This window comes from Manihot esculenta, chromosome 3 (assembly GCF_001659605.2).
Source record: "Manihot esculenta cultivar AM560-2 chromosome 3, M.esculenta_v8, whole genome shotgun sequence".
In the NCBI taxonomy this organism is placed as follows: domain Eukaryota; kingdom Viridiplantae; phylum Streptophyta; class Magnoliopsida; order Malpighiales; family Euphorbiaceae; genus Manihot; species Manihot esculenta.
Window position 1 is genome coordinate 2,876,697 of NC_035163.2, and position 144,179 is coordinate 3,020,875.

The 144,179-nt window shown below is 35.2% G+C and overlaps 13 protein-coding genes and 1 non-coding gene across 16 annotated transcripts; 9 read left to right on the top strand and 5 right to left on the bottom strand.

Moving 5' to 3' along the window:
- The first annotated feature begins 24,372 nt into the window (after positions 1-24,372).
- Positions 24,373-25,268, top strand: LOC122723220. The gene is made up of 2 exons (XM_043954756.1): positions 24,373-24,462; positions 24,570-25,268. The coding sequence occupies exons 1-2, from the start codon at positions 24,373-24,375 to the stop codon at positions 25,266-25,268; spliced, it is 789 nt and encodes a 262-aa protein (XP_043810691.1).
- An 844-nt stretch (positions 25,269-26,112) lies between these two features.
- Positions 26,113-26,186, top strand: TRNAV-CAC. The gene has a single exon. It is a non-coding gene; the product is annotated as a tRNA-Val (tRNA).
- A 163-nt stretch (positions 26,187-26,349) lies between these two features.
- LOC110610359 (translation machinery-associated protein 22) lies at positions 26,350-31,002 on the top strand. Its single transcript, XM_021750244.2, has 7 exons — positions 26,350-26,660; positions 26,743-26,832; positions 27,237-27,298; positions 27,452-27,533; positions 27,630-27,697; positions 27,778-27,861; positions 30,656-31,002. The coding sequence occupies exons 1-7, from the start codon at positions 26,513-26,515 to the stop codon at positions 30,710-30,712; spliced, it is 591 nt and encodes a 196-aa protein (XP_021605936.1). The 5' UTR covers positions 26,350-26,512; the 3' UTR covers positions 30,713-31,002.
- An 8,135-nt stretch (positions 31,003-39,137) lies between these two features.
- On the top strand, positions 39,138-42,209 carry LOC110612191 (cytokinin dehydrogenase 3). Its single transcript, XM_021752896.2, has 5 exons — positions 39,138-40,214; positions 40,658-40,785; positions 40,960-41,235; positions 41,328-41,596; positions 41,688-42,209. Exons 1-5 carry the CDS (start codon positions 39,602-39,604, stop codon positions 41,974-41,976), a joined length of 1,575 nt encoding a protein of 524 aa, XP_021608588.1. The 5' UTR covers positions 39,138-39,601; the 3' UTR covers positions 41,977-42,209.
- Positions 42,210-49,826: 7,617 nt separating this feature from the next.
- LOC110611063 (putative transcription factor bHLH041) lies at positions 49,827-53,336 on the top strand. The gene is given in 7 exon segments (XM_021751178.2): positions 49,827-50,099; positions 50,191-50,313; positions 50,406-50,511; positions 50,600-50,614; positions 50,687-51,517; positions 51,625-52,014; positions 53,122-53,336. Coding segments are annotated over 7 exon segments (1,674 nt in total). The 5' UTR covers positions 49,827-49,959; the 3' UTR covers positions 53,191-53,336.
- Positions 53,337-62,686: 9,350 nt separating this feature from the next.
- LOC110611025 (probable protein arginine N-methyltransferase 1) lies at positions 62,687-64,419 on the top strand (the record flags this gene model as incomplete). The annotated part of the gene is made up of 5 exons (XM_021751124.2): positions 62,687-62,839; positions 62,954-63,041; positions 63,269-63,384; positions 63,536-63,686; positions 64,011-64,419. Coding segments are annotated over 5 exons (714 nt in total), but the record flags the coding sequence as incomplete, so codon positions are not given.
- Positions 64,420-68,134: 3,715 nt separating this feature from the next.
- On the top strand, positions 68,135-71,078 carry LOC122723221. Its single transcript, XM_043954757.1, has 6 exons — positions 68,135-68,900; positions 68,999-69,005; positions 69,619-69,625; positions 69,862-70,028; positions 70,120-70,271; positions 70,429-71,078. The coding sequence occupies exons 1-6, from the start codon at positions 68,135-68,137 to the stop codon at positions 70,869-70,871; spliced, it is 1,542 nt and encodes a 513-aa protein (XP_043810692.1). The 3' UTR covers positions 70,872-71,078.
- A 965-nt stretch (positions 71,079-72,043) lies between these two features.
- On the bottom strand, positions 72,044-73,988 carry LOC110612139 (putative pentatricopeptide repeat-containing protein At1g68930). The gene has a single exon (XM_021752830.2). The coding sequence runs from the start codon at positions 73,655-73,657 to the stop codon at positions 72,113-72,115; it is 1,545 nt and encodes a 514-aa protein (XP_021608522.1). The 5' UTR covers positions 73,658-73,988; the 3' UTR covers positions 72,044-72,112.
- Positions 73,989-74,677: 689 nt separating this feature from the next.
- On the bottom strand, positions 74,678-78,896 carry LOC110612138 (ATP-dependent zinc metalloprotease FTSH 5, mitochondrial-like). Its single transcript, XM_021752829.2, has 7 exons — positions 78,781-78,896; positions 78,600-78,701; positions 78,288-78,327; positions 77,188-77,436; positions 76,965-77,086; positions 76,283-76,756; positions 74,678-75,685 (listed from the first exon to the last, which is right to left on the bottom strand). Exons 1-7 carry the CDS (start codon positions 78,781-78,783, stop codon positions 74,933-74,935), a joined length of 1,743 nt encoding a protein of 580 aa, XP_021608521.1. The 5' UTR covers positions 78,784-78,896; the 3' UTR covers positions 74,678-74,932.
- A 2,091-nt stretch (positions 78,897-80,987) lies between these two features.
- Positions 80,988-88,494, bottom strand: LOC110611720 (DNA repair protein recA homolog 3, mitochondrial). Of its 3 annotated transcripts, XM_021752119.2 has the most exons (8): positions 88,192-88,494; positions 87,844-87,901; positions 87,112-87,329; positions 84,474-84,561; positions 83,927-84,099; positions 83,505-83,651; positions 82,410-82,544; positions 80,988-81,705 (listed from the first exon to the last, which is right to left on the bottom strand). In XM_021752119.2, the coding sequence occupies exons 1-8, from the start codon at positions 88,246-88,248 to the stop codon at positions 81,325-81,327; spliced, it is 1,257 nt and encodes a 418-aa protein (XP_021607811.1). In that variant the 5' UTR covers positions 88,249-88,494; the 3' UTR covers positions 80,988-81,324. The 3 variants fall into 3 exon arrangements, with proteins under 3 accessions (XP_021607811.1, XP_021607813.1, XP_043810719.1); XM_021752121.2 differs by lacking the exon at positions 88,192-88,494 and having other exon boundaries at positions 87,770-87,892; XM_043954784.1 differs by lacking the exons at positions 87,844-87,901; positions 88,192-88,494 and adding an exon at positions 87,706-87,728.
- Positions 88,495-89,607: 1,113 nt separating this feature from the next.
- Positions 89,608-93,154, bottom strand: LOC110612396 (nucleosome assembly protein 1;2). Its single transcript, XM_021753169.2, has 11 exons — positions 92,966-93,154; positions 92,785-92,828; positions 92,491-92,586; positions 91,681-91,773; positions 91,335-91,422; positions 91,126-91,187; positions 90,846-91,030; positions 90,552-90,729; positions 90,425-90,468; positions 90,106-90,286; positions 89,608-89,998 (listed from the first exon to the last, which is right to left on the bottom strand). The coding sequence occupies exons 1-11, from the start codon at positions 93,009-93,011 to the stop codon at positions 89,915-89,917; spliced, it is 1,101 nt and encodes a 366-aa protein (XP_021608861.1). The 5' UTR covers positions 93,012-93,154; the 3' UTR covers positions 89,608-89,914.
- A 20,055-nt stretch (positions 93,155-113,209) lies between these two features.
- LOC110610944 (5'-nucleotidase SurE-like) lies at positions 113,210-115,935 on the top strand. The gene is given in 11 exon segments (XM_021751027.2): positions 113,210-113,597; positions 113,716-113,813; positions 113,982-114,049; positions 114,146-114,189; positions 114,420-114,497; positions 114,618-114,640; positions 114,643-114,770; positions 114,952-115,104; positions 115,218-115,328; positions 115,444-115,509; positions 115,598-115,935. Coding segments are annotated over 11 exon segments (1,179 nt in total). The 5' UTR covers positions 113,210-113,280; the 3' UTR covers positions 115,691-115,935.
- A 3,470-nt stretch (positions 115,936-119,405) lies between these two features.
- On the top strand, positions 119,406-121,341 carry LOC110610764 (heat shock factor protein HSF30). The gene is made up of 2 exons (XM_021750830.2): positions 119,406-119,999; positions 120,239-121,341. The coding sequence occupies exons 1-2, from the start codon at positions 119,526-119,528 to the stop codon at positions 121,022-121,024; spliced, it is 1,260 nt and encodes a 419-aa protein (XP_021606522.1). The 5' UTR covers positions 119,406-119,525; the 3' UTR covers positions 121,025-121,341.
- An 18,391-nt stretch (positions 121,342-139,732) lies between these two features.
- LOC110611030 lies at positions 139,733-140,943 on the bottom strand. The gene is made up of 3 exons (XM_043954759.1): positions 140,926-140,943; positions 139,988-140,845; positions 139,733-139,846 (listed from the first exon to the last, which is right to left on the bottom strand). The coding sequence occupies exons 1-3, from the start codon at positions 140,941-140,943 to the stop codon at positions 139,733-139,735; spliced, it is 990 nt and encodes a 329-aa protein (XP_043810694.1).
- Between the last annotated feature and the right edge of the window lie 3,236 nt (positions 140,944-144,179).

Here is a 144,179-nt window from a genome sequence, read left to right on the forward strand (position 1 = left end):
GACACATTTCATGATGGCATGTTTTAAATATTCTTTTTATAGTTCTACTCACTGGGCATCTAGCTCACCCCTCTCCCCTAACCCCCAGGTTTGCAGGTACGGGATAGATAGAGAAGGCAAGAAGAGAAAAAGAAAGTCATATGTGTGTAATAGTTAGATTGTGGACATGACAATTGTATTATGATGAAATGTAAAAATATTCAGTATGTTATGTAATGGGGTTATTGAGGATAGAGTTGTGCTTGACCATAGTATATTGTTAATCCCTTTTATATGTGCATGATCTTATGTTATGATGTTTATGTAAACCAGCTCAACACAGGTTATGTTACCCTTTGAGGGCACAGATGAGATCCCACAGAGGGATCAAAGTTATGTTTATATTAATGTTATGCACAGGTTGAGTTTGGTTGATGTTCATGGAAAGAAAAGTTTTAATTTTTATGTATGTTGTTGATCATGTATGGGATTATACAGGTTTACAGGTTGTATGTTTGGCTTGCTACGGGTCCCGGCGGCCTTAAGTCGACCCGGATCCTAGCGCCGGTAGCGGTCCGATTTTCGGGTCGTTACAGAATGGTATCAGAGCCCTAGGTTCATATGGTCGGACCTAGAGTGTCGGGCTCATAGAGGTTATAGAAGGTCAAGCACAATAGGAAAGATCATGTCCACTAGGATAGGATGTGGAGTCCTGTCTTGCATGATGATGTGAAATGCCATGATAATAAGCATGTGCATTAATGATATGCTATGATATGTGATGCGGGTTCATGTGTGCTCACATGAACCATATGATGTTAACGATTATGTGCTGTGTGCTGTTTTTCAGAAAACAGGATGAGGGGAACTCGTCGATCAGCAAGATTGACTGGAGTACCACCTGAGGATGAGGGCATGAGCGCCCGTCCTCCAGCATTGCCTAGGGCAATGTCTAGCAGGTCCAATAGAGACAGAGTAGCAAGAGACCCTAGAAGGTCTCTGGATCTGGGTAGGAGCAGATCAGTCAGAGGGACAGTTCAGGGAGGAGCGTCAGAGGATATGGGGGATGATATGGACGTAGAACAGAGGAGGGATGGCAGTTTGGGAGTCAATATGGCAGAAGAAGGAATGGGAGAGTCCCAAGGAGGCACTCAGGCCTCGGGATTTGTACAGCCACCTCACTACCCACATTTCTCACAACATCCCGGGTATTCGATGGGAGGTACATCGGATTACCCTAGTTTCACCCCTTATCCCACACAGATGCCATACCCACCATACTACCCACCGTACTCTCAGTACCCAATGTATCCACCTCCACCCTACTATCCAAATCCAGAAAACCCTACCTCAGAAAATATTGCACCACCTCCACCACCTGCAGAACCAGCAGCCCCAGTTGCTCAACCTCCTAGATCTAGCTCAGCCAGTGGGAGCAAGGTCAAGATGACAGACTATATGAAGCTGGGTGCTCCCCAGTTCGAAACCGGTGATGATCCGTTCGTGTACTTGGAGCGGGTCAAGGCAATTACAGATGAGGTTGGGGCTGATGACAGTAGAGCCATTCAAATGGCCGGGTTCACACTCAAGTGCAAGAAGGCACGGGAGTGGTTCAAAATTTATGTGAACCCGAGAGTGGACAGCATGACTTGGGAGGAGTTTGCTAATGAATTTGCAGGATGGGCTTTCCCTGATAGTTCAAGGGAATTGAAGATGGTAGAATTCGAGCAGTTGAGGCAAACTGATGACATGAGTGTGGACGAATATACTGATAGATTTATGGAGTTGTTGCCATTTGCTGGGCAGGACCTTAGCACAGACCAGAAGAAGTCGAGGAGGTATATCATGAAGCTCCATCCCAGGTATTCCTCCTTGGTACAGTCAGCAGATAGAGAGAGTTTTCATGCCATAGTAGACATGGCTAGGAGAATGGAGGCTAGTGCCATCGTTCAGGGGACAGTTAAGCAGTCAGTGGCACAGTCTTCCGGTTCTAAAACTCCGGGTGGGGGAAGGTTAGATCCCTCTACCTTGAGTGCAGCAGCTTCAGGCAGTAAGAGATGGGGTAAGCCCAAGGGTAAGAAGAATAAGTTCTGGAACAAGGTCAAGTCTAGTCTGGGATTTGGGAGTGGCTCAAGCTCTGGTGCGGATAATGCAGTTTGTGCGAGGTGTGGTAAGCCACACAGGGGAGCATGTCGGTTTGGGACGAACGCCTGTTTCAGATGTGGTCAGGAGGGGCATATGGCTCGAGATTGTCCAAGAGCAGTCCCGATGGCTCAGTCCCAGCAGACAGCTTCAGGCAGTGTAGCGCAGCCAGCAGCTCCGGCCATGACTCAGGCCAGTGGCAGAGGCAGAGGGAGAGGAGCAGCCTCTTCTTCAGCGGGTTTCAGAGGTGAAGGTCCGTCAGCCCCAGCACGGATCTTCACAATGACACAGCAGGAGGCAGACGCATCCAACACCGTGGTGGCAGGTAATCTCGTCATAGGTTGTTCGGATGTATATGCATTGATGGACCCTGGTGCATCTCATTCTTTTATTGCTCCGAGAGCCGTGGGGAGGTTAGGTCTGATGACTTCTGGGTTAGAGTGTCCTCTCTGGGTCAGTGGACCCAAGTGTGATCCATCAGTGGCAGAGTCAGTCTGTCAGTGTAGTCCAGTTTTTGTTGAGGGGAGATGCATGTCCGCCGACCTAGTGGTTCTAGATTTGACAGATTTTGATGTCATTCTAGGGATGGACTGGTTATCTACCCATGGTGCTACCTTGGACTGCAGGGACAAGGTAGTCAGGTTCAGAGGTCAGGATGGATCAGAGGTTGTCTTCAGGGGAGACAGGAGGGGTACACCTAGAGGTATGATCTCAGCTCTTCAGGCTCGTAGGTTGCTTAGGAAGGGATGTCAGGGGTATTTGGCTCATGTGAGAGAGCTTAATAGTCAGGCTAGAGAGCCCGCCTCGGTGCCAGTGGTTAGAGAGTTCTTAGATGTGTTCCCAGACGAACTGCCAGGTTTACCACCTGCTAGGGAGATAGAGTTCGAGATAGAACTAATGCCTGGAACCCGACCGATCTCTATCCCTCCCTACAGGATGGCACCAGCAGAATTGAAAGAGTTGAAGGAGCAGTTGCAGGAGCTGGTAGACAAGGGCTTCATCCGACCGAGTACCTCACCCTGGGGTGCTCCAGTTTTGTTTGTGAGAAAGAAGGATGGATCCCTTAGGCTTTGTATCGACTACAGGCAGTTGAACAAAGTCACTACCAAGAACAAGTACCCATTGCCAAGGATCGACGATCTATTCGACCAGCTAGCAGGAGCGGGTTGTTTCTCCAAAATAGATCTGAGATCGGCGTACCATCAGTTGAGGATCAGGGAAGAGGACGTTCCAAAGACGGCTTTCAGGACTAGATATGGGCATTTTGAGTTCCTTGTGATGCCGTTCGGGTTAACTAACGCCCCTGCAGCATTCATGGACCTCATGAACAGAGTGTTTAGCCAGTACCTGGATCACTTTGTTATTGTCTTCATAGATGATATCTTAGTGTATTCCAGGAATGCAGAGGAGCATGCCCATCATCTGAGGTTGGTTCTACAGACCTTGAGGGAACATGGCTTGTATGCCAAGTTCTCCAAGTGTGAGTTCTGGCTAAGGAGCATTTCGTTCTTGGGGCATGTAGTGTCAGAGAATGGTATAGAGGTAGACCCCAAGAAGACAGAGACTGTGGCTAACTGGCCTCGACCCACTTCAGTGACAGAGATCAGGAGTTTCTTGGGTTTGGCAGGTTACTACAGGAGGTTCGTTCAGGACTTCTCAAAAATAGCAGCTCCTCTAACCAGACTAACCAGGAAGAATCAGAAGTTTCTGTGGACCGACCAATGCGAGGAGAGTTTTGAAGAGCTTAAGAAGAGGTTGACTTCAGCACCAGTTTTAGCTCTGTCATCTAGTGATGCGGACTTTACAGTCTTTTGTGATGCGTCCCGTGTGGGACTGGGTTGTGTGCTTATGCAGAATGAGAGGGTGATTGCTTACGCTTCTAGGCAACTGAAGAAGCATGAGTTGAATTACCCCACACATGACCTTGAGATGGCAGCAGTAATCTTTGCACTCAAGATGTGGAGGCACTACCTCTATGGGGTAAAATGTGAGATCTTCACCGATCATAAAAGCCTGCAGTACATCCTGAGTCAAAGAGATTTGAATTTGAGACAGGAGATGGGTAGAGTTGCTGAGTGACTATGATTGCAAGATTCAGTATCATCCGGGTAAGGCGAATGTTGTGGCAGACGCCCTAAGCCGGAAGTTACTAGGCAGTCTATCCCACATCACGGCAGAGAGGAGACCAGTGGTGAAGGAGCTTTACAAGCTCATTGAGGAAGGTCTACAGTTGGAGTTATCTGGTACAGGCGCCTTAGTTGCTCAGATGAAAGTGACACCTGTGTTTCTAGAGCAAGTGGCTCAGAAACAGCATGAGGACCCAGAGTTAGTGAAGATTGCCAGGACTGTTCAGTCAGGCAAGGACAGTGAGTTCAGATTCGACAATAAGGGGATCCTCCGCTATGGGAGTCGATTGTGTGTACCAGATGACATAGGGCTAAAAGGAGACATTATGAGAGAGGCTCATAATGCAAGATACAGCATTCACCCCGGAGCCACCAAGATGTATCAGGATCTGAAAAAGGTTTATTGGTGGCCAGCTATGAAGAGAGAAGTGACACAGTTTGTGTCAGCCTGCGAAGTATGTCAGAGGGTGAAGCTGGAACACCAGAAGCCGGCTGGAATGCTTAACCCGCTACCTATTCCAGAGTGGAAATGGGAGAATATAGCTATGGACTTCGTAGTGGGGTTACCGGCGACGTCCAACAGATTGGACTCCATATGGGTGATTGTGGACAGACTCACCAAATCTGCTCACTTCATCCCTGTCAGGAGTGGCTATTCTGTGGACAAGTTGGCGCAGGTGTATGTAGATGAGATAGTCAGACTGCATGGGGTTCCTGTTTCTATAGTATCAGATAGAGGGCCCCAGTTCACCTCCAGGTTTTGGCGGAGTCTGCAGGATGCCATGGGTACTAGATTGGATTTCAGCACTGCCTTCCACCCACAGACAGACGGACAGTCAGAGAGGACCATCCAAACCATAGAAGATATGCTGAGAATGTGTGTGCTGGACTTTGGCGGTTCTTGGAGGCAACATCTACCTTTGGTGGAGTTTGCCTACAATAACAGCCATCATGCTAGCATCGGGATGGCTCCATATGAAGCTTTATATGGGAGGAAGTGTAGGTCACCTGTTTGCTGGGAGGAAGTTGGAGAAAAGGCCTTGGCAGGGCCTGAACTAGTAGAGATCACCAGCAGGGTGGTACCCTTAATCAGAGAAAGAATCAAGACAGCTGCAAGCAGACAGAAGAGTTATGCAGACATCCGCAGAAGACTAGTAGAGTTTCAGGAGGGGGATCTGGTATTGCTTAAGGTGTCTCCAATGAAAGGAGTGGTTCGGTTCGGGAAGAAGGGTAAGCTGGCTCCGCGATACATCGGACCCTTTGAAGTCCTGCAAAGGATTGGGAATGTATCGTACAAGCTGGATTTACCTGCTTCAATGGAGAGAATCCATCCGGTTTTCCATGTTTCTATGTTGAGAAAATTCGTGTCAGATCCGGGCAAGGTTCTTAGTGAACCTGATGTGGAGATCCAAGAGGATCTCACCTATGTTGAGCAACCAGTACGGATCCTAGACACCCAGATCAGAAAGCTAAGGAACAAGGAAATCCCGATGGTGAAAGTCCTTTGGAACCACCACAATATGGAAGAATGCACCTGGGAGACACGGGAGTCTATGCTCCGGCAATATCCTCATCTCTTTTAAGGTTAGTCTCTATGTGTCTTATGTGTATGATATGTTGTTTGCTATGCATGTGCTAGTGAGGAACATTCGGGGACGAATGTTCTTAAGGGGGGGAGAATGTAATACCCGGCTAGACTCCGGTATCGGAATTCCTACCGTCCGGTGGAATCTCGGATGTCGGAGACCTCTAGAAGGGTAGATTCATGTTTTTGTAAAATGTTTTCATGCATTTTAATGTTTTTAAGTATGATTTTAAATGAGTTTTTGCATGAAAATTTTCTAAGGAAAAACTCAGGTTCGGCCGCCGAAAGACAAGTTCGGCCGCCGAACATGCATGTGATTAGGAGGCACGTTAGGCCCCCGAAAGCATGAGTGAGGGAATTGCAGGTTCGGCCGCCGAACCTAATGTTCGGCCGCCGAACATTTGCATGGATACGGAGGCACATTCGGCCCCCGAAACGTGGCCTGGCCAACCACTATAAAAGGGTCCCCTTGGTCCGCACGGGCGAGCTTTTTCCCCTTTGTCGGCCAAGGTGAGTCTCCGCCGCTCCTCCCTCAATCTTGAGTGTTTTCCTTAGATTTTTCATGGTTTTAACAAGTTTATAACTTTTGCTTCGAAGATTTGTAAGTTTTGAGCAAGTTTTGAGCTTGGAGACCCAAGGAGCCGAATTTCTCCCAACTCCAAGTTAGGTCGCCTCTACTCTCGATCTTCAAGAGGTAAGGGTCGATCTTGAAGTCTTTTTATGTTTTAAACAAGTTTTATGCAAGACTCATGGGGTAGAATGGCATGTTTAGGGATATATGCATGTTTGAGTAAATGTTAGGTTTTTGATGTTTGATGAACAATGTAGCTTGTTTGTGTGTTTGTGAAGTGTTGTAGATGGGGTATATACTTGTTTGAGGCCCCTAGGAACTTGTATGCATGCTTTGGGTTGAAAAATATGCATGATTGCTAGGTTTGGAGGCGATATGGGCAAAGGGAGCCAAGTTTCTGCCCTTTGGCAGAAACCAGGTTCGGCAGCCGAAGGTACTTTCGGCCGCCGAACATGGCTGGGGAGGCAGGCCTTTCGGCTGCCGAAGCTGCCCCCGAAGAGAGACTTTCGTCTCTGTCTGGCACTTTCGGCCGCCGAAGGTGTCGCCGAACCTAGCTGAGTTTCGTCTCTGTCCAGGACTTTCGGCCGCCGAAGGTGCCGCCGAAAGTGCCCTGTTCAGCCATTTCATGCATATTTTCTGTGATGTTTTCATGATGTTTTAGGGGGTTTTTGGGGGATATTTTAGAGTCATGTTTATATATGTTTGGTCCCTCATTGGAGTCCACCTGTGTAGGTTCGGACCCGAGGAACCAAGGACCCCAGCAGTGAGCCAGCTGCTACAGAGTTTGTCAGAGTCAGCCAGAGGTGAGTGGAACTAAACTTGACCTTTTAAATTAAGAAATGAAATGCTTTTATCATGCTTCATGCATCATGATCATATTATAGGTTGTTTGCATTAGAATTCATGAATATGCCGCATTGCATTGTTGTGATAAATGTTAGTGGATGGACATTAGGATGATTCATTAGCCTTCTGAATACGAAGTCCTGTGGTGCCCATAATAGGGCCGGGCAATAACTCCGAGTACGAAGTCCTGTGGTGCCCATAATAGGGCCGGGCAATACGAAGTCCTGTGGTGCCCATAATAGGGCCGGGCATGGAGTTGAGGGATTTTTGAATCAGTCCATCCGTGGTGTGATTTGTTTGCGCAGTGACGCATTTCATGATGGCATGTTTTAAATATTCTTTTTATAGTTCTACTCACTGGGCATCTAGCTCACCCCTCTCCCCTAACCCCCAGGTTTGCAGGTACGGGATAGATAGAGAAGGCAAGAAGAGAAAAAGAAAGTCATATGTGTGTAATAGTTAGATTGTGGACATGACAATTGTATTATGATGAAATGTAAAAATATTCAGTATGTTATGTAATGGGGTTATTGAGGATAGAGTTGTGCTTGATCATAGTATATTGTTAATCCCTTTTGTATGTGCATGATCTTATGTTATGATGTTTATGTAAACCAGCTCAACACAGGTTATGTTACCCTTTGAGGGCACAGATGAGATCCCACAGAGGGATCAAAGTTATGTTTATATTAATGTTATGCACAGGTTGAGTTTGGTTGATGTTCATGGAAAGAAAAGTTTTAATTTTTATGTATGTTGTTGATCATGTATGGGATTATACAGGTTTACAGGTTGTATGTTTGGCTTGCTATGGGTCCCGGCGGCCTTAAGTCGACCCGGATCCTAGCGCCGGTAGCGGTCCGATTTTCGGGTCGTTACAGCTTACTACGGGTCCCGGCGGCCTTAAGCCGATCTGGATCCTAGTGCCGGTAATGGTTCTGTTTCCGGGCTGTTACAGAGTGGTATCAGAGCACACGGTTCGTATGGTCGGACCTATAGAGAAAGAGGGGCTCATAGAGGTGTAGTAGGTCAAGCACAATAGGAAAACATGTCCACTAGGATAGGATGTTCGTCCTGTCTACATGATGATGATGTGAAATGCCATGCTATATACATGTGCATTATGATATATGATGAATATGTGCTTATGTGCTATGCTATATGTTGTTTTTCAGCGAGTTAAGATGCGAGGAACTCGTCGATCAGCGAGATTGACTAGAGTCCCATCAGTAAGTGAGGAACCAGCTGCTCGTCCTCCTGCTTTGCCAAGAGCAAGGACTCACAGGTCAAGCGGGGAGGGAACGTCACAAGACCCTAGAAGGTCTTCTGACGAGAGCAGCAGAGGAGTAAATAGAGGAGGAAGATTAGAGGAAGAAAGAGAAGCTAGGGGTGCTGAACAGAGTAGAGATGTAAGTATGGGTGTAGGAAGTTCAGAAGAAGGTATGGGGGAGGCACAGGGAGGTGCACAGGCCTCGGGATATGGCTATCCACCCTTTCCACAGGGCCCAGGGTATCCGATGGGAGGTACGTCGGATTACTCCAGCTTTGCTCCATATCCACCCTACATGCCCTACATGCCTTATCCATCCTTTTATCCACCCTATCCCATGTATCCACCTCCACCTTATCCAACAAGCTCAGCACAATCTGAACCTAGAGAAACAGTACCTCCACCACAACCACCTGAACCAGTAGCCCCTGGTGTTGAAGTACAGCAACCCAGTTCTTCAGGGGGAAGTAAGGTGAAGATGACAGAGTACTTGAAGTTGGATGCTCCTAAGTTCAATACAGGAGATGATCCCTTTGAGTATCTCAGTGCAGTGAGAATGATAGCTAGTGAGTTGGGAGCTGATGATCAGAGGGCCATTAAGATGGCAGGATTCACATTAAAGTGCAAAAAGGCGAGAGAATGGTTCAAGCATTATGTGGAGTCCGGAATCGACAATATGACATGGGAAGAGTTCGCCAATGAATTTGCAGGGTGGGCTTTTCCTGATAGTTCCAGAGAGATGAAGATGGTGGAATTTGAACAGTTAAGATAGACGGAAGGGATGAGTGTTGATGCGTATACTGACAAGTTTTTGAGTTTGTTTCAGTATGTGGGCCAAGCGTACGATACTGAGAAGAAGAAAGCAAGGAGATATGCCATGAGGTTACACCCTCGGTATTTCTCTTTGATCCAGGCAGCTGATAAAGAGAGTTTTCACTCTATAGTTGATGCAGCAAGAATGATGGAGGCAAGTGTCACTTTTCAAGAGACAGCTAAGCGGCATATGACACAGTCCTCAGGTTCGAAAGCTACTGAAGGAGCTTCTTCAGGGGATAGGAGAGGAGAGAAGGAAAAAGGGAAGAAGAAGAAATTATGGGGCAGAGTGAAATCCAGTTTTGGCATGGGTAGAAGCTCAGGTTCTGGCACAAGCAGCCAAGTATGTAAGAAATGTGGAAGACTACACCGAGGAGTTTGTCTGTTGGGGACTTCAGCCTGTTTCAGATGTGGGCAGGAAGGACATATGGCACGGGAATGTCCTCAGGCGACTTTGGTTGCACCGTCTCAGCAGATGACTTCTGGCAGTGTAGCACAGCCAGCAGCTTCAGCCGTACCACAGAGCAGTGGTAGAGGCAGAGGAAGAGGGTCAGCCTCTTCATCAGGGATGGGTTCCCGAGGTGCAGGTCAGTCAGCCCCAGCACGGATTTTCACCCTGACTCAGCAGGAGGCAGACACTTCGAACACGGTGGTGTCAGGTAATCTCATCATTGGGAGTTCAGAGGTGTATGCTTTAATGGACCCCGGTGCTTCTCACTCTTTCATTTCTTCTAGAGCTGCAGAGAGGTTGGGTCTGATGGTGTCTGAGTTAGAGTGTCCTCTATGGGTCAGTGGACCCAAATGTGATCCATCTTTGGCAGAGTCAGTCTGTCGGTTCAGTCCAGTGTGTATAGAGAGTAGATACCTTCCAGTTGACCTGGTGGTTCTAGAGTTGACAGATTTTGATGTCATTCTAGGGATGGACTGGTTATCTACGTATGATGCTACCCTGAACTGTAGAGACAAGGTAGTTAGTGTCAGAGACCAGGATGGGTCAGAGTGTGTCTTCAGAGGAGACAGGAGAGGGACACCTAGGGGTTTGATATCAGCCCTCCAGGCTCGTAGGATGTTAAGGAAGGGGTGTCAGGGGTTCCTAGCTTATGTGAGAGAGCTAGACAGTCAGGTTAGGGAACCATCCTCAGTACCAGTTGTGCGAGACTTCCCAGATGTGTTCCCGGAAGAGCTTCCAGGACTCCCACCGGATAGGGAAATAGAGTTCGAGATTGAGTTGATGCCCAATGCCAGACCGATCTCTATTCCTCCCTACCGGATGGCACCAGCAGAGTTGCGAGAGTTGAAAGAGCATTTACAAGATTTGGTAGCTAAGGGTTTCATCCGCCCGAGTACCTCACCCTGGGGTGCTGCAGTATTATTTGTCAGAAAGAAGGATGGACCTCTTAGACTTTGTGTCGACTACAGACAGTTGAACAAAGTCACTATCAAAAACAAGTATCCTTTACCCAGGATCGATGATCTATTCGACCAGCTGGCAGGAGCAGGTTGCTTTTCTAAAATAGATCTGAGATCCGGATACCATCAGTTGAAGATCAGGGAAGGAGATGTATCCAAGACTGCTTTCAGAACCAGATATGGGCATTATGAGTTCCTTGTGATGCCGTTCGGGTTGACTAACGCCCCTGCAGCATTCATGGATCTCATGAATAGAGTTTTCAGGGAGTACTTGGATCGTTTTGTGATCGTCTTTATTGATGATATCTTGGTGTACTCCAGGAATGCAGAGGAGCATGCCCAGCAGCTGCGTCTAGTGCTTCAAACCTTGAGAGAGCATGGCTTGTATGCCAAGTTCTCCAAGTGCGAGTTCTGGCTAAGGAGCATTGCCTTTTTGGGACATGTAGTATCAGAGGAAGGAATAACAGTAGATCCCAAGAAGGTAGAGGCAGTAGCCAACTGGCCTATACCCACGACAGTGACAGAGATTAAGAGTTTTCTGGGTTTGGCAGGCTACTATAGGAGGTTCGTACAAGACTTCTCGAAGATAGCTGCTCCTATGACCAGACTGACCAGAAAGAATCAGAAGTTTGTATGGTCAGAGGAATGTGAAGGGAGTTTTGAGGAGTTGAAGAGACGTTTAACTTCAGCACCGGTGTTAGCTCTGCCAGTCAGTGATGAAGATTTCACAGTGTTCTGTGATGCATCCCGCGTGGGATTGGGTTGTGTGTTGATGCAGAATGATAGAGTGATAGCTTATGCTTCGAGACAGCTGAAGAAGCACGAGCTGAACTACCCGACACACGATCTGGAGATGGCAGCTATTATCTTTGCACTTAAGATGTGGAGGCATTACCTCTATGGGGTAAAGTGTGAGATCTATACAGATCATAAAAGCTTGCAGCACATCTTGAGTCAAAGAGAGCTCAACTTGAGGCAGAGACGGTGGGTAGAACTGCTCAGTGATTATGATTGTAAGATCCAATATCATCCGGGTAAGGCTAATGTTATAGCTGATGCCTTAAGCCGGAAGTCACTTGGCAGCTTATCCCATATTTCAGTAGAGAGAAGGCCGGTGGTGAAGGACTTCTATCAGCTTATGGAAGAAGGGCTACAGGTGCAGTTATCTGGTACAGGTGCTTTGATTGCACAGATGAGAGTTACACCAGTGTTTCTGGAGCACGTGGCTCTGAAACAGCACGAGGACCCTGAGTTAGTGAAGATTGCCAGGACTGTTCAGTCAGGCAACAATGCAGAGTTCAGATTTGACAGTGCAGGAATTCTTCGTCATGGTAAGAGGTTATGTGTACCAGATGACCCTAGTTTGAAGGAAGACATTATGAGAGAAGCTCATAATGCAAGGTATAGCGTTCACCCTGGAGCCACCAAGATGTATCAAGATCTGAGAAGGGTGTATTGGTGGCCAGCAATGAAGAGAGAAGTGGCACAGTTTGTGTCAGCATGCGAAACATGTCAAAGGGTGAAGCTAGAGCACCAGAATTCGGCTGGAATGCTTAACCCACTGCCGATTCCAGAATGGAAATGGGAGAACATAGCTATGGATTTTGTAGTGGGGTTACCGGTGACGTCCAACAGGCTAGACTCCATCTGGGTGATTGTGGATAGACTGACGAAATCTGCTCACTTCATTCCAGTCAGGAGTAATTACTCTGTGGACAAGTTAGCGCAAGTGTATGTAGAAGAGATAGTGAGGCTGCATGGAGTTCCAGTGTCGATAGTCTCAGATAGAGGACCTCAGTTCACCTCCAAGTTTTGGCGGAGTCTACAGAATGAGATGGGCACAAGATTGGATTTCAGCACAGCTTTCCATCCACAGACAGACGGTCAGTCAGAAAGGACCATCCAGACCATAGAAGATATGTTGAGAATGTGTGTGTTAGACTTTGGCGGTTCTTGGAGGCAGCATCTACCTCTGGTGGAGTTTGCCTACAATAACAGCCATCATGCTAGCATCGGGATGGCTCCTTATGAAGCTCTATATGGAAGGAAGTGCCGAACACCTGTTTGCTGGGAAGAAGTTGGAGAGAAGGCTCTTGCAGGGCCAGAGATAGTGGAAATTACCAGCAAGTTGGTGCCTATCATCAGAGAAAGGATCAAGACAGCTGTCAGTAGACAGAAAAGCTATGCAGACGTCCGTAGGAAGCAGATTGAGTTCCAGGAGGGGGATATGGTATTGCTAAAGGTGTCTCCGATGAAAGGAGTGGTTCGCTTTGGAAAGAAGGGTAAACTAGCTCCACGGTACATTGGTCCCTTTGAAGTCCTGCAGAAGGTCGGGAATGTATCCTACAGGCTGGTTTTACCTGCATCTATGGAGAGGATTCACCCGGTGTTTCATGTTTCTATGTTGAGGCAATTTGTGTCAGATCCGAGTAAGGTTCGTAGTGAGTCTGATGTAGAGATCCTAGGAGATCTCACCTATGTGGAACAGCCAGTGCGGATTATAGACACCCAGATCAGAAAGCTGAGAAACAAGGAAATACCAATGGTGAAAGTCCTATGGAACCACCATAACTTAGAAGAGTGCACCTGGGAGACACGAGAGTCTATGCTCCAGCAATACCCATATATGTTTTGAGGTTCGTTTTTGTTTCCCCTTTTCTATGTGTGTTTTTTTTATGTTTGAGGAACATTCGGGGACGAATGTTCTTAAGGGGGGGAGATTGTAATACCCGGCTTGAGTCCGGCATCGGAATTCCTGTAGTCCGGTGGAATCTCGGGTGTCGGACGTAGCAAAAAGGGTAATACCTATGGTTTTAAGAGATTTTAAGTGTTTTTAATGTTTTACGTGTTTAAAAGGATTGAGTTTTGACAAGAAAAGCATTATGGGAGACATGGCAAGTTCGGCCGCCGAAGGTGACTTTCGGCCGCCGAACCTTGCATGAATTCGGCTTCACGTTTGGCCGCCGAAGGAGGTCTGGCCAGCCCCCTTTAAATGGTCAAAGGTCGGTGATTTGGATAAGTTTTCCATTTTCTCCACCTGAGGTGAGGCTCTGAGTCTCCTTGAGAGATTTTCATGTTCTTCCATCAATCTTTCAAAGTTGTAAAGAGTTAATGTTTGTTTTGAAGGTTTTAAAGGAAAAAGAGCAAAGTTTGAAGTTTTGGAGCTTTGAGAGAGGATTTCTCCATAACTCCACGTTAGGATCCTTCATCCTCAAGTTCTTTAAGAGGTAAGTGACGATCCTGAGCTTCTATGATGATTTTTGAAGGTTTTATGAAGTTTGTATGGGTAGTATGCATGTTTAGGTTTAAGGGAGGTTTTTGGTGATTTTTGGTGTTAAAGCATGATTAAGTGTTTGCTGATGTTGTTTGGGGTTTTAGGTTAGTTTGGACCCCTTTGTGCATATATATGTGCATATATATGTGTATATGCTAGTTGGGAGTGGTTGATATGCATGTGGTAGGATTTTGGGCAAAGTTTGCATGAAGCAGAGCAGGTTCTGCCCTTCGGGCAAAACCAGGTTCGGCCGTCGAAGGAAGGTTCGGCCGCCGAACCCTTTGTGGAGGCAGTTTCGGCTGCCAAAAGTTGCCCCCGAAAGCTAGGCTGTCGGTGTAGAAAGGGACTTTCGGCCGCCGAAAGAGGAAGTTCGGCCGCTGAAAGTGTGTGAGTTTCGTCTCTGCACGAGACCTTCGGCCGCCGAAGGTGCCGCCGAACATGCATGAGTTTCGTCTCTGGAGTGGGGTTTCGGCCGCCGAACCTGCCGCCGAAAGTGCCCTGTCCAGCCTTCTTTTGCATGTTTTATGTGATTGTTTTAGGAGCTTTTAGAGGGGTTTGGGGAGATTAGAAGAGATGTTTATGTGATAGTTTGATCCCTCATATAAGTCCACCTGTGTAGGAACGGACCAGAGGAATCAGAGTGGTCAACAGTGAGCACAGTTCAGAACCTGCAGAGTCAGTTCAAAGAGAGTCAGAGGTGAGTGGAACTAACTGTAACGTTTTAATATGCGCAATGGATATTTTATCATGTTTCATGCATCATGACTATGCTTTAGGTTGAGTGCATTAGTAAACACGAATATGGCGCATTGCATCTATCCTTGTACTTGGCACTGCTCCTTGTACATTGCTTCTATGATACGGTATGGACCTAGTTTTGGATTCATTAGCCCTCCAGGAAAGACCTGGAACAGCCCTACGGGGACCAGGCACATGGTACCAAGGTACCCCAGATGATGTGGAGTTCTGGAACAGCCCTGCGGGGACCAGACTCAATTTGAGGGAGTTTGATCCGTCCTACTGAGATGATGTGATTTACTTGTGATGTGATGCATTTCATGAGAGCATGTCTTATTACCTGTTTTTATTTACTCACTGGGCTCTAGTAGCTCACCCCACTCCCTTAACCCCAGTTTTGCAGGTTCAGAGTCCAGAGGGAAGTCAGCAGGGTACAGGAAGAGTACATAGTTTGGAATAGCTCGTGTGGACATGTATGATAAAGAGACAGTGTATAGATTGTGCTTGACTAGTTACCCTTGTGTATACATGATCTTTTTATGTAAATGTTTTATGAGATGTATGTGATGAAAGCCATGCACAGGGTAAGCCCTGGACAAGAAATGAGAAAGAAAGTGTTAAATTTTTAAAGAAAATGTATGATCATGTATGAGGTTTCACAGGTATACAGAGGTCATAGTAGGCTTACTACGGGTCCCGGCGGCCTTAAGCCGATCTGGATCCTAGTGCCGGTAATGGTTCGGTTTCCGGGCTGTTACAGCTGCTATATAGGATAAACTGCCTAGTGACTTCCGGCTTAGGGCGTCTGCCACAACATTCGCCTTACCCGGATGATACTGGATCTTACAATCATAATCACTGAGCAATTCTACCCATCTTCTCTGCCTCATATTCAACTCTCTCTGGCTCAAGATGTACTGTAAACTCTTGTGATCAGTGAAGATCTCGCATTTAACCCCGTAGAGGTAATGCCTCCACATCTTGAGTGCAAAGATAACTGCTGCCATCTCCAGGTCATGGGTGGGGTAATTCAACTCGTGCTTCTTCAACTGTCTAGAAGCATAAGCAATCACCCTATCACTCTGCATTAGAACACAACCCAATCCCACTCGAGACGCATCACAGAACACTGTGAAATCCTCGTTACTAACAGGCAGAGCTAATACTGAGGCTGATGTCAATCGCCTCTTGAGTTCCTCAAAGCTCTCTTCACACTGGTCTGACCAGAGAAACTTCTGGTTCTTCTGAGTCAGTTTGGTCATAGGAGCCGCTATCTTCGAGAAGTCCTGAACGAACCTCCTGTAGTAACCTGCCAGTCCCATAAAGCTTTTAATCTCAGTCACTGTCGTGGGTCTGGGCCAGTTCGCTACAACCTCTATCTTCTTGGGGTCTACCTCAATCCCTTCTGCTGATACCACATGTCCCAAGAAGGAAATGCTCCTCAACCAAAACTCGCACTTAGAGAACTTGGCATACAAACCATGCTCTCTTAGTGTCTGCAGAACTATCCTCAGATGCTGGGCATGCTCCTCTGCATCTCTGGAATACACTAAGATATCATCGATGAAAACAATGACAAAGTGATCCAGATACTCGCTGAACACTCTATTCATGAGATCCATGAATGCTACAGGGGCGTCAGTTAACCCGAACGGCATCACTAAGAACTCATAATGCCCATACCTGGTCCTGAAAGCTGTCTTTGGCACATCTGCCTCTCTGACTCTCAACTGATGATACCCGGATCTCAGATCTATTTTAGAAAAACAACCTGCTCCAGCTAGCTGGTCGAATAGATCATCAATCCTCGGTAAAGGATACCTATTCTTGGTAGTGACCTTGTTCAACTGTCTGTAGTTGATACAAAGTCTGAGGGATCCATCCTTCTTTCTGATGAAGAGCACTGGAGCACCCCAAGGTGAGGTACTAGGGCGGATGAAACCCTTATCTACCAACTCTTGCAACTGCTTTTTCAACTCTTGTAATTCTGCTGGCGCCATCCTGTAGGGAGGAATAGAGATAGGTCTGGTATCAGGCAGCAATTCAATTTCAAACTCTATCTGCCTACCAGGTAGTAGTCCTGGTAAGTCGTCTGGGAACACATCTAGAAATTCTCGAACTACTGGTACTGTGGCTGGTTCCCTAACCTGACTATCTAGCTCCCTCACATGAGCTAGAAACCCCTGACAACCCCTCCTAAGCAAACGACGAGCCTGAAGGGCTGAAATCAAACCTCTGGGTGTACCTCTCCTGTCTCCTCTGAAGACACACTCTGACCCATCCTGGTCTCTGAGACTAACTATCTTCTCTCTACAGTCCAAGGTCGCACCATATGCAGATAACCAATCCATCCCTAGAATGACATCAAAATCTGTCAAGTCTAGAACCACAAGGTCAGCTGGAAGGCATCTACCCTCTATGAACACTGGACTGAAACGACAGACTGACGCTGCCACTGATGGGTCACACTTGGGTCCACTGACCCAGAGAGGATACTCTAACTCAGAAATCATCAAACCCAACCTCTCTATGGCTCTCGAAGCAATAAAGGAATGAGAAGCACCGGGGTCCATCAAAGCATACACATCAGAACACCCTATGATGAGATTACCTGACACCACTGTGTTCGACGTGTTAGCCTCCTCCTGTGTCACAGTGAAAATCCGTGCTGGGGCTACCGGATTTCCACCTCGGGAACCTGCTGCTGAAGTAGAGGCTGCCCCTCTCCCTCTACCTCTGCCACTACTCTGAGGCATGGCTGGAGCTGCTGGCTGTACTACACTGCCTGAACTCATCTGCTGGGATGGTGCAAAAGTCACCTGAGGACAATCCCGAGCAAAATGCCCTTCCTGTCCACACCGAAAACAGGCTGAAGATCCCAACTGACAAGCTCCCTTATGTGGTCTCCCACATCGTCTACATACTGGACTGCTTGCGCCAGAGCTTGAGCCACTACCTATTCCCACACCTGACTTGACTTTACTCCAGAACTTACTCTTTGTTCCTTTTGCTCTATCCCATCTCTTACTGCCTGAAGTTCCTGAACTGGGGGCCTTAGAACCCGAAGCCTGTGCTTTTGACTGTCGCTGACTATTGGCACTTGCTTCCATTTTCCTGGCTGCATCCACAATAGAGTGGAAACTCTCCTTTTCTGCTGGAAGAATCAAAGAAGAATACCTGGGATGCAATCTCATAGTATATCTCCTTGCCTTCTTCTGATCAGTATCATAGGCTTGACCCACATACTGAAGCAAATCCAGGAACTTATATGTAAACTCGTCAACACTCATCTCATCTGTCTGTCTCAACTGCTCAAATTCGATGACTTTCATCTCTCTGGAACTGTCAGGAAAAGCCCACCCCGCAAACTCATTGGCGAACTCTCCCCACGATATACTGTCAATCCTGGGCTCTATATAGTTCTTGAACCATTCTCGAGCTTTCTTACACTTAAGTGTAAACCCCGCCATTTCTATGGCTCTACTATCATCAGCTCCCAACTCACTGGTTATCATCCTAACTGATCTGAGGTATTCAAATGGATCATCTCCCGGATTGAATTTAGGAGCATCCAATTTCAAGTACTCTGTCATTTGCACCTTACCTCCAGATGAGCTAGGTTGATGTCTTTGGGCAACAGGAGCTACTGGTTCTGATTGTGGTGGTGGAGGTACTGGTTCATTTAACTCTGGGTGTGCTGCACTAGGATGGGTAGGGGAAGGTGGATACATAGGATATGGTGGGTAATACTGAGGATAAGGCATATATGGCATGTAAGTAGGATATGGAACAAAACTAGAGTACTCCGACATACCTTCTATCGGATACCCTGGGTCCTGAGGAAAGGATGGATAGTCAAAACCTGAGGCCTGAGCGCCTCCCTGAGACTCTCCCATACCTTCTTCCGATCTGCCTACACTCATGCTTTCATCTATGGACTGGTCAATCTCCATGGCCTCCCTCATTTCCTCTGATCTTCCTCCTCTCACTGTACCTCTTCTGCTCTCGTCTACAGACCTTCTAGGGTCTATTGACGTACCTTCCCTACTAGATCTCTGAGACCTTGCCCTTGGCAATGCAGGAGGACGAGCATCTATTCTCTCACTATCTGGTGGGACTCCAGTCAATCGAGCTGATCGACGAGTTCCTCTCATCTTACCTCTGAAAAACACAACACATATTACAACATATAAGGACCGCATATAACAATAAAGCACATGCATAAATCATAATATCAAATAGACAGGACGCAACATCCTATCCTAGTGGACATGATTCCCTATTGTGCTTGACCACTTCTACCCTCTATGAGCCCGACACTCTCTCTATAGGTCCGATCATGTGAACCTAGGGCTCTGATACCAATCTGTAACGACCCCAAAATGGACCGTCATCGGCGCTAGGATTCAGGTCGGCTTAAGGCCGCCGAACCCGTAGCAAGCTTGCTATACTCTCTGTGTACCTGTAAAACTCATACATGATCATATATTTTCTGTGAAAATAAAAACTCTTTTCTCTGTGCCAAGGCTTAACCTGTGCATGCACTATCTCTGTACTCTGTACTCTGTACTCTGTACTCAGTACTCAGTACTCTGTACCCCTGACTAGAGCTTGCTCTAGATGGGTTAACTCATACCTGTTAAGCCTGGTTTTTCACATACTCTGTAAAATATATACATATACAGATCATGTACATAACAAAAATTTACAACACAAAATAACTAAGTCAAGTACAATTCTAACTTTATACACAACTGTTACATCTCTTTAATATTACATGTCCACTATATTTTATTACACAGCTCTTCTCTTTTCCTGAACTCTGCTGGACTTCCCCTGTACACTGTACACTGAACCTGCAAGACTGGGGTTAAGGGAGTGGGATGAGCTCTATAGCCCAGTGAGTAGAACAGTAAAACATATCATTAAAACATGATCTTATGGAATGCATCATAACACAGACAATCCACATCAAGGGTAAACCTGTCACCAAATAGTCCCAGTATCCCATACCAGGGCGTAGGCAAAGGCACCTGAATTTCCTGTCTCATATATGTATATGTGTATATAACACCTGTGTATTTACCATTGCCAGGGCGTAGTCAAAGGCTCCTGGACTTTACTATACCTGCCAGGGCGTAGTCAAAGGCTCCTGGACTTCTATACCTGCCAGGGCGTAGTCAAAGGCTCCTGGACTTATCTCAGTGACTATTGGATCATTCAGCATTCACCCACATCAACAAATAACTATACAATGCAACATATTCGTGGATTCTAATGCAATCAACCTACTGCATACCCATGATGCATGAAATATGCTAAAAACATTCCATTTCTCAATTAAAAGAATTAAGTTTAGTTCCACTCACCTCTGGACTGACTCTGCAGGCTCTGTAATCTCTGGAGCAGTACTCACTGCTGCTCTCTCTGGTTCCTCTGGTCTGTGTAAGCACATATAAACTCAAATGAGGGACCAAACTAGCTCAAGAACAACTCTATGAACCTCCCCAAGAATCCCCTTAAACTCACTCAAACATCCATGCAAAGCATGCAAAGGAAGGCTGGACAGAACACTTTCGGCAGCAGGTTCGGCGGCCGAAAGTCCTCTTCAGAGATGAAACTCATGCACCTTCGGCGGCCGAATCTCAACTTTCGGCAGTCGAACCCTTTCGGGGGCAAGTTTCGGGGGCTGAAAGGCACTCCAGAGACGAAAGTCTCTCACCTTCAGGGGCATCTTCGGCGGCCGAACTCCCCTCCAGAGCCGAAAGTCCAAAGGCTCGGGGGCAAGCTTGGGCAGCCGAAGCCACCTCCTCAGCACATTCGGTGGCCGAACCTTTCTTCGGCGGCCGAAGCTGGGTTCATCAGCAAGGCAGAAACTTACTCTGCCTCTCGCCAAATGCACAAAACGCTCTCAATCTCAAACACCTCACTTCCTCAACTTGCATACACCCAAGTATATGCTCAAAGGGGCCAAAACCTACCTAAAAACCCCAACAACACAAAACATATAACACATATACAAGCTTTTCTCACAAAATCATCAAAAACTCTCTTTTAACCCTATTCATGCAACTCTCTCCCAAAACCTCATAAAACCTTCAGAAAACATAAAAATAAGGTCAGGATCTTCACTTACCTCTTGAAACCAAGAAGATGAACGATCCTAACGTGAAGTTTTGGAGCAACTCTCCTTCAAACTCTCCAAACTTCAAAATCTCAAGTTTTAGCTCAAAACCTTCAAAATAACATAAAAATCAATCAAATCTTTGCAAGATTTAATGAAAACATGAAGAAAAGCTTCAGAAGGACAGGGTCTCACCTCAGAAAGTGAAAGCAAACGGCAAGAGTTATCCTTTCAACCGACTGAGGGCCTTTTATAGGTGGCTGGCCAGACCACCTTCGGCGGCCACACGTGAAACCGAAAGCCATGCATGTTCGGCGGCCGAACCTCAACTTCGGCGGCCGAATCTGGCTTTTCTGCCTTGGTTCTTTTCACTCAAAAACTCATTTCCTTATGCTTAAAAACTATGAAATATATCATAACCTTTTAGAAAAACATAAATCTAACCCTTCTAGAGAATTCCGACCACCTGGACTCCACCGGAAAGTAGAACGCCGATGCCGGACTCCAGCCGGGTATTACATTCATAAATACCAAAATTTCAATTTTCGATTTATTATGTTCAGTTTGATTTTGAATTGAACCAACCAAATGCTCATTCTAATTGAATACTAAAAATAAAGTGTAAAAAATAAAAAAAATATTAAAAATTCAAACCAAACTGAATCAGACCGATTTGATTCGATTCAATTTCTGACCAAAATCAATTCAGCTCGATTTTCATAAATATTAAAATTTTAATTTTGATTTTATTCAATTTAGTTTGATTTTAAATCAAACCTACCAAATACTCACCCCTAATTACAAACCTCACCCATTCCGAACGAGTCTAAGTCTAACCATTATCATTTAACTATTACCAATTGTTACCATACAATTTTCATAATTTCAATAAATATACTCACTTATTCACATGCTAATAACTTAACCTTCTGAGAAGCGAGGTGGTCGTCCTCAACCTTCACGTTTGATTAATGGCTTTCGGGATGCGCTTTGTGATTCTAGTCTTATTGAATTCCCCATGACGGGATATCCTTTTACATGGGAGCATGGAAGAAATAGTGATGGCTGGGTGGAATCTAGGTTGGACCGTGTTTTTACTAATGCTCAGTGGCGTACCAGGTTTTCTAATTCTACTGTTGAAGTGTTGGGTTTCTCTACTTCGGACCATCTGCCTATTCTTCTTGCTGTCAGATGCTTTGTGGATCAACGCCATACTCATCGTTTCCGGTTTGAGAATACGTGGCTCCGTGAGGCAGGGTGTCGGACCTTAATTTCGGATATTTGGCAACTTTCTCCAGATATGGACGTTGAGGGTAAGCTTGTGGCCTGTCGTACTGCTTTGAAATCATGGGGCATGAATCTTAGACTTCTGCATAAAGCTGAGATGGACGAGAGTCTTGCTATTATGGCCCGTTTACGCGGCTCTCGGCTACAGGTGCATATGGATGAGTTTTTACGAGCCAAATCCCGTTTCTTTCATCTTTTAAATCTCCGTGAGATCTTCTGGAAGCAACGTGCCAAGCAATTTTGGCTTAAAGAGGGTGATGCTAATACTCGATTTTTCCACAATGCTGCTTCTGCTCGGAAAAGGAAAAATACAATTGTTAAATTGCTGGATGATTCGAACGTATGGCATGATAAGAATTCGGGTCTGGAGGAGGTGATGTCTGGATATTTTATGTCTCTCTTTACTTCTCATGATTGTAATTCTGAACCAGTTTTGCAGTGTGTTCCATTATTAGTGTCACATGATCAGAATGCATCTCTTTTAGCTCCTTACAGTTGTGACGAGGTAAAATCTGCAGCTTTTTCTATGAAAATTGATAAATCTCCTGGGTTAGATGGTTTCAATCCTGGTTTTTTCCAGCATTATTGGGATATTATTGGTGAGGATGTGTCTCGTTTTTGTATTGATTGCTTGCATTCAGGGTCTCTCCCGCCGAAGTTGAATGAGACTGCTTTAGTTTTGATACCTAAGAAGTGTGTCCCTGAGCGAATGAGTGATTTGCGTCCTATTGCCCTCTGTAACATGGTTTATAAGATCATGACTAAGATGATAGTTAACCGGCTTAAGTCCATCTTGCCGTCTATTGTCTCCGAAAGCCAGAGCGCTTTTATTTCTGGGCGTAGCATTCAGGACAATATAATCTTAGCTTTTGAGGCTATGCATGGATTTAATATGTTTCATCAAAAGAAAGAGTTATCTGGGGCCCTTAAAATGGACATCAGCAAAGCCTATGATAGACTAGAGTGGGATTTCATTCGTGACATGCTCATCCGCATGGGGTTTGCGCAACGATGGGTTACTTTGGTGTTTTCTTGTATCTCTACTGTTCGTTATTGGATTCTGCATGATGGCAGGGAAATCGGCCCTATCTTACCAACGAGGGGACTGAGGCAAGGAGATCCCTTGTCGCCTTATTTATTCATTCTTTGTGCTGAGGGGCTATCCCGCCTTTTACAAGACAGTATAAACCGTGGCAGTCTTCATGGGTTCAGGATATCACGGGGTGGCCCGCAGATCTCCCACCTTTTTTTCGCGGATGACAGCTTGATTTTCTTCAGAGTAAATGTTCAAGAGGCGTTGGAGCTCAAGCGTATTCTTCATATCTATGAGAACACATCTGGACAATTGGTTAACTTTCAAAAATCATCTCTTTCTTTCAGCAAGTATACTCCTGTGGCTCTTCGGGTTTCTATCTGTTCAGTGCTCCAGATTGAGGAGAAGCCGAATTTGGGTAATTATTTGGGACTCCCTTCTCATGTTGGTAGTAACAAGAGGGAAGTGTTCAGTTTTGTTAAGGATCGTTTTTGGAAGCGGCTGAATTCATGGAAGCATCGTGCGCTGTCCCAAGCAGGTAAGGAGGTCCTCTTGAAAACAGTCCTCCAAGCTATGCCAAACTATGTTATGAGTTTGTTTTTACTGCCTCGGACTTTATGTGCTGATTTGCAGCGTATGATGACTCGATATTGGTGGAGTAAGGGTGCTGATCAAAATCGCGGTATTCACTGGCTGGGTTGGCATAGAATGGCGAAGCACAGACTTGACGGCGGGTTAGGTTTTAAATCGCTCCATGATTTTAACTTAGCCATGCTTGGTAAGCAGGGTTGGAACATTATTAACAGGCCTCATTCTTTAGTGGCCCGCGTTCTTAAGGCTCGTTATTTTCCAACAACATCTTTTTTGGAAGCATCTTTGGGCCACAATCCTAGCTTTTTGTGGCGTAGTATATGGGCGACTCAGAGTTTGGTTAAAGCTGGTGCTTATTGGAGAATTGGGAATGGCAGGTCAGTTTCTATTTGGACTCACCCTTGGTTGAAAGAGGCGCCCGACTTATTGGTTTCTACACCCCCTCCTCCGAACTGTACTCTTTCTGTTGTTGCAGATCTTATGATCGGCTATGGATGGAATGAGAGTTTAATAGCTCAGTTGTTCAATGATAGAGACATGAGTTGTATTTTGAACATCCCTCTAAGTCTTTCTTAGCATCCAGATGCGTGGTGCTGGAAGTTTGCGTCCAAGGGTCACTATTCTGTTAAGAGTGCTTACAGATTTCTGGTTGCTGGGTTTCGACATAGGGAAGGTAGTGAGATATGGAGTCATTTTTGGAAGACGAAGGTGCCTCCTAAAGTGCTTAATTTCTGCTGGCGTGCTTTAGTTAATGTAGTTCCTTGCCTCTCTTTGCTTCAGTCCAGGAGAGTTCCGGTTGATTCGATCTGTCCGTTGTGTCATGAGGCTCCTGAGACTATCCTACATATTCTTGTTCAGTGTCCTTTTGCCCGCAGTTGCTGGTTGAGTTCGCCTATGGGTTGGCCTGCATTCTCCGCTGCCTCTCTTATGGAGTGGTTCTCTTTAGCCTTCCTTACTGCTTCTGCGGAGAATGCTTCCCTTATTCTAATGATATGTTGGGCTTTGAGGCATAACAGAAATAATGTTGTTTGGAAAGCTCAGGGTCGAACTGCGAGTGGTGTGTTCTTCATGGCACTGAATTTTTTGCAGCAATGGAGGGGGGCCTGTTCTGATTCTACCAGCTGCACCAATGTTGTATCGGCTTTGACTGTTTGGTCTCCTCCACCGCAGGGTTGGATTAAGGTTAATATTGACGCCTCTTTAAACTCGCAACGAAGTTCGCTAGGCTTTGGCTGTGTAGTCCGAGATGCTAATGGTAGATTTATAGCAGCTAAAGCAGGCTGTTTTTGCAGTCAGATGAAGGTTAAGTGTGCTGAGGCAGTGGCTTTTCGAGAGGCAGTGGCTTTTCGAGAGGCATTGAGCTGGATTAAAGAGTGCGGATGGGATCGAGTTCTTTTCGAATCGGATGCTCAGGTTCTTATTGTGTCCATTAACAATGCTTCATTAGATGATTTATCACCTTTTGGTCTTTTGGTTTAAGATTGTAAATTGCTTCTATCCAGTTATGAGGAAGCAAGATGTACTTTTATTCACAGGTCTGCGAATGATGTCGCTCATGTTCTAGCAACATCGACTTATTCTGAGTCAGGTCAAGGAGTTTGGGTTCATATCCCTCCTCCTCATATAGTTTTCTTGATCGCTTTGAGTTAATAATATTTCTTTCATTTTTTTAAAAAAAAAAAAAACTTATATTTTCAAGAAAAACACAATTAATTTTATTATCTACTAATATAAAAGCAATTAGAAAATAATATTTCAGATATATAATCCTAACACACTCAAAAGTTATTTTCTTGTTTGCATTCATATTGATAAGATATTGACTTGATTTTTAGAATAGTTGTTATTAACGGTCTTAATTTTCTTTTTTATAGATTATCATCTCGTCTGTCTATAAGTTAAATGGAATTTTTTTGAAACTTAATTAGAATAATTTATTAAATATAATAAGATTGAATAAATAACTGTGAAGGGGCATTTATGAAGCATAAATTTAATGAGAAATGATCCTATATCTATTTTTAAAATATGCAATGAGTAATTAAGTTATAGGTGAGGATCCAATGAAAAGGTAGGTTGTTTGAAAGTCAAGCAAGCAATACTCTTTAGTCTCCTGCTTAGTAACATCCGTAGTGGTAGATGTAATGTCGGACCCATTTTTATTTCTTTAGTTTTCTTCAGTCTTCTGCAGTTTAGTAGTTTCTCCTGTCCCTTCAGAGTAGAGATCCTCTTTATCCCGTCTCCAATGGTCTCTCTTTACAATTTTCTGAGTGTGTCTTTTTGTGCTGGAAGATATGTTTAAGACATCTTATAGATCAAAGTTGTCTGGGTGGTGTAGTTGGTTATCACGCTAGTCTCACACACTAGAGGTCCCCGGTTCGAACCCGGGCTCAGACAAGAGGTTTTAGCCGTTTTCTTTCGGAGTAGCTGGTGCGTTAATTTTTTTTATTTTTAATTACCTGAACAGTTAATTGAGTCAATTTTGAATTTATTTGATGGAAATTAAAAATGGTACGACCTGTCTGATTGTGATTGGGTAGTAAGTTAAAGGGTTAAGATGGGCTTTGCCGAAGAAGAAGAAGCCATAATTGGGTCTGGACTCTGGAACAATACTGTACGAGCTTCTTCTTGAATGATTGCGTTGTCAAAACGCACCGTTTCATAGTACTTCTCTGGACTTACTCCACCTTCTCATCGTAGACAGAGATTGAGGCGGTGCTCTGATGGCCGAGAAACCACAGCCGTTACGCGTACTCTACTGTGCGGTTTGCAGTTTGCCCGCTGAGTATTGTGAATTTGGTCCCGATTTTGAAAAATGCAAGCCCTGGTTGATCCAAAACGCACCGGACCTGTATCCCGATCTCATCAAAGGTCGCTCTATATCACCCTTTCTTTCAATGTATTCTCTTATTCTTTAATTTTTTTAATTAAAATTTGTTTAATCTTCTTTCAGAGGCAAATGCCAAGGAAGCTAACAAGGTCGCCGAGCAGTTACAATCCGCCGGTATCTCATCGAGCGGCGGTGACGGTGCTACTCCTTCAGGTTACATAATTTTTGGCTATTCAAAGTGAACATTTGATTTTTTTTTTTAAATTTTCCTTTATTTTATTATTTTTTATATTAGGTTTTAATTAATTCTATTATTATTGTTATACGGTTGCTTCCTCTAGAAAGAGTTGATAAAAGAAAGTTATTCGTCGTGTAATGCAGAATTTTAATGAGGATGGCTTTGACTCTGATTTATAATATTTACTGTAGCATTTGCTATATGGATTTTTTAGATTTTGTTACTTGATGAGCATGGCTGCAATTTGCTGATGCGTTTTGATAAATTAACTAGTTGAAGTCTTCTATCTATTATCAAATATTACAAGCGGCAGCTATTAATATATGGGAGATATCTGAATGTTGTGACCCTGTGTTACTTTGATGTCTGTGGTTTGCAGGGGGTACTTCTGCACCTAAGGAAGAAGTAAAACGTCTTCCTGGTGGGAAGATAAAGAAGAAGGTGACTGTTTGGAACTTTTCGCCCCTCTTGGCTTCAATATTGAACTAAATTTGTGTATTTGTTAAAATGCTAAATCAAATATGACTTTTTAGTACTTTCAACTTTATACTTGATATTAAGTAATCATTTGTGCATTGAATATTTTCCTTATAGGAGAAGCAAGAAGTTGTTATTGAAAAGGTCACACGTAACAAACGGAAATGTATCACCACTGTTAAAGGGCTAGACCTGTTTGGTGAGCTTTTTGCAGCTTTGACCTCTTCTGTCATTTTTTAAAAGAAGTTTTCATCTCCTCATGATCATTTCCTGTCCTTTGAAAATTGTGTTTTAGGTGTTAAACTTAGCGATGCATCAAAGAAACTTGGGAAAAAGTTTGCTACTGGAGCCTCTGTTGTTAAGGTGTGTACCACTTTTGTGCAATATGTTTCTTTTAGCATTGATGCTGATTATGTTGTATCTTTTCTGAATACTTGGTTTAGGGTCCAACTGAGAAGGAGCAAATTGATGTTCAAGGAGACATATCCTATGACATTGTGGAGTTCATTACGGACACCTGGCCTGATGTAAACTTTCATCTTTCTTTGCTCTTTTTTAAATTTAGGTGTTGGGCCACTATTTACGTTCTCACCTTACAAGCCTAATTTAAACTTTGCTTAGAGACTTCCTTCTTGGGTTGACCATTTTATCAAAAGAAATTTGCTTGAGTAGAATGACATATATATGAGAAACCAGCAATTATTGCTGCCAGTATTTTCCATGCATATCATCTAAGTTCTCTCTACATTGATACTTGATAAGGTATATACCCTTTGACAAACCTATAACGTTAATAGAGAAACACTGGAAAAACTTTGCATTTAAGCACATGCATTTACAGAAATTAGAAAATTTCGTTTATATCCGTATGTGTTTATTGTGTTGAATTGGGAGGTTTGGGGATGAAAAGCAAACCTTTATGTTCTGGCTGAAGTGGGAGGAGTGCTTCTTGTCAGCAAGGGAAACAAAACACTTAATTATCTTATTCTCTCTCTCTGGGTATTTTTGTTGAATCGCAAGCTTATGGGCAATTTGTTTCCTTTAATAAATTGAAAAATGTGAAGATCAAAAGAATTCACTAAAGGAAATACAATATTCTTAGTTAAGCATCAGTCTTCCGTTTTCTAAAAACAAAAAACTTTAACAAGGTGTGCAATTAGTGTCATGATTGTTTCTCTATTTCTGTTTTCTTGGGGAAAAGACACTTGTAAGCCCCTAAACCGAAACTACTGCTCAAAGATCAATTCCTTCCCTAAGTTAGACCCTTTTACTCCCAAAATTCAGCAATCAGAGTATCAGACCCAAAAGCAACCACGCAATTTCACATGTGCGACTGTTTGTTAAATTTCAGAGTTTCAAGCATTAATGAGACCCATAAAGTAAATAAAGTACTATTAAAAATTTATAAATATTTAAACAAATTTAATAAAAAAATATCGCACAAAATTAAACTGGGAACATGCAGAAAGAATGTGGGTTTTGGGCTAGGAGTGACCCTTCTAAGGTGGGCATGCATTTCGATTGAAATTGTAGATTGGGCTTTTCTAGGTAGAAGAAGTTTTCTTTCTTTTCTTTTTTTTTGAATTGGGTTCCTTTTGATGAGAGCCTAACGTTTTCTTTTAAATATTTATTCTTCATTTTTTTTAATTGAGTTGCTGGAGGATAATTTTGGTACTTGGTTTTTGCAAAAGTAAATGAACTTTTTTCTTTGTGTTTTATTATCATGAAAATGAAGGAAAATCTGGACTTCTGTTTGCTTGCACTTTTTGTTGATTTGAGTTCAATTTTTTTTTTATAATATTTTATTTATCTTCTCACAAACTATAATTTTATTCATCATGCTAATGCTGTTCATTTATGGATGTGATTATTGAGGCTGCAAAGGGTCTAATTTGACAAAAAATTTATGGATTCATTTGAGTTTCAGCCAATAGTTGGGAGCTTATTAAAGCCTTTTCCTTTTGTTTAAAACATATAACTGTTTCTAGTACTGGTTTTCAGTTTTAAATAATCGTGTATTTTTCCTTTTCTAGTTCTTCCTTTCCTTTACTAATTCTTATTTTATTTTAATTTTTTTTATCAAATAAAATATCATTGTCATTTCTCATCTAATCATCTTAACCATCAATAATGAGAGGATCTGTTTCTCCATCTTCATGCACCTATGGCTTTCAAATTCATCACACCATCATCAACCCATCAATGCAACAAAATAAACTATCAATTACAGTGGATAATATCCATAACTACTGTAGGCATTTTATAAAATCTTCAAACTCAATATCTAACAAAATCTAGAGACTAGTGACCCTCACATAATACTGGCACAAATTTGTTTTGCAACAAAGGAAGTTTTTAAGCAATTTGATGATCAATGAGGGTATAGATTTTGTAAAGAGAAGATGCCATGGGAGACAGAGACAGCAAGAGATGCAACGATAGGAGGCTGGTGGGGAAAGAGTGACAGATTCAATGGTGAACTAGATTTTAGGAAGAAAATAGATTAAAAGTAATGAGAAAGATAAAGAAGGAAACCATGTTTCATGGTTGCTTCTTTTCTTTTTGTTTCTTAAGTACCTTTGAAAAGCATAGAAAAGGAAAACACATCAGGGTCCTTGAACATGTTTTTTGCTTTTAACAAAAACAAACAAAAAAAATTGAAAAATTGAAACATTACTGAATGTGCTTGTACATATTCTAATGTGTGTGTCCTTAGTTAATGAGTTTATGGTCAATATGTTAGTTGTGATTTTTTGTGTATGTAATCGATAACCGAACCATGCCAGAACTGTTGTGTTCCACTGCTGGGGATCAAAACAGTATTGCTAGTATTTGCAAGTCCTATGGAGCCTGAGTATGATGAAATTATACTACCCTCAGCAATTGGTAGGACAAAGGCTTCACAGGAGGGTCTTGACATGAGGGTATAACCTTCCTGCAGTTATGGCCCCTGTGGACCAGTTGTAGGAAAGCTGGGAGAGGAATTGAAGACAGCTTTCTGACTTCCCATGGCAAAACCTGCTTATATGGAGTCGTAAACTTTCAGTCCTATATAAATACATTTTATATGGTTTTGCCCTGCACCATCTACCTCCTTTTGCCCTGTGTATATTGTAGATTTTATCATTTTAATTCCACTATTTTCTATTTGGATCTTGTGGTTTATGATTTTTCCCTCAGTAGTCATAACTGGTAATATTTACGACACACACAGTTATTCTCTCAGTAAGTGTAAAAATAGACATCATATGTCAGAATTATTGAACATTTAACTGTTAAATTGGCTTAGTAGTTTATTCCTGTCTTCCTTTTTTCTTTCAGGTTCCAGAAACTGCAATTTATTTTATTGAAGATGGTAAGAAGGTCCCAGCTGCTTGATTCCGAGTCATAAATACCAAGTGTTAGGAGAGTGGAGTCTTCCCCTTTGCTTGGCACTCTCCAAACTCATTGCAGTCTCAAGGTAAATGGACTGCTTAATAGAGAATCTAATATCCAATGACATTTGTCACTCGTTAAATCCCTCTTTTCTTTGTTTCTGGAACTGAAAAATGTCTTGGAATATGATAGTGACAACTTGTACAGGCACAGTATGTGTGCTGTTATGCTTTTGTTTTTCTATTAAAAGCTGGTGAGTTGAATTCTTCACAAGTAAAAAGCTTTTTACCCTAGTGATAAAGCTTTTACTACTGGGAATTTTAGGCTTTTATGTGTGTCCAACAAAAAGTCAATTAAACCAGCTTCTAGCAAGTTTTTATATTACTGTCATCAACATTTGTTTGATGATGGTAATCAAAATCCACCAAACAGCCTGGTCCAGACCACCCATAGACTCATCATCATGTCTAATGGATGATGCATTTGCTTTCCTTTTGGGTGTGTGAATGTGTTCTCTTTTACTTTTCCTCTTCATTTGAAATGGTTTCGATGTTCTAAGACAGCTTGCCGTAGCTAGTCAGTTTTGTGTTCACATCCAAATTATTCCTACAACTTGTTCATTTTGTCCCCTATTATGTCATTTTATCTGTAGAATATGCTTCTTTCCTAGCTACTTCGGCTGCTTAGGACCAAAGCTAGACTTAAGTTCTTAGCCAAATGTTATAAAAATAATTTTTGGTAATTCACTTCCTCAACTTCTACTTTTTAACCGAGTTAAAATATTAAATATTATTTTTAAAATTATTATTAAATAGAGCCCTTAAATTACAAGGTAGAACAAATTTGACCATGGGCCAATGTCTACAACTAGCTCTAGAATTTTCAAATTTGGGCCCATGGCTATTTGGCTGGTCTAGCGTTCCAAAAATTGTATTCAGCTTGTACAGTAAACGAGGGTGAGATTTTGAAACTTTCACAACCTATCAATTTAGTGGGGATTAAAAAAGGAGGTTTTTGGAGATTTTGAAATCTCTAGGACTCGTACACTTCTCAAATCATCTTTCTTCCAAATAAAGTATTTATTTAAAAAATCATACCTTCAAGAATTTCCTCCCAAATATAGTGTAAAGGATCATACTTGATTAAGGATTATGTGGTCTAAATTAGCTAATATCTCAATTCTTTATTATTATTTTACTAATGTTTCATTTGATTTGCATTTTTCACTGCAAATTTATTTATAAACGACAAGGGTAGAAAAGACTGGAGGAAACTGGATTTCTCTTTGCTCTTAATTTTTAACTAGTGGACGCCAACATAATCCATCTACTTAAGTTTATGTAAAAATATATAATTTATTTTATAAATGTTTGGCCGGTTAAATATTAAAATCGGGCTGAACACTGATAAAATCAGATCGTTTCTTCAATAAGAACCGGGCCAAATTAGAATTGAAGTTCCCTCCGATTTATATCAAAATGAAAATAAAACCGCAAGGACTGAAAAATGATTGGAAATCGACCCGCTGCAAAATGATTCAATGAAACCTTGGTTCCAAGTCCTGGAATCAGCTCTTGACCCATGCTGCAAAGAAGTAACTAAGAAAAAGTAAATAAGTTTATAAGTCAGAAAAAGATGAAGCATAAGAAAGCATACACCTCCGAAAAAAGAGTTGAAAGATGACAAAAAAAAAAAAAAAAAACTGGACCAATGTTAAAGCCATACTAATTTTAACAAGGTTTGTGGTTCTACACATGGTGACCATAATTGATTTGGGATTTTGAAGTGTTTTTTTTTAATGCAGTCCTGTTTTCAAGCTGTGCATGTATATATGTCTGAGTAAAAAAAAAAACAGAATGACGAATTATAATAATAAAAGGTACTATTTAGTTTCATAATATAAAAAAAATTTTTAATTTTAAAAATATAAAAAATATTCATACTACTAATTATTTTTTTATTAATTTTATCTATTAAATATTTTATTATTTAATTCTTGCTGTATGTCCCTTAGTTCGACAAAAATATTTATTAATTTAGTTTTTTCATAGTGAGAGTATGTTAAATTCTTATAACATATTTAATGATTAAAATAAAAAAAAAAAGATAAATTAATAAATTTTTTAAAATTTTATAAATATTTTAATATATTTTTTAAAATAAAAATATTAATTATTGAATTTTTTTAGCACACAAATCAAGAAGTAATTCTACATGATAAAAAAGAACTAGATATATCGATATGGTTTATTGTGGAGTAAAATAGCAAACATGAGAGTGTACCAAATAAGATTTGTTTTGTCTGAAAGGGATTAAAAAAGACAACATAGTCAGAGAATCATAGAAAAACACAAAACCACCAAGGCATCAACTGTACATTAGTGTTGTTAATAATAAAAATGAAGGGCAAAAAGGAGTAATTGCCATAACCCAATACAAACTGTACATGGACAATAATTTTTTTGACTAGGGTTTCTGTTTTTTACCTAGAAAAAAAAATTTTTTTCCAGGAAAATTATAACTATGCCTAACCAAACATGGAATGTGATCCTTATTGATGAAGACACCTGCAACTTCAATTAATAGAAGCAAAAATCAAATGAAAAAATATAAAAAAAGATGGGTTTGTTTCAACTTTTTTGGGAGGTAGCTTAGCTAAGTTTTCCCTTGGAAACAGTTCATCAGGTCATCCTTCAACCAAATGACAAACAAGATCTTGTGCCAAATTTCTTCAAGAAATCACTGCTTTTGGATCTATATGCAATGCTACTCTCATTTCTTCAATCAGTAAATTATCAGCTGGATCCCATTTCCTCTCTCTCTTTCTTTTTTTTTTTTTAACTGTGCCATTTACTCTGTAATTAAATATTATATAATTATTATAATATAAAAATCAAACTAATCGATTATAATTAATTATTATAATATAAAAATCGAACCGGATCGATTAGAAATTTAGAAATCGGAAAAAGGGTTTTCAGACAACAACAAAAGCAGGTACGATTACCCAAGGGCAAATCTAAGGCACTGTTTAGCTAAACAACAGAAACTTGTACTGAGAAGGCATAGAAAGTTAAAGATTTAGAGGCAGAAAATTGCAAGACTGAAAGAGCAAAAAGGAGTCAGAGTACTTGAAAGGAATCAATATTTATGGATCTCTCTTGCCACCACTGGATGGTGGTGGTGGTGGTGGTGGTAGGGAGAGGGGCCCCCGCCTCTCAACGGCTGAACCTCTTCTCTAATTCTCTCTGATTTATTCACCCTATGATGACCCTCTCTTGTGAGATTTAATATCACTTTCCAAGTCATTTTCATTTCTTTTTTTCATCCATGCACATCATCACTGCCTCCTGCATGCCTACCTTTTTCTGACAATATACCTATTACTTTCTCATTAATTATTTATCTCAATATTAATTAAATTTTAAGTTTATTTATAATTTAGTTATAATTTTTTTAAAAAATAATTTAAACAATATAAAATAAAATTGTGAATGATGCATCAAATATTGTTTATAAATATTTAAAAAGAAACTAAAATTATTTAAAATTTAAAAAAAAAAAGAAAAGAAAAGAAAATAGGGTGTCATAACAATAGACTGGTCCATGCTACATAGCCATGGCTTCCTGTTATCCTCTTCTTCGATTTATTTGAAACTATAATCAAAGCCATGAAAGTTCTGTACTCTTCACAGTGGAGAGGTCGATACAGGAATATTAATAATAATGAGAAGAAGAAGAAGAAGAAGGCAGATCAAGTACCTGCAGAGGCTAACGACAGAAATTAAACTAGATCAAAATTCATACATTTTTTTTTTTTAAAAAGAGGGTGATGCACACGCGCATTGAAGGAGAGTGGTGGTTCCATTTATAGGACGAATCCTTTATGTTTCCTGCTCCAAATCTGTGTCTACAAATGCAAAACAGATCGACTACAGACTTCGTCAAACCCCACGAGTCCCCTTATGTAGCCTTTGCCAACTTGCCCACCCCCTTCCATTTCTCTTCTAATTTCCCACCTCACCTTTGTTTTTTTCTTTCACCCTCTTCTCTCCCTCGATAATAAAGTATAATATTATTTAAAAATTATACTATAAGTTTTCATATATTAAAAGGATTAAATATTAATTTTTCTTATTTATTTTTATATTTTTAAATTTTATCAATGATGATTATGATTTTACTTTAAGTATTAATAATAAGTCTTTAAATAATTGATATAATTTTATATTTGCTAAATATATATTATACATTATTTAATTTTAAATTTGAATATCAATTCATTATTATATTATTTATATTATTCTTCAAATTAAATAAATAAGGAAAAAACACATAAGCTATGTGTCATTTTTTATAATATCCATTAATAAAATTTTTAAAGATGTTTTTAAAAAATAAATTAAACTTTATAACTAAGTTTTTAGTGAATAATTATTTTTAATATATATTAATATAATTTAAAATAATATTTAAATTTATAACAGAAAAATTAATCATTTGTAAAAAAAGAATTCAACTAAAATCTTTATCAATAATGCATTTTTTTAAAAATGAAACAAATTTTAAATTAAAAAATATTTTTTTTAAATGAATAATTTACATAAAAAAATTAAATTAAATTTTTATAAATTTTTTGAATCCAAATACAAAGAAATATGATATTATTGTACTTGATATAAATTGACTTTACAACAAATTAAATTTATCTTCGATGTGGTTGAAAAAGAGTTGAAAATAATTTTAATTCTACACAAAATAGAGAGTGAAATAATTAGTGTCTATGTGCGGCTATTCCGACATTTAACTCAGTAATTTATCAGAAAGTAGATATAAATATATTGCTTGAACCTAAAAAAAAATGTGTAAAAATGTGTCCATTAAACTTCGTGTGTAATTTGATTTATATTGTAAGAAAATAAGGTTAGTTTGTATTTTTTCTGAAAATCGGAATGATACTTTCGTAGATAAAAAATATCACGTTTATAATTATAATGAGAATTTACTGCACAATATCTTATAACAATAACTCTAAAATTATGAAAGACTCAATCGAACATAAAAAGAGTTTTCTTTCGTTTTGAGTATTGACCATTATAATAATTGGTCTCTTTTTTTATAAATAAAATTTGCGTGACCGAGTATCACGATTAATTAAAATTTTGTAACATAATTTTATCATATGAAAATAATATAACATATTTTGCGTAAATATTGTGCCATATCAACTTTTAAACTACATAATACTGATAATACTCGTAACATAATCTAATATATAATAAATTAAATAATAAATTGATTAATTATATTACATTTAATTAAAAATCACAAATTGTCAGATGATATCTATACTTTCCTTTCATAATTCAAAATATTACTCTTGAGATTACATCCTTTTTAATTGTTTTGAGGATGCCAAGTTTTCTTGGGTTAAGTTATAACCGCAGTATGCTGAGCTTGTAATGAAATGCATCTTTAAAAAAAAAAAGAGCTGGATTAAAAAATATGGACCAAAATCAAACAAAGAAACAGGAAATCATGGAGATGTGATTAAAGAAGAAGACAAAAGAGCATCAAAATCCAAAACATTAATCAAGAACATTTGTTTGTGAAATTGGTCTTGACATCTAAACGAGGAACAAGATTTTAGAGTAATTATTAATTTTTGTAATAAATAGTAATTAAAAAGAAAAAAGAAAAAAAGAAAAAAGCAGAGGAGATGAGTAGCCTATAGTTGTCTACTTTATTTAATTATGATGCCTTACTTTTCATGCACGCATGGATGAACATAATTGCAGTACGTGATGGTGATTTTTACTTTACCTGGTGATTAACGGCGGTGGCGGTGGAGGTGGTGATGGATGGCCGTGGTGGAGGTGATAGTTCTGGACCACGTGATCTTTCTGAGCTGGCTGGCTTCGATCCCCATAAAGATTTTCAGTATCTTGCAATAGCTCCCCCACACGAGGTCCCTACCCATGTTTTTCTGCACTCTCTGTCTCTGTCTCTCTCTCTCATTGCTATTCTTCATCACAAATATATGACAAAATAATAATTAAGAATGTAATAACTATTGTTTTATTATATATAAATAATTAATCAATAAAAATATTAAAAAATTAAATTATTTTTTATATTTTAAAATTTTTATTGATGTTTCTATATATAAAATTATTAATATATTTTATTTTTTAAATTAAAATTAAATAATATAAAATAAATAATTATCACATGTATAAAATCCAAAAAATGTGGAACAAATAAATCTTCTTCTATTGATGAGTATTATTATTATTTTATGCATAAATTGTTAGGTAAATGCCTAATTAACACTGTTTTGACATGTGGAAGGGTATGCTTAGTTGTTCTCTTGAAACTTCTTCATGATACATACAGTTTCGTCTGAATTCCATTTATTATAAATTTAAAATAAAAAAAATTAATTAATAATTTAATTTAAGCATAAATATATAAATTCATTAAAATTAGAGTATATTCCTAGATAGATCGCTAGATTTAAACAGATTCAAATAAAAATATTTTTAATAATAAATATATTTAAATATATTTAAGAGGTGAAACAGTTTGACTCAAATTTATAATTTTAATTTTTAATATTTTTATCAATATAAAACGCTCAGTTGAATATCACACTTATAAATTAGAAATCAACATATCAATGTTCAAAGTTTGCATAAAAAAATAATTATTAATTTGGAATTAATTGAAACAAATTAATTTATATATTGGATTTCATATCGTACCATCCCTGTTGAAAGGCAGCTTTCTGCTGATAGCTATTCATACCCATAAGATCTTTAGGTCAAAGATTATCCTTTGAATGATTGAAAACCCTAACAACTTGTTTATTATTTACTTAATTAATTTCGACGTGAAAAATAAATTATTAAAATATATAATTAAAACAGATGAAAAAGACAATAAAAGAAGATATTATAATTTAATTATAATCATCTGCTTCACTCTTCTACTAAAATTTTCTTCTAAATTCTCTCTCATGTGCATGGCATGATATTGTCTCTTCCCATATATATATACTCTCATAAGGGAAGCAAGATGCTTAATTAATTATTAAAATTAATCCTATTTTTTAAATTACTAGATATTTTTTTTATATATTATGATATATTAAATCAATAATAATGTTTCTGAAATTCAAAATTTTTTTTTACAATGGTGATAGAAGATTAGGCAGAGAAAAAGATGTTCCTCCCCTTCTGTCACTTAAATCCGTATATACGGATGTCTTAGAGTCTTTTTCTACGCCAGAGAACTATTTAATTTTTTCAGTGCGCATACGGGCAGCCGCAAAATAACTGACCAGCTACTCTCCTTCACATCACATCACTAAATTGAATTACTTTCCGGTGTATTTGGGCTCGCGATTGACTCGACCTGTCTTGCGTGTCTGATTCAAGACTTGAGATGTTAGACCGGTTAGCTAAAGGGAGATTTCATGAGTTTTGGACCAGCGTTATTCTCTTAAGCTCGATCTTATTCAAAATAGAGAAAATTCGATAATCATTAAATAATATTATAATAATTCGTAAAAAAAATTAAATCTACCCACTAGATCACACCATCATCAGAAACGACTAACAATTTGCCGAGTTTTTAAAGGAAAAAATTAGGTTTAATTTTACAGAAGCCATTCTTTTAATAATAATCTCTTTTATAACAGACTGAAATTAAATATTTTTTGCATTTAATCAGTTTATTACGAGATAAAATAATCAAATGAATTATTTATTCATGGAATTCTTAACTTCATTTGATAAATAAGAGTGCCGAGCCATTTATTCTAATTTTTTAAAATTAATAATATAGAAATATTTTAGTAAATAAAAAGAATATAAGAATAATTAATTTGGCAAAAGCTTGAAATTTATTAAGATTAGGCGAGCCAAAAGCATTAGATATGAAAAAGAAGCAATTTGTTAAAGAAGCAATGATGAAAAGGGCATGGAAAATGAAACATCCTAATAATTAATGATCTATTATAATCAAATATTAATGAAGATAAAAAGATTAGTGAGACACAAGTAATTATGATTTCCAAAATAATTTTTTGACTTTACCCAATTGCATGTAGCCTCTGAAACGAGCAAACAATATCTTAGGATTGAGAAAGTTGAGGCTCATGTCTCCTTCACATCTATTATCAATCTCCATTCATGATCATCATCAACACCATTCCTTCATTCATCACAATTCTTGTAACCTAACCTAAAAGAAAAATCTCAAAGATCCTTTTTATCATTACCTAACCTTGACCACCATTCATCCTATTATACCCATAAATAAATAAAAAGACTACAGGACTCTACTTAGACTAAATCTTGACCATCATGAGATAATCTTTGATTCATATCCAACGGTCCACATCAATCTGGTTTGGCTCTTACCACTAGACCCACAAGAATGAATCAAGGTTGTTGGTTTGGATATCATCATGATGATGATAACAGAAGCACAAGACACACGTAATTGGTTGATTTATTGGACACGGGTAACCCATGAATTGAATCCAATACTTTGTCCTGGCATATCTTTGACAAGTATGCATGTTCCAAAAAACGCTGTCGTTTCGTAATTCAAACCCCAAAAGATTTCTTCTCTGCAACCCAAGATTTTCATCTCGTTTTCATGCAAGACATTTCCCCACTTTGATCTCTCACTCTCTATAAATATATGCATATCTCCGCTTCCTTTTCACTTCTAGTCATCACAACCACCATTGAAAAACACCACCCTCCTCTTCTTTGCTCTTTGTTTCTTTCTTTCTCTATCAAGAAAAAGCCACAAGTTATTATTAACTTTTCTTTCATTAGCTATCAAGAAAGCTAGAAAACAAAAAAGAAAGCAGAAAAAATGGCTCTCAATTGCGCAGTTCAAGCTTATTTCATAGTGATATTATCATTCATAACCCGTTTAATGTCCACAGCTCGAAAATCCAAGTTCCTACCCTCTAAGCTCTTAACTCTTGATTTCTTTCAGAGAATTCGCACAGACCCTTTAGCGATTGAATCAGCCTCTAGAGATTATGGTAACATTGTCCATGAAAGCCCAGCGGCAGTTCTCTATCCATCCTCTGTAAAAGACATCGTCGGTCTAATAAAATTCGCCTATAATTATTCTGCTCCGTTAACTGTATCTGCTAGAGGCCGCAGTCATTCTGTATTTGGACAGGCTATGGCTCCTAATGGAGTTGTAATAGACATGATGAGTCTTAGGAGTCATAGAGAGAAGACTGGAGTTCTAGTCGGAAAAATCCCTTCACTGGGTTTTTACGCGGATGTCGGAGGCGAGCAGCTATGGATTGATGTGTTAAAAGCCACATTGGAGCATGGTCTTGCACCGGTGTCGTGGACGGATTACTTGTATCTCACCGTCGGAGGAACGCTCTCTAATGCCGGAATTAGTGGACAAAGTTTCCGATATGGTCCTCAGATCAGCAACGTCTATGAAATGGATGTTGTCACTGGTATGTATTATATGAGAACTCCTCATATAATCTTAGCTGTTTTCTCATTTTCTATAGCAATAGCGATAGAATACAGATCGAAGATAATAAAGGAGACAAGGTGGTGGTTGTGATGCATTAAATATTACAGTCACTTTCATGATATTTATTAATGTTAGGAACATGTTCTTTTGGTCCCACGGTGCATAAATGTCTCTTCATTTGCAGTGTTCCTAGCCAGACGTTTCTTCTAATTTCTTGGGCTTAAATTTCAGGACAATGAAATCTAAATACGATCTGAGTTATGTTCATTGACTCAATTTCGCAGATTTTTTGGGTTCTTGATGAAGCTAAATGTTACATATATATGAAAGTTACAAAATTTTCACTGTTGATTTTGCATGCATGTGGTTACTTAGGTTTAACTCCTGAGAATTATCTTTTCTTTCTTTCTTTCTTTCCAGGAAAAGGAGAGCTTGTCACTTGCTCTGCACACAAGAATCCAGAGCTATTTTTTGCTGTTCTTGGTGGCCTAGGCCAATTTGGAATCATAACCAGAGCTAGAATAGCTATAGAGCCAGCACCAAAGAGAGTACGTTACCATAAGAGATCTCTTTCCACTTTTAAACCTATTCTATTTTTGCATTTTTCAAAAAATTAGTATACTTAAGCTCAAAAATTATTTTAGCTGGCTGCTTTAATTACTCATTTTTACGCTGTCTCATTCTAAAATAGGGTTTTTTTTTTTTTTTTTTTTGGTTATTAGGTTAAGTGGGTACGGATGCTTTACAGCGATTTCTCTGCTTTCACCAAAGATCAAGAACGTTTAATCTCAATCAATGGAAGAAAACAAAGCAATGCACTTGATTACGTGGAAGGTTCCCTTCTTATGAACCAGGGTCCTCCAAATAATTGGAGATCTTCCTTTTTTCCTTCCTCTGATATTCCCAGAATAATGTCTCTAGTAACCCAACATGGCATCATCTACTGTCTGGAAGTGGCGAAGTATTACGATGATACAACCCAACATTCTGTGGCTAAGGTATATATAAATATAGACACAATCCCTTACCACTAATTTATGTTTACTATTTAATTTGGACATTCTTAATTATTATTGTTGTTTTGTTGTAGGAATTTCAACAAATGTATGAAGGGTTAAGCTTCATTGCTGGATTTAAGCTGGAGAAAGATGTGTCGTATGTAGAGTTTTTAGATAGAGTAAGAAGTGGAGAGCTAAAGCTTCAATCACAAGGATTATGGGATGTTCCTCATCCATGGCTGAATATTTTTCTGCCCAAATCACGTATTTCTGACTTCAATTCAGGTGTTTTTAGAGACATTGTTCTTAAACGAAACATTACAACAGGACCTGTCCTTATTTACCCCATGAACCGAAACAAGTGAGTCTGCTAACTGTTTAAGAGATTTTCTTTATTTTTTTTAAAAGAAAATGTTATAATTAATGATCTGAAAAATAACTGAAAATTGCAGATGGGACGATCGAACTTCTGCGGTTATACCAGATGAGGAAGTTTTCTACACAGTGGGATTTTTGCATTCAAGTGGGTTTGATGATTGGCAGAGGTATGATGATCAGAACAAAGACTTGTTAAAATTCTGTGAAAAAGCTGGAATCAAGGTGACTATGTATTTTCCAAATTACAAAACTAAAGAAGAATGGATCAACCATTTTGGCTCCAAATGGGCAACTTTCCGAGAGAATAAATATCTGTTTGATCCAAGAATGATGCTCTCCCCAGGCCAGAGAATTTTCAATTGACCTCTAAGCATTAGCTTTTTCGGTTGACGATCATAGAGCGAGAGAAACAGAAACGTCAAGACATTTCAGATTTTACTAGTGAGGCAAGAAAATAGAGAGAAAAAAGAAAAAGAAAGAAATGGGTAGCAGGATGATAAGACGTTTACTCTTGCAAGAAGTTGACATGTAGTAAATAGTATTATAAATGGAGAGATTTTTAATTATATATATATATACATGCAGTGTTGAAATTCTTTTTACCATGATAAAGAGACGTTAGATTCATGATTTGCGATTGGAATTTAGCACGCTAATAAATAAATAATTTATAAGACAAAATCGTGATAAATTTTATTTTTTCATAAAATGAGAATTGAAATTTGAAAAAACAAAATTTAAAATCTCTCAAATTTTTAAAATCTCTTAAATTTAATTAGCTATACCGCGAATTTAAGAATGATGGTGCAATTTTATATTTAATAATATTTTATTAATAAAATATACATAAATCTTCCGGACGTAGAATCTGACGACATTGCTATACCAAAATCTCTGCATGGCGCCAGTGTCTCAGGCTGGCTGGTAATCAAAATATTTTACCTCATCTGCTGCAGTTAGTAGTAAAATTAAACTCACGACTTGGACAGAGGCTTCTCTAATGTGGAAAAATTCATCTTTCTTAGGAAAATAACTTTCTATCAGCCCTTTCTATAATAATTTTGCCCATTTGTTTCGACTTGAAACTCATTCAAAGTCGGCTTGACAAACAGGCAATTCCCATTTGAAACCAAATCAGAATCGGCCTGTGGCTACGAGGAAGAGGAGGAAGAAGAATAGTGAAAGTGAAAAGAGTGGGGTAATGCTGATAAAAAATAGTAATGAACAATGAATAAAAGTAAGAGATGCTTTGCGGCCTAGAGATGGGCCATAGAATGAGTACAAAATGTTGGCAACTTTATTTGCAGCTTGCAGGCAACCAGGAGACATCAAAAGCAGCCGCCCCCTCCCTATCATTTTTCACCTTTTCATTATCCTACTAATACACTATAAAATCCATTTTCTACTTTTTTATGCCATTGAGTTGCTAGCTCTCACTTTTTCGCCTAAAAAGCTCACAACAAGGTCTTCATTATCTAATTAAATTACTATTAGTGATGGAATAACAGAAACACTCCCTTTTCTCTTTTCTCTTTTGTGCTTTTTTACCAAACATTGTCAATCATGTCAATCTTTTAATTGCAATTTTAGATATATGATATTAAAATTGTATGGATTCTGTGCCTCAAGTCCCAAACTTTGGTATGAATCTGGCTGATGGGTTGAGTATGGGCTAGCTTTTCTGGGTCTGAACTTTTCTCGAACATTTGGGCTTCATTTAGATTTCCTAATTTTCACTGCCATACATGTACTTTATTACAAGCAAAAAGCTTGAGGTTACTATAAATGGTAGCTATGGAGATGGCGATCGCGCTTCCACCATTCTGATTCGTTTCTGTTCCCAGGCCTAGCTTCTATAAACGTATTTGTCATTATTGGTCTGTTAAGAGTCCCTTCAACAGGAGAGAAATTTTCTTGGAAAGAACATGCACAGCATTAAATATATTTAAAAATTACCATTTATATTATTATTCAATTTTTTTAATTTTTATTAATAATTTTATAATAATAATTTATTTATCTTTGACTAAAATTATTATTAATCGATTTTTCTTAAATTTTTCTAATCACTTCTAAAACTATCGTTAAGAAAAATAATTTTATAAAATATATTAATTATGAAATATTAAAAAATAATTTAAAATAATATTTAATATGATTTCACTTAAAAATATAAAAATAATAAAATAATTTTTTAGAATATTTTTTAAATTATTCTTTTAATTCTTAAGTATATTATTAATTATACTAATATTTAGAGTAAATTTTAAAAATAATAATAATATATTAATTAAATATTTAATTATATAGTCTGATTTGATTAAAACAATATGTAATTCATTTGAAATGATATATTATGTTTTGAACCTTTAATAAAATAAATAATTATAAAAAAAAATTCTATACTTTTAATTTTATTATAATTTTATCTTAAAATTTTAAATTGTTATCCAATTTATTCTGAAATTTACTTAGCTGTTGACATAGTGAGTGACGTGTCAATTCCATTAATTTTTAACGTCTCAATTAACAACAAAATACAATTGAAATAATGTTAAAAAGTTAAAATTTAATTAATAAAAATAATATAGAGTATAATGACAATAAAAATAAAAAATATAAAATTTTTTTATCACTAACTCTAATTGAACTTACTTACTTCCAATTTAAAGGATCAAATTGATATTTGGCCAGATACATCTAACGCATATTTAAAATAAAAGAGTTCAATTTTTCTTAAATTAAAAATTTTATTTTCTTAAAAAATAAAATCGTTTTTAGCAGCCTCCATTAAGCTTCTTCGGGTCTTTATTTTTTTTTTCTTTTCTTTTTTATATTCCTTTGAAAACCCACACATGATATTAGAGTCAAATTTTTGAAGGACAGGTTACTGATACGAAAACCACATAAACTTGAAATTTGAAAGTTTGAATAGCGAAAATTTTGATGTCCGACTGGCTGAAATCCAAAATAGACAAGGCATATATTTAAATATCTAACAAGAAATTTTAAGCTAAATTCTAATTCAAAATACAACTCTTAGAAAACAGGAGGCCTAAATGTAGGTCTTTGTTTTCAGAGGAATTTATCATAATTTTCAAAACTTATCATGATTGGATTTTCAACATGTATAAAAATGGACAGCTTTTAGGTATAAATCTTATTTCGGAATTCACTCTTTCTACTGATCCCACTTCAAGGTGACTGCTTACTTAAGAACTAAAAACTTTTTCCATCAAACTATTCGGTATTTAATTTTTTTGTAAAGCTAAATTCAATAAAGGAACTGGTGGATGAAACAGGACTATTTAAATTCTATTAAGAATTTTAATTAATAATGTTTGGTTGAGACAAAATAAAGGTTAGAAGCCGAAATTTTTTTATTAAATTCTTAAAAATTAAAAAGTGTAAACAGTCAAGAAAATGATTATTTATAATAAAAAGAACTCTAATATGAAAAATTATAAAAGAATCTAAAAAAATAATAAAAATGTAAAATTGACCTCCTAAATAATAATTTTTCGCCTTGATCTTTATGATCAGGCTTGTAGCCCTTATAACACTTTTGAAAGTCGTGTATCTCGAAATTTTCTTTCCGAAAAACTATTATGGATTTCCAAGGTACGTCGATAGCAGAAGTTAATCTCGATCTAAGTTTGCCATAAAATATAATACTAATTGCTCCACATCATTCCTTTCCACCTATAAAGAACTCGATCTTAATTTGCTATAAATCTAAGTTTGCCCGGTCTAAGTTTGCCACAAAATACAAGTCTTAGTTTTAAAAGCGGTCTTCCATTCATCTCCCTCCTTAATTCGAACTTGGTGATAGTCACTTTTAAGGTCGATCTTAGAGAAGACTTTAGACCCTAATAACTGATCCAACATGTCACCTAGGTGAGAAATAGGAAATCAATACTGAACCGTAATCCTATTGATGGCTCTGCTATCCACACATATTCTCCAAGTTCTATCTTTCTTTGGAACCAATAAAGTAGGAGCACTGCAAGGGCTAATACTCTCCCGAATGTGCCCCTTCTTCAATAACTCTTCAACCTGTTCTTGAAAGATTTCACTCTCCTTTGGGCTTATCTTGTAATGAGGTAGATTTGATAATTTAGATCTAGGAATGAGATTAATCTGATGTTAAATATCCTGCAGAGGTGGAAGCTTTGAAGGCTCCTCCACTACCCTAGGAAACTCCTCCAACGGCTCTTTGACAGGTGGTGGTAAAGATGGTGCATTCTCCACTTCTCTCTTTATTCTCACTAATAAAGTCAGTGCGCCTCTAGCCTTCTCAATTGCGCCTGATAGCCTTTGCACTCCCGCAGAAACATTAATAACAGTTTTTCCCTTCTACTTTAGAATGTTTCGTAGAACCAAAAGGCAAAATAATAATATTCTTTTGATTCCATGTAAACATGTATGAATGCTCATTCTCCTTATACAATGTATCAACATCAAATTGCCAAGGATGACCTAACAAAATTCCATAGCAATCCATATCCACAATATCACAATTAACAGATTTAGTGTAAGATTTACTGACCGAAATAGGCACGCTGCAGATTCTGTTGACTTTAATTGTCAGACCTTTTTTAATCCATCCAACTTTATATGGCGAATGGTGAGGTTGTGTAGGCAATTGCAGTTCTCTATCAATTGCTTAGCTATCAGATTCTCACAACTGCAACTATCTATAATTAGTCTGCAAAACACTTCTCTTACTTGACACTTTGCTTAGAAAATCTTCCTTCTTTGCATCTCATCCTCCTGTTTCGTCAAGCATAAAATTTTCTTCACCACATAGGTGACCTTCCCATCTTCAAAACCAATAATAGACCCAACATTTTCATCCACTTCCTTCTCATATTCAACCATCTCCTCAACCACATTAACCGATTGACGATCATTATTAACTCCCCTGCGTTTTAGACAATTATTCGATCGATGTCTAGGTTGTCTATAACAATAACATATGTCTTCAGTTGGTTTCTGATAAGTATTAATTTTACCTCCTTTGTCTACTGTATTGACGACTGTCTTTCCCTTACTGTCTCTATTTTCTTCCATAGCATTCTAATAATTACCAGAATTTATAGTCCCAGAAGGCTTTCTGTAATCCCAATTAGACTGATGTCGAGGCTACCATTCAGCACATTCTTTCGCTCTTTTTGTCATCTCAATGGCATCTGCCAAAGTGAAAATTGCAGCTACTCCCATCATACATCATACAATGAATTTAATGATTTAGTCCCTTCTGATAATAAGCAACCTGCTGGGCTTCGTTCTCACAGTTATCACACATCGTTTGCAACCACAAACACTTCTGTATATTCATCCACCCTTCAGCTCCCTTGAATTCAATTACGATATTGGTTATAAAAAACCTGGGCGTGATTACTAGGCAAGAACCGCTGTTCAATCATTTGCTTCATCAACAGTCAATTTCGTATAGGTCCCAGCCTCATGCGATAGCATTCATTTTGAACAGAATTTCACCATACTGTTACACCACCCTTTAATTTATAAGCCATAATCGGAATCTTTTGATCCCCTTCCACATTCATAACTTCGAAAAACTGTTCAACCTTCGCTAACCAATCCAAGACAAATTTTACATCAAACGAATGAGAAAAATTTTAAAGGTTTATCTTTATCTTGTAACCTTCTTGATAACCCTATTGGGAATTTGCAACCACAGGATTTGGAGCTGGCTGTGGATATTCGACTGTGGCAGGTTGGTTGTTACCTCGTTATAGGGTTAGTTGTCCGATCATCTTCCTCAATTCTGCCAAGGATATCTCAATTACAGCAAGTTGTGCCTCTTGGTTGTCAGTAATGGATAAACTTTGCTCTGATACCAACTCAAACAGGACTATTTAGACTCTGTCAGGAATTTTAACTAATAACGTTTGATTAGGACGAAATTCAGAAAGCAAAGATTAGAAATCAAAATTTCTTATTGAATTCTCGAAAATTGAAAAGTGTCTCAAACAGTCACGAAAATGACTATTTATAATAGAAAAAACTCTAATATGAAAAATTATGAAAAAATTCAAAAAAATAATAAAAATATAAAATTGACCCCGAAATGGAATTTTCTCCTCGAACTTTGTTACCAAGCCTATAGCCTTCATCACATTTCTTAAAGTCATGCATTTCAAAATTTCTTTTCCGAAAAGTTATTATGGGCTTCCAACAGATTTCGGCAGCAAAAATTAAGTCTGATCCAAATCTGCTATAAAATTCAAAACTAATTGTTTTGTATCAGTGGAGCCTTAGTTACTAATAATATCAAGCCAAAAAAAAAAATACAAATTAATATTAACATTCAAATTCACATTCACATCAAAATTTTCATAATACACAATTATATATATAATGGTATTATTAGAGTCATAAATCATGTCATAAAGTGATTGTTGTATACATATATCTACAACGATATATTATTGAAGCATAAATAGTGAGAATGAAAATTCAGCTGAATGTATATTACCTCTGAGATCTTGTTAATGAAGACTACATAAAATTTCTGATCTACCAACCCATCCAAGTATGAACTGGAAAAAAATTTCACAAAAAGAGGAATTAAGAATGCCAAAGTCATGCTTTGTTTGTATGTTGAAAAATTGTATGTTGTTTTTAGTAAAAACCATGTTAGAAAATTAATAAATTAACTATGATATGGTTTTTTTTTTAAAGAAATCAGGTTATGATGTTTTATAATTTAAATTTATTACATCATTGGCTGCACTAATGATTTTCTGTTAAGTTTTCTTGTATATATACATGATATTACCAATGAAATTAATATAAGTTTTTGCAGTTTTACATGGGAAAATTCTCACTCGGTAAAATATGAAAATTTTAAATTATATATAATAGTCAGCATGAAATTATTAAATAATTTAAATTAACCATTTTAGATTTAAGTGAAAAATGAATCTAAAAATTATTTGAGTTATTTTGAATCGAACTGTTTCAAACTTGGCGGTTATGCGTCTTTTCAACTTTATTTTATTTATTTTGTTTCCCATTTAAAAACCAACAAAAGAGCACTTTTCTTCTCTTGCAGAAGGTGAGGACCCAAAGCCAATGCACTAAAAAACTAATTTAGCAATAGATTTTGTTTTTCATTATTAATATAAAAAATTCTGTTGCTAATTAATTTTAAGGATGAATTGGCAATGGAAAAAAGTTCAATTTATATATTGCTCATTGCTAATTAAAATTGAAATATATATGAATAAAATATTTTTAATTATGATAATTATAATTAAATAAATTTTTAAGAACTTGTGTTTGGATTCCTTGTTGAATCAAACAATGGAGAAATAGAATAGAGAATTAATAATTTTGATTTTTGTGAAAAAGAAAGAAAATATAAAATAATATGAACAAATGGGTATGGTTGATTTGGAGAAGTCAGCAATGTAAGAGTCGCAATCAGGAAATTAAATCTGGGAATTAAAAAACACAATGGGAACATGATTTATAAGAAGTGTGAACAATTTGAATATTATTAGATGAATTTTCACTAATTTACTTCCATCTAAAAATATCTTTTTTTTTATTTTCTTTTCATATTCACATACACAAAATCCATACATCACTCTTACTCTTTTTATCAATCAAATGATGGAAATCAACCAATCATTCTTTGCTCTAAATAATAATAATAATAATAAATATAATAAATTAATATTTATTAATTTAATCTAATAATAAATATATCTGACTAAATTTAAAATATGTACGCGAACGATAGAAATAAAAACAAAAGGGAAAGGGACAGTCTGCCTTCCTCCCTTGACTATTTTCAAAGCCTCGCGAGGGTGGACTTTGACCTTTACTTTTCAAGCTTTTCCTTCCTCTCTCTACCTCATAAGAGATAAAATACTTAAATATTTATTATATTCATGAAAAATAAACTTTCAATTTTCTTAGTTGGTTTATAAAATTAATATTTGATACATAAGAAACTTCCATATATATTTTACTTTAGCAATAATGGTGGGCCCGTCTTCCTCCCTCTTCACATTTGTCAAATGGCTCGTGGTCATGATGGTCCTCATCATTGATATCTCCCTCCTACTACTTTTCAAAGGTTCCACTCCCATCTCATCCGATGATCACACCCAGCAAACTTGCAGCCCAATCTATAAATATATTGTTGCTGTTTTTCTACATGTAGCGAGACTTCTATATCTAGCTAGCCCCCCATTACCCAGTTTCCTTTGCTTTTCCATCATCAAATGAATCATTCATCCATGGAGATAAAAGGTAGAGAGACTATCAAATGACATAAGAAAAGGGAAAGAGTGTGCTGGTGGATCTCTCATGCAGCTGCTTCCACTTCACATGGATACCGTCTTCTCGCTCCCCAACGAAGCAGACCGTGCCACCTATCTTAGATCCCTAGTGCAGTCTTTTGGCTGTAATTACATTTGTCTTTGGTTTTACTTGCCTCAGCCAAACCAGTGCGTCCCCAATCTCTTGCTTTCCAATCTTAGTTGCACATGTTTTCTGTGTTGTCTAAATGGTTGCTTATGTTTGGTGCTTAACTAGAAGCCGTTTATACTTCTTGGATGGGTATTACGATGAAGAAACCAACGCAATTGGCTCTTCGACGGGAAGCTTAGCTCGGAGACTTTTTGATGAATATCGGCAAGAAGTGTTCTTCATTGTAAATGAGTATGCATGCTAGCCACAGCAATCTCTGTGTACTATGTCTTCTTCTGCTCTTATTTGTTGTCTGAAAATGCCTTCTTTGTTTCTTCTGTTAGCCGTGTTCCCGGAATGGCTTTTGTCAATGAACAACTCTACAGAGAGCTAAATGAATCTGAACTTCAAAGAATGGCATCTGCTGCTGTGCAGCAGCAATTCTACAAAGTAATTAATTAATCATTATAAAAAAAAAAAAGATTGCATCTTCATGAATAATCATTTCGAATTAATGGGATTTCTATTTATCTTGCAGGAAGCGAGGATCAAGGTTTGTTAACATGGAAGATGCTTATGTAAATATGTCTCTCATTGCTTAACATCTGTTTATCCTTAATTACAGACTGCAGTCTTTATCGGGTGCAGGAGTGGGGAAATTGAAATGGGCTGGTCCAACGGGATGACTCAAGTAAGAGAACAAATCAATAATCTTTATACGTTTCTGATTAAAGCTTCATCGTGATTACAGCATGTTTTTGACGAAGTCCAATTGAGTTTTCTCTTTCAGATTAACATGGAAAATCCATATTGGCCTTCATCATCTTCCTTGTCAATGAGGTCACTGTCCATGGATAGCGCAGATAGCTCTCCTTTGTTGTTCAATATTCCAAGCACGTCAAGCGCAGTCCAACAAGTCTCGCAATCTCTGCGACCAGTACCCACCACAACCAGCCCACTTCAACTGGCCATGCAATCTCTGCAGCCGGCACCGAGCACCACTAGCCCACTTCAACCTGCAATGCAATCAACCAGTAATCACCAAGTAGCCATGCGAGAATTTGCGCTGACGAGAAACGTTCATTTGCCATCCCAAGAAAGTGAAGATGCTGCAATGATTAGTGCCATTCTGGCAGTTCTAACATCTCCTTCCTCTTCTACAAATTCTTCAATAACATCTAACTTACCTTATAATTACTGCGAAAGGCAGAGAGCTAGTGCTTTCAAGAATTATCAAGCTCCCTCAAGACAAACGAGACAAAATTTACGCAGGCAAAGTATGCTTAAACGAGCAATTACTTATTACAGAAGCTTAAATATTGTGAGAAGGCAACATATGCTGGCAAGTCGCCCCTCCAACTCTCAGTTGCTCCACGTGATATCAGAGCGTAGAAGGCGTGAAAAGATCAATGAAACCTTTGAAGCATTGAGAAAACTTCTCCCTCCAGTAGCCAAGGTAGATATAAGAAACAAGTTCCTTTCTGCCATGCAAATGGAGTACTTAACATTTCATGCAAAGATCTAAGCTATGCACTAATTAGATTTTGATCTTGATGAATGTAGAAAGACAAAGCGTCAGTGCTTAATCGAACAAGGGAGTACTTAACCTCTCTGAATGCTGAAATCGAGAAACTTAGCAAGAAAAACAAGCAATTAGAAGCACAACTGCAACAACTACCTGCAGAAGAAGTTGCAGAAGAAGAAGGCAGTGAGTCCTCAAATGAAAGACTTGAACTCAGGGTTACACAAGTCTCTGAAACAACATCAGAAGAACAAAGAATCATCGACCTTCAAGTTGTAATAAGAGGAGAATCCCCTGTTCAAGAAATGTTGATTCGGATTCTCGAGTTCTTGAACCAAGTTAACAATGTGAACGTGATATTCATAGTAGCCAGTACACGAACAACAGAATCAAGATCTGCTAACCGTGTAAGGTTGAGACTGAAAATTGAGGTATGTGTTAACATCCACATACGTAGCATAAAGGCATATCTCTCTTTAATCGTGCAATTTTTAGACAATATGCTGACGAGTCCTAGGATGTTAGGATGATTGATTAGATTTTTTTTTTTTCTCTTAAACCAGATAGAGATTTCAACCTTGATAAATAAAGTAAATATTCATCAGATCTAGTAGGATTTATACACTTAAACAAATGTTATGCATTTAATATTATATATTTAAGCTAGAGTTGATCAATATTAACGGGTGCATATATATTTTAGGTTTTTCCTCCATTTTTCCACTTTTCATCCAAAGGTTTCTTCCTCTACTTATTCATGTATTCGGTCGAAAATGATCTAAATAATTTTTGAATCTACTTATTACTTAGTCCAAAATAATTAATCCAAATTATTTAGTAGTTTCGTACTAGTTATTATATATAATTTTGATTTTCCGCATTCCACCGATGTAGGACGGAGCTGAATTTCACACTCTTCCCAAATAAATTTGTAACACACTCGTCACAACTAAATTGTTAACTCAGAATCGAATTCTAGGGTTTTGTGGTTCGCTAGTATCTCGACCGGTTTCATCTCGTCTCACACGGCTAATTCTTCCCTCGCAGGCCTATTAGCTCTGCACAATTCATGGTGGTTTTGATACCAATTGAAACAGTCAAATCCAAACTGATTCAAATAAATTTTAAATTTATTTTTCACTCTCAAAATGATTAATTCAAATTATTTAATGGTTTAGTAATAACTATTATATATAATTTTAATTTTTTATATTCCGATGATGCACCTAAACACATTTTTTTCTAATTAATTTAGAGATTTTTCTTAATGGCATTGATTAATGACAATGACCCTTGCCACCCCATGTTACATGTTTTCTAATTCTAGGAAATGAGATGTTACATGTTTTCTAATTCTAGGAAATGAGAAGGAAAGGAGTGTCGGAAAATGATAGGGAGTTATTATTGATTTTTGGGTGTTAAATAATAATAATAATAATAATAATAATAATAATCATAATAATAATAATAATAATAATAAGTGGTAAAGTGATAGGGTGAGGGGAATAATTAATATATTTGGTTTGTTGAATGTGTAGGGTGAAGAATGGGAGGAGTCTGCCTTCCAGGAAGCAATAAGAAGAGTTGTTGCTGACCTGGCACAGTAACACTGACACTGACATTTTTCAACTCTGTCTCTTCTCACGTTTGGAAAAATTATAGTGTGAATCTGTTATTTTTATATTATGAAATGACAAACTATTATAAATTTTACAACTTGTTCAATTTTTTTTTAATTTTAGAGTATACTTTAATATAGAATTACAGAAATAATTATCTACTTTTGAGCTTATGCATATGTCAAATAGAGAAATTATTAATTATTATTATTTTTTAATTAATTATTAATTATGTGTGGCTAACATTTATATAAAATATTATTAAAATAAAAAATATTTATCTTGACAGGATTTTTAAAATATAAATAAATGAGTTATGTTATGAAGAAATAGATAAAAATTATTTTATTTCCTTAAGCAATGCTGCCTTAAGTTCTGTTTTGGCGGCGCCACGTCGATCTTGCTTGTTTAATTAGGTCATGCATTACTTTTCTTCTCGAACGTGAAGAAAGACCATGCATCAGTCTAAAGCCATTCATACACATACACGTCCAATTTTCAAGAATTCATAGTTAGCTTCGATTTAGAATAATTAAGCATACAAGTCCCACTTAAATAATTATAATTTTTTAAATGAATTTTTACGTTAATAAATTAATTAAAATTACAAGAAATAATAAATAAATTAAAAATATTAAAAATAATAATCAAACTTGTTATTCTATCTAGTATTTTTTAAAAAACTTATAATTTTTTTTTTAATAATAGAGTTTTTTTTTAACTCAAAATTAGAAATTGAAAGAATAGAATTTAAAATTTTTTATATTTATTAAATCTGTAAGTGATTATAATTAATAGTTTTTTTTAAATAAATTCAACTAAACGAAAATAATATACTTTTAATGATTGAATCTCCATGGAAGATGATAAAATATTATTTTTTATTATATAATTATTTAATTTTATTTTGTCTAGTTCAAACTCAAAAAAAAAATAATATTTCTTATGAGTGTGTTGAGGAGCTGGTGGGAGAAGAAACAAGTAACCATCAATATGAGCTACCTAGAAATTAACTAAATTTGATTTAGTATATTATATTATTTTGGAATTACCCAAATTGTTTGTGTTTGAACAATGTCAAAGAGACTCAGACTTTTTAATTCAATGATTCATTTTTCAAACTTGATTTTTTTTTAATTCTATACTATTAATTAAAAGAAAAAAATTTCTTCAAAAGTAAGAGTTTTCTACCAAATCAAAAGAAGAAAATTTTCAAATGCATGTGTCTTTGTTCAATCAATCATTTAACAACCCAGTGATAAGAGTTTTCCACAGAAGTTAACCACTTGCAAAAAGGAAGAGCCCTCCAAACATTGCACCTGCATCTAGAGAGCTGGTTCGTTGGTCTTTACGGTTCAAATTAATTCCAATTCTATATGATTTCAATTTAAAAATGGCTACAATTTAAAATGATTATGGTTTAAATCCGCTTTAATATAATTTTGTTAACTCTTATCGGAAATCTGTTAAAATTATTATTTTATTCAAATACATATATTTGTAAAATTTAGATATATAATAGATTATTTAAAAAAATTTTAGAAATAAATCAACCAATATAATTTAAATATATCCATGACGCAGAAATTGAATTGATGACATGATCGGAATGAAACTGTGTTGTGACTGGTTGAAACCTACAAGAGAGAAAATATGAGATAGTGGTGGGTGCTCACGGCATTCCCTCCGACGCTCAAGTCAGTACCTTGAAGTTAGAGAAAATACAATAGATTACTTAGAGTTTCAGTGGTGTTAGAGATACCGTATCTTTATATTTGTAGTTCTTCAATTTTTATACTTTAAAAGATAAAAATAAATATAGTATTTTTCTGATAATCTGGCGGTGATGTGGCCGTCTGCTTGATATGGGGTGTCGCCAGCCATTAAGTGGAAACTCCGCGATCACAGGTGTAATGCTAGGCCGTACCAAATAACGGTAACTTAGTATGAAGGCTCGCCTCGTCAAGGAAAGGGCGAGTCTTCTGGCAGTGACTTGAGTATTAAAGTATCTAGATCTTATCTTTCTTGTGCTCCTACGTGTCTGATCCTTACCACATGTCCTTACTTAGTAGTGACAGCTTACGCCTTACTTTGAGCGGATGTTACGTAATATTAGAGGTCCCCCGCTGGTCTTTGATTCTTCATATTCGAAGGAGACATCTTTTATCGAGATCTAGGACACGTGGCCCATTGAGATTGGTTTCTTGCTGCTCATGTTGTTTCGCCTACCAATCCTTTTGATGACTACTGCAATGTTTATCATGCCTCATTTAACGCCTACCATCGAAACCATCTTTATAAAGGTCCATCGTCTTCTCCAAGCATCACTTCTGTGCCCTTCTGCAACTTCTTTCTTCACTTTACGACTCCCTTATCATTTCTATTAAGGTCTTTACCTTTCTCATGATAACTTTGTTGTCCTTTTTTAATATGGATAGGAACACCTATTCCTTTCCTAGTGGGGTCTCTATTTTCATCTCCTCCTCCAATGGCCCCACTCGAGTACCAGTCCCATTATTCCATTGAGGGAGGCCCCCGAGAACGAAGGTAGCTCTCTTAGTGATATCACACCTGTTTTCTCATATACCGACGTGGATCGTTTATATGACACATATCACATTCCTTGGAATTCTTTTCAAATTTTTGCTCCTTCTCCCTGCGTTCGTACTAACGACTTGATCCCCGCCAGCAATACCATCATCGTCTTCGAGGAGCAGTTGAAGACGGGTCTTCGCTTCTCTTTAGACCCCTTCTTCATGGAGGTCCTTCGGTTTCACAATTTTTCAGTTGCCCAGCTTCGTTCTAATGGCTGAAGAATCTTGGTAGTCTTTCGATTCATGTGCTTTAACAATCACATTGAACCAAGCGTAGCACTTTTCTCCTAGCTATACCAACTGGGTACCCGTAAAAATAAAGAGTTCTTGCATTTTAGCAGTTGAAGTACTTAAATATTTTTTATTAGATGCCTTCTTCTTTGAAACGGTAGAAAAATAAGCTTTTTATCCTCCGTCATCGTACGCTAGAGGTTTTAGGCGCCTTCAAACCAGTTGGCATTATTGGATAGAGTTGAAAAAGGATGGGGTTCGTTCGAGGAGAGAGGAAGACGATGCTTTAGCTTTTCTTATAACAATGGCTAAACCCTTAAGGAAGATTGATATTACTTAGGCAGTGAGGAATGCCATTTTATTCTGGCAGAGTCATCTACCAGCAAGCCAAACCCATGCTCCTCACTCACACATCCTTCCCGAAAGTAATCCATTATCTTAGGATTAAGGTACTTCTCTTTTTATCCTTTTTATTTTTTGACTAACTTTCTTACTTTTTCTTTTTTCTGCAGATATGGTTGGGTTCAACAGATTCGCTTAGGCCTCACGTGCTGCTCAAAAGGGTAAGGCTATTGCTAGTCCCCCTACTAAACGTGCTCGCCCTTTGAAAGTGGAAATAGTACTTCCTCCCCTCCCTCTCCAATCTACGGCTAAGGAGTTGGAACCCCTTCAGCCTGAATCTTCAACCCTGGATGCTTCTGCTTCAGCCTCAACTCCTAAGCTCCTTGTTGATGCCCTTTCTTCCTCCATTCCTGCGAGTGTGGGGATCGAGTCTTCCTAGTCTGCGGGCATTCAACACTTGGCCTTGGCGCTTAACAGCGCGCCTTTGCTCCTTGATGACCCTTCTTTGGGTCTTCTTCTAATCAAGAGTGTCCCGAGGCCTGCAGATCATCATCACTTGAATGAGGTTGAGATGAACGGGCTGTTTGTTAATGCTTTTCATTCTGCACTGGAGGGTGCCCTCTGCGCCTATATGACCAAGGAGTGTTTTAGAGCCTTGAGTCGAGAATTTGGTGCAAACAGACACACAGGGAGCTCTTAGTCGAGGAATGTTCAAGCTTGAAGACTTGGGTTACCAAAATAAAGGGTACGATGAAGGAGAACTTAGAGTCGGTGGACAAGTTTTAGGCTGATCTTGACGTGACCTTTGCTTCTAACATGAGCTTTGAGGGTCAGGCTAAATCCATCGAGGATCAAGTGGCCCTGTTGCAGTGCCAAGTCTTGGAGCTGCACGCTCAAGTTGAGGATAAGGGTGTAATCGAATCGAGTCGAGTCAAGCTAAGCTTTGTAAAGCTCAGGCTCATTTATTAAAAATTTTTATAAGCTCGAGCTCGAGCTCTAATATTAAGCTCGAGCTCTAATATTAAGCTCGAGCTCTAATATTAAGCTCGAACTCGACTTAAAAATTAAATACTATAATCGAGCTCGACTCGTGAAAAACTCATTTAAACTAATAACGAGCCTAATTGAAACTCGAGCTCAAAAACTCGATTAAAAAGCTCGTTTAAACTAATAACGAGACTAATTCAAGCTCAAGCTCAAAAACTCGATTAAAAAACTTGTTAACAAAATTTAATTAATTTAAATTTTTAAATATTAAAATTTTAAACTAAAAGGTTAAAAGAGACTTTAATAAAATTAAATATAATTTAATTAAAGTCTGCTATAACCAAATCCTTAATTTAAAATATAATAGAAAGTGAATACTTATAGATGAGTTTTACCCTCTATCTCTATAAGTTTTCGATGTGGGATAGTGGATATTGTTTCAGTAACCTTCAATACCTCATATAAAATAATGCTTAAATTTTTATTTTTCATTATTTAGATTTTAATATTTAAATCTTTTATTTTTTATTATTTAGGTTTTAATATTTAGATATTTATTTATTTATAATATCAAATAATATTTATTATTTAAATATTAATTATATAAAATATATTTAATATAAGATTAACGATATAATATTAAATTTAATAATTATTTATTTAAATATTTATATTACATGAAAAATTAATTGAAATATATATAATAAATATATAAATCTATATATAAACGGTGAGAGAGAGAGTTTCTTTTTAAATTACATAGTTCTTTTTAAATTACATAATTTTAGTTAAATCTATATAATTTTATTGTTAGTATCAATAGACATTTTTATATAAAATTTATTAATATATTATCATTGATTATTCATATGTTATCATTTCATTATTTATATATTACTATTTATTTTTATTTAAATATATAATTTATATTAAATTATTTTATTGTATGAAAAATACTATACATATAATATAAATATAAAATATTACATAAAATAAATATATTAATATAAGTATAATCAATTTAAATTATATAATTATATATATACACATTATACTCAATCATATTGATTTATATTTAAATCATATAAAAATTTTAATTTATAAATTTAAGCGAATAATATTAAGTATGAAAATAATTATACAAATACATATATAAACATATGAAAGTAATAATAATAATAATAGTTTATAAGAGATTTAATAGTTTAAAAAGAGTGTCTATACATATAGTGAAAAATAAATATATAAATGAATATTAAGAAATAAAAATATAAAAATTAACAATATATATAGTAAATAGATTAAGTGGCAAAGGGTGTAATGCTCATCGAGTCTGATCGATGAGCATCTTCACGAGCTTGCTCGATGAACATCTTAACGAGCCTGTTCACGAGCATATTCATGAGTATCTTAATAAGCCTATTTACGAGTCTCTTAATGAGTTTGTTCACGAGCCTCTTAACGAGCCCGTTTACAAGCCTCTTAAGGAGTCTGGTCACGAGCCTCTTAACGAGTCAGCTCACGAACCTTAACGAGGTGAATACTACGGAGTTCAAGTTTGACTCGTTTAATAAACGAGCCCAAAAATTAAGCTCGAACTCAGCTCGTTTAGAAATCGAATCGAGCCCGATCGAGTTTTTATCGAGCCGAGTCTCAAATAGCTCACGAATAGTTTGGTTCATTTACAGCCCTAGTTGAGGAGGCCTGGGCTGACTCTACCATGGTCATCGAGCTTGAGGCAAAACTCAAGGAGATAGTGGCCTAGGTGATCAAGCATAAATTAGGCACATTTTTTCTATTATTATTGATGCTAAATTACACATTTTCTAGCTAATTTTGTGCTTTTGATAATATTTTGCAGAAAATGATGAAAAATGAAGATTTGGTGAAAAATGGCCTAAAATGCATGAAAGCTTATTTGGCCGGAGCAATTTGTGCAAATCACCCTCAAGAATAACCAAGGAGGCTGCACAAGTACCAGAGCGGGGATATATTTGTTCAAGGCCAGGATTCTGTGAAGAAGGAGCTGATGAATGTAATACCCGGCTAAACTCCAGTATCAAAATTTTCACTTTTTAATGGAATCTCCATCGGAATCCAAACTCTCAAAACTAGAATCTTTAGAAGGGTAAAGTAGGATTTTCATAAAATGAATTTGAAATTTTTAGAGTTGTGTAAAAAAAAAAAGAGTTTTGAAAAGGTTTTAAGGTTTGGCCGCTGAACCTTCAAGTTCGGCCGCCGAAGGTGGTTCCTCCGGCCGCCGAAGGTGGTTCCTCCAGCCGCCGAAGGTGGTTCCTCTAGCCACCTATAAAAGGGACTCTGCCCGAAATGGAGAGTACATTCTCCAAAAAAAAAAAAAAAAAAAACCCCAAAACATAAGTTGATGGAAGTCTCATCGATTTGACAATACTTGGTCCTGTCTCATTTTTCTGTCTTCTCGGGATTGAGCTTCGGCGACCACCTAATTTCTTTATCATTTTTTCTGATCTACATCAAGATACAAGTTCGTGAGTCACTTAGCAGACTGTAGTTCTTATACTCACTTTATTCTTCCTTCTTTTGCGAGATGGAGTAGCTCCTGTGATCTCCTTCATAAACTCGTCCCTCGGGCTTTTGACTGGGCTTTTAACTTGGCCCTCTTGTCTTTTTTTAGTGCCTAGACCTCATCATCTAACCTTATATACTTCTGGGTCTTGTCTATCAATTGTTGGTATGTTATGGCCGGATTTTTAATTAAAGAATCTATGAATTTAATGTTGCGAGTTCCTTTTTTTCAATGCCTTACATTCTATCTCATGATTCAACTCTTCCACTTGTATGGTTTTAGCATTGAAACGAGAAATAAAACTCTTTAAAGACTCATTCTCTTCCTGCCCTGGCGGATCTTCCGCAGGTCAGAAAAAAAGTTTTTTGCGAGGTATGCAAGTGATAAATCTGGATTTGAATATCATAGCGAACTATGTAAAGTTTTGGATTAAATCTGGGCTTAGGTGTTGATACCATTTATGAGCCAAACCCGTGAGTGTTGACGAAAACACTCGGCATAATACAAAATCATTGATATTCTAAAACTTCATTGTCGTCCTTAAAATGGTCAGATGACTTATGGGGTCTGCTGTTCCATCATAATTGTCTATGCTGAGCAGTTTCAATTTGGCGGGAAAAGTTTTTACTAATATTTCTTCCAAAAGAGGCGAGACACCATCTAAATTGAAATCTTCTTCTTGTTCTTTTTTGTATCTTTGTACGACCCGTACTACCTTCCAGTCCACTCCTTTTAGATCCTCGTCTGACTCATCTTCAAATTTGGACCTTCCTTTATGTCGCAATTTGGTCACTTCTATTTGGGCCCTTGGGATGTCTATAGAGACTTCATCTCTTCTTTCGGGGTCCATTTTAGACACCTCTTCTCGAGCCTTATATTGCCCAAAAGTAGCTTGCAACCTTAGGATATACTAGAATATCTGCTCGTTGTTTAAATTATTAAGATTTGCTTTGTTGATCACTGGGGGCGTGTTTTCTCGGTTATTTAGGGCAGAGGAAATGATAAATCCGTCGTTGGTAGCGATATTGACAGCAGTTGTAGGACTTCTGGCCATTTTAAGTGAGAGAAGATGATAGAAAACCGATCATGATCCAAAAAGGGGTTTAATGGATTTTCCGGTAATTTAACCAAATGATGATGTAGAAATTGGATTGATGATGTGATCAGAATGGAACTGTATTGTGACTGGTTGAAACCTGTAGGAGAAGAAACGTGAGGCAGTGGGTACCCACCCCGACGCTCAAATAAGTACTTTGAAGTATAGAGAGAATACAATAGATTACTTAGAGTTTGAATGGTATTAAAGATAGTATATCTTTGTCTATGTAGTTCTTCTACCTTTATACTGTAATAGATAAAAATGAATATAATATTTTTTTGATAATCCGATGGTCGTCCACTCGATATGGGGTGTTGCCAACCATTAGACAAAAAACCCACGATCACAAGCGTAATGCTAGGACATGCCAAATAATAATAACTTTGTGTTTGATCTTTACCACGTGTCCCTACTTAATAGTGATAACTCACGCTTTATTTTGAACGAATATATATTTAAATGAGTTAATCTTCAATTGGAGATATCCATAACCAATTCTTACTAAATGGTTAAATTGAAACTGTTTGATTGGTGTGAGTTTGAATTTAATCTCGATTAATTTCAATTTAGATTAGAATCCGAACACAATAAATCTATTAAATTCAAGGAAGCTTTGCTTTTTATAGTTTCCTCATTTTATCTCAACTTCCATACCTTGTACTTTTCCAATTTCTAATTTACTTTAAAAGCTGGTGGATCCTCCTTCTAGAAACCAGTCTCTGTCTTTCCAAAATCTTCTCTATATCTTGGCTAATTTTCTTCCTCCAATCAAGTTATGATGGCAGTTTTCTTTTGTGGGTAAGTGCAGACCAAAAAAATAGATGCATATATTCAACTTTAAGTCCCTCTAAAGTTATATTTACATAGGACTTGTAGAAATCAGATGATGATTGTTTAAATACTAAAGTAATAAAAAAAAATCTTTTATTACTTTAATCATTCGCCGATTACTATCAAAATAAGAAAAGTGAAATTCATTCACCAAATGGGCCTTTGTATAAAGAAATTAAGTTTTCCTGGCTCATTTTCTTCATCATTTCAATTGTGAACAACTTTAGCTCTTTATTTTTCATTAGTATTTATCATTTATTTTTCTGGAATAAACTCTCCTATGCATTGTATATCATTATTGTTCAATATAAAAGCCTTCCTTTATTACTCTCTCACTCACCCCTTCAATTTCTATTCCCTTTCTGTTTTAATTTCCTCTTCACTTTTCTACTTGCTTTTCCGATTTAACATAGACATTTAAAGTATGTAAGTAGAAAAGGTTTGATATTCTTATATATCTTAGCAATTTTTTGTTATTTTAAAGCCTTATTTCAATATAAGGACTTCATTTGCAAGTGCTCTACGATTGTAAATCAAATATTTATATGTAAATTCAATAGACACAAGTTAATTAATTATGCAGACATTATTAAGTTTTTTTCTAATATGAGATCGAGCTTATGATACCATTATTCAAGATAATAAGAACAATTGATAAATTTGAAGAATATGAGATTTTTGTTATTTTTTTTAAAATATAGTTGTAAATATTATTCTGTTAATACTAGATGGATCCATCCAGATAATAAGATGTGTATGTTAAGAGTTAAGGAAAGTGGCTATATTCCTTCTAATTCTATTTCTATATTCCTTCAAAGTAGTCAGTGACTCTGCCCTTTTTTTCTTAAATAAAATATTGTTACAGTTGTAACGGTTTTGAAGGGAAAGATTGAAGAAATTGAGCTACCAGTTGCTAAAGTAGATATTATAATTTCAGAGTGGATGGGATATTTTCTATTGTATGAAAATATGTTAAACACGGTCCTCTATGCACGAGATAAATGGCTTGTAAGTTGTATTTCATTTTTCACTTTATTCTCCAGAACATTGTTATATCAATTGTAGTTCTTTGATATAAGAAATCAATGGTGTCAACTTTTCTTGTGCTTTGCTGGTTTTCAGGTCAGTGATGGAATTCTTCTACCAGACAAAGCTTCCCTTTATTTGACAGCCATTGATGATGCAAACTACAAAGAAGATAAGATTGAATGTGAGTCTCTTGAATTTCTAATGCATACAAGTATATTTTTTAGTTGTTTTCTTTAGGCTCCAAAATTTGGATAGTTTTGGGGACTCTTCTCTCATATCAATTCCATGAATGGGGCTTTTAGTTTTTCTTAGACTTTCTCTTCTATGCATGTGTTTCTGTAAGCTGAAAAATTATTGGATCTTGTTTGTAATGGTTGTTTGGTCCCTTTTGCTCTCACACTACTCCAGTTTGGAATAATGTGTATGGCTTTAACATGAGTTGCATCAAGAAGCAAGCCATCATGGAACCTCTTGTTGATACTGTTGATCAGAAACAAATTGTCACAGACTGCCAGCTCCTCAAGGTGGGATATGCATAAACTTGTGTGTGTGCCAAAAACACGTATGTGCATGTAGACAAGGATGTATGCTTGTTTAAAAATTTTTTGGTCTATACTTTTGTTGGGTGTTCTTCCCTGTTTTGGTGATCGTTTGGTTTACTTCACCTCATTTTAGATTATGAATATCTCTCAAATGGTTTCTGGGGACGCTTCCTTCACAGTTCCTTTTAAGCTTGAGGCTGAGCGGGATGATTACATCCATGCCTTGGTGGCCTACTTTGATGTGTCATTTACCAAATGTCACAAGTTAATGGGCTTCTCTACAGGTTAATCTTTTTTTTATTTATGCTTTTATGTGCTGTTTGTCTAGTCATTTGGATTAGATGCTTGTCTTTGTAAAATTCAATGAGTTTGAAGGTCACCTCAAAAATACTACACATTTCATTACTTTGAGCATCGTCATCACGAGACTAATACAAGTCTAAAGTTAAAAGTTAGAATGACAACTTGACAGTAGGTGGGGGATTGTACGCGGCCAGTTGGTTGTGTGTTGTGCCTGAACAATGCTCTGTCCATTGTCTACATTTCATTCTTATAATAGCATATTGGGGAAGACTTTATGCTTCTCTGACGAACTCAAATCAATGCAGGGCCAAGATCACGGGCTACACACTGGAAGCAAACGATTCTGTACCTAGAAGATGTGTTAACTATATGTGAAGGGGAAGTCTTATCTGGGAACATGACTGTCGCACCGGACCAAAAAAATCCTCGCAACATTGATATAATGATCAAATATGCATTGAATGGGCAGCGGTGTGTGGTCTCAAGAACTCAATATTATAAGATGCGGTGAAGTAATCTACATGTTATTCAAAATTCAAAGCACTAGTGGCAAAGGTGATGCTTAACCACAACTTCTATCTAGTAAGTTGATTTCTATTTGGGAGCTGAGTGTATTTCTTATTTCTCTCTGTTCAAGAATTGAGAGAGTTGTGGGCTTGGCTTCCCTTACATGTATCTTGCCTGCAATTTTTGGCAATCCCCTTTTACGTATTTGCAAAGGGGAATGAGAATCTAACGCTGAAATTTTGAGTTTTAATTTTTCAAGACCTTAATTGTATTGTTTTAAGTGGTTGGAAATTGAATCTTATTTCTTCACCGTACACCTTATGTCCCCTATGATTTGCAAGAAATTACTTTTCAGGCGATTCCGTTCATAGTGAGCGGGGTTTAGGTCGTCTCAAAATTAGTCTTCCAACTTTATTTCTGTAATCAATTAGAATCTTATTATTATTATTGTTAGTATTATTAATTTCTTTCCATCTGAGTTGAAATTTGAGAGCTTACCCCCTTGAGTTAAAAGATAGTATATATATTGTAATTTGCTGTTAATTTTTTTAAAATTCAATGTTCTAATCTTTGCAAATTAAAAGGTTTAACAATTTTTTATTCAATGGGTTTTATTTTTTAATCTATTGTTTATTATTATTTAATTATGTGTTATTTTAAATATGAATATGTAAACTTTGAGTATATATATAATAAAATATATTTTTATCTTACTAATAATTATTTTAAACTCTAGAAAAATATTCATATGGTAAATATGAAAATATAATGTTAAAAAATAAAGAATAAGAGTAATTTATAGTGAAAATTTTGAGATATTGACAGAATTTATAATTTTATTTATTATTTTTTTATAATAAAGAATATAATTTTTAAAATTTTATTTTATTAATAAAATAATTTTTATGTTAAATTTACTACTAAATTAATTATAAACTGAAAATTAATTTAAATTAAAAAAATTATTATTTATATTAAAATAAAAAAAATTTATTATTTATTTTTTTAGTATTGTCATTATTTATAAATTAATCTGTATTTTTTAAAATTTATTAAAAGTTATTATCTTTTTTTTTTCATTCATTTCATTTATTTTTATCGTTAATTTATTAAGAAAAAAATTAAATTATTTTTCTCTTAAATTAATTCTTATTCCTTTGAAGGACTTTTGATATTTCGTCGGTGTCATCCCTTGGACGACATTGGAGAAGAATGTTAATATTGGTAAAATTTTAAAAACTTTTCATATATGGTGGTGGTTGTTGATCACTTGTAAAATTGTCGCGTACAATTAAAAAGCAACGAACTAACAAGAAAGCAATGAACTAACATCAAGGCATAATTGGAGTAGAGTTTGATTGAATGTGAAAGAGAATGAAATTGTCGCATCCGAGAAGGCTTCTTAATATCATCAGTAAGTCCATCCATACAGAGCATCGACGGAACAATCTTTATTAAAGGATTTAGCTTTTAATTTTAATTTTTAAATATACTTTATATTTATTTAACTTCAACTTCAGGTAGTTAATTTGATTTGAGATTGTTATTATTGAGATTATTGATTTATATATTGATTCAATATTTCAATTTAAGAGTTTGTGAGAATTTTTAGTTTTATTGTAAATGGAAGATTTTTTATTTTTAGTGGATATATGTTCAATTATGTTATAATAAGTGAAGTGTGAGTTTCTACGAGGTGAATTTTTCTTTAATTTTATAATAGAAACTACTTTATATAAATTGTTATGAATTTTACTAATATATTATATTAGAATAGAAATTCGAGTGATTTCGTAATATCCATCGATAATCTTTATATTTTTTAATTTTTATTGAAATTTAATTTTGAATTTTGAATTTTGGATATATTTTATATTTATTTAATATTAAGTAGTTAGTTTGATTTGAGATTGTTATTATCGATATTATTGATTTGTGCATTAATTAAAGTTTCAATTTAAGAGTTCTTATTTTCTTGCACCAAAAACAGGTCTCTTGGCTGAAAAAGAGATTGGCACCCACGTTGATACTACCAATAGAGTCGCTAAATCTGCGAGAACTGTTGGAAATAATAATATCTCTTTGAAAATTAAATTTAAATATTTTTAAAATTTTATAGATTGTTTAAATTTTATAGTTGTAACTAATAAAAATGTAATTAATTTATGGAAAAATTATTTTGTAGTCCCTGAGATTTAACGTAATTAACACTTCTGTTCCTCTATTTTGGCGATCCAACACTTAAGTCCCTCACTTTCTTTTCTGTCCAACTTCGTAGTCCTTCCGTCCAAAATAGCCGTTTGGGACACGTGAATTGACAAAATTAACCATCTTCTTCTTCTTCTTCTTCTTCTTCTTCTTCTTCTTCCTACTCTTTCTGCAGCAGCTTCTTCTTCTTCTTCCTCTGGAATTTCACATTGAAAGAAGGGTATTTTTGGAAAAAATTAGCACATCTCACCTTTGACTCTTTGATCAAACGGTTTAAATGGACGGAAGGACTACGAATTTGGACGAAAGAGAAAGTGAGGGACTTAAGTGTTGGATCGCCAAAATAGAGGGACAGAAGTGTTAATTACGTTAAACCTCAGGGACTAAAAAGTAAATTTCCCTTAATTTATTATTTTTTTATTATAAATAAACTTATTAAATTTAATAATGTATACAATAAAAGTAAAAATATAGCTAATGCAATCAAAGCACAGCCATTATGTTTTTTTCTTCTTTATTTTTTTTAAAAAATTTTTTAACTAAAGAACATGCCATATTTTAATCAATCTTTTAAACTAAATCTTTTTTAAACCCAACAAAACTTGCTTTTATGTTTAGCCATGACTTTCTTAGCTGACAATCACATAGGAGTTTTTGTAGCTCGGAATTGCAAATACGAACTCGGTGTCTCTTCTACATAAACTGTATATTTATATATATGGTATGGAAGGTGGCAGAATCGGTGTTGGTTCAGATTTCAGAATACAGGCAGGCTATACAAATTTCCTGAAGGTTTTGCTCGTAAATATTTCGACTCATAGGATCCAAGATATGCATTAGGAATCACAATCACAATTGGTTTTAACCTATTTATCACAGTTTTTTATGTATAAAAATTATGAATATATTTAATATTTTGTTTAATATGTATTTTCTATAATGATATTTTCAACTTTTAACTTAACTAATATTTATTATATTAGAATTTTTAAATAATTATTTAAATAATAAATATAATAATAATTAATATTCATTTCATCTCATAATTTTTATTCATTTTATTTCTTCATACATATTTTAAAAAAATAATTTTTTATTAACTTTTTAATTATATTTAATTTAAAAATATTAAATTTTATTAAATAATAAAAGAGATTTTTTTAAAAATAAAATAAAATTAAATAGAATTATAATAATTAATTTATATGTTATTATCTTATTAATAGTTATTTTAACTTGTAGAAAAAATTCATATGGTAAATACGAAAATAAAGTGTTAAAAAAATAGAGTAATTTACAATTAAATAACTGAAATTTAAGATAATTTTTAAAAGTAAATAATTTAATTTTTAAATTTTTATTTTGTTAATAAAAATTCTTTCCCTTAAATTTATTATTAATTAATTATAAATTGAAAAATTATACCTAATTAAAAGATTAAATTATTATAAATATTTAAAATATAAAAATTAAATTATTATAAAAATTAAAACTATAGAGATGAAATTATCACAAAATTTTTGAATTTATTTTTTCTCATTAAACAGGTAATGCTTAAGTCATAAGTTTCATCAAATAGATATATAAAAGTAAAATCATTGTAATTCCATGTAAAACGCCATCGTTTCTGTTGTGCTAAAACCCTACGAGGCCATTACTTAGGGTTTTGACTGGGCAGAGTTGCTCTTCGAATTCCTAATTTTCAAGAATCAGCATGGCCTCGTCTTCGAAACCCATTCCTTTTATCGAGGAAAATTATGGGCTCGCATTCCACCAATCAATGCAACAACTCGTAGATGAAATACACAAAGAAACATTAAATTTGTCTCATTTCATCAATGTATTCTACCGATTAATGCAATCGAAAGTTGATCCTCCTATAGAAACGATCTGGATCTACTCTGCTTTGTCCTTCAGGAGCCGAAAAAAAGCAAACCAGGATCTTTCAGATCATATTCTGATTGTAAAGGAACTGTTTCAACTTATTTCGAGATGCTCAGGTCCGTGTAGTGCTTCGAAAAGCATAGCATTGCTAGCTCCTGTTGTTTTCCAAGTTTATAATTTGGTTGTTGAGTTATTGGGCAAAGATTTGGGAGCTAGGAGAGTGAAGAAAGCTGCTAAGGAGGCCAAGTCTTTGATTGGGGAGATTATTGGATATGTAAGTGTGTGTTGTGGTAAGGATGTCAGTAAGGAAAGTGATTCAAATTTGAGTGTATCGTTTTTAGATTTGGCTAGTCTCTGGATTGATGGGAACGACGGCTTTAAGGGTTTTTTACCTCTCACGAGCGATGAGATATATAAAGAGATTAGTGTTGGAGGGTCAACAGTTGCAAACTTGGCTGGAGTTGTTATTTCTGAGGTTTTCTTGTTGAAGCTATGCTTGGATTTACGAATAGGGAATCGAGGGGAAGCGCTGGAGAAGGAACTGAGAAGTTGGATTGTTGGATCAATAACTGGGTTACAGAGCTTCTACTTCTTCGGTTAGTGTAGTTTAATCTTTAGTTTGAATTTTGAGTTATTTTTTACAAACTGGTAAAGGATAATTTTGCCTCTTATTATATTTTGGTTTTTGGCATAGGTGAATGGTATAGAATTTAAATCAAACTGAAAATGTCGATTGAGTACATTTGAATGTCTTGAGGAATTCTGCTGCTTAGTTGGCTTTAGGCCTATTTAGTTTGTTCAAAACAATGTAATTGTTGATTGCAGAAACGTCTATTTTTGGTGTACTTTCATTGGTTTTGCTTTTTATGTGCTTACATCCTGATAAACAATGCCATTCAGAGACTGCTTGATTTGTTACTTCTCACAATGTATACTGCTTGATTTGTTACTGCTTGATTTGTTACTTCTCACAATCATAGTGTGTGCATTGTTCTTCATCTTGTTCTTCCTTATCCCTTAGGAGCCTTCCTTTCTATCTGTCTTCTGTACCATATGTGGTCACCATTTATTTGAACTCCATTTTGTTTACCCAAGAGGCAGAAATTTAAACATGTATTGTTTGTTTTAAATATGTAGATTCTACGATGACACTGTGGCTAAAGTTCTTTACGCATGGTGCCAAAAACTTGTTCGCTTTAGCATTTCCTTCTTCATCAATCACATCAACAACATAGGTGGTTTATGACTTTAGGTGACTGAGAAGTGGTGCATCTTGGTGTAACTGTAAACTTATTGTTCATTAATCTGTTTTAGGATCCATGTTTGTTAAAACTTCAATGCTTCAAAGATGAAATTAGTAAATATTTTCATCTCAATGAAAGTTTAGATGTATTGTCTTTTTGGAAAAATTCAGTTTGTTAACAAAATTCTAGAACATGCTTTAACTTTTTAGAGTATTGAATTCCTTTTGGAAACTTATCGTGGTTGGTCGAGTTATATAAGAATCTATAGTTTGATTATTTTCTAAGAATTCCATGTGGGAAATTTTCTGTGCAGAGTTCTGAAGATGAAAGTTTTTTGAGGAGAATTCTGTATGATGCTGCTATTTTGGTAGAATATTCTTTTCTCAGTCCTGAGAAAGCAGTTAATATAACAGCCAATCACGTGAGAGATCTAGCAGTGAAAAGATTGATAATTACACATGAAGCCCTAGAGCTTTTCAGGTTTGGAATCTGTATTTTAGTTGGTGTCATGGAATGGGTGGGTGCGTTGTAGTTGAAACTAAAAGCTAACTCTCATTGCAACTCAATACAGAAAAAGTGGGGACCAAAAGAGAGCTATTGCTTATAGTAGTTCTTTCTCCAATTCCGGATTCCGTACCCAAATTATCCAGTATATCACAAGCCAGGTTGGCATAGGGGAGGAAGCAAGTAGATTGAAGGGAGCATCACCTAAAGCCCTTATAAGTGAGTAGTTTTAATTGTATTTTGTCCTTATTGTTATCAAATATCTTCATCATGTTCGCTTGAATACATTATTTTCTTGAATCTCTACCTGCATCTTATATTCGTGCTTATCCCAACACCTCAGTGCAATACTAATTGTGAATATATTATTCTCCAGAGTTTTTACTAAACCTTGATGGTCAAGGCATAAGGCTATTTGATGATACTATCTCCAAATTCCATGCCAAATTAGCCTTTGATGATTCCAAGTCTGACTATGAGCAACTAGCATTTAAGCCAGGGGGAAAGAAAGCAGATGCTGATCTGTTTTACATTGATAACAAAGGAGAAGAGGAAAACCTTGGTGAGGATGATAAGGAGGTAAATGAGTCCATGAGCAATGCCTTCATAGCTTCTGCACAGAGAATGAGATTGATGGAAAATGGAGGAAAAAAACGGAAAGAAGAGAGAAACGCCAGAAAGAAGAAAAAGATAAAACTTCTTAAGCATACCCTCTCTGACACTTCTGATTCAGATGAAGAGAGGTCCACATCTGCTAGTGATGATGATTCAGGTAGTGAGAGTGAAGTTGAGAATCCAACTTCTGATGAAGATGTTTAAATAAAGGGGCAGTGTGTTTCCTTTAAGGGAAAATATTGACAATCATGTTGTAATCACTTGATTTTGCTTCAAAATCGATGTTTTACTGTGCACGAGCATTTGCTGCAATACTTCTTGCCCTTGTAAAGGATTTGAAGTTGCATCATAGCCATTCATGAATAGACAATGCTGGAGTATGCATGAATACAATTTTTTCTCTTTACAATAGTTTACTTTCTATTCCTGTTCTATCTTCATGGTCTTTCTACGTCCCCAGCAATTTCAACTAGTTTCTATTTGGTTGCACTCACACCCCATGTGAGAAACTGATCTGGGTCTTCGACAAAAAAAAAAAGAGAACACTGATCAGGCTGGTTTGAGTTTCCAATGTTCAATTTTTACAGACGTAAAACAACAATAAGAGACTTCTGGTTTGGAGCTCAAGGAATTTTTATATATGTATATATAGATAATTTAAACTTAAGCGAAAATGTATAATTTTAAGACCAGCATGAAATTGCACTTGATCATCTAAAGCGTGAGGAAAAATCTTGCTCTTATCATAAATGTTTGGCATCATCTTCCCAGTATGCAGTGACTTGGTTATATATATATACATAGTTGTTGTTTTGCTGTCTTCAATTCAACCAGAAAGAACTCTGTTTATCATCCCATCTGTGGTAAGAAACGAGATCAATAAAATTTTACTGCTTTATCATTGAGGATAGAACTGACATGCAAATTGCAAACTCAGCGACTTTATTTACACCAGTTCAGCTTGATCCAACTTGCAAATATTATCAGCCAGTAAAGCTAGGTTCTAAACTTGTATACTTACTATACAACCGAAGGCTGTCAACACAAGAAAATAAATAATAAATAAATAAATAAACTATTGATGGGAGCTCTGGTTCGCAGCAAGGTGGCAGGCTCTTAAAAGAGAAAAACCTTTAAACACTGCATCACTAGGAGCGAACCTTGTTCATCCTTGTACAGGGTTCTGAGAACAGGCACAATCCCAGGAATAAATCACATTCTGTCCCACGTGGCTACATATGGATGAACCCAAAACCTGTTCTGTGATTTTTTTTCCTGAGTAGCTTCTGCAGAAGAATATGAGAAAAAATTCTGCAGGCACTGATTTCTGCAGGTCCTGCAACAGATCCAAAACTGTGTCGAAACAAAGTGTTCCAGGACTTGGAAGAGCCAGATCGGATGAGGTGAACCTTCTGTCCATCTCACTACATCCCTCTATAGCAAAATTACCAATTATCCTGGCAAGAGCAAATGCCTCTCCTGAAATGGTGGAAACGCTTGATGTCACGAACAAATATTTCACTATTTGTGATGTCTGTGACATGTTTCATAAAATCATGGCAATCTCCACAGATACGAAGATTTTTGAAAATTCGGATTGGTTTAACTGGATTGGTGCTTATAAAGGCAAAAGCAAGAGCCAATCTTTCACTATGATAGTAGAGATTTTCCACCTTTTCTTTGTTACTGACATTATGCAGCACATTTTCTGTCTTTGGTATATAACCCCTTGAAGCCAATTTTTGTCCCAACTCCTCCAATTTAGCATAAATTTCCCTTGTTTTCGGATGGGAACCATCTTGAGATGTGAAGACATGGACTTGACCATCAACCTCCACCCAACTGCATCCAGGCTCTTTCTTAACACCTTGAGTAGACATCAAAGCCCGAGTACTTCTGACATCGTCCCACATACCTTTCGCTGCAAAAATGTTCGATAGCAATATATAACTGGAAGCCATCTTGGGTTCAAGTTCAAAGAGTCTCTCAGCAGCTCGTTTACCAACTTCAACATTGCCATGCAATTTACATGATCCGAGAACAGTCTCCCAGACCAAAGAATATTGGCTTAGCTTCATTTCCTCTATATAAACATCAACCTCGCTGAATTTTCCAGCTCGACCAAGAATATCCACCATACAAGCATGGTGCTCAATTGAAGGAGTAATCCCATAATCTTTGCACATCAGGTTAAAAAGCTTTTTCCCCTCCTCGACCAAACCCATGTAGCTACATGCAGCAAGAATACCTAGGTAGGTGATCTCATCAGGTACAATGCCTTCATCTAACATCATCCTAAAGGCCTCAAGAGCCTTTTCCCCTTGCCCGTGTTGCGAGTATCCAGATATGATTGTATTCCATGAGACTGTGTCCCGTGAAAACAAACCCTTAAAAATGGCCTCAGCATCTTCTATGCACCCACATTTCCCATACATATCAACAAGTGCACTAGCAACGAAAACATCACCAAAATGACCAGACTTTATTGCCACAGAATGGAGCTGCTGTCCATTACCCAAGGCTGCCACCCGGGAACATCCACTTAAACAGCTGGCAAGAGTGAATTCATTTGGCTTTATATCCTCTCTTAGCATCTGAACTAAGCACTTAACAGCCTTTTCTTCTTGACCATTTTGTGCAAAACCAGCAATAATGACTGTCCAGGTGAAGAGGTCCTTGTTTGTTAATCTATTGAAAGCTACATCTGCACCTTCTAAGCATCTGCTTTTTGCATACATGTCAATAAGAGCGGTTCCAACAAAATCATTACCATCAAGGCTGTTCTTTATGATATGTGTATGCACTTGCTTTCCAAAGCACACATCCAAAAGGCTAGCGCAAGACCTTAAAACGCTAACAAACGTGTACATGTTGGGCTTGAAACCTTCCACAAGAATCTGGTCAAAAATTCTCAGCCCTTGATCACCAGTTTCAAAGTCATGGAAACCAGATAAAAGGGCATTCCATGAAACTAAATCCCGATCAGTCATTGCTTCAAAAACCTGGATACCTTCTAATTCTACTGTCTTTCTATATTCCTTCAAAGTAGTCAGTGACTCTGCCCTTTTTTTCTTAAATAAAATATTGTTACAGTTGTAACGGTTTTGAAGGGAAAGATTGAAGAAATTGAGCTACCAGTTGCTAAAGTAGATATTATAATTTCAGAGTGGATGGGATATTTTCTATTGTATGAAAATATGTTAAACACGGTCCTCTATGCACGAGATAAATGGCTTGTAAGTTGTATTTCATTTTTCACTTTATTCTCTGACTGTGCAGAACATTGTTATATCAATTGTAGTTCTTTGATATAAGAAATCAATGGTGTCAACTTTTCTTGTGCTTTGCTGGTTTTCAGGTCAGTGATGGAATTCTTCTACCAGACAAAGCTTCCCTTTATTTGACAGCCATTGAGGATGCAGACTACAAAGAAGATAAGATTGAATGTGAGTCTCTTGAATTTCTAATGCATTAGCCAAAACTATCCAAATTTTGGAGCCTAAAGAAAACGACTAAAAAATATAGGATTAGAAGTTTTGGCTAATGCATTAGAAATTCAACAGACTCACATTCAATCTTATCTTCTTTGTAGTCTGCATCCTCAATGGCTGTCAAATAAAGGGAAGCTTTGTCTGGTAGAAGAATTCCATCACTGACCTGAAAACCAGCAAAGCACAAGAAAAGTTGACACCATTGATTTCTTATATCAAAGAACTACAATTGATATAACAATGTTCTGGAGAATAAAGTGAAAAATGAAATACAACTTACAAGCCATTTATCTCGTGCATAGAGGACCGTGTTTAACATATTTTCATACAATAGAAAATATCTCATCCACTCTGAAATTATAATATCTACTTTAGCAACTGGTAGCTCAATTTCTTCAATCTTTCCCTTCAAAACCGTTACAACCACTGTAACAATATTTTATTTAAGAAAAAAAGGGCAGAGTACTGACTACTTTGAAGGAATATAGAAAGACCGTGTTTAAAAGTGGCCATCTCTAGAACACAAAAAAACTATATAATAAAATAACTGCAAGAATCTCACATAAAACTGACAAGTCAATATATGTATGATTTATGTTTCGAAACCATTGTGACTTTCGCAATCAATGCTGTAAGCAAATCCTCCCTACTTATCTAACATCACAGCTTGATATAAGTTCTTGCAGAATCACGCCAATTCAAATTTTAGCTGCCAAAAACAGAGTTTCAATGTCTATATTGAATTGCCAGAAACCTGAGTATTTAAATCCACAGCTACAGCTTCTGAGAAAGCAGGGCCTCGATCTGACTTCCCGTAAGAGTCTCGTGCTCCAACAAGGCATTAGCTAGAGCACTAAGCTCCTTCCTATGAGTCGTCACAATTCTTTTTGCTGTACTGTAAGCCTTTTCAAGAAGCTTCCTCACTTCTTTCTCAATAACAAGTCTACTATCAGGGCTCAATTTTGTTGCATCATCATCATAGTTAAGGTATGCAAGCCCAGTTTCCTTGCTCATGCCATACTCTGTCACCATTACTATTGCCAGGGCGGTTGCCTGCTCAAAGTCAGATGATGCACTTGAAGTAACTTCATCTTCTCCAAAAATGACTTCCTCTGCAGCACGACCACCCATAGAAACAACAACCCGAGCAAACATCTGTTTTTTTGAGATGTTTATCTCATCCTTGTCTGGTAACAGAGCAACCATGCCAAAAGAGTTCCCTCGTCGAGTAATCGTTACCTTATGAACTGGGAGGGCTCCATCAACGTGGATAGCTGCTATTGCATGCCCACTTTCGTGAATAGCAGTCAGATTGCGATGCTTTTCAGATATCATGGCAGATCTCCGTTCAGTTCCCATGATGATCTTGTCTTTAGCATACTCCAAATGGGCCATTGCCACTTCTTCAGCACCATCAATTGCTGCTTTGAAAGCAGCAGAATTGACCAAATTAGCAAGCTCAGCCCCAGAGAACCCAGGTGTTCCTCTGGCAATGATTGTCAGATCAACATCACCTTCCCTTGGTACCTATAAAATCACCACGGAGCCCAAATTAGCATCAAGAACAATTTTCTCAACTGGCAAAACATACTACAGGGGTATTTTTATACTCAAATCCATTGATATAGGTTAACCTTGGCCTTCAGAAGGACCATGATATTGATACCCAAGTCTTATTGGCCTATCTTTAAATTGACAAGTGCACAACTTCCATGGAACTTGAGGTGAAAGCAGCACAGTTAGCTGGGATCAATTGAGATAGAAGAAATCGGCATGAATTTAATAATATAATGATTCTAACTATATGTTGGTGAAAGCATGATCAACATGGCACCACATCAGAAGTTCACTGCTATAAGTACCGAGTACTGGGATATCAGACAGGCTGATTTGACAGGGTTGGATTATGAAAGTCTATTGTAGTTAAAACGTACACTTGATAGCAATATCCCATATTTTCTTCTCTATCAAGTTGTATCCTACAAACCTTCTTACTTTTCATTTATTTTTGGCTATTTCTTCAAATTAGTTTTTATATTGCAAAGTTTTTCATGGCCATTCATATGGTCACATCAACCAATCACATGGAATGTTCTAAACTTTTTATCTGAAATCATATAATACCTTGGACATGTGAACTTCCAGGATTTGCCGCCTTCCTTCAAAATCAGGTTTGCGAACAACAACATGACGGTCAAACCGTCCAGGCCTTATCAGTGCCTTATCCAATGACTGCAGAAAATTGGTTGCAGCAAGCACAACTATTCCTTCGTTTTGTTTGAAGCCATCCATTTCAAATAGCAGCTGATTCAAAGTCATTCTCATTTGCTGTGGTTCATTTGAGCTGCGAGCTCCTCCAATAGCATCTAATTCATCAATGAATATAATACAAGGCGACTGCTTCTTTGCCGCTGAAAAAAGTTTCCTGACCCTCCTTGCTCCCTCACGCTTATAATCTTGAAACTCACGACCACTAGATGAGAAGAAGGGCACACCAACTTCAGCTGCTAAAGCCCTGGCTAGCATAGTCTTACCTGTTCCTGGTGGCCCAGCAAGTAGAATGCCTTTTGGAAGCTTGGCTCCTAGACGAGTAAATCGCTGAAAAGTCAAAAATCTTCATGAGAAACTAAGACCATGAGGATTTCATTTTATGAATCCAAATGCACTTTTCAAGGTTCGAATATAAAATAAAAGGAATTAAGATTCTGAAAGTCTGAAACTAGTCACAATGGTTTATAAATGTAATTGTGAGGGAAATTAAAATTCAAGGAATTAATCATTGCAAGCTACTATATGGAATTTATACCTCAGGATCTCGAAAACAATGAACAATTTCTTCCAGCTCAGCTTTTGCCTCATCAACACCTTTAACGTCATTAAAGGTTATGTTAGATCCCATGCTAGGCTTTACATCTTGTTCATAATGCACTGCAAAAGACAATCAAGAGAATAATAGTTTAAACTTTGCAATATGAATCTCAATCACAAACTTGGACCAGCTAGGCCCCGTCAGGAGGTACAGGAACTACCTCCATTGAGTTCCATATTGTTGAACATTATCGCGACTGCTCCAATTGCCAATATCAGCATAATAAACTTCCAGATGACATCACAGTACTTTATGCGATATTCAAATCCTTCCCTTACTCTTATGACATGACAAGGATTAGCGGCAGTCCCTATAATACCATCTTCTGGGGGCAGTCTAAGGGTGCCAGTGACTGAGTAACTACCACTGCTTTCACCTGTCCCCCCTTCGCTACCGTGTTCTACATTGACTGAAAGAATCCCTTATTAGGATAATTTTTTTGGACACATAAGCTTTATACAAGCTCCAGAACCTCTATAATCACAAAGAATTTTATGACTCATATCCACCAAAAGGAGGAAAGAGTTTGAAAGTATGTTTAAGGATACTTTTTGAAACTATGTGATGAGAAAGATGGTACAGAACTATCTTCAAGATAAGCATATTCGCACGAACATTATGAGAAAGTAACAATCAAACTAGTTAATTGAGCCCCAGTCAAGTTTCATTATAATAACCTATTTCACTGTTGAACATGCCATTTTCAAGTAGCTTACCAAATGTAGACATGTTCAGCAATCAATAATGGTTTAGGACATGATGCGTACTTAACTTTTATGCTAAACATCCACATCTATTACAGCAAAACATTGGCAGTTTATTTATTTCATCATATTTCCATCCATATTTATAGGAAAAATAATCTCAAGTGTTATACAATTCTACACTCTCCCGAATTTTTAAGATGGTTATCTGAAAAAGCCTGATCAGATCTCATGCATCTTAAATCCAGTCAACAATATCTTGTAACAATAACCAAAGAAAATAAACCTGAGAATTGGAAACTGCAGCAGAGAAAGCAATATTAACAGCATAGATCTCATTTGAACAGATAAAACTTAAGGCACAGGCTGAATGTTGATTACTCCATCACTGAAACTAAGTGAATATTAATCATTCTACAAACCCAAGTCAAACCAGCAGTTCTCACTCGCATAACTGAAAAATTGCAGAAATATCAAGAAGGACCCAGAAAAAGAACCCTCTAGATCACAATCCGTTAAATCTCAAGAAACAAGAAAGTGGCAACTTAGCACCTACCTGACGGCTGAGACGAATTATTCCCTTCTTCAGATATTTGCTGTATAAAGAACACTAAAAGCATCAACCATCATAATACTCCGCAGTGGCCCATGAATAAATAAAACAAGCAGATGCAAATCACATGAAAGCAGATATATATAAAGATTCAAGAAAAAGGAAACCATTAAAGAGAAAGAGATTACGAGTTGACATACTTCAATTCTTGAAGAACAAAAAAAATTGTGTATCCTAAATCATCTTTTACGTATCAAATATGTTTCTTTATTTCCTATTGTGTTGGAACATTATGAGAAAGATGATTTCTGGTACCTCAATTCCATCTACATTAATTTCGTCGCCGTTCCTTCCCTGCCCTTGCTGATTCCTTCTCGCATTATTCCTACGATTGCCCCGATTTCTTCTTCTCCTTGGCTTCAAAATTATGTAACTATTGTCGTTAGGACTACATGTATATTGCAGTAAAAGAGAAGAGAAGAGACAAGGTGTTTACCATTTCCAATAATTGAAGCTGGCCGGCAAGAAAAGACCGACGGAGATGTTGTGGTTTCTTGAAGAGACGAGACGTTCAGTAAGGAAGTTGGCACCAGAGAGTTGCAGTTGCTCGTGTGCAGGGAGAATATGAAAAAGGCGGGATCTAAGCTCAGCTTTATAGCCCAAAGCAACACCATTTTTACTGTTTTACAGTTACCTATTACCATTTACCGTATAACGACTTCAGTTACTATTTACTGAATAACGACTTCAATGCTTACGTAAGCAATACATGCGGTCTTCATTTTCCTTCATTTACGGTTTATTTTTTATTTTAGCTTAATTTAATACTTTTAATTAATTGACTAATAAAAATAGATTAATTAATTAAAAGATATTTACATATATTTATATTTTAATTTTAATTTAATTTGATTTAACCTATTTTTAAATTTTTAAATTTTAATAATTTATATAATATTTTAATAATTTAGCCGACATATAACGCGTATTATTATTATTATTTTATATAAATTAATTATTAAATAATTGAAAAATTTTAATATTTATATTATTTTTATTTTAATTTAAATATTTAAATTTTATATTAATTAATATAATATTTACATTTAAATATAATTTTACTCGATTTTTAAAAATTAAGATATAAGAGTTCAAATAAAATATTAAATGTAATATTTTATTATTTTTTAAATATAAACTAATTTTATATATAAAAATAATATTAATCTATACTTAATTATAATTAAATAATATATTTAATTTTAAAAAAATAATAATTTAACTATTAAATATGCCATTAATATTTTAACAGTAGATAAATTTTATTTTATATTAATAATTATAAAAATTTTATAATAGTATATTATTTTTAATTATTTATTATATAATGTTATTTTAGATTAAATAATATGTTTATTATAAAATATTTATAATTATTATCATAAAAATAAAATTTATAGAAAATGAGAATATCATATTTACTAATTTGATTGTTTACTTTTTAATTTTAAAAATTGATCAAATTACATTTAAATATAAATGTGAGATCAATTTATCTAAAATTTAAATATTTAAATTAAAATAAAAAGATATAAATATTAAATTTGTTTAGTTAATTAACTAATTAAAAAATAATAATAATAATAATACACGTTATATATGAGATTATTAAATTATCATATTATCAAATTTAAAAATATATAAATTAATTAAAATTATATCAAATGTAAAAATTGAGCTAATTAAATTAAAATTAGAATATTTAAATTAAAATGTAAATACATTGAGTGAATTGACCATAAAAATAATAAGATGTTTTTCAAATTTTTTATAATAAAAAAATATATGTTTCAAAATATTTACTCTTGAAAAATTCTTCAATAACCTATGTCAACAATATTTCAATTGAAGGCATCACAACTGAGGCTTTACTATGCTCTCAAAGAGCTCATTCTTTCTACCATGCGCAACTACTTGAATGGCACCAGAGGCTCAATACTTCATCCACTACGCTCCCACCGGCACCGCAGTTGGACATTTGATTTGCCTCCGATCCCGTCCTTGAGCCACTTTGAGATCGAGTCGGGCCTAATTAACTCTGCCAACTCACGCTTAGACGATTTTCTATGTGAGTTTTACTCGAGATTTGCTTCAACGTGGTGAGAGACTATTACTATCTTCTCTCCTTTGGTTGAACTACAATCAAAGATATTGTATCAGATCATGGCAATTGAAGGAGAGATTGAAATTACTGGTATATTTACAGGAACTCTCACAGGAAACACTTCAGGCGTTGGAGATGAATCTCAAAGGACATGAGGGAATGTGCTTGAAGTGGCCAGCAACAGGTGCTTGAAGTGGAATAACAAGAGATCCCGAAGGGTTTTTTTTTTTTTTTTTCCTTCAATTATTTGAAAAATATTTATAAAAATTTAATGGTTATATATTAAGTAAAATTTACTTTCTTTTCTCTCAATTAATAAAAAATAATGTTAGAGATTTAAATTCATAAAAAAAAGCCAACTTCATAACCATTATATTAAATATTTATATTTTTTCATAAATTTTAGTATAAATAATTACTTTAATAATTATTAAACATATTTTTATTAAAATCGAGCTTATATTAAATGTAGGGTTCTTTTTTTTTTAAATATCTTAATGTACCTTAAATAAAAAGACTGAAGAAACGATAAATTGAACTAAAACCAAAAAAAAAATGTGGATTTTGATTACTCGGTTACTCTGTTCACATACAAAATGGAGATGGAAAGCTAAACAAAAATTTTGCCGCTGGTACATAAAGCCACAAAAGCCTAAAATTTACATGATCAACTTAACACATTTAACTTACAAAGCCACCAATTCAAGGCCATGTGTGTATATAAGCAATGGTAGCTTGTGATTAGAAACCAAGGGCCTTTCATATCCTTCCATCAATTTGTGCAGGCTGAAATTGCAGGATCCCTGGGAAAACTGAAGGATACCATGGAATCTAGCAGGATAACTCCAATGATTTTCAATTTCATGCATTTGAAAACTATGCTTCTACTGCAGTAACAGCTTCTTCATCTGTAGAATCAGGTGAAACAATTTCTTCTACAGGCTCTCCATACTCTGCTCCCTCGTACTTACTTGAGCCGACATCTAGTAGCTTCTGCCTCAGTTGCATCATAAGTTCTTCCCGTGCAACATCATTTTCTGCCAGAAAGCGTTTAAGGGCTTCCTTCCCGCGGAAACTCTGACCATTGTAATTGTAAAACGAACCAGCCCTTACAAGGTATTTGTGTTTTACCCCCAATTCTATGAGCTCTGACTCTCGACATATTCCCTTTCCAAATTCAAGTTCAAATTGGACTGTTTTAAATGGGGGGGCAAGTTTATTCTTTACAATTTTCACTTGAACTTGACTTCCAGTAGTCTGCAAAAACAAAAAGTATCACAGATTAAAATCAGAGAGAGAAGGCACAGGAACAATCAGAGAAGTCAATCAATGTATACATGTTGGCTAATTTGAACCCTGCAGGCCCACTCCTTCCCCACCTTTAACCATTTGTGCTAAAGCCAAACCCAACCCCTCATTTCAAGCACATGGCTTATGCTGAAAACATCAAGGTCAACAAGAGAACTGGTGCCACGCTAAATACATGGTCCATATAATGGTAGATCAACAAGAGATTTTACTAGTCAACTTGGATGGGAAAAGAATCATAGCCATTATCAATATTCTACATCACATTCTCTTTCTTATAAAGTCAAAGTGTAAAAAGGTGGTGACACCAATGTAGATGGAGCAATTTCCAATGCAAAAAAATTCCAGCCTACACCAAGAAGCATCCTTGCACATCCAGTACTTGGTTTGGGAGCACAAAGATATGTCTGGGACCAAATGCAACGTGCTGGTTCTAGGCAATTTCGCCACATGATATGACATTGTTTTTCGCCTTTCAATGAAAGAAAGGTAGAGAGCTAGAGGCACTTCAAATCAAGTGTGTTTTAGACTGTTCTCATAGGAAGACAAAAGGTCATGCAAATTTTAGAGTAAAAACAAGTATGAGGTAAAATCACAAATACTTTGATCAGGTACAGTTAATTAATAAATTGATGAAAGGACAACAGCTGTACCTCTTCCCCCTTCTTTATAAACCCCACCCTTCTTATGTTCAAGCGCACTGAAGCATAGAACTTCAAAGCATTACCACCACAAGTTACTTCAGTTGACCCACCAAATCCTCCAAATGTACTAAGCTTTGACCTCACCTGTATATGGATGTAAGCAGTGAGGAAGTATGATCATTAAGTAAATGTACACATAATACAGAAATTGCAGACCGATAATGTACTTCCTGTGTGTGCACATTAGATTAAGATACAAACAAACTTCATATTGAGAAGATAACACCAATATCCGCAATAGTCTCCAATGAACAACTCACTTCATTACACTTCGGGCAATATTGGCATTGCCACCAAGATGATAGAAGTTAAGAAGTTAAATTACATCAAAAAGAGAATATAACCATGTTTCTTTAGAAAGAATATACAAAGACTGACACTAATAATGCATTAAATTACCAACTACATGCTACTGAAAGGGGATAGTCATAACACAGCATGACTGATGATACCTTGGCCCAAGTTCATTCCTGCCCTAGTTACACCTACACCTCTCAAATCAAGCTTAGCATAGAACCTAATCACAACCATGGTTCTTGCGTCAAGCTCAGTTCAGAACTTTCTTTTTTTGGGTTCTGGGGAGGGGGGTCAAAGAAGGACGGGAAGGGCTGCATGCAAATTGGGTCAATTGTGATTCACAGCAGACTCACAACCCAGCAAACTGATTACAACAAACTAACTAAATTTGATGAATGTAGTAATTTCAAGAAGTTCAGGAATGTCTAAGCCCAAAATAAAATAATAAGTAGGTAGAACATCCCCATTCCCCAGTGCATAAGGATCTCTACTTGCAAATTTCAGCATAGGATCATCTATTGTACGCAGCTGTAACCCTGCTTTTCTGCAAGGAACCTATTTCCGGAAACCCATGGCATTTAATCGGAAAGGGCTAACGGTAACATTGTTGCAACACTCGACCTCAGAATAAAAAGTAGATAGTCCCCTCAAAGTTCAGTCTTAGCAGTATGGATTTCACAAAGGAACAAGGATCCATTTGTAACCAAAATTTACGAATTACACAAACAAAGGCCTAAACATTCATACTTGATTTATAAAGATCAAGATTGTCTGTGACAGCGATAAAGAATGGCTCAATTTGCGCAGCGCCTGGCTCATCAATCTAGCTTGCATTGCCATGTGGGCGTCGCCCATCTCACCATCAAGCTCACTTTTAGGCACAAGGGCAGCTACCTGTAACCAAATGAAAAAGGTTAACCATAATTAAAGGACTTGAGTTTAATTCAGCAAATTCAATCCAATGAGCTCAAGCATATTCAATGTCCATTCTAAAACCTCCTGCAGTGATAAGAACATTGCCTGAGACACAGAGATAGCAAGAGTAGGGATGGGGAAGAAGACCAATCCCCTGATTATAAAACATGCAAAACGCTCTAGCAGAAACAAGATACTATAACTGAAAGAGAACACTACACCATGCAAAGTAACAACAACATACTTTTACTTACACTGTCAACAACCACAACATCCACAGAACCACTCCTTATAAGCATGTCCACCAGGCTGAGAGCTTGTTCACCACAATCAGGTTGTGATAGAAGCAAGTTTTCAGTATTTACTCCAATGGCCTGAGCTAGTGAAGAGTCAAGTGCGTGCTCAGCGTCAATAAAAACACAGTAACCTGCAAAGAAACAGACGTATCAAGTTTCTGCAAAGACAGTCAAGTCTAGATATAAAAAAAGTTATTTTCCATTTAACATCCCCTGAAGCACTTGACCTTACCCTACAGTTTAATGCTACAGATTAACCAAATTAATTCCTCAAACTAGAAGAGCATGCAATTAAACCATCTCAACAACAGATAATGGAGATATAAACATTTGGGTTCACAACCCCAACCCCAGACAAACCCCAACCACCAAATGAAGGTATGTTGTCACTGTCAGTATTCAACAGTAGGACGCCTATGTGTTGCAATCCATGTCCAGCACATTGTTTGGATTGTTATTATTAATGAAGGTAAGAATAAATATTTTAGGAGCATCATCACTTAACCTCCTTGCTTCTGTGCTTCAGCAATTACATGTAGAGCAAGAGTGGTTTTCCCAGAAGCCTCAGGCCCATAAATCTCCACAACACGCCCCTGCAAAAAATCCAGTCCAGGATTTATAAGCTGATAATACCTCGCTAACAAGACACTGCAGAGTTCAATTCTCACTCCAACATAAGCCAAACAATGAGTTTAATAAAGTAAAAGATAATTGTTGATCTGAATTTAAAATCACATATACTCCTCAAATAATTGGGTACAAATGCATGTCAATATAACCCCTAAATTAAGTTAACTAAAATGGAAGTACACAAATTCTATTTCTATGGTTTACTCCACTAGTTCACTTCCTATTTTATAGTAACTTCATATTTTACAACACTCCCTCATGATGGAGAATAGAAGTTAAACTGATGAGCAGAAGCATGCACTCAGCAGAAACCCAAACATGCAATCTGCACAAGGAAGGAGTCAAAACACATGGAAAGTATATTCTCGAAGGACGAAAATCTCCTTGCAGGGGCAGGACACAAATTAGTTACAGCAGGTGGCAAGGAGCATGTGATTAGGGTATCTCCACATTATAAATAGCAGAGATAACAGGGGGAGAGCGGACAAATTTCCTTATTCTTGTTTGGGAACAGATTTTCTCTGTTTGGGAGGGAGGAAATGAGAGCATATTTCCTTGTAGCCAGTCACTGAAATTTCTGAAATACATACCTTGTTTGGTGCCCAACTTCTCTTTTCATTTCTGATTAATCTTGAGGATTCCTTACTCTATCATAAACATGTCCAACTCCATCCAATGCTTCTGTAAAATTATTTCCCAACTAACCTCCAATCTTGACATATTTTGTCGACATAACCCATTATTGGATCTTTTCTCAAACAAAGTGACAATCAATTTCAATATGTTTGCTTTGTTTGTAGAGCACAGTATTAGAGGCAATATAGAGAGTAGTTTGATTATCACAATACTTGCAAGTAATGAATTCTCAAAACCAATTTCATTGAATAACTATTGAATAGTCCACATCACCTGATACACTGACAGTGCAACATAAATTTATATTTTGATTCAATAATAGATTGGCAGACTTCATTCTGTTTCTTTATTTTCCTTGACACCAAGTTTTCACTAACAAAAATATAGTATCCAAAGTAGATTCCAATCAAACTTTAGACCCGTCCAATTTGCATCTGAAATTCGTTCAACATTGAAATGACCATGATCTATATAAAATATTGCATGTAGAGCCCCCTTCATATAACACAAAATCTATTCCAAAGTTTCCCAATATGTAATTCTAATAAAGTGCAGAATACCAGAATGAGACATAGTAAGAGAAATTGATAATTCAACTTTCTAACTGATTTCCTATACATATTTGGATTCTCAAGCAACTCATCCTCTACAGTCTATAATAAGATGTAGATGTCACTGATGCACTGCAAGGCTTAGCATCTAGTTATGTTTCTGTCAAAGTGAATGTATTTCCTTTGAGATAAAGAGAACCTTTCCTGCACCTTGTAACTTCAATAACTTGAAAGTACTTCAACAAACCCAAGTATTTTGTTTGAAACGAAGTTTGCAGCAAAGATTTAAGGGCGAGATGATTGTACTGTCACTTCCAATAATGTAATGAAAATATCATCGACATATACTACTCCAAGGTTAAATCATACTCAAAATGTATACAAAACATAGAGTAGTCACACTTATTGTTCTGCATATTGAAATCCTAAGGTATCTCACTAAATCTCTCAAACCAAGAATGAGAACTCTGTTTCAACTTTCAAATCACATAAGAATTCAACAAACTCAGCCTAGAAAGGTGGCCTAGGATAACACTAGGGGGTTGCAGAAAAAGAGGAAAATAAAAAAATGTATAAAAACATACTCCCTCTATCCCACAGAGATAGACTTCTATTTTCACAAATTTTAAGCAAATGCAATTAATATAATTAGAAGCAATAAATTTTATATAATATTTTCCTAAAATATCCTCCACTTACATTACTTCATTAAAGTTCAAACAACTCATATTAAAGAATTATTCTTAATAAATAAACTATCATCTCAAAAAAAAAAGGTTGACTACAATTTGGGGTGGGTGAAAAAGAATCGTAAGCCATCTTTAAAGCTCTAATACCATGTTATGTGAGTGAAAAAATATATACACTTGTCAAAGAATTCAGTATAAATATATATACATTAAACTCCTAAAATTAAACTAACTGAAAGGCAAAGCGAAGTACACAAGTCTAATCCTACAATTGATTCTACTAGTTGACTTTCTTATCCTATTTGATAAAAATAATAAATCTTGAGCTTAATGAAGTGGAAAGGAAACACTAACCTTCAACCCCAAAATGGAATCTTCCTTAACATTTATCTCCTAATAATTTCAAATACAAAGATATAGAAGCAATCCCTCTTAACACTTGGTAAGATAGGAGACAGGGAGGAAGTAATTCGGTAGCAAGAGGCAAGGAGATAGAATTTTCTAGAACGTGGAGATTTATAGTCGAGCTTCCATAAGTGAAAAATTTTACAAATTTTATAGCAAAATTTATTTAAGAATTAAAAGCCAATACAGTTGTATGGGGGAAGATCTCTTTGATAAAAAATCTTTGGCGTACCTTTGGAAGCCCACCAGTTCCAAGTGCTATGTCAAGACCAAAGCAACCTGTGGACACCACTGGAACATCTTTTGGGGCAATTGACCTGCCAAACCACATGATGGACCCCTTTCCATATGTGCTAGTAATTTGATCTAGGGCTTGTTGTAGAGCCACCTCCTTCTTGGACAAGTTGTCTTCACTGGTATCACTTCCATCCGACTTGGATTTCCTTCTACCTTCAAATATATAAGAAAAGACTCGTTTAAAATAAAATAAGTACCACATCATTAACCCAAATCCCAAGCAAGCACATAACAAGAGACAAGTACCCAATTATTCACAAGCCAATGATTAGAAAGCCAAGTATGGTACAATCAAGCTATGACTAAAAATGAAATGAACCCACATATACACAAGAATGCTGAGAATATAAACAAATTCATTTCTAACCAAAACCATTCATAGTCACTCAATGCCGAGTTCCAAATGATAAAACAATATTCATTTTAAAATTGAATTCACAGATTGAGTCAACAGCTCCATATTATGAATCATTTTAATCCTTGGAATGCTTATTATTACACATATCAACCACAGCAACACAACTCCCACCTTTAACTTCTTATTGTTTCAGTAAGGATCCCTTGATTGTTACAGAAAAAAAAGGTCTAAATACCTGTTAAGTTATTTAGGTCTCTTTTTAACGTGTTAACACTCAAAAAATAACAGCACGACATGAAATTTCAGCACCTTTAGTAGAAAAATTGCAACTCTGAGAAGACGACCCCAATATTCCTCCCCTCAAGACCTGAAGAAAGGTCAAAAAAATAAAATTAATGATAAATTCACAGGTTTCCACTAGAAAACTACAATAAAATAAATAAGAGTTAATCACACAAGTGCGAACTAAATCACACTGTACAGCCATGCTCATTTGAGTAAAGTTATGTTAGTTTTACCAAGGTCTAAGCAATCAAACACTAATATTCAGCACTTCCAAAACTTTCACGGTAACCAAACAGAAGGCAAATGATCAGACACAAGAGAGGGCGGGGGAAGAGAGTTTTTTTTCGAAAAGATAATAAAAGAGTAACTTACCTCGGGAGAAAGTAGAGCACGTCTCAGAGAAGAAGCCTTTCGAAGAAGGATAGCCATGAAAGACTGAGCAAAGAACTTTAGTGGAAATAGAAAATTAAAGTGAAGATTAAGCCCCAAAAAATAAAAAGAAAATAAAATTAGTAGGAAAATATGAAAAAGCTCCACCCAAAACGAGAGAACATTAATTTCAGAGAGAGACAGAGAGAGGGGGAGAGATTCTGGTCTGCTCTGGTTTTAGGGTTTTAGCCCTCAAATGGTTTTTCAATGTTCCCTCCTCTCCGCTGCGAGCTCTATGCTCTGTTTTAAAGGAATTAATTAAATATATTTAATTAAATTATCAATGAGAAAATTGTCATTTAATCCTATTTAATTTAATGAAATTAATTTTTTTATCTTTTTTTCGTTTAAAATATTTATTAATTTTATTAGTTTAATTATTTTAAGGTTTTTTTTTTTTCAATTTAAATTTTTATTAATCAGTGCATTTGCTTTCTCATCTTAAAGAAGAAATTGAAATATTTTTTTTAATTTCAAATCAGGCAATAAATTTCAGCATATTCATTTTTAATATTGGTTAACTTCACTTAATAAGCCATTATATTAATAATCTGGTGATTAAATATTTGTCCTATAATATAAGAAATCAAGATTCAACATGAGCAAATTTATCCCTTCAAAAAGTATTAACAATTTTACCCAACGAAAATAACAGGTTTCTAAATTTTTAAAAAAAAAAAGCCTATTTCAAAATTATTCAAATGAAATATTTTTATATTTTGTAAAAACCCACTAATTAATTTATTTTAACTAAAGTTAAAATAACTAACTAGTATAAATATTTAAAATTATAATAATTAAATAATATATATAATTAAAATTATATAAATTAAATAGTATAAATAATTTAAATTAAAATTTGAATTTTATTAAATATAAAATATTTTAATAGAGTGACTTTAAAATAAAAATGAATTAGTTATTTTCACAAAAAGCTTAAGGATTTAATAGTTAATTTATACGAAAAATAATAACAAAAATATATATTAAGTCAAGGGAAAAAAACTATTTAGATTAATTGCACCATAAAGAATAATAATAAACTCCAAGTTAGAAAATAGAATTTTATTATTTTATAAATTTTATTAATTTTATTTTTAAATTTTATAAGGTTTTTTTTATACAGTATTTTAATCAATCGTATATTTTATAAGATTAAAACTATATGGATTAAATAATATAACAATTTATATAATCTTATTTTAAAATATTATAAGATATTTTTTATATAATATTTTAATATATCGTGATATGTTTAATTAAAAAATCAATTAGACGATACAATTGCAGAGTTTACCAACCAAAATAACAAGTAAAATGCACCAATCAGCTCAAGATAGAAAAATGAACAGATTATAATACTAAGACGAATAAAGATAGATTTCTATTATAAAGGAGTTCATGAAACATCCACATCCACCAAAATCCCACCATACATCAACTAAAAACAAAGCGATTCTAACAATTTTGATCATATTTTCCCTCTATACCGAGAGGGTAAAGGAAAAGAGGAAATCTTCAAACCAAATTGTTCATAATGACTAAACAGAAAATAAATTAAATAAATAATTGAGAACCACCCAAAATTTCAAATCCTCTCCCCTTTCATATACCCCTTCCAAACAACTTGGATTCATCTACTTCACATACTCTGCAGCAATCAACTCTACTGTTGCTTGCACTCTGGAGGCCGCTCGCCCTGCTGACCATCTCCAGCTTGCGTTCTTCCAAGCTTCTGTCCAGCTGAGGACTGCACCCAATTGATATGAACAATCATGAGCATCACAGTCAATTAAACTAGTAAAAAGATTTAGGGGGTGGTAGGGGAGGGAGAAAAGAAAAAAAATATAGTCAGACCTTTTTGGTGTTGCTTTCATCTTCGTCATCCTCTTCTTCATCCTCATCATCCTCGTCTTCATCGATGTCATCATCATCGTCATCATCATCGTCATCATCTATTCCAAACTCATCTCCTGGAATAGCCTCACCAGTAAACCAAGACACAGCATGTGGAATGATCTTGTCTCGAATGGTCGATCTGAATCCAAATTTTAGTTGCGCAAAAAAAAAAAATTGAAACTAAGTTACTGGGAAAAAATTGACCAGGATGCACCAAGGGCATTACCAACAGGAATAGCACTAGTGAAATCCATGACTAAATTTATAACGAACTCACCCAACATCATAATCTTGCTCCATTTGATTCTGAAGCTCCTCAGCCTAATCAATAAGATGGGACAAAATTAGAACATGAAATAAGCAATAAATTTTCATCTAATTTCTACAATATAATGTTGTCATACAGTATCTTCATCAATGTCTTCATCTTCTTCAGGCACTTGAGGTGGACTAAAGAAGTTGAAGAAACTTTCACATTCCTCGGTTTTTGTGATAGGCTTGGCATTCTTTGATCCTTTTTTAGGCTTCTTCTTCAGGAGTTTCTGCGTCAAGCATTTTCCAGGAAGCCATTCAATATCCGTCCTGCAAATAACAAGTTACAACCAGATTTCAGTTATGAGATCAACTAGAAACTTGAATGCCTTCTGGATGCAATAAGATTAGCTTGCACAGTTATCTGCTTAAATTATAGCAGTTACCCTATTGCTTTCTCAAGAATAGGTTCATCTTCATCAATCATGTGATACGTCTTTGTCAAGACAGTATTCTTGAAATAAGGATTGGGATCAAAGAAGAACTCAAGCTTGAATCCCTTAGGTTCCTCTACCCTACACCATTTAATATCCTTGAGATACTTGAGAGCTCCTTCATCGCGTTCAGTTATCTGACAGAAAAGACAAGGAAAACAATTACAACCCATGATTCAAATAAATAAATAAACCTCATAACAAGAAAAAAAAATCAGAGTCATTAACAAACCTCCTCAGCCAGCACATCATTGTTCTTCATTGCAATGAGCCAGAAATCAGGCACACCCTTTTCTGCAAAAACAAATTTAAATATTCGAGCAATGAACATTTGCCAAAAAGGAAAAAAAAAATACATATATATATATATATATATATATATATATATATATATATACACACACACACACACTTCAATAAGGTTTAGACTTCAGAAAATACCTTCAGCAGCTTTATCCTCCTCTTGGTCCACAGCTGCTTCATTTGCAGCTCCATCAGCTTCAACAGTGCCATTCACAATTTCATATCTCTGCAAGTAACATTACAGCATTATACCAGGTTGGAAACCACATTAAATGAACTTAGCATATAAATTTAAGGCATGAGACATAGGAATCACTCAGCTTCCAGGAAGATCATGCTAAATTGTGGAAGGATGATGTAAGATGAAGAAATAATAACCAATAAACAATGCAAATATATAGAGTAGGAAAGAGTGTACAATTTCCTTGGTGTCCAGTCTAGATGCAGGTAGATTTTGATACCCTGAGAGTGACCAGAATCATACCTTGGCATATAAGGGTTGGTACAGCTTTTGATATTTGGCTTCAAGAGCTGCTCTCTCCTCAAAGAATTTAGCCTCCAGTTCATCATGTTGGCTCTGTAAACCAAGAAATTTTTACATATTTGAACAAATATAGGTTTTCTAATCATGTGCTCGTACAGGAAGCAGAACATATCTAATTAAATCAAGACCACATAGCATGGAGAAACATGCAGCATCAAAAAATAAATAAATAATTAATAAAGTAAGTTGAATTTCCCTAGCTTTGCAAACAATCAGCTAGAATTATAATTCAAATATTTCCAAAAAAGTTCTAGGAGCTACTAAACCCCTTAAAGCTAATCACTGCATTTATATGCTCTGGGTATAATAAAATGGAATTGAAAAGGGGAGGGGTGGGGGAAGGGAGTTTTGAGATCAATAGCCACACTGTATGCTGAGTAAAGAAGAAGCCAACCATCCTAGAAAATAACCAGTGCAGACTCCGAATAAATTCAGAAGATTGAAAACGTGCACTAAAATCGTATAGGAGAATCAAAAGGCTCGATCAGAATTATGATACAAGAGTGGATTGTTCAGTTGACAATAAAGAGGGCAGGCTTCATCAGAATATATGTCATATAGCCAACAACATTAAATGCACAACAAACAGCTATAGTTCCATTCCACAAATGTGGGAACTCGTATGAAAGAATTCTCTAACTTGATCATTAATAACTTCATATCATGCAAGATGCAAGCAAACAAAGTAGATTATACACCAATAAAAATAATCAGCAAAATGAAAATCAGATTTCAACAATAAATACATGCCTGGATCTCCCTTAGATTCTCAACACGCTGTCTCACTTTAGAAGACAGATTCTCAAGCACATCAGTGTGCTGACCGGCCAGAGAATGCAGCTTGCTCTGCACAAACAACAGTTACCTCAATCCTAAATATCAGCGAATCAAATCCTCACTAAGATAGAAAACCAAGTTACACAATTGAAAACACCCACCCCAAAATAAACTTGAATTGTACACCCAAAAGGGAATATCCAAAAAAAAAACCTCACTTTATTTAATTTTCTCTCCACCAAGTAATTGATAGAGTAAACTACTAACCTTGAGGGCGTCAACAAGCCCTGCTCGATCCTCCTCATTAAGAGCTGCAAAAAAAAAACAGATATAATCACAAAACAAGTTGCAAATACAGCAATCGAAAAGATTGCAGACAAAGTGTTTGAAAGAGGGAAATAAAGAGAAACCCAGACAGGAATTAAGGGTTTTAGCAAGAAAAAATTACCGGATTTGAGATCGGCCATGCTGAGGTTATCTTTCTCGTTGCTCATGTTGGGAGTTATAGAACGAAGCAGAGGAAGAGAAGATAAAGTTAAAACCCTAAATTGGAGCAACCGGATAGAAAACGGAAGAGTAGAAAGAGAGAGGTGCGTCTAAATTCTGAATCGCTTGTTTAAAATCCCTCTCCCTCTCCCTCTATTTAAACAGAACCATAACCAAGAACCTAGGGTTTAATTAATTAATTTTAATTTTAAATTTAAATTATCATTAACTAACATACCAAAAGATGCAAAATTTTATTAGATTCATATATCTTCAAGTTCATCCACGATAAATAAATATTTATTAAATTTTTATAAGAAGTAGAAAAATTTATATATCTTAAAGAAAAACAACTTAGAAATTTTTATTTAATAATTTTAAATTAATAATATTAGAAAATTTTATGCAAGAAAACAAAACCAGATACTATAAAAGTTTGTATTTAATATTTTTTAAAAAATAATAATATTAGAATAATCATGTATTTTATGAAAAAACAACTCTAAATACTATAGAGTTTATATTTAATATTTTTTAAAAATAATAATAAAAAAATCATATGCATCTTATGAAAAAAGAATAACTCCAGATACTATAACGTTTGTATTTAATATTTTTCAAAAATAATAATATTAGAAAAATATATGTATTTTATGGAAAAATAATTCTAGATACTATAAAAGTTTGTATTTAATATTTAAAAAAATAATAATATTAAAAAAATTATCCATTTATGGAAAAACAACTTTAATTACTATAAAAGTTTATATTTAATATTTTTCAAAAATAATAATATCAGAAAAATTTAGCATTTTATGGAAAAACAGCTCTAGATACCATAAATTGTATTTAATATTTTTTTTTAAAAAAAATATTAATATCAGAAAATTTATCCACTTATAGAAAATAAACTCTAGATACCATAAAAGTTTGTATTTAATTTTTTTCAAAAATAATAAAATATTTACTATTTTTGAAAAAAATTAAATACAAACTTTTATAGTATCTAGAGTTGTTTTTCCATAAAATACACAAATTTTTTAATATTATTATTTTTAAAAAATATAAATACCAACTTTTTATAATAACTAAAGCTGTTTTTCCATAAATGGATAAATTTTTCTGATATTAATATTTTTGAAAAATATTAAATATAAATTTTTATAGTAACTAAATTGTTTTTCCATAAATGGATAATTTTTTTTAATATTATTATTTTAAAAAATATTAAATACAAACTTTTATAGTATGTAGAGTTGTTTTTCCATAAAATGCATAAATTTTTCTAATATTATTATTTTTGAAAAATAAAATATTAAATACAAATTCTTATAATATCAAGAGTTACTTTTTCTATAAAATTTTCAGATATTAATTTTTTTAAAAATATTAAATATAAAATTTTATAAACTTTTATAGTAACTAAGTTTTTTCCATAAATGAATTATTTTTTTAAAATTAATATATTTAAAAAATATAAAATAAAAAATTTTATAGTAGCCAAAGTTATTTTTCCATAAATGGATAAAATTTTCTAATATTAATATTTTTAAAAAATATTAAATACAAACTTTTATAGTAGCCAAAGTTATTTTTCCATAAATGGATAAAATTTTCTAATATTAATATTTTAAAAAAATATTAAATACAAATTTTTATAGTAGCTAAAGTTATTTTTCCATAAATGGATAAAATTTTCTAATATTAATATTTTTAAAAAATATTAAATACAAACTTTTATAGTAGCTAAAATTATTTTCCATAAATGGATAATTTATTTATACTAATAATTTTTAAAAATATTAAATATAAACTTTTATAGTAATTAAAACTATTTCCATAAACGGATAAATTTTTCTGATATTAATATTTTTGAAAATATATTAAATACAAATTTTCTAGTATTTAGAATTATTTTTTTCTCTCATAAGATGTATAAATTTTTATTATATTATTATTTAAAAATAAATAAAATACAAACATTTATAGTTTTCTAATCTTATTATTTTTGAAATTAATTATATAAAAATTTATATTTTTATATTTACAATTATATTTTTTATGTTTTAAAATTAATTATATAAAAATTTATGCATCTTATGGAAAAACTAACACTAGATATTATAAAAGTTTATATTTAATATTTTTCTAAAAATAATAATATTAGAAAATTTATATATCTTATAGAAAAAGTCTCTAAATATTATAAAAATTTGTATTTAATATCTTTTCAGAAATAATAATATTAGAAAAATTATGTATCTTATGGAAAAACAATTCTAGATTTTATAAAAAATTTCTTAAATTTATTTCTTAAAAATAATAATATTAAAAAAAAAACTATGCATCTTATGAAAAACAACTCTAAATATTATAAAAATTTAAATATGTTTTAAAAAATAATAATATCAAGAAAATTTATGCATCTTATGGTGAAACTCTAATATATTTATAAAAGTTTGTATTTAATTTTTTTAAAAAAAATATTAATGTTAGAAAATTTATCCATTTATAGAAAAACAATCCTACATATTATAGAAGTTTATATTTAATATTTTTTCAAAAATAATAATATAAAAAAAATATGTATCTTTTGGAAAAATAACTCTAGATATTATAAAATTTTGTATTTAAATTTTTTTCAAAAATAATAAAAAAAAATTATGCATCTTAGAGAAAAACAACTCTAAATATTATAAAAGTTTGTATTTAATATTTTTTTAAAAATAATAATATTAGAATAATTTATGCATCTTATAGAAGAATAACTTTAGATATTATAAAAGTTTATATTTAATTTTTTTTAAAATAATAATATTAGAAAATTTATGCTTCTTATAGAAAAATGGATCTAGATAATATAAGAGTTTATATTTAATATTTTTAAAAAATAATAATATTAAAAAAACATATATGTATGTTGTGGAAAAATAACTCTAAATACTATAAAGTTTATATTTTATATTTTTTTACATATAATAATAATTATAATATTATAATAAAATAATGATATCAATTTGTGGTAAAAAAAAAAAGAAATATCGTTAAAATAGATCAATATTATATCTTATTACTTTTAATGATATAAAAGTCTAATATTTTATATAATATAAAATAAAATTTCTTTTGTCATAAAATAAAATTTTATTAAAATTGAATTTATAAAGTTAATGATAAATAATATAAATTAAATAATTAAAATGACAAGTATCAGAAAAACAAAAAAAAATAAGTTTTATATATAAAAATTTAGGTAGTTTAAAAATTAAAATAAGTGAATAAATATTTGAAATTTGTATTGAATTAATAAAACTCTTGAATAAAATTTTAAAGGGGACTACAATCTCCTTTCATGTTCAAAAAATTAAGTAATTAAGAAATTATAGTGTAGAATATTGAAACACTTAATGATATTATTTAAAAAAATTTCCACTAATAATAATTTAAAATAATTGAAATAAAAATAAAAATAAAATAAAATGAGAAACACGATATGGATATGCATATGGGGTAAGGGACTATTGTAGCAATAAAAAATATTATAGATAGAGCGCAAGAATAAGATAAAAAGATAAAATTCAGACAAAAAAATTAAGAATTTTGCGATAAGAGATTACCAGGTTTAAGATCGACCATGCTGAGATTATTTTTTTATTATTCACGATGGAAGTTGACACAAAAAAGCGATGAGAGAAAGAATATAAAACTAAAACCCTAAATTGAAGTGACCGAATAGAAAAATGGAAGAGACGAAAAGGTCGAAACTCGAAAGAGAAGAAGGCAGAGATCCGTCTAAAATCGAAACTCTTATTAAAATCTCTCTCCTCTCTTAAAGAAAACGTAATAAAATAATCTACCGTTTAATTATCATTGACTAAACTACCATTTAATTTCGCTCTAATTTAATAAATTAGATAAATTAGTATCTATAAGTTTTAAATTCCGTATAATAGTATGATTTCTTTTTATTAATATGTAGGTAAAATATTTATAGTAATATACAATATTAGATTTATATCGTATTAACAAAGGTTCAATATATAATTTGCACCTAACCTTTATCCAAAAAGTTAATTGACACGCTAACATTTTTGTTGTTGATTTTTAATACCTAATTTTTATAAAAGTGTAACAATTTAATCCTACATGTGTACGTGGATTATACATGCTTCAAATTTGTAATCGTTAAATCGTTACATTTTAAAAAATTTAAGAGCTGAAAAGTTATAGTTTATTTCATGTGTTAAATAGTTACACTTTTATAAAAGTCATGAGCCAAAAGTTAATAACAAAAAATTTAGGGTACCAACTAACTTGTTAAAAATTTTAAAATAAACTTTTTGCTTCTCCCATATACATTATATATGATCTTTACTTTTTATCCATCCTTCTTTTCTTCTCCCCCTTTAAGTTTATCTTCTAGTCTTCTTTTGTACACAAATAGTCCTAGTATGGATTCTTATATTCTAGAGTTAATGACCTTAACCCAACTAATGATGTGTAATGATCAAACGCTTGAGCTGGATTTTGATCACATTCAAAGCCATAAATTGCAACAACTAACTCTGCTTGGTAAACTAATTTCAATCAAGTCGTTTAGTGTTAAACTGGTCAAAGTTATAAAGAAAATGTTTGACAATTACTGTAACACCCCTTACCCTATCAAAGTGTAGACAGAGCAAGTACTGTCACACATTATACTTTTTTAGATATATCAAAACTAAACAATTTTTTTTATCTGTAATTACCAAGTTATTGGGCAGTTCAAGTAAATTTCATAAAGTGATTAAAGTAAATTTGAGATTTTAAACCAAAATTTTGACAGAGTTTCCTCTATTTCATCAGCATTTGTAATACATATGAAAATCACACTTATCATTATACTATTAACTGTCATTTGATATCTTACTATTCTTTAATTTAGCATATATTTCATAATAACATCACCCCTTATTTTTCCATGAATATCATTACATGCAAACGCTAGCTCTTTTTCTTTATCCATACATAATTACATTATTTGATTTATATAACATTCATAACACATTCTATTTAATATGTACATGCCAAAATATAATTGTACCATGACTCAAAGACTCAAAACAACCAGCTATAATAATGGCATTGATGTCTGATGTAGATTTATGATGACCTCCATTGTGGCTACTTTATCTACAATTTGCGTGAGGTAAAAACCATCACGCTGAGCTAATGCTCAGTAGGTGATTGCAAATAAAAAATAAAATAAAGCAAGCGTATTCATATATATAGATAATTAAGTAAACAATTACACGCATGTAAAGTATAATTTACATGATACAAAGCATAGTTATTAAACTTCTTGGTATAAGATATGAGTGCCATATGTATCATTATGCACGACAAAAATTTCCTTCACATTTAATAAAAAAAAATATTCTTTTGCCTCTATTGCACATTTTATATTTATAGCAAATCACCATAGCTTAGTGTATGCAGTAGATACAGTCATGATAACATTCACTGATAATTTTACAAAATCAACTATCAATCTTAATTAGGTTCTTAACCCTTATAAACATATAGTAGGATCAACTAGGTAGATAAGGAGTTATAACGGTAGACTCAGAGGGCAAAACTATGATAGCAGGGCTCAGTGACTATGTTTATGAGGTACCTGATATGTAACCTCAAATATAGATCATATATCGGTAGCAGTACTGTGAACTCTATATGTTTATATGGTATGTCATACCCTTAAGCTAACCTCGACTCCTATTTAGTTTACCAGGGCCAAGTATCATTAATTCAATATATCAATTGTTCAGCGTAAATGCATGTCATTTTGAAACTATTTGAATTTATTTTCAAAGTACATATTGAGAAACTCATTGCAAATAGTGCAAAATTTTATTGACTTAGCATTCCAATATTGCGTCAAGTCAATTCACTCCTTACTTTTCGTAATATTAACAAGTAAATAATAACAAGTTTTAATCAAATCATCATGCACAAATAGGTGCTATTATCAAGCAAGCACGTGCAAAAATCAAGTACCATAAGCAAGCACATGTATAATTCTTACCGATTAAGTAAGTATATCAATTTTTATGCATTCCAATTTGAGAGAATTGCATTCCACCATATTTTGCATAAACTTTTCAAGCAGTTTAGAGTTACAAATTGACTTCAGTTTTTCATAACAAATGTACATTTATGTCTTATCTTTCCAATAAGGTATAATTCATGCAAATATGATTACTCTATCTTAAATTATGAATTTTTCTTTACAAGCTGCTCAATAATGTCTTAATCAGTCCAGTATTGATACTTGTTTATAGTAGCACAAAATATATTAGATTCATACATTTTCATACAAATTCAAGTTTAAGTATCTTCTACAAAGTTTTAGGTATACTTTTTAAAATTCATTTGGCACTGGTTTTAAGTAATTCCATTGAGTACATAATTAGTTATGGTATAATCAATACACTCTGTTCCGGATACTCTATTACTGTATCCAATTTAGATTCACTTACAATTTACATCATCTTACCTACAGATTCAGAATTTGCTCAATTTATGAAAAATTTATCTCTTTATCTCAGCTTTCATTTGGTATATTTTAGACCTAATTTTAATAACTACATAATAAGTTATGAAGTTGTTAACATATATTGCCCTGTTAAAACCTATCTTGCTAAGTTTTTACTTTTAGCTCTCATGTTAAATTTCTTTACTTTAAGTCTTTCAAATACCATTTTAACATTCATATAACATATTTATACAATCAAAGCAACATTTTTAGTAAGTAAAATCAATCTCTAATTTCACATATTAATGATAAATCAAAGAAAAATAGAAAATCATACAAACACCAAACCTTTCTTAAATTTCTCTTTCTTTTCCACTTTTACTCTCTAGCTATCTCCTTTCTCTTTTATGTTCCTTCACCTAGGTAAATTTATAACTTAGAGAAAGATTGAATAAATTGAAAATTAAAGTTTTATAATTCAAATTCATGCATGAAGAAGTGAGAATATGTTATTTCCTACACATTTCTAAACTCACCTTTGATTTTCAAGCTTGGTGTACATAGAACTCTAAACTTTTATTCTGCAATGCCTTCAATCTATGGCTCTTCCTTTAGCTCTTGGTCTTAGGGTAAAATTTTGTTAAAAAAAGAAGTTGATTTGGTAATATTTTAGTTTGGATTTGGTGGAAAAGAGAAAAAGCAAGATCTTTACTTTTCAATGGCATAAGGTACGACAATAAGGTGGGTGGAGAAGACAACCCATTTTTCATTTTGCTTTGTCATTTCTTTATTACTTAGTTAGGTGATACATGGAGGGTTTAGGTGAAGAGGTGAAAAACATGAAGGACTAAACTGAATTTTATCTTTAAACTTTGCATACTCACACTTTAACCTACTAAACTCTTTACTATGTTTTAATTTAGTTTCTAAACTTTCAATATTCATAGATTGACCTACTAAATTATGCTTTTAGCTTTTAGAAATCCTTTTTACTTAAGTAAGCATGTCAGATTTTAAGAAGCACCTTGATAGAGCCAAATTTTGACCCATTTTCCATATTAATATTTATGTTAATTTACACATTTTCTACCTAATTTTGTGGTTTTAACCTTATTTTGCAGAAAATGGAGTAAAATGGTAATTTGGCAAAAATGGCCTGAAATCTGCCCAAAAGAGAGCAAAATTGCACAAGCATGGTTTGCCCAAATTGTTTGCCCAAACCAAAGTTGAAGCTGAAATGGAAGAGGAACAATCTGCTGTTTGACCAGACTGTTTGCCCAAACAGACTGGGCAAACAGATTAGCAGGGCAGAAGCAGAGCACAAAAATTAGACTGTTTGCCCAAACAGACTGGGCAAACAGGCCAGCAGTGCGCAGGCAACAGGGAAAACCGACTGTTTGCCCGAGCTGTTTGCCCAAACAACGCGGGCAAACAGCACCAGCAACCAGCAGACAGTAAATTGCTGGAAAATCAAAATTCAAATGCTCAAGAAGTGTTTTCCCTCTCAAACACGTGTGGACAGCTCAGCAAACCCTAAAGACACCTCAGCACTCAATCCCACATATTTAGGAAGGCAAATCTCATCAAAATACAATTACCTTCCAAGAATTCAACTCCAATTGGGAAAAGGAGTCCCATCTCAACAAGGAAACCTAGGGCAGCCTCTTCAGCTATAAAAGGGCATGCAAACCAGTAGATCAGGGATCCTTGAATCATCTTTGGATCATCCTGGGATCAAGAATACCTGCGACAGAAGCATCACAGTAGCTGCGCCCTTGTGCCAGCCCTTCTTCTTCCTTTTTCTTGTTTTCTTTCTTTTATTTTTGTGTTAGTTTCAGCCATGAGTGGCTGAAACCCTTTTTCTAGTTGAAGAATAAGGTGAAACTTTGGTTGTTTATGGATTGGGAGATCTGAACCTTTATGTTATTCTTTTATTAATCAGTATTTATGCAATTTTGTGCTTAATTCATTATTGCTTTGTTGTTTTGATCAAATTGGCCACTTGATTCTTGATTGCAAAGTAATTCTTTGTTAGTTTGGATAATTTTTAGTCCGTAATTGCTGGAATTATTCAAACACAAGTAACCCTTGGTGTAAAAACCTAGGAAATTGCATAATCTAGCAATATCACCATACGTTTGGGTAGCTAAAATTAGGTCTCTCTATTTCTTAATGCAATTAACAGTTGTTAGATGCCAAAGGCCCAAGGACGTTCCTTGGCAACTTGTCGATTAGTGATTAATTAGAGGACGTTCCCTAATTAATCTCTGCTTAAGGAGGGATATGGTTGGTGAGAAGCGTCTTCCACCTCCATAACTAATTTATTGAGTTAAATAAGAGAATATAAGTTTCAATGATCAATCCCAACAACTAAAGTGGATCCAACTCTTCAACTAGGCCTTTCTCATTATTGAATTTCTCTACTTTAATTATTTGCTTTTCTCTATTGCTCTCAATATTAGTTTAGTTTATCAAACCTCAAAAACCCCCCATTTTACTTTTATTGTTTGTTTCTTTACTTGGTCTTGACAAGGAAAATAAGTAAGTATCAATTCCCTGCGGATTCGACCCTATTGCCACTATCTGCAAGTTTATTGTTGATTGTTTAATAGGTTTATTTTTGACGGCTTCGACAACCGCTTATCACACCTGAAGCAAGCACGTCGAAAAACCATAAGCACCTCCCGAAAGTGACTCGTTTCCGATTTGCTAATCACACTGTGTATTTTATTTCGAGATATGTCTGTTTCTTTATTTGAGTTTTTTATAATTCAGTTATTAGCAGTTTAGAGTTATGCTAGTACCTTCCCCAAGTAGCTCGGGGTATGCTAATACCTCCTCTAATACTATTTGCTCTAATAGTGAAATAGCTTAACCCATATCTAATCATGTCACTATTCCTGACTTTGGGTTTCAGGATGTTACAATTACCGAGTAGCTTCTAAATATTTTCTAAAGGAAATAATGTCTATGTTTTTACTTTTCATAGTATGACAGATGTGAAATATGTTTTACAGAATAGATTTTAGTCCATTAATGATTACTTGTTGATTATTACAGAATCGCCAATGGACCAAACTCTAGATGTACTATAATCTAACCAATTCCCATTTTGGGTACAAGTCATTAAATTATCACCATATAGAATTACTCTTCAAAATGATTAGACTATCGAGAATTTCTTAGGAGGATTTGTTGAATTGGACACACATAACATTGTTCAATAAAAATGGCCTAATCTCTTCAATTAAAGGTGATGATGAATATCGACAAATCTTTTATCATAGATTTTCATAGCAAAAGAAAGGATGGAACAGTGGGATGGACGAGCATAAAAAATGAACAATTCCTATATATATATTTCAATTGTGCAACTCTTAGTCACTTTTGCAATTCTTGCATTTATCCCAGAATTCAAGCGGAAATGATTTTAGCCAAATGACAAGCTTACGGACCCTAGCTGAAGGTGTCTTCACCTAAAAATAATCTAGCGTCAACACATCTACACTAACTGGTATTACTACATCTCATGTTTTATCATTCCATTTGAGAAAAAAAAATCACAATAGTTCTTCTTTATCAAATACCCATATTGGACCTTCTCATAATGCAACCTTAACTCTTGTTATCTCTTCACAACCTTATCTGATTCCAACTCCACAAATCACACTTGGTGCAACCACACTCGCTAAAACCATAATGAATGCCAAATTCCATTTCATAACAATCAAAACCAAGTTGTTACTAAGAAAGGGAAAGAAATTCAACTTGACAATAATGAATAGTGCTGAAAAAAACCTAAGACTTCTCGAGCTCTATGCATATTTATGGCTCAGATGATACCGATGTAATTTGATACTGCTAGAAGAGAGAATACCATATTTATTCCATCAATATTTTATTTCTACCGAAAATAAAAACTGATTGCTCTACCTTTTCCCTTTCTTGGTGGATTGCGTGCAAATATAATTATTAAAAGTTATGTACTTCTCTAAACATACTAATTCTCTTTTGAGGAAAGAGGATGACAAAAGAAGTGGTTCCTTAATTCAAAAGGATGGTGGGCTTGCATTTATTGAGCTAAAATATACTAATGGGTTGACATAATATTAATTAAACCCTCATGTCTCTCATCCTTAAAGTCAAACAGGTGGAATCAATGTAGGACTGGAGGCCAATTGAATTATATTGATTATAACTAAGATCCTTTATAGAATATATCAACATATGATGAACAACATAATTAATGAAGAGCATAATACTTTTATAAGAGAAAGACTCATTACAAACAACATTTTACTGGGATATGAACTAACTCATAGTCTGAATTGAAAGAAATTGGGGCGAAATTTTGATATAACTTTGAAGTTGGACATAAGTAAAGTGCATAAATATGTTGAATGGACTTTTCTAGTTAATATGATAAGATGATTTAGTTTCATGAGAGATGGATCAATTGGATTATGTAATGTATTTGAAATATGACTATATTTATACAGACAAATGGATATAAAATCGATTTTTTTTCACTTTCAAGAGGAATTAGGCAAGGTGACCCTCTCTTCTCTTTTTTTATTTATGATTCATGTTGAAAGTTTTTCTTACATTATTGAATCTGCTAACTTGCATAGTTTGAAAGTTGCTACATATTGCCGTACATCTTTCTACTTGTTATTTGTGGATGATTTAGTTATCTTTTCCAAATCATAAAAGGAGGAGACATAAAAAATTCATAACTTACTACAACTTTATTCCTCAATGAGCCACCAATTTATCAACTTTGCAAAATGATCCTTAATGTTTAGACCAAATACTCCTCCTGCTATTCAATACTCTATTGCTTCTATTATGAACATAAACTTCTATGGACATATATGATAGATTTTTGGATCTTTCAATGATTATTCCCATATTAAAGGAGCAAGTTTTTAATTTCAACAAAAAAAGATTTGTTTTCAAATGTACAAGATGGAAAGCGAAGTTATTATCAAAAGAGGAAAAAGAAGTTCTAGTTAAAGCAATCATTTCTGTTATTCCACTTATGCCATATCATGCTTTCACTTGCTAGCCTCCTTGTGTAATCATATAAACAACATCATTTCAAACTTCTAGTGAGGACAAAAGGAGCAGAAAAGAAAAGTTTTTTGGATTACATGGTCTAAAATGTATGAAGCAAAAAAGCTAGGTAGTTTAGGTTTTACAGATATGGATTATTTCAACATAACACTTTTAACGAACAATGTTGGAAAATTCTCTGTTAAACTAACTAGTTTTAAATAATTTTTTTTAAAAAAATTATTTTCTCCAAGCTTTTCAAGGTTGTAGAGAATCATAAGGATGTCAAAGTATATTGTGGGTTTAGAGAAATTATCAATAAATAGATTTGTTGGACCTTGTATGGAACTAGCTTCAATGTTCGAACATAACTCAGAAAATCAAGACTTTGGGAGTTGTTCACACTTCCTCCAAGTGTATCAGGATATCTAAAGCCCATTGATCTACGTTCAAGAAAGAGTACTTCAGGGGATGAGCTTAGGATTATTGTAAAGTAACTCACAGAATTGATTCATCTTTTTCACTGGCGGGCTTGCCTAAGTAAGAGAATAGACGGTTGTAAAGAGCCTGCTTGCCTCCCTATGTAACAGCCCGGCCCTTTTCGCACGGCACTGTTACCGCTCACAGCCCGTGACCTACCTCTGGGCCCAGCCACTGTGAGCAGCTCTTAACATCCCTTCACCCTCACGGGTTCCAGGCAGGATTTGTCCCCTTGGGTTCTCGTCAAACGCATCCTTCCCCAAGTGGATTTGGCCCAAATTTCCCTTAGGAAATTAGGTCGCCTCCCCCACTGCTCGAACCCTTGACCTCCCACTTTAAGGGAATAGTCTGGTGAGAGTGAGTACCAATTGTTCCAACAATTGGTACTCACTCTCACCAGACTATTCCCTTAAAGTGGGAGGTCAAGGGTTCGAGCAGTGGGGGAGGCGACCTAATTTCCTAAGGGAAATTTGGGCCAAATCCACTTGGGGAAGGATGCGTTTGACGAGAACCCAAGGGGACAAATCCTGCCGTGCGAAAAGGGCCGGGCTGTTACACCCTAGCTCTTTTCAGAGCTGGTGGAATGCCTTCTATTAGGGCTAGTCTTTTGCCCATATTCGCTGCATATTAGAAATTGACAAATGATTTTATACAAATAAGATAAAAATTTAAGGATGGTTCCCTCACATTCCAACTACCAAACCAAATCATAACCAAGATATAATTTAGATATCTCAACTTTTGAATAATTTAGGTAGACCATAGTAAAATACCCTTAACATTGAACCTTAATTGACCAAATATATTTTAACCATTCTCTTAAGAACATTTTAGTTATAATTATGATAAATTTAAAATATTTAATTTTATTATTTAAAATTTAGAGTTTTAAATATAATTATAAATTAAATTAAATATTTGAATTTTTTAATAGACCTAATATTAATTATCATACATAGAATAAAATATGTAAAATCTGATAATAAAAAAACATTCCATTACAGAATTTAGCTATAGATAAAATAATAGTTATAATGGTTAAAAAGTAAATTAATTAACCCATCTGAAAAAATGCCTTACACTATTATTGTAATGATAGGTTTACAATAAAAATATACATCCACATTATTCTTTTTTTGTTAAAAAATAAATTAAATATATAATAAATTACATTAAAATTAAAAAGCAATGTAAATTTAATTATTTATTACTTAAAACTGAAATTTATGCATTTTATGGAAAATTTATAAAAGTTTGTATTTACTAATTTTCACAATAATAATAATAATAATTCTAATAAAGGTAATGACAATTACCAAAAATTAAATAATTAAAAAAAAGTTTTTGATTTAATATATTATAATATTTTTTTTAAGTAACAATCTAATCAGTGTAATTTTAAAAAATAATAAATTACCCTCTACAACATTATTTTTTGAAATTTTTAAAATATATGAAATATATGGACTATGAATATAAGAAATAATTTATTGTATAAATACTAATTTATTAATTTTAAAAATTATATAAATTAGAAAAAAATAGTATTTATAATATATATATATATTTTATATTAATTGTATCTATTGGTGATTAATTTTCCTTTTACTCACATAATACAATATTTGAGAAAAAGGGGAGGTGAAATATAAATTAGTAATAAAATAAAATAAATTTACATATATTACTATTAAAAATTAGGAATAAAGAGATGACAAAGAATATAAAGAAAATATATAAATTAAAAGTAATAACTAATTAGATTTTTATTTTTAAAATTTAAGGTTTTATTTGATTTTTCTTTTTAAATTTTAAAGTTTTATGTGGATTCAAAGAATTTTATAAGCTTATTTGATTTTGATCCAAACTTTATAGAATCAGAATTTTACTTTGTTTAGATGCAAAAAGCTTGTATCTGATTCTGCTTAATAAACAATATTTCTATCATTATTCTTTATCATAATATTCACTAATAATCGCTCGCCACTGATATCGGAGTAAGATCGAGTCCTAATAGAAGGGTCAGACTTAAAATCCATCAGAACCCACTACGTAAGCTGACTCATTGGCATACCACTCAATCCGCGGTAATAAGAGGTCAGGTTGATCAAGAGCCGGACTCATTAAAGAGAAACCCAACTCATCTGACGTGACGGAGAGTAGAAGAGCAAACTCAGCTATGCTACGATCCTATAAATACGAGCGCCGAAAGGGAATTAAATAGTTGTATGATGATGGTACGCAAGCAGATACGTTTTTATGTATAACTTTGTGTGACAATGACAGATGTACTATAACATGGTGGCGGTTATACGCCATTAGAGGAGAAGAAAAAAATAAATAAAAGAGAGGAGTATGATCCATTCAGATTAAACTTATTTATACACATTTAAACTGTATTTCTTTATAGATCTCAAATCATCAATTGGAATTACAGAAAAGAATATAAATTTTTTTTTTTTTTTTTAAAATAGGGGTTGGGGGAGTCAAACCTTAGACCTCTCAAGGTTACAAGGATGCACTTTCCACCAGGCTAAGCCTCGGAGTGCAAAAAATATAAATTCTTATTAAATAATTTTTTCAAAATATAAGAAAATTTAATTTATATAAAAAATGTTAAATAAAATAAAATATTCTATATTTTAGCAGTTAAAAGGGTGAATTAATTAACCCATCTAAAAAAATGCTAACAGTATAAAAAAATATACATCCACATTATTTTTTTTGTTAAAAAATAAATTAAATATATTATACAATTATATTAAAATTAAACAGCAACGTAAATTTAATTATTTATTGCTTAAAATTGAAAATTATCTATTTTATAGAAAAACAACTCTAAATGCTATAAAATTTGCATTTACTAATTTTCACAATAATAATAATTATAATATTATAATAAAAAAAACTGATATCAATTAAAAGCTTACCATTTTAAAGAATTATATTTGGTAAAAACAGCAAGAAATATTGTTACCTTTTTTTCTTAATATTTGTAGAGGTTCAAATCAAAAAAATCGAACCAACCAAACTAATTTAAAATTTTAATTTGATTTTTATTCATTTTGATTTGATTTATTTTTATTTTTAAAAATTTTAAATATTTCAGTTCGGTTCGATTTTAATAAAAAAATAAAAAAATCAAATCGAATCGATTAATGATAATAGTATATTATTTTCAATAATATAGAGAGATTAGATCAGAAGGTTAAAATATTCAAATTAAATTTTAAAATATTAAAAAGTAAAAAATAAAAAATTTATTAAAAATATAAACCGATCAAACTGAATAGAATCAGATTAAATCAGATCGGTTCGATTCGATTCAGTTTCTGATCAAAATTGATTTGATTTGATTTTTATAAATATCAAAATTTTAATTTTCAATTTATTCAGTTTAGTTCAGTTTTAAATCAAACCGATCGAATGCTCACCTCTAAATATTTCAATCTCATTTCTTTTTCTGAATTTTTTCTTTTTCTTAAATTGGAAATTTCTCAGATATGAATTTTAAGTTTTTAGCTGTTTTTTCTTTCTTTAGATATTGATTCTCCTTTTTTTATAAAAAGATATTCATGATTTTTTATATTTTTCATGTATAAAATTTTTTAATTCATATTAATAGTAATAATAGTATTGATAAAAAAATAATATTGTTAAAATAAAAATATATATTTTAAAAATTAAATTATCAATAAAAAATATTAGGTACTATATTATAATTTATTATTAATTTTTTAAATTTTAATTTAGTAATTTAGTTATAATAGTGATAAATTAAAAATATTTGATTTTATTATTAAAATTTAAATTTTACTTTATTATTTAAAATTATTTCTATTAATAATATAGTAACAAATTAACAGTTTAAAATAATTGAAATTAAAATTAAAAAAATAATTTATAAATTTTATTAACAACTATAAACTAAATTTATATATATTTTTATATATTTTACTTTTATTTACTTATATTCTCTTATTTTTTCAATATTTCTATTTCATTTATTTTTCTTTTCTTTCTCTTAAATCGGAAGTTTCTTCATATACCATAAAAGAATTTACGTTTTTCACAATAATAATAATTATAATATTTGATGATTTGAGATTCGAAGAAAATAGAGTTTACAATAGTTGAGTAAGCTATTTTTCTTAGGAGGTCCATCTTCCTTTTATTTCTTTTCTCCTGACCTGCTAGTGACGTTTAACGGCTTTTCTGTTGACATCCATCCCTGTCGAGCAGGTCTGTACGTATATCAAGCGGCCGTCGAGCAGGTCTGTACGTATATCAAGCAGCCATTTAATTCATGCGCGTGTAAAAATGGCTACAGAAAGACTGGGCCGAGGCTTTTTTTATTATTGGGCTGGCTTCCTTCTTTTTAAATTTGGGCTTATATTTAACTCAACCTGTATTATAAGGTCTAAATTCGAACCGCCAAGCGGGCCTGCCTATAGACGTTCCGAGCTTTGGACTTAATAGACTCTCGTGAGTCTTGACTCGGTCCAAGGGAGGAAGAGACTAAACGGTTATTAATATTATAATAAAAATAATGATAATATTAATTAAAAGCTTGCCATTTTAAATCAGCATTTATAGTTTGATTCAAAAAAAAAATCAGCATTTATAGTAAAAAACAGCAAAAAATATCGTTAAAATATAAAATTCTGATATTTTATTAATATAATATTAATATATGAAGTTAAATTTCTTTCACCATAATATAAAATCTTCTTGAAATTGATTTAATAAAGATAATGATAATTACCAAAAATTCAATAATTAAAAGAAAAATAACAGAAAATAAAATAATAAAGAATAATTGAATTTTTATAGATAAACACTTAATAAGTTTTAAAATAAAAATTAATATAAAACACTTGAATAAAATTTTACTACAACATTATTTCTGGTAAAAAAAATTAACTAATTAAAAAAAATATTGTAGCATATTAAAAGACTTAATGATATATCATATAAAAATAAAAGAAATTCATTATTTTTAATAGGAAAATAACCTTTTATATATATATTTAAATTCCAAACAAGCATTAGGCCTATCCAATTTTTGAAGCCCAAACATCACATAGAGCTCAAACCCAAAAGAAAAGTAAATTTCTGGTCCAGCTCAAACAAGCATAAGCATTGGTTTGAAATAAAATAAAATATTAATGAAAAATAATGAATAACAATTATATTAATAAAAAAAATTAATATTATTTCAAAAATGAATAAAATTAAAATATAAAAAATAATTATAATTAAAAAGTTTATATTATAAAGGTACATATTTTTAAAATCGAATCAAATTGAATAAATCGAAAATTAAAATTTCAGTATTTATAAAAATCGAATCAAACTGATTTTGATCAGAAATTGAATCAAATCGAATAAATTTAATTCATTTCGATTCGATTCAGTTTGATTGGTTTGAATTTTTAATAATTTTTTTATTTTTAATATTTTAAAATTTAATTGTGATATTTTAATTTTAATATGATTTAATATTTCTGTATTATTAAAAATAATGTACTATTATCATTAATCGGTTTGATTTAATTTTTTTAATTTTTTCTAATTAAAATCAAATCGAATTAAAATAATTAAAATTTTTAAAATAAAACATTAAATTAAATTAAAATAAATAAAAAATTAAATTAAAATTTTAAATTACTTTAATTCAGTTAATTTTTTAAATTTAAACCGTATATTATTCAATTTATTCATTTATTCATGTGTTGACATACATTGATGAGAGTTGCTTTAAAATTGAGACATTACATGACAAAAGCTAATTAGTCTTGGATTTGATGAAGACCATAAGTAGATGCACATGTAAATGTTGTTTCCAGCTTAGCAACCAAAACATTAAAATCGTCACGTACTGTCCCAATTATTACTCATTGCATTTATATCCCACTATCATGTCTATAACCAATAAATGCTTTACGAGATCATTTATTTTTATAATAAAAAGTAAAATAATTATTTTTTAATTATATAGTCGATTAATTATTATTTGAATATTAAATCTCGATTGAATTTAAAAAAAAAAAAAGAAATGAAATGAAATATAACACGTTGATAATTTCGTGAAGCCTACTCATTCTTTCTGTTTGCTAACAAAAAAAAAAACAAAAAATCTCTAGAAGAGTGTGTGAAGGCCTACAGAGCTCATTATTTTATTGACGGTGAATTGGCCCACCCTGAATTATTTACATGGTAATATTTGAATTTGTTAATTAGTTAAATATTTAATATTTTTAATTAATTAAATATTTTGAAATATATTAAAATGAGAGGAAAGTAAATTTTGTTATGAATGATTTAATTTTAGAGCACAATTAATGGGAGCCTAGAAAAGTAAATTGAAAAGGAATTTTTGCAATGGAAAAGTAAATTGAAAAGGAAATGTAATAGTTTTAACCTAGAAAATGCTAGTCTAATGTTGTTTGCTTTATAACTTGGTGATTGTCCTAAACACCCTTTGCATTGTGAATAGCTATTGTGGGAACGGATCCTGCAAAACACTGGATCACACGAACTTCACAATGTAATAATTAAAAGTGGAAAATATAAAAAAATTACTATGATCCGTGATAAAATTTATTTTAAAATAATATATTTAATATTACATTATTAGTAAATATTAATAATTTTTAAATATTAAAAATTATATTATAAAATATTAATTTAATATGATAATCTGAAATTCAGAAAAATAGAGTTTTATAAGAATTGTCTAAATTTGATCTGAGAGTAGAATGTTTCTCTTTTTTTATTCTTTTCCTTCGTCCGTCAGTGATGTGTAACAGTCTCACTGTCATTGAACCACCTGTCTTTGCCATACTGATACGGACGTACGAGAATATCAGATACTTGTTTTATTCGTAACGACCATTTAATTCTCCCATGACACGCATGCGGATGGATTCACCGAGTGGACAGACTGTCTGCTTTTTCTCTCCCGAGCTGGACCGGAGAGTGAGATTAGGATTAAAGCCCAAGGGAGCTCTGTTCTTAAGGCCGAAATAGTTGGACCGGCCTAATCGAAAGACTTAAAGGGAGTCCGGTTTTAAGGCTGAGCGGGCTGAACCTGATTCATTTGAGATGTTTAAGGACTTTAAGGTAAAGAGCTGTTATCATGGGTCAGGCCTCAGACCGGATTAGTGAGATCCAGCGGTCATCATAATATAAAATTTTAAATAAAAATAAGTAAAATTATAAATATTTTTTTATATTTTTATTTTAATTAATAATTATATTTTATTTTTTACATTAATATTTTTAACTATATAAGAAAATTATTATATTTATTAATAATATAATATTATATATATTATTTTGATATAAATTAAATTATAAATTTTATGTGAAATTGAGTAAATTATATATTACTGTTTAGTTAAAATTAAAAGTTATTTTTAAAATTGTTATCAAATAAAATTTAAGAATATTTTAGTCGATTGTAAATTTTTATATAAAAGTAAGATTATTTAATTATTTTTTAATTATTGTGTAAAAAACAAGAAATATATTTAAAATGAAAGGAATGTAAATATTCTTATGAATGACCTTAGAGTATGATTGATGGGAGCCAAACCCTAAAGGTAAAATGAAAGAGAAATGTAATAGTTTAACTCTATTGTCCTACTCTTGGGGTAGATGGGCTTATGCTCCATGTGACCTCCTTTATAATCATGTCTCATCCTTGCACATCCTCATGTCATAATTATTCTTCCCACTTTCTTTTTTCAAAAATTCAAAAAAAAAAAGTTTTCAAGTGTGCCCTATTGATTGCAATTGATGAATCAGCATATCTATAATATTTATTTATTTTTAGGTGAATTAAAAGTTTATAACACAATTTACAAATCTCAAATAATAAAATATGATTTTTTTTTTCAGAGAATCGGAGAAGTGGAATTTGAAAACTTTAGTGGATTTATTTGAAATGTTAAACTAAACTTTAAGTACCTAAATTAATTAGCGATGTCATCATCATTTACTTGGGATAGAAAATCCAAAAAAAAAAAAAGAAAAAAGCCACGTTGAAACATGGCAAGCAACGATTGGTCAGTATCTTGAAAAGGGAGAGGTGGAGGGCACGTCACCGGTTTAGTAACTTGAGTAGACCGGTTTCCATTGTATAAAACCCGCAGAAGCATTAGCCAATTTCTGCAAAAATTCTCTCTAAGCAACGTCCATTTCTCCAATCCAAATTCCGCCGAATGACGACCTCCGTCAAGAACAACTTCTTCCCTCCTTCTCTTATCTCTAATCTTCAGCAAGTTCTCATCAACCGGAACGATGACGACGGCGGCGGCGGCCTCGAACAAACTTCTACTAAGGATAATGATCCGATTGAAGCTGTTGTTGCTTCTTCATCTCCAAGAAGCAATGTCCATAGCAATGGATGTGAAGATTCTGAAAAGGAAATTGTTTTGGTTACAAATGGAGAGGGAATAGATTCCCCTGGTCTCACTTCTCTCCTCGAGGCTCTTGTTCGTGATTCTCGTTTTAATGTTCACGTCTGCGCTCCTCAATCGTAGATTTCTTCATCCTCTGTGTCTTTCTACGTTTTTTTTAGTCCTATATTTGTTCCTTTTGATTGCTGAGAAAATGAGGATATTAACTGATAGTTCATTTCTCTGTGGTTGGTGCAGAGACAGATCCGTATCTGGTCACTCGGTGACCGTTAGGGAGACTGTGGCTGCTTGTTCTGTTGAGATTAGCGGCGTCACTGCTGCCTATGAAGTTTCTGGTAATGCCATTTGTTCTTTTAGTTTCCTCTATGGTAATTCACTGTAGAAAATTCTATAACTTTCAAGACTTCAAGTTTAAAGTTCTTCGATGCTGTTCATTTCCTTCCTCAGATGATGATTTCAGTATCTATTATTTTTTAATATGCTTAGTCTGCCATGTTTGCCAGGAACTCCTGCGGATTGTGTATCTTTAGCTTTATCGGGGACATTATTTTCTTGGTCTAAGCCTGTCGTGGTATGCATTTCATAAATTTGTTACTTCTGAGATCATTGAACTAGTGAATCTGAATCTCATAGTTTCATATTTTCAAAATTTTCCCCTGTAATTCAGGTAATCAGTGGAATAAACAGGGGATCAAGCTGCGGCCATAATATGTAAGTAGTCTTCTCTGTCACCACCTACCTTTTCCCTATTTGGTTATTGAGCAAACATGGAACCAAACTTAAAAACACATTTTGTACGGTCTGTGTAGATTTTTAGCATCTAAGATGGGATTTTGGAGATGGTGATCTTGAGTACAATTTCAGTGGTCCTGATTTTATACCATATTTTCTCATAAAGATATTGTCTGTAAGAGTGTAATGACCTGTCCTTAACTTCACAGGTTCTACTCAGGGGCTGTTGCTGCTGCCAGAGAGGCATTGATTTGTGGCGTGCCCGCTCTTTCCTTATCCCTGAACTGGTAATCGCATTTTCCTTCTCTGCTTTAAACTTTTCTGAAAATGTATTTCCTTTTATCCTTTAAATTTTTCTCGAAATATGGATTTCTTGTTTCTTTCTCATTTTATGTTGGACTTTTTAGGAAGAATGGAGTAAGCTCGGAAAATGACTTAAGGACGCAGCCAGTGTTTGTTTACCATTACTGTATGCTGCTATAAAAGACATCAAGAAGGAAAAGTTCCCCAAAAGTTGCTTATTAAACGTAGAAATTCCTACTTGTCCCATTGCAAACAAGGTTTGATCTTTAATGTTTCAACTTTAAGGGATTATGAAGCGTTGCAATATTTTGTGATAAAATGATGAGCTTTCTTTATCTCAGGCCGACCTCCATAGACTCGGTGGTTTCAATTTGAATTTTGTGCGTTCACTTATCAAGCATGGTTTACATATAAATGGCTCTAACTTGTGTATGACAGGGCTTCAAAGTAACCAGACAGAGTTTATGGAGATCCTCTTTGAGCTGGCAAGCAGTGTCAGCCAACAAGCATCCATCTGTCGGCCATTTTATGTCCAATCAACAAAGCCTTGGTATGAAGCTTGCACAACTTAGCCGAGATGCCTCCGCAGCTGTAAGAATAATCACTTACAATATATATATATCAGAAAGAAAGTTTTTGTCCAAATGTAAATATTTTGTTCTAGCTATCATCCTTAAGTAACTTACCCATTTCTGATTTTGCAGGGTGCAGCTCGCCGCCTGAACTCACATAGGAAGCACGTAGAGATTGAATCTGTTGGGGTTGCGGGAAAAGTGAATTCCCCAAAAACAGTAAAGAAATACTTCCGTTTAGAGGTATACATAAAGCTAATCAAAACTGGAAGCCAAAAAAAAGAAAAAAAAAAGAATACAAAACTTTAGTTCAAAGAGATAAACAATCACTTATGTAATGTTGCATTCACATGTGCAGTTCTCAGAAAAGGAGGAGGAAAATGTTGAAGAGGATCTAGATTTTACAGCGGTTGAAAATGGATTTGTGAGTATTAATATTTCTTTATCAACAATGTAAATTATTTTCTTATTGCTTATTTTTCTGTTTCTTTATGGCATGGAAACTATGGCAGGTATCGGTGACCCCATTCTCTTTAACTGTTCAGCCGGAAATCCAAGCTTTGGTGACTAATTGGATTACAGCTGCACTCGCCAGCGAGCAATAAAACACCCTCTTCCAGCATTGTGAAGTAATTAAGATTGCGTTTAGCTGGTTTCTACCAAGTGCACTCTGTATTATCTACCTAGTGTAAGTCCCTGTTAAACTTAAATTTCAGGAGACTCGACTCGAGCCATGAATTTAGAACTTTTGACATTTGAGGTTCAAAATACTTCGTCTTGTGCTTTGCTTCTTGGCCTTGTACCTACTTATGAATGTTTATATAGTCTTCACTCTTTGTGGTCTTGCAAATCTTTTCCCTTCAATAATGGTGAATTTGCATTCTGTTCTTGTTGAAGAAAAATTGAGGCAGAAAATTGATAAACATATGTGAATTTTATACATTTAAAATTTTTCATTTTATATTGAAAAATGTTAAGATGCTGATTTACATTTTATGCGAAGTTTGAATTATTACATTTTTAAATCATTTAAAAAATTTTATATTAATTATAGAGCTGAATAAAACTTATATAAAATAAAAAAACTTATATAAAATCGAAAAATTTATCAAAATTACTATAATTAATATTTATATTTATTTTAAAAAAATATAAAATTGAATAGTGATGATTTTGACCACAGTTTAGTTTTATTTGTGAATAAAATATTTTTTATTAAAAAATTAAATTGTTTTAAAAAAATAATTCTTTCTTTTCACAGTTTTATTATTTATAATTTAATAATAAATTATTTTATTAAAAATATTTTCTTAAATATAAGTTATTTTTTGAAACAAAGTTAAACCATTAATTTAGATACTTTGTGATTTTCTGCTGAGATATAGTCTTACTTAAAAGTTTTTAAGTAAAAATATAAAAAAACTATATTGTTTAATTTGCATTTTCAAATTAACTTCATGAAAATTAGAGTATTCTACTTCCCTCTTTTAAGTAATGTATTAATAAGATTCCATAAATTGTATTTTCCTGATTAAATTTCATTGATTTTATAGATTCATCTTTTAATTTAATTTATTTTAAATGATATTAAAGAAATTATTATTTTTTACAACTCAAAAATAATTTTATTTTTTGAAAAAAGTTCATTTATATACCAAAAACATTTATATTATATTTCATATCAAGTAAATTTTTTAGAAGTATATTTTTCAACTTCTCAAGAAATGGAGGGAATTTTGAACCAAGACTTAAATTTTTCTAATCAAAATTAGTAAGTTAATAATCATCGAAAATTTAATTATGGAAAATATTTTTCTGATTAAATAAAAAAATAAATTATTTTAAAGAAAATGACTTTTTATTTTAAAAAGAGAAAGCTATTTTCATAATTTAATATTTTTATTAAATTTTTTATATATAAATTTTTTAAAATAAAATTTACTTTTAAAATTAAAATTAAATAATAAAAAATAAACTACTTCATTAAAAAATATTTTATACGGAAAACGTTTCACAGAAATATTTTTCAAATATAAATTATTTTGTACAAATAAAACGGAATCTGATACTTAAAAATTTATTTATCTAATTATTTATAAGTACATGAAAATTATATTAAATAATAAAAACTATGTCAATATAAATTAAATATGAAACTAGATATATTCTTATATTTATAAATTACAAAAATTATACTTAATTATAATTAAAAATTTATATGTTTTTTTTTTAAAGTAAGTGTAATATATGTTTTTAAAAATTAATAAATCTAAATAAATTACAATTTAGAAAAAAATTTTGAAAATTTAAACATAAGTATAAAATAAATTGCTTTTGATAAAAATAAACATAATTAAACATCAAATTGCTAGTGTAATATGCGCTTCTAATTTTTTTTGATATGTAGAGTATTAAAAAAATAATTAATAGATAATATTTTTAATAAATACTAAGTTTTCTAAGAAAAATAATTCGTTTTTTAAAAATAAAAATATCATTTTTTGTGTTTTAAAAACAATATTACATATAAATTTATTAATATTTTTATTTTTTAACATTATAATAAATTTATTTTTATAAAATATTTATATATAGAAAAATCTAAAAAAAAAAAGAAAAGAAAAGAAAAAGCTAACGTCAACTTTATTTTTGTTGTCATTTAGTGCGTTCCTCTCCAATGATCTAATGGGGAAGTTATTATTTGTTTATAAAGAAAACTCGTTAAGATTTTAAAAAATATATTAAATTTTTTTAAAAATTATTAATTAATTTTATTCATTAAATATTATAAAATAGTATAAAATATAGAAATTATTAATAAATTTTTTTATATTACATGAATTAATTAGTAAAATATTTAATATATAAAAATAATAAAAATTAATTAATAATTTTTTCAAAAAATTTTAAAAATATTTTAATATAATTTATAAAATTAATAATTTTTTTATATCATAAAAATTAAATAGAAAATTTACCTACTCTAATTTAGCAACGCAACGTGGCTCGCCAATGAAGCTCTGAAGGCTGACCCACCGCTGCGAATTTGCGATCATGAGTTCACAGATTGTCCGCACCTCTGCTCTCCCTTTCAAATTTCGCATCAACATACTCAATTATGAGGGAACCTCCACTGCTTAACACGCCCAGTCAAGCTTTTAAAATAAATTACTTTTAAAACAATTTAGTTTTTATTATTTAATTAAGTTATTGAAAATAGAAGTTTAATAATAAAATTTAAGTATGAAAAAAAAATCAACAGTATAAATAAAATTTTTAGAACACATAGAATGTAAGTGTTTAATTTAATAAATTGTATAAAATAATAAATAATTAATACAAATAAAAATATTTTTTTTAATGAAGACAAAAGTAATAGTATTAACAAATTGCTTAAAATATAGTTTGAATTATTAATTTATAAAACAAGTGTTTAACATAAAATAACAAGAATTTTTATTATTTTAATTTCATATATATTGATGATTCTGACTACTAATACTCAGACTGAGATTAAATTTTAATAGGAGAGTCGTCTAAAATTTATCAGAACTCACTATTAATATACAATTTAATTCACTGTTGAAACATGTCGGACTGATCAGAGATCCATCATAAAGAGAAGCTCAATTCACTGTTGAAACATGCCGGACTGATCAGAGATCCATCATAAAGAGAAGCTCAATTCATCTGAAGTAAAAGAGTAAGTCTAACTATGCTGCGATTCTATTAGTATAAAAATTAAAAAAAAATCAAATGAATGTCTAATAATGGTGGACAGATAGGTATGCTATATGTAATAATAATAAATATTATTTTCATAATATAGTGATGATTATGCGTCACCAGATAATAATAAAAAAAATAAAAAAAGACATAAGAAAAAAAAAATCACACTTAAATTTTATCTGCATGTCATATATATATATATATATAATTCTTGCATGATATAATTTTTTAATTATTATTTTTCATATATTATTATATTAATTTATCAAATTAACAATTAAAATTTATCTTATCTAAAAGCACGACGATAATTAACCAAATTAAAGTTCTATTTAATTATAATTATAAATATATATATAAGTTATATCAATTTATATTTAAAATTATTAATTAAAAATCAGAAAAATATAATTAATCATTAATTTTATCATCAATACGTTTAATAATATTAACTTTAAAAAATAAAAATACTAAATTATATTATTAGCATAAAAATGATAAATAAATAAAATAATTCAATAGGCAGGTTGCTTAGAGGAGTAAAGCAGCGACACGTGGCAATTCTTCTTCGTTTCTATAAATACTCTGTCTCTCTGTCTTCTCTCGCACAGCGATGGAGATTTTCTCTTTGGGTTTGAAAAAGTTTGTTGCCAAACGCAAAACCCCTTGAAAAATCTTGAAGAAGACGATAAACCCCAATAATCACTAGAAATGCCGGTTGTGCGCCAATCAATTTCCCTCAATTCCGCCGCCTTCGGTGAAGCTACCCACGGTGGTCTCCCTTCTTCTTCCTCTTCATCCATTAATACACCTGAAATACAAAAGCCGGCGGTGAATGACACCGTCAATGTAATCACGATCAAATCAGAGGACGAGGAGGAGTATACTGGAGCCATTGGCTTTGGCGATGAGTTTGAGGGTGTAAATGAAGATGGATCATCATCTTCGTCTTTTTCAGTTGATTTGCCCAAATCCATGGAGGGTTTACACGATACAGGTCCGCCACCGTTTCTAAAGAAGACTTTTCAGATGGTGGAGGATCCGGAGACGGATTCCACTGTGTCTTGGAGTAAAAATGGTGATAGTTTTATCGTCTGGGACGCTCATGAATTTTCCAAAACTTTGCTTCCTAAATACTTCAAGCACTGTAACTTTTCCAGCTTCATTCGCCAGCTTAACACCTATGTCAGTCTTCTTTAATCTTAGTTTTCTCTTTCATTTTCATTCTATTTTTTGATTTTAACACCATATTCTATAATTCATTCTTGAACTGTTCTCTCTTTGATTTTCCCATTTATGAATAACTTGCTCTGATTTTCGGGTCTCTGTCTCAGGTTCAGGAACATGTTTAATGGAATAATTGTGTATGAAATTATTGTATTAGCGTTATGGGTTTCGTTTCTTATGATGCAAAATGGTCTCAGGGCTTTAGAAAGATTGATCCTGATAGATGGGAGTTTGCAAATGAAGGGTTTCGTGGAGGGGAGAAGCATTTGCTCAAGAACATCAAGAGAAGAAGTAGGTACAACAAGCAGCAACAGGGAAAAGCAATCGGTGATGATTCACCTAAATCAGATTTGGAAGCTGAACTTGAAAATTTGAAGAATGATCAAGATTTATTGAGGATCGAAATCCTCAAACTCAGGCAGCAACGAGAAAACTCGGATAATCAACTCAGCATTGTTGAACAGCACATTCAAGTTGCAGAGTGCAAGCAATTACAGATGTTCATTTTCCTGAATAAAGCGGCTAAGAACCGTGCCTTCATTCAAAATCTTATCCAGAAGAGAAAACAACAGAGAGAACTGGGTGGGAGTGCTTTCAAGAAAAGAAGATCGCTTTCAACCCAAATTCCTAAAAGCTTGCCTGATGCAGCAGATGCAAGCCAAAGTGTCAACTGTAGACACCAAGCTCAGGAACAATTGGCTGCAATGCAAACTGAACTCACTGAGGTATTAAGAGAGGATACAGAGACCAACACAATGTCAAAACTAATCGAGCAGCCGATGAGTGATGAGCTTTACAGTCCTATTGATGATCAGAAGGCTAGTTTGATATGTGGCACCAATGATAGAGAAACCGTTTACCATCTAATGTCTGAGAAATTACTGGATGACAATGCAGGTTCTGAGAATTTAGTTGAACAAGACCTGGAAGTGAACGAGACTAAATTGTACCTTGAACTGGAAAATTTGATTGGAAAGCCATGAAGTTTGGGTGGATATGTAACTGAGCTGGCAGAGCATAGGGGTTGTATTTTATTTTGATCAAAGCTTTTGATTTCTATGGTAATGTTTTTAGCATACAGGTTCCAAGTTTTCTTGACTACATACACAAGAGTGTAAGGTGGCCATTCCACTTGAGCTCCAAGCCACATTGCAGAGATGCTTGTGTTTGAGAATGGTCACAAATGTCAATACTTTTGGCTTCATTTTCCTTTTTTCACCAGTGTGTAGATATCTGGATTGTAAAAATGGTCACACCAGTAAATACCAGAGTTTAGTTCTGCAGCAAAAGTTTTGCAATATCTCAGTAATCACCATGGACCAGAGCAAAGCAGTTCTTACGGTATGAATATATCATATACTATGATACATTGGATGTCAAATTTCTAGATCACGGTGGTGGATTTTTTTTATGTTTGCTTTAAATTCTAGTGCTCTATAGCTCATTAGCTTTATGAGAAATTATCCAACAGATTGAATACTGATATTAAGAATTTACAATAATTTATTATTATCGTAAAATCGTTCAATATTTGAGAGTCATATGGTAAAATTTATCTATTTGGGGTAAGTTCTAGATTCTCAAAATAATAACAAGGTTTGTCTTTTAGGTGAGGAGTTGTTGCCAAAAGAAGCAAAAGGACAAGAATAATGGATAGCCATGTGGCAGCATTTGATTGCTCCCCATTAATCTTCTTTATCTTCCGTTTTAATTTTACTCAAATTTTAATTCAATTTTCTATATATTTCAAGAAAAAAAAAATCTTCAATTTTAAGTTAAATAAAAAAATTGAGAAATTTATTCTAAAAATCAAGAAATAAAAATAATTGAGATTAGCATGAAAAGAAAAATGAAGATTCTTAATTTTTATTTTGTTGGAGATAAAATATACCCATTAAATTTATGTATAAAACTAGACCGTTGACCGTTATCGAAATTATAATAATTTAAATTTTTAATTTTATATAAATTCCACTCATATAGATTTTATAATCGATGTGAGATCCCAATACTTATAACTAACTTTACTTGCTCGAATATTTATTGTAATTCTAATTGCTGCAATTTATGTTTATGTCATGTAATTTATATTGCAGGACAAAGAAAATAATTAATAGTGGCATTTGTTGCAAATTAACATAAAAAACAAACAATTTCAACTATAATTTCATTTTAAATTAAGATAAAATTATATTAATCTAGATTATTGCAACATTTTTAATATAATTAATACTATATTAAAATTATTATCATTGTTAGTATATTATTGCTAAAATTAATTATTAATATAATTAATATATTTATTTATCATAAAAAAATAATAATTAATAATAATGTTTTTATATTTTTCTATATCTAAGAAAACCATAGAAATTATAGATAGTTAAATAAATAAACGTTTTAATAACATATACACAATCTATTTAAAAAAAAAAAACATATACACAAATTTATTGATTTTCTTATTTTTCTTTCAATTAAATAAGAGCTGCTTCCAGGTGCTTCTCTGTTCTTAAATGCCTGATGCCAAGTCATGTAGTGGATGCTTCGGGATGATTTCAATTCTATATATAAATTATCTAATTTAATTTGAAAAAAAATCATAAATTTCAATTTAATTTAAAAATATTCTACAATTATCAATGAAAAATAATCCAGTGAGTAATCTTCGGACTGATTTATTCGAAAAGAGAATAATTTAAATAAATTTTTATAAAATTATGTATAATTTTAATGTTTTAAAATAATTGTTGCAAGTAAAAAATAATTAAATTTTTTATTTTTTATTTAATAAAAATAAATAGCAAATGATATATTTTAATTTAGTTTTTACATATAAAATATTAAAATTTAATAAATTAAAAAATTAATTATAAATTTAAGAACTTATTAATATTAAAATATTTAAAAATTAATTTATAAAATATAAAAATTATTTTTAATTAAAAATATTAATATAGCTGAAAATGAAATTAAGATTTAACGGCTAATTTATAAAAGCAAAAAACATGACATAGTTAGCGTTTATATGCAATTATTTCGATGTTTAAATTATTGAATTGTTATAATGAACGAATGTAATAAATTATTTTGAGTTTATAAAAATGCATTTCTTAAACTCTATGTAATTGTAATAGAGTTAGTAATCGAATCTCCTGAAAATCAACTGGTATCGGCCAGTGGATAAGAGTTCCTGTAATTATAAGTATAATGAAGAATTACTATATTATATCTGCTAACGGTAACTTTTTATGAACACTCGACCTATTCAGGACAAAATGAGTTTTGGTAAAGTATTGAGTGTTATTGTGAATTGGTTTTCCTTCATATGAGTGAGACTTTTGTGATCGTGTGTCAGCTTATTAGACTCTTGCCACATAGCCCTATCATATTTTGACAGCTTATGACTTACTTTGAGTAATTATTATATTGTATCAAAGGTCACTCCACTAGTTTTTAACTCTTCAGATTTAAAAATTACAGTTGTCTTAACAATTTTACACACGTGGTATGCACAAATTGGCTCTCCATACTCACGTCTGTTCGACTATTCTGGTGATAAATGGTGTTGCTTCACTTCTCGAGCCGGCGAGAAAAGCCTTGTGGCTTAATAAATTTAACACTCGAAACTTTGCCAGCCAGTTAAATGCTTTTAAATTTTTTTTTAATGGAACTAACACTCAGACATTTGCCTGACGGTCCCGCCTTACGGTTTGAACATAAATGTTCTTAAAAAATTTATATTAATGGGACTAACACCCGTATATTTTTCCTGACGGTTATCTGCCTTGTGTCTTGCCTGGAGGTGACCCGCATTGTGGCATTTCTTGGCAAAAAATTGTCTAATTATTGTCTTTTAGGACTAGTATCCGAAAACTCGCCTTGTGGTGATCCACCTTGTGATGTTTTTTGACAATTTATCTTTTAATTGTTGTCTTTTGGGGCTAACACCCAAAAATTCATCTGGCGGTTACCCACCTTATGGCTCGTCTGGCGGTGACCCGCCTTCTGGCACTTTTCGATAAAAATTGCCTTCTAATTATTGTCTTTTGGAACTAATATCTGAAAACTCGCCTGACAGTTATCTGCCTTGTGCCGTTTTTTGGCCCATCGCTTTTGTCAATTATCGTCTAATCGTTCTAATTTAAACACCAAAAGATTGGTAAAACACATCATATATTTGTTGATAATATTTTTATGAATTACAAAGATTCTATGAATGGATTAAATGACTCGACCATCTAACTTGGCCAACATATAAATACCAAGATGAATAACTTTAGAGACCTTGAATAGTCTTTTTCAATTCTCACCCAACTTACTAGGCCCATCATGCCTTCTTATTCCCTTAGTTTGTCGAGTAGATCATTTGTTATAAAGCCTTAGAGTTTGATTCGGGAGGTTAATACCCGTGACATTTTATTTTTGTAGGCGACCATCTTGATCAGTACTTGTTCCGTAATTGTCGCTTGGTCCTCCAACAATTACGTGAATAACCCCTACGGGTTCGTTTTCCTCAGAATTGACTGATGCTCTTACTTCATGTTCTGACCTCATTTCTTCCTTGTCTTTATTAGCAAACCTCCTCAGAATTTCATCCCTATTGAGTCTTTCAATCTTGTCTTTTAGTTGCATGCATTCTTCCGTAGTGTGCCCATGATCTTCATGGAATTAACAATACTGTGTTCTGTTTCGCTTACTTGCCTTATCGGGGTTGAGCTTAGTAGACCATCTAACCTCATTATCATTTTTTATGATCCACATCAAAATGTTCATGAGTGTCTGGACCTCATCATCCAGCCTTATGTACTTCTGAGTTTTATCCATCAGCTGCTGATAGGTAGCAACCGAGTTCTTAACGTCTCGCTCACTATTTCATGATTTAAATCTTCCACCTATATCGCTTTAATATTGAAATTTCATGGAATTGACAATACTGTGTTCTGTTTCGCTTACTTGCCTTATCGGGGTTGAGCTTAGTAGACCATCTAACCTTATTATCATTTTTCATGATCCACATCAAAATGTGCGTTCATGAGTGTCTGGACCTCATCATCCAACCTTATGTACTTCTGAGTTTTATCCATCAGCTGCTGATAGGTAGCAACCGAGTTCTTAACGTCTTGCTCACTATTTCATGATTTAAATCTTCCACCTATATCGCTTTAATATTGAAATTTCATGGAATTGACAATACTGTGTTCTGTTTCGCTTACTTGCCTTATCGGGGTTGAGCTTACTAGACCATCTAACCTCATTATCATTTTTAATGATCCACATCAAAATGTGCGTTCATGAGTGTCTGGACCTCATCATCCAGCCTTATGTACTTCTAAGTTTTATCCATCAGCTGCTGATAGGTAGCAACCGAGTTCTTAATGTCTCGCTCACTATTTCATGATTTAAATCTTCCACCTATATCGCTTTAATATTGAAATGTGAGATGAAGCTCCTTAATAACTCACTCTCTCCTTGGCGGTTCTTTCGCAAGTCAGATGAGAGCTTTTCAGGAGCTTTATAGGTGATAAATCTAGATTTAAATATCATAGCAAATTGAGTAAAATTTTGAATAGAACCTGAGCTTAGATGTTGGTATAATTTTTTAGCCAAACTTGTGTGTGTGAATGGGAATACCCAACACAACACTAAGTCATTGACGTTTTGAAACTGCATCCTTGTTTTAAAGATAGCCATGGGACTCTTGGGGTCTGCTGTCTCATCGTATTTGTCCAAACTAGACAGCTTGAATTTTGCAGGAAAGGTCCATGCAAGTATTTCCATTGATAGGGACGAGGCATCATTCAAGCCATAGTCCTCCTCTTACTCCTTCTGATACCTTTATATAGCACAGACCAGCTTCCAGTTGACGTCTTTTAGAGTTTCGTTCGATGAATCCTCATCCTCTAGCTTGGCATTCCCTTTGAATTATGTTTGAATCACTTCCGTCTGAGTCCTCGGGGTCTCAAAAGAAGCCTCCTCCCTTATCCTAGGAGTCATAAATGAGACCATCTCCCGAGTTTTATATTGCTCGAGAGTTATCTGCAGCTTTTTAATGTATTGGAGTATTTGCTCATTATTCAGGTTATTAAGCTCCGCCTCGTTGACTATGGATGGAGCGTTTTGTCCACAGTGGGGATGGAAGAGATGATAGCCCCCTTGTTGGCAGCAAACTTAGCAGCAGCTCGTGCGTTGTCAGCCATTTAAAGAAAAAATATTTTTTATTTATTAGGGGAAAGTGATTTAGAAAGCCGAATTTAATCCAAATGAATAAAAATAATTCAATGGATCTCGACAATGGAACTGTAATGACCCAGGAACCGGACTGCTACCGGCGCTAGGGTTCAGATCGACTTAAGGAGCCCGTAGCAAACCTACTATACATCCTAGTACACCTGATAAAATCTCATACATGATCACATGATATAACAAAAACATAAACTTTCCATGAAATAAGGCTTGACCTGTGCATGCATCTAAACTAAAAACACAAACCCATACTAGAACCCTCATCAAATGCTCCAGTATGGTAAACATCACATGTCTCAAGTTTAGTTCAAACATAACTCATAATTAAAACTTTTACATAAGAATCATGTAAATAGGGATTACAAGGTCAAAAGTTAGAGCAAAGCACTATTCTAAAACTAAAAAGTAATACATGTCCACAACTACACTATTATAAAGGACTATACCAGCAACTCAGCTGTAACGCCCCGGAAACCGGACCGCTACCGGCGCTAGGATTCAGGTCGGCTTAAGGCCGCCAGAACCCGTAGCAAGCCAAACATACATCCTGTGAACCTGTTTAATCCCATACATGATCAACATCATACATAAAAAAATTAAAACTTTTCTTTCCAAGCCTAACCTGTGCATACATAACATATCATAAACCCCTCATTGGAGTCCTCATCAAATACCCCAATGGGTAACATAACATATGTTAGGCTTAGATAACATAAACATCATAAAAACATTTTTTTGGATCATATACACAAGGGATTAAAACAAACTCCAGTCAAGCACATTCTAAACTTTCATTACATTACATCTCATACTTTTACATTACAAACAAACCATGTCCACTACTATACTATTACATAGACTTCTCTTACTCTGCTGACTTCTCTATCTACTCTGCACCTGCAAGACTGGGGTTAGGGGAGAGGGGGTGAGCTATAAAGCCCAGCGAGCAGAACGATAAAAACATGTGATTTAGTTTCACCCTTTTTATGTTTATTATTATTCATTTTATTATTAAGAACATTTGTTTTAGTTCCTCCATTTTTAGGTATATTATTATTCATTTTATTATTATGATTATACTTTTTCTTTCTTTTTCTTATACATGCTTTCATGAAATGCATCACATCACAGCTAATCACATAAAGGATGGTATTGTCACCATTAGTCCTCAACATCTCCAAGTGCCAGGGGCGTAGAATGGGCCTCACTGGTCTTTCTCTTACATAACATAACATAACATTCCAAGTGCCAGGGGCGTAGAATGGGCCTCGCTGGTCTTCCATAACATATCATCATAACATAACATCAGAGGACTATGGATCACCCAACAACCATCCACATCAACATCAATTTATGCAATGCAGCATATTCGTGAATTCTAATGCAAACATCCTGAAATATTGCATGGCATAATGATGCATGGGCAATGCTTTATGATTCATTCATTTATTCATTTACTTTACTTTAAAACTTAAGGAGTTGTTCTACTCACCTGGTGACTGAAGCTTTAACAACGAACTCTGAACGACTATCTCACAACCGGGGGTCTCGGTTCCTCGGGTCCAAACCTACACAGGTGGACTCAAATGAGGCACCAAACAACAAGAACATAACTCTAAACATACCCCCAAAAACCTCCTAAAAACACCTCAAAACAACCCTAGAAAACATGCAAGAAAAGGCTGGGAAGGGCACTTTCGGCGGCACCTTCGGCGGCCGGAAGTCCCTCCAGAGCCGAAAGTCAGGCAGGTTCGGCGGCACCTTCGGCGGCCGAAACTCCCAGAAAGAGGCGAAACTCGTGCATGTTCGGCGGCACCTTCGGCGGCCGAAAGTCTCGGACAGAGCCGAAACTCAAACTTTCGGGGGCAAGCTTCGGCAGCCTAAAGCTGCCTCACAAGCCATGTTCGGCGGCCGAAACTCCCTTCGGCTGCCGAACCTGGTTTCTGCCAAAGGGCAGAAACTTGGCTCCCTTAAGCATTTTTGCCTCCACACTCACCAAACATACATAAACTTGTTCTAGAACATGCATAAACACCATACATCACACCTAGGGGTCTCAAACTATCAAATACCCCAACTACAACACTTCAAACACACACAAACAACATACATTGTTCATCAAAACATCAAAACCCATAAACTCATCAACAAGCCTAAACATGCATCTCTACCCATAAAACAACTTAAAAGCTTGTTTAAAACACATAACAAGGGTGGATCCGAGCTTACCTCTTGAAGAAACGAGAGGAAAAGCGATCCTAGCTTGGAGATGGAGAGATTGAGCTCTTTGAACCTCCAAGTACCCAAAACTTGCTCTTTACTCACAAATCTTCAAAACAGAAGTTAAAACCCGTGAAAATCATGGAAGATCTAAGGAAAACACTCAAGATCGAGGGAGGGGTGGCGGAGACTCACCTTGGCCGCCAACGGGGGAGAAAAGCTCGCCCGTTCGGACCTAAGGGACCCTTTTATAGGTGGCTGGCCAGGCCACGTTCGGGGGCCAAAAGTGCCTCCGCATGCATGTCATGTTCGGCGACCGAACTTGACTTTCGGCGGCCGAACCTGAACTCCCCTCACTCATGCTTTCGGGGGCCTAACGTGCCTCCAAAACGCATGCATGTTCGGCGGCCGAACTTGACTTTCGGCGGCCGAACCTGGGTTTTCCTCCAAAGACTTTTCATGCAAAACTCATTTAATTTTCATACTTAAAACCATGAAATGCTTTAAAACATTTTATGAAAACATGTTTCTACCCTACTAGAGGCTTCCGACATCCGAGATTCCACCGGACGGTAGGAATTCCGATACCAGAGTCTAGCCGGGTATTACATTCTTCCCCCCTTAAGAACATTCGTCCCCGAATGTTCACTAAACAACACATATAAAACATAAACATAAAACACATTACACTGACCTTAAAAGAGATGAGGATGTTGCTGGAGCATGGACTCCCGTGTCTCCCACGTGCACTCTTCCAAGTTGTGGTGGTTCCACAGGACTTTCACCATCGGGATTTCCTTGTTTCTTAACTTTCTGATCTGGGTGTCTATGATCCGTACTGGCTGTTCAACATAGGTGAGATCCTCTTGGACCTCCATATCAGGCTCACTAAGAACCTTGCTCGGATCTGACACAAACTTCCTCAACATCGAAACATGGAAAACCGGATGGATTCTTGCCATTGAAGCAGGTAAATCTAGCTTGTACGACACATTACCAATCTTTTGCAAGATTTCAAAGGGTCCGATGTATTGTGGGGCTAGTTTACCTTTCTTCCCGAAGCGAACCACTCCCTTCATTGGAGACACCTTGAGCAATACCAGATCCCCCTCCTGAAACTCTAACTGTCTCCTGCGGACGTCTGCATAACTCTTTTGTCTGCTTGCAGCAGTCTTGATTCTCTCTCTGATTATGGGTACCACCCTGCTGGTAATCTCTACTAGCTCAGGCCCTGCCAAGGCCTTCTCTCCAACTTCCTCCCAGCAAACAGGTGATCTGCACTTCCTTCCGTACAAAGCTTCATATGGAGCCATCCCGATGCTAGCATGATGGCTGTTGTTGTAGGCAAACTCCACCAAAGGTAGATGCTGCCTCCAAGAACCGCCAAAGTCCAGCACACACATCCTGAGCATATCCTCTATAGTCTGGATGGTCCTTTCTGACTGTCCATCAGTCTGGGGGTGGAAGGCAGTACTGAAATCCAACCTAGTACCCATGGCATTCTGCAGACTCCGCCAAAACCTGAAGGTGAACTGGGGCCCTCTATCTGACACTATAGAAACAGGAACCCCATGCAGCCTGACGATCTCATCCACATACACCTGCGCCAACTTGTCCACAGAGTAGCCACTCCTGACAGGGATGAAGTGAGCAGATTTGGTGAGTCTGTCCACAATCACCCATATGGAGTCCAATCTGTTGGACGCCGCCGGTAACCCTACCACGAAATCCATAGCTATATTTTCCCATTTCCATTGTGGAATCGGTAGCGGGTTAAGCATTCCAGTCGGCTTCTGATGTTCCAGCTTCACCCTCTGACACACTTCGCAGGCTGACACGAACTGTGCCACTTCTTTCTTCATTGCTGGCCACCAATAAACTTTCTTCAAATCTTGATACATCTTGGTGGCTCCGGGGTGAATGCTGTATCTTGCATTATGAGCCTCTCTCATAATGTCTCCTTTTAGCCCTATGTCATCTGGTACACATAATCGACTCCCATAGCGGAGGATCCCTTTGTTATCAAATCTGTACTCACTACCACTGCCTGACTGAACAGTTCTGGCAATCTTCACTAACTCGGGGTCCTCATGCTGTTTCTGAGCAACTTGCTCAAGGAACACGGGTGTCACTTTCATCTGAGCCAACAAGGCGCCTGTACCTGACAACTCTAACTGTAGCCCTTCTTCGATGAGCTTGTAGAACTCCTTCACCACTGGCCTCCTCTCTGCCGATATGTGGGATAAACTGCCTAGTGACTTCCGGCTTAGGGCGTCTGCCACGACATTCGCCTTACCCGGATGATACTGAATCTTGCAATCATAGTCACTCAGCAGTTCTACCCATCTTCTCTGTCTCAAATTCAAATCTCTCTGACTCAGGATGTACTGCAGGCTCTTATGATCTGTAAAGATCTCACATTTTACCCCATAGAGGTAGTGCCTCCACATCTTGAGTGCAAAGATTACTGCTGCCATCTCCAGGTCGTGTGTGGGGTAATTCGACTCATGCTTCTTCAGCTGCCTAGAAGTATAAGCAATCACCCTCTCATTCTGCATCAGTACACAACCCAGTCCCACACGGGACGCATCGCAAAAGACTGTAAAGTCCTCATCGCTAGATGGCAGAGCTAAAACTGGTGCTGAAGTCAACCTCTTCTTAAGCTCTTCAAAACTCTCTTCGCACTGGTCGGTCCACAGAAACTTCTGATTCTTCCTGGTTAACCTGGTCAGCGGAGCTGCTATCTTTGAGAAGTCCTGAACGAACCTCCTGTAGTAACCAGCCAAACCCAAGAAACTTCTAATCTCTGTCGCTGAAGTGGGTCTAGGCCAGTTAGCCACAGTTTCTGTCTTCTTGGGGTCCACCTCAATACCATTCTCTGACACTACATGCCCCAAGAACGAAATGCTCCTCAGCCAGAACTCACATTTAGAGAACTTGGCATACAAGCCATGTTCCCTCAAAGTCTGCAAGACCAACCGCAGATGATGGGCATGCTCTTCTGCATTCCTGGAATACACTAAGATATCATCTATGAAGACAATAACGAAGTGATCTAGGTATTGGCTAAATACTCTGTTCATGAGATCCATGAATGCTGCAGGGGCGTTTGTTAACCCGAACGGCATCACTAGGAACTCAAAATGCCCATATCTGGTCCTGAATGCTGTCTTTGGCACATCTTCATCTCTGATCCTCAGCTGATGATACCCAGATCTCAGATCTATTTTGGAGAAACAACCTGCTCCTGCTAGCTGGTCAAATAGATCATCGATCCTAGGCAACGGGTACTTGTTCTTGGTAGTGACCTTGTTCAACTGTCTGTAGTCGATACAAAGTCTGAGGGATCCATCCTTCTTTTTCACGAACAACACTGGAGCACCCCAAGGTGAGGTACTCGGTCGGATGAAACCCTTATCTACCAGCTCTTGTAACTGTTCCTTAAGCTCCTTCAGCTCTGCTGGCGCCATCCTGTAGGGAGGGATAGAGATCGGTCTGGTTCCTGGCATTAATTCTATCTCGAACTCTATCTCCCTAGGAGGCGGTAATCCTGGCAGCTCGTCTGGGAAAACATCTAAAAACTCTCTAACCACAGGCACCGAGGCGGGCTCTCTGACATCTCTGTCTAGCTCTCTCACATGAGCTAGATAACCCTGACAACCCCTCCTGAGCAGCCTACGAGCCTGTAGGGCTGATATCAAACCTCTAGGTGTACTCCCCCTGTCTCCTCTAAAGACAACCTCTGACCCATCCTGACATCTGAACTTAACTACCTTGTCTCTGCAATCCAAGGTAGCACCATGGGTAGATAGCCAATCCATCCCTAGAATGACGTCAAAATCTGTCAAGTCTAGAACCACTAGGTCGGCGGATAGGCATCTTCCCTCTATGAAAACTGGACTGTACTGGCAGACTGACTCTGCCACTGACGGGTCACATTTGGGTCCACTGACCCATAGGGGACACTCTAACCCAGAGACCATCAAACCCAACCTCTCGACCGCTCTCGGAGAAACAAAAGAATGGGATGCACCCGGGTCCATTAAGGCATAAGCATCTGAACAACCAATGATGATATTACCTGACACCACGGTGTTGGATGCGTTTGCCTCCTGCTGTGTCATTGTGAAGATCCGTGCTGGAGCTGACGGACCTTCCCCTCTGTAAACTGATGAAGAAGAGGCTGACCCTCTCCCTCGGCCTCTGCCACTAGCCTGTGTTGCGGCTGAAGCTGCTGGCTGTGCCACACTACCTGAAGTTGTCTGCTGGGGCTGTGCCGTAGGAACTGCTCTCGGACACTCCCAAGACATGTGTCCCTCTTGCCCACACCTGTAGCAGGCTGTCGTCCCAAAACGGCATACCCCTCTGTGTAGTTTACCACACCTTGCACAAACTGCATTATCAGCGCCAGAGCTTGAGCCACTTCCTAATCCCAGACCTGACTTGATCTTGCTCCAGAACTTATTCTTCTTTGGTTTCTTAGTGGTACTGCTCCACTTCTTACTAGCTGAACTCAAGGATGAAGGGTCTATCCTTCCCCCACCTGAGGTCTTAGAACCAGAAGGTTGTGCCACTGACTGCTTGACTTTTCCCTCTATTACGGCACTAGCCTCCATTCTCCTGGCCATGTCTATAATGGCATGGAAACTTTCTCTATCAGCTGACTGAATCAAGGAGGAATACCTGGAATTGAGCCTCATGATATACCTCCTCGACTTCTTCGGATCTGTGTCCAGATGTTGCCCAGCAAACGGCAACAACTCTAAGAATCTATCGGTGTACTCATCGACACCCATCTCGTCTGTCTGCTTCAGCTGTTCAAACTCAATCACCTTCAGCTCCCTGGAACTGTCAGGGAAAGCCCATCCTTCGAACTCATTCGCAAACTCCTCCCATGAAAGACTGTCCACCCTCGGTTTCACATAGCCCTTGAACCACTCACGGGCCTTTTTGCATTTCAAGGTGAAACCAGCCATCTGAATGCCTCTGCTGTCATCAGCCCCTATCTCATCTGTAATTGTTTTGACCTTCTCCAGGTACACAAACGGATCATCACCGGTATCAAACTGGGGAGCACCCAACTTCATATAGTCGGTCATCTTGGCCTTGCTCCCTCCAGATGAGGTAGGTTGAGGTCTTTGGGTTTCTGGAACTGTGGGTTCTGCTGGTAGTGGTGGTGCGACATCCCCTGGGATAGGGTTTGCCGTGCCTGGATGGAAGGATGGAGGTGGGTACATAGGGTACTGTGGATACTGTGGGTAGAAAGGTGGGTATGGCATGTGAGAAGGGTAATGATTAAAACTGGGGAAATCCGATGTACTTCCAATCGAATACCCGGGGTATGGTGAAAAAGGTGGGTACTGGGGTGGTGGAACAAACCCCGAGGCCTGAGTGCCTCCCTGAGACTCACCCATGCCCTCTTCTGGCATGCTCACACCAAGACTACCATCCCTCCTCTGGTCCACATCCATCTCTTCTCCCACATCCACTGACCTTCTTTCCTGAACTGTACCCCTTACTGATCTGCTTCTACCCAGATCCAAGGACCTTCTAGGGTCCCTCACTGCTCTGTCCCTGTTGGATCTGCTTGACATTGCCCTTGGCAATGCTGGAGGACGGGCGCTCGTGCCCTCATCCTCCGGTGGTACTCTAGTCAATCTAGCCGATCGACGAGTTCCTCGCATTCTGTTTACTGAAAAACAGCACAGATAACAAAACATTAGCATCAAATGGTTCATGTGGAAACACATGAACCCACATCATATACATAGCATATCTCATGACATATCATACTTTCATGCAAGACAGGACTCTACATCCTATCCTAGTGGACATGATTTCCTATTGTGCTTGACCTTTCTATCACATCTATGAGCCCGACACTCTAGGTCCGACCATATGAACCTAGGGCTCTGATACCACTCTGTAACGCCCCGGAAACCGGACCGCTACCGGCGCTAGGATTCAGGTCGGCTTAAGGCCGCCAGAACCCGTAGCAAGCCAAACATACATCCTGTGAACCTGTTTAATCCCATACATGATCAACATCATACATAAAAAAATTAAAACTTTTCTTTCCAAGCCTAACCTGTGCATACATAACATATCATAAACCCCTCATTGGAGTCCTCATCAAATACCCCAATGGGTAACATAACATATGTTAGGCTTAGATAACATAAACATCATAAAAACATTTTTTTGGATCATATACACAAGGGATTAAAACAAACTCCAGTCAAGCACATTCTAAACTTTCATTACATTACATCTCATACTTTTACATTACAAACAAACCATGTCCACTACTATACTATTACATAGACTTCTCTTACTCTGCTGACTTCTCTATCTACTCTGCACCTGCAAGACTGGGGTTAGGGGAGAGGGGGTGAGCTATAAAGCCCAGCGAGCAGAACGATAAAAACATGTGATTTAGTTTCACCCTTTTTATGTTTATTATTATTCATTTTATTATTAAGAACATTTGTTTTAGTTCCTCCATTTTTAGGTATATTATTATTCATTTTATTATTATGATTATACTTTTTCTTTCTTTTTCTTATACATGCTTTCATGAAATGCATCACATCACAGCTAATCACATAAAGGATGGTATTGTCACCATTAGTCCTCAACATCTCCAAGTGCCAGGGGCGTAGAATGGGCCTCACTGGTCTTTCTCTTACATAACATAACATAACATTCCAAGTGCCAGGGGCGTAGAATGGGCCTCGCTGGTCTTTCTCTTACATAGTGCCAGGGGCGTAGAATGGGCCTCGCTGGTCTTCCATAACATATCATCATAACATAACATCAGAGGACTATGGATCACCCAACAACCATCCACATCAACATCAATTTATGCAATGCAGCATATTCGTGAATTCTAATGCAAACATCCTGAAATATTGCATGGCATAATGATGCATGGGCAATGCTTTATGATTCATTCATTTATTCATTTACTTTACTTTAAAACTTAAGGAGTTGTTCTACTCACCTGGTGACTGAAGCTTTAACAACGAACTCTGAACGACTATCTCACAACAGGGGGTCTCGGTTCCTCGGGTCCAAACCTACACAGGTGGACTCAAATGAGGCACCAAACAACAAGAACATAACTCTAAACATACCCCCAAAAACCTCCTAAAAACACCTCAAAACAACCCTAGAAAACATGCAAGAAAAGGCTGGGAAGGGCACTTTCGGCGGCACCTTCGGCGGCCGGAAGTCCCTCCAGAGCCGAAAGTCAGGCAGGTTCGGCGGCACCTTCGGCGGCCGAAACTCCTAGACAGAGGCGAAACTCGTGCATGTTCGGCGGCACCTTCGGCGGCCGAAAGTCTCGGACAGAGCCGAAACTCCAACTTTCGGGGGCAAGCTTCGGCAGCCTAAAGCTGCCTCACAAGCCATGTTCGGCGGCCGAAACTCCCTTCGGCTGCCGAACCTGGTTTCTGCCAAAGGGCAGAAACTTGGCTCCCTTAAGCATTTTTGCCTCCACACTCACCAAACATACATAAACTTGTTCTAGAACATGCATAAACACCATACATCACACCTAGGGGTCTCAAACTATCAAATACCCCAACTACAACACTTCAAACACACACAAACAACATACATTGTTCATCAAAACATCAAAACCCATAAACTCATCAACAAGCCTAAACATGCATCTCTACCCATAAAACAACTTAAAAGCTTGTTTAAAACACATAACAAGGGTGGATCCGAGCTTACCTCTTGAAGAAACGAGAGGAAAAGCGATCCTAGCTTGGAGATGGAGAGATTGAGCTCTTTGAACCTCCAAGTACCCAAAACTTGCTCTTTACTCACAAATCTTCAAAACAGAAGTTAAAACCCGTGAAAATCATGGAAGATCTAAGGAAAACACTCAAGATCGAGGGAGGGGTGGCGGAGACTCACCTTGGCCGCCAACGGGGGAGAAAAGCTCGCCCGTTCGGACCTAAGGGACCCTTTTATAGGTGGCTGGCCAGGCCACGTTCGGGGGCCGAAAGTGCCTCCGCATGCATGTCATGTTCGGCGGCCGAACTTGACTTTCGGCGGCCGAACCTGAACTCCCCTCACTCATGCTTTCGGGGGCCTAACGTGCCTCCAAAACGCATGCATGTTCGGCGGCCGAACTTGACTTTCGGCGGCCGAACCTGGGTTTTCCTCCAAAGACTTTTCATGCAAAACTCATTTAATTTTCATACTTAAAACCATGAAATGCTTTAAAACATTTTATGAAAACATGTTTCTACCCTACTAGAGGCTTCCGACATCCGAGATTCCACCGGACGGTAGGAATTCCGATACCAGAGTCTAGCCGGGTATTACATCAGCCGACTTTCTCGAGCTAACTCTGATCATGCAAACTTGGAGTTAGGGGAATGGGATAAGCTATAAGAGCCTAGTGAGCAGAACATAAAAATAGTTCAATAAAAATATGATCGAATGAAATGCATCACAACACAAACAATTCACATCAAGATGGATTTTTCACCAGTAACTCTCTACAAATTCCAATAGTGCCCAGCCCACGACGAGTGCTCCTCAGGACTTCCTCTTAAACATGACATAACATAAAAAAAATTCATAGTGCTAGGGGCATAGAATGAGTCTCGACTTGGACTTTCTCTTACATATTGCTAGGGGCGTAGAATGGGTCTCGACCTGGACTTCCATATACATCATAACATATCATACTCGAGGGCTAGTGGGTCATCCAACATCCATCCACAACAACAGTAAATTATGCAATGCATCATATTCGTGAAATCTAATACAAATAATCTAATACAAATAACCTAATACATATACATAGCAATTGTGATGCATGAGCATGCTTAAAAGGCTTGATTACTTTAAAATAATAGATTAGTTCAGTTCTACTCACCTTTGACCGACGCTCACCTAACACGGACGCAGCTATCTCACTGCAGGCCTATACGGTCTTCCAAGTCCGATCCTACACAGATGAACTCAAATGAGGGACCAAACATAACTTTTACAAGACTCTAAAGAACTCTCCAAAAACCCCATAAAACATACCAAAACATGCATATAAAATAGGGAAAATTACTTCTTAGTCCCTGAGGTTTAACGTAATTAACACTTCTGTCCCTCTATTTTGACGACCCAACACTTAAGTCCCTCACTTTCTCTTCCGTCCGAATTCGTAGTCCCTCCGTCAAAAATGGCCGTTTGGTCAAAGAGTCAAAAGTGAGAGGTGAGAATTTATTCCAAAATTACCCTTAATGAACTTATTAAATCCCCTCAATCTAAGATCCCGCAATATTTCTTTTTCCTCTCTCTCCTCTCTCCTTTCTCTCCTTCCCCTGCTGTAGAAACAGCTTCTCTATTGCAGGATTGACCTTGATTCTCTCTTCCTTAGGAAAGGAAAAGGATAACTCCCTTTGATTTTCAAGTAATTTCTTGTGTCAACTCTATTCTTCAATTTATTTTCCTTTCGGCTTCTGACCCTTTTTTTCCCTAATTTTGGGCCTCTGTGATTGCTGTTTTTCTTTCTCTTTTGTTCTGTTATTCTCTGAAATTTGCAACCTTTGGGTTTGGATTTTGGTGTTTGGTTGTTAAAACCCACATCACAAAAACACACAGCTTCTCTATTTTGTTGACGATTATTGTGAATCATCATTAGAGAAGAATAATGTCTGCATCAAACTCTATTCTTCAATTTATTTTCCTTTCGGCTTCTGACCCTTTTTTTCCCTAATTTTGGGCCTCTGTGATTGCTGTTTTTCTTTCTCTTTTGTTCTGTTATTCTCTGAAATTTGCAACCTTTGGGTTTGGATTTTGGTGTTTGGTTGTTAAAACCCACATCACAAAAACACACAGCTTCTCTATTTTGTTGACGATTATTGTGAATCATCATTAGAGAAGAATAATGTCTGCATCAAGTGGGTCTGCCAGGTACTGGAACGGAAGATTGAAGAACGTGAACTGCAGATGTGGCAAAAGGGCTGGGATAAGAATTTCTGAGTCAGCCGAAAACCCTAATAGGCCATATTATTTTTGCAGAGATAATGTGTGTGGAAGTTTTCGTGGCTGGTGTGAACCTGTGAATCAAAGTTCAACTCCATCAAGTGGCAGCATTAACGTGGATGAGGGATGGAAAATCGAAAAAAGAACACCTATAGAAGAAATGCTAGAGAAGGTAATAGAAGATATTGCAAAGATGAAGAATGATTTGAAGAAGATAAAGGAAGAACAAAGAGCTACTAGAGATGAGATTGCAAATATTGGGGGGATTATGTGCCACTTGAGAACAATTTATATTGTTTTGATTGTTATTTTAGTTGGAGTAGCAATGAAAGTGATTTGAAATAATATGTACCAGAAATTTAGATAATAGAAACTATCCTTTTTTGCTATGAATATATATTTCAAATTTACAGTATTACAATGGATTAAAGTGTTTGAATATTTAATTTTATGAGGACGTAAGTGTTTTAAAAACTGAATACATAAGGACTAAAGTGTCTGCAAATTTAAAAATATGAGGATTATAGTGTTTGAATATTTTAATATATGGGGACTATAGTGTTGTAAATTTTTAGTTAATCAAGTGACAGTATTCTTCACATATGTATTATTTTGTTACAAAGTACTTTATCCCTATTCACATATAAAAATGTTATAAAAAAAATAGTCAACAATAAATGTAAATGCATACACAGGATGTGAAAAAAACTGAATATTCATTCATATAAAAGTTTGATCATTTGAATAACAACATAAGTCTTATCATTGTATTGATCAAATCCATTACATTGCAAATGCAATTTTTTCCATTACATTACAAAATATATACAAAAAGGCCTATCTAAATTCTCCCAAGTTGTCCAAAATAGCTTTACAATATCTGCATATCTGAAATGGCCTGTATATTTCCAAAATAGCTGCACATCAAAAGATTTCAAGAAGACCAATACATGTTCAACCTGCAAATAAAATCAGCAAAAAGGATATATATATTAAAAACTGCACAGTAATTATGTCCAAAAAAAAATCAAAATTTCATCCAATTTGGACTAAATTAAAACTCACCAAATTTGTTCAAAAAAACATGTTGCACATCTAATATATCCAACAAAAAACTCACAACATGCACACCTGTCCACAAAAAATATCACAACATGCAAAAATAATCTGCCCAAAAAAACATAAGTTCCATTTACAGATTTAATTTTCCAAAATGCATCTTAATTTGCTGATGCTTGGCTATGAAGGTCCATTGGTTGAGTAGAATTAATATCCACTGTCTCATGTCCAGTCTGCTCCATTTCAAAATGATTTCCCCTCTGACTACTGGTGGACTACAATCAAAATTAGTAGAAATAGTCAAATAAATTGAAATAATAAATGAAAATAATAATTGCACAAGATATTCTTACCCCACCAGGTGTAAATTGACAGGTTCTTTTGTTGTGTCCCAACTTGTGACACCTTTTGCAAACCACTGTGGCATTCCTTGTTCTCTTTGGAGCTGGACCTGCCTCACCATCCTCTCTCCTCCTTGCCTTTTTTGGTCTGCCTGGTTGTCTTTTCAAAGGAGGAGGCTGCATTGGTGGGTGATCCTCATCTGGTTGCAAATCCCTGTGTGGTATGGGATGTATTGCATGTTGATATACCTTCTTGTATGTAGAAATGGTGAAATATTCATCACAAAAGTCTTCAATCTCAGCTCTCTTGTATCCTATTGCTCTAACAGCATGCTTGCATGGCAAGCCTGAAATGTCCCACCAACCACATGAACAAGTTCTCCTTTCAAGTGAAACTGCAAACCTACAAGGACCTTCATGACATTCAAATTCATCATTTCTTCCCGGAATTAACTTCACACATCTACTCTGGTTTATAATTTGCCTCAAAGTCTTCTGAATTCTTGGGGTCACCTTACCTTGCCAAGTTGCAGCCTTCTCATACCTTTCATGGAATCTAAGCATACATTTTTGCCTTACCTTCTCAATGATTTGAATGATTGGCAAACCCCTCAGATTTCCAATCCAGCTGTTAAATGATTCAGTGAAATTGTTGGTGTAGTTGTCACACTTTGTTGTTGTCCAAAATGCATGTCTTGACCAATGTGAAAGTGGTATCTTCAGCAACCAATCATGAGGCTTCTTCTCCTTCTTAGATTTCATATTTCTCATATGTAGCCAAAACTCATATCCATGAGTAGCTTTGGCTGCATTCCAGAAGTCCTTCTTTAATGTCAACCCAGGAAACTCCTTCTTGAAATTACTGTATAAGTGTCTACAGCAAAACCTGTGAGCAGCTGAAGGAAATATATCCTTCACAGCTTCTTTTAATCCCTGCAAAAAAAAAATATTCATTATATAAAGTATATTGAAATAATTGTGAAAGGAATATAATGCAAATAATGAGCATATACCTTTTGTCTATCAGACATTATTGTCCATGGTCTGTCATCTGTACCTTGCCCAATACGTGATTCCATGCATTGTAGAAACCACCTCCAGCTATCTCCACATTCAGATTCAACTACTGCAAAAGCTAAGGGCAACACTCCCCTGTTGCCATCCTGTAATACCCGGCTCGAGTCCGGCATCGGAATTCCTGTCGTCCGGTGGAATCTTGGGTGTCGGAACCCTCGAGAAGGGTAATGCATATGTTTTCCAAGGTATTTTCACTTGTTTGTTTTCATGTTTGGAAGTGTGAAAAGCATTGAGTTTTGAAAGAAAAGCAACAAGGGAGAAATGCAAAGGTTCGGCCGCCGAAGGGTACTTTCGGCCGCCGAACATTGCATGGTTGCGGCTTCACGTTCGGCTGCCGAAGGTGGTCTGGCCAGCCACCTATAAAAGGGCCAAGAGTCGGTGGAAGGAGGGTATTTCTCATCCACTTGCAGCCAGAGGTGAGTTCCAGCCTCTCCTACGTTGACTTTCATGTTTTTCATGATTTTCATCAAATCTTTCAAGAGTTTCAAGAGTTTTGGTGATTTATGAAGGTTTTGAGCAAAAGAACCAAGGTTTGAAACTTGGAGCTTTGGAAGAGCTTTTCTTCATATCTCCACGTTAGGATCCTTCATCCTCAAGTTCTTTAAGAGGTAAGGGAAGATCCTGAGCTTCTTTGATGATTTTTAAAGGTTTTATGAAGTTTGAATGGGTAGTATGCATGTTTAGGTTTAGGTGAGGTTTGTGGTGATTTGTGGTGTTCAAGCATGTTTACGTGTTATGTGCTATGTTTGTTTGGGGTTTTAGGGTAGTTTTCGACCCCTTTGTGCATATATATGTGTATATGCTAGTTGGGCGTAGTTGCTATGCATGTTTGTAGGTTTTTGGGCAAAGTTTGCATGAAACAGAGCAGGGTTCTGCCCGAAGGCAAAACCAGGTTCGGCCGCCGAAGGAAGGTTCGGCCGCCGAACCCCTTGTGGAGGCAGTTTCGGCTGCCAAAGGTTGCCCCCGAAAGCTAGGCTTTCGGTTTAGAAAGAGCCTTTCGGCCGCCGAAAGAGGGAGTTCGGCCGCCGAAAGTGTGTGAGTTTCGTCTCTGGACGAGACCTTCGGCCGCCGAAGGTGCCGCCGAACATGCATGAGTTTCGTCTCTGGAGTGGGGTTTCGGCCGCCGAACCTGCCGCCGAAAGTGCCCTGTCCAGCTTTCTTTTGCATGTTTTATGTGATGGTTTTCGGTTTGTTTAGAGGGGTTTTGGGGAGTGTCTTAGAGATGTTCTTGAGTGAGTTTGGTCCCTCATTTGAGTCCACCTGTGTAGGTACGGACCAGAGGAATCAGGGAAATCAGCAGTGAGTCCAGTGTCAGAACCTGCAGTGTCAGTGCAAAGATAACCAGAGGTGAGTGGAATTTAACTTATGTTTGAATATGATAACTGATATTTTATCATGCTTCATGCATCATGACTATGCTATAGGGTGCGTGCATTAGTGTACACAAAGATGATGCATTGCATTTATCCTTGTACTTGGCATTGCTCCTTGTACATTGCTTATGTGAGACGGCACGGACTTCGTGAGGATTCATTAGCCCTCAGAGGAAGACCTGGAACAGCCCTACGGGGACCAGGCATAACACAAAGACCTGGAACAGCCCTACGGGGACCAGGCACATGGTACTTAGGTACCCCAGATTAGATAGAGGGATTTTTGATCCGTCCGGCCGAGGTGATGTGCTTATATGTTGCATTCCATGAGAGCATGTTTTATCACCTGTTATTTGACTATTCTACTCACTGGGCTATCGTAGCTCATCCCTCTCCCCTAACTTTAGTTGTGCAGGTTCAGAGGTCAGAGAGAACTCAGCAGGGTACAGGAAGAGTACAGAGTTTGGTAATAGCTAGTGTGGACATGTAAATGTATAGAGATAGTGTATATGTCTAGTGTATAGCATGGTGCTTGATTTATAAGACTTGTAATCCCATTGTGGAGTCACATGATCAGTTTATGTATGTTTCTTTATTGTTGTATGTTTATGAGCAAAACCAGGCTTAACATTATGAGTTTGATCCGCCTAGGGCCATGAGGAGCTCTAGTAGGGATTCGTAGAGAATAGAAAGATTGCATGCACAGGTTAAGCCTTGGAATGAAGAAAAGTTTTATGTTTTTACAGATACAGACAGGATAGCAGGCTTACTACGGGTCCCGGCGACCTTAAGTCGATCTGGATCCTAGTGCCGGTGGCAGTTCGGTTTCCGGGCTGTTACAGATTGGTATCAGAGCCCTAGGTTCACATGGTCGGACCTATAGAGAGAGAGTTGGGCTCATAGAGAGGTTTCGTAGGTCAAGTACCATAGGAAAAACATGTCCACTAGGATAGGATGTTAGTGATGTGCCATGCCCTGAGTTATGCATGTGCATGTTTTTGATGTGTTGCTGATGTGTTATATGATTTGTTGTTTTCCAGAGAGAGGGAAGATGCGAGGAACTCGTCGATCCGCGAGATTGACTGGAGTCCCACCTGTAAGTGAGGGTACAGCTGCTCGTCCACCTGCCTTGCCAAGGGCAAGATCTCACAGGTCAAGCAGGGAAGGAACGTTACGAGACCCTAGAAGGTCTTCTGACGAGAGCAGGAGAGGAGTAAACAGAGGGGGAAGGTCAGTAGAAGAAAGAGGTGTGCTGGAAGAGGGTCAGAGTAGAGATGTAAGCATGGGTGTAGGAAGGTCAGAAGAAGGTATGGGGGAATCCCAGGGAGGCATGCAGGCCTCGGGATTTGGCTATCCACCCTTTCCACAGGGCCCAGAGTATCCGATGGGAGGCACGTCGGATTACTCCAGCTTTGCCCCATATCCACCCTACATGCCATATATGCCCTATCCTTCCTTTTATCCACCATATCACATGTATCCACCCCCACCTGTTCATCCAAGTCCAGTACAGCCTGAAGTGAGGGAACCAGTTCCTCCACCACCATCTCCTGACCCAGTAGCCCCTGTTGTGGAAGCACCGCAACCCAGTTCTTCAGGGGGCAGTAAGGTGAAGATGACCGAGTACTTAAAGTTGGATGCTCCTAAATTCAATACAGGAGATGATCCCTTTGAGTATCTCAGTGCAGTTAGAATGATAACAAGTGAGTTGGGAGCAGATGATGGTAGAGCCATTGAGATGGCAGGGTTCACGTTAAAGTGCAAGAAAGCGAGAGAATGGTTCAAGAACTATGTGGACCCGAGACTTGAGAGTATGA

Excerpts from the sequence above, each read along its gene's own strand:
- LOC122723221 (XM_043954757.1), top strand. The coding sequence starts at position 68,135 with ATGGCCTCGTCTTCGAAACCCATTCCTTTTATCGAGGAAAATTATGGG. Across the intron at positions 70,029-70,119 it reads GAAGCCCTAGAGCTTTTCAG|AAAAAGTGGGGACCAAAAGA; the intron begins GTTTGGAATCTG and ends AACTCAATACAG. Across the intron at positions 70,272-70,428 it reads ATCACCTAAAGCCCTTATAA|AGTTTTTACTAAACCTTGAT; the intron begins GTGAGTAGTTTT and ends ATTATTCTCCAG.
- LOC110610359 (XM_021750244.2), top strand. The coding sequence starts at position 26,513 with ATGGCCGAGAAACCACAGCCGTTACGCGTACTCTACTGTGCGGTTTGC. Across the intron at positions 26,833-27,236 it reads TGACGGTGCTACTCCTTCAG|GGGGTACTTCTGCACCTAAG; the intron begins GTTACATAATTT and ends TGTGGTTTGCAG. Across the intron at positions 27,862-30,655 it reads TTACGGACACCTGGCCTGAT|GTTCCAGAAACTGCAATTTA; the intron begins GTAAACTTTCAT and ends TTTTTCTTTCAG.
- LOC110611030 (XM_043954759.1), bottom strand. Across the intron at positions 139,847-139,987 it reads GAACAAGGAATGCCACAGTG|TCCACCAGTAGTCAGAGGGG; the intron begins GTTTGCAAAAGG and ends TTTTGATTGTAG.
- LOC110610764 (XM_021750830.2), top strand. The coding sequence starts at position 119,526 with ATGCCGGTTGTGCGCCAATCAATTTCCCTCAATTCCGCCGCCTTCGGT. Across the intron at positions 120,000-120,238 it reads TTCGCCAGCTTAACACCTAT|GGCTTTAGAAAGATTGATCC; the intron begins GTCAGTCTTCTT and ends AAATGGTCTCAG.
- LOC122723220 (XM_043954756.1), top strand. The coding sequence starts at position 24,373 with ATGCGTGGTGCTGGAAGTTTGCGTCCAAGGGTCACTATTCTGTTAAGA. Across the intron at positions 24,463-24,569 it reads TGGGTTTCGACATAGGGAAG|TCCAGGAGAGTTCCGGTTGA; the intron begins GTAGTGAGATAT and ends TCTTTGCTTCAG.
- LOC110611720 (XM_021752119.2), bottom strand. The coding sequence starts at position 88,248 with ATGGCTATCCTTCTTCGAAAGGCTTCTTCTCTGAGACGTGCTCTACTT. Across the intron at positions 82,545-83,504 it reads TCTTGATCTTTATAAATCAA|GTGAGGTCAAAGCTTAGTAC; the intron begins GTATGAATGTTT and ends ATCCATATACAG. Across the intron at positions 81,706-82,409 it reads TTATAAAGAAGGGGGAAGAG|ACTACTGGAAGTCAAGTTCA; the intron begins GTACAGCTGTTG and ends TTGTTTTTGCAG.
- LOC110612396 (XM_021753169.2), bottom strand. The coding sequence starts at position 93,011 with ATGAGCAACGAGAAAGATAACCTCAGCATGGCCGATCTCAAATCCG. Across the intron at positions 91,031-91,125 it reads ATGATGTGCTGGCTGAGGAG|ATAACTGAACGCGATGAAGG; the intron begins GTTTGTTAATGA and ends CTTTTCTGTCAG. Across the intron at positions 90,469-90,551 it reads AAGACATTGATGAAGATACT|GCTGAGGAGCTTCAGAATCA; the intron begins GTATGACAACAT and ends CTTATTGATTAG.
- LOC110612139 (XM_021752830.2), bottom strand. The coding sequence starts at position 73,657 with ATGACTGATCGGGATTTAGTTTCATGGAATGCCCTTTTATCTGGTTTC.
- LOC110612138 (XM_021752829.2), bottom strand. Across the intron at positions 77,437-78,287 it reads TAATTCGTCTCAGCCGTCAG|TCAATGTAGAACACGGTAGC; the intron begins GTAGGTGCTAAG and ends GGATTCTTTCAG. Across the intron at positions 76,757-76,964 it reads ATTGTTTTCGAGATCCTGAG|CGATTTACTCGTCTAGGAGC; the intron begins GTATAAATTCCA and ends TTGACTTTTCAG.
- LOC110612191 (XM_021752896.2), top strand. The coding sequence starts at position 39,602 with ATGGCTCTCAATTGCGCAGTTCAAGCTTATTTCATAGTGATATTATCA. Across the intron at positions 40,215-40,657 it reads TGAAATGGATGTTGTCACTG|GAAAAGGAGAGCTTGTCACT; the intron begins GTATGTATTATA and ends CTTTCTTTCCAG. Across the intron at positions 41,597-41,687 it reads TACCCCATGAACCGAAACAA|ATGGGACGATCGAACTTCTG; the intron begins GTGAGTCTGCTA and ends TGAAAATTGCAG.